The sequence below is a fragment of the Xiphophorus couchianus genome, chromosome 3 (assembly GCF_001444195.1).
Source record: "Xiphophorus couchianus chromosome 3, X_couchianus-1.0, whole genome shotgun sequence".
NCBI lineage: Eukaryota > Metazoa > Chordata > Actinopteri > Cyprinodontiformes > Poeciliidae > Xiphophorus > Xiphophorus couchianus.
The window spans coordinates 17092515-17226849 of NC_040230.1; the positions used below are offsets into that span (position 1 = coordinate 17092515).

The 134335-nt window shown below is 39.2% G+C and overlaps 7 protein-coding genes across 16 annotated transcripts; 2 read left to right on the top strand and 5 right to left on the bottom strand.

The window, feature by feature from the left end:
• Positions 1-3362: 3362 nt before the first annotated feature.
• Positions 3363-17172, bottom strand: nradd (neurotrophin receptor associated death domain). The gene is made up of 6 exons (XM_028013035.1): positions 16746-17172; positions 8957-9089; positions 8229-8582; positions 6258-6474; positions 6028-6170; positions 3363-4119 (listed from the first exon to the last, which is right to left on the bottom strand). The coding sequence occupies exons 1-6, from the start codon at positions 16782-16784 to the stop codon at positions 3806-3808; spliced, it is 1200 nt and encodes a 399-aa protein (XP_027868836.1). The 5' UTR covers positions 16785-17172; the 3' UTR covers positions 3363-3805.
• Positions 17173-20007: 2835 nt separating this feature from the next.
• On the bottom strand, positions 20008-71504 carry nbeal2 (neurobeachin-like 2). 4 transcript variants are annotated; one of them, XM_028012498.1, is made up of 55 exons: positions 69355-71504; positions 60955-61043; positions 60640-60804; positions 59771-59852; positions 59334-59446; positions 59000-59082; positions 57325-57410; positions 56924-57227; positions 53705-53811; positions 53381-53467; positions 52563-52646; positions 52300-52398; positions 50516-51171; positions 50310-50442; positions 49546-49665; positions 49121-49451; positions 48931-49013; positions 48752-48844; positions 48361-48532; positions 46775-46908; positions 44419-44578; positions 44014-44116; positions 43745-43895; positions 43321-43476; positions 42621-42780; positions 41497-41585; positions 40695-41408; positions 39843-40024; positions 39588-39744; positions 38014-38157; positions 35722-36045; positions 34859-35008; positions 33948-34105; positions 33735-33859; positions 33528-33645; positions 33255-33412; positions 33020-33153; positions 32158-32265; positions 31961-32056; positions 31755-31879; positions 30898-31038; positions 30683-30813; positions 30485-30594; positions 30278-30395; positions 29047-29144; positions 28617-28730; positions 28446-28529; positions 28250-28359; positions 27601-27773; positions 27405-27499; positions 27186-27302; positions 25452-25613; positions 24908-25056; positions 24276-24411; positions 20008-24112 (listed from the first exon to the last, which is right to left on the bottom strand). In XM_028012498.1, exons 1-55 carry the CDS (start codon positions 69427-69429, stop codon positions 24005-24007), a joined length of 8454 nt encoding a protein of 2817 aa, XP_027868299.1. In that variant the 5' UTR covers positions 69430-71504; the 3' UTR covers positions 20008-24004. The 4 variants fall into 4 exon arrangements, with proteins under 4 accessions (XP_027868299.1, XP_027868298.1, XP_027868300.1 ...); XM_028012497.1 differs by having other exon boundaries at positions 39843-40027; XM_028012499.1 differs by lacking the exon at positions 69355-71504 and adding an exon at positions 62007-62161 and having other exon boundaries at positions 39843-40027.
• A 198-nt stretch (positions 71505-71702) lies between these two features.
• Positions 71703-79732, top strand: ccdc12 (coiled-coil domain containing 12). The gene is made up of 7 exons (XM_028012509.1): positions 71703-71877; positions 74222-74295; positions 77598-77677; positions 77759-77820; positions 77903-77937; positions 78401-78477; positions 78965-79732. Exons 1-7 carry the CDS (start codon positions 71752-71754, stop codon positions 79042-79044), a joined length of 534 nt encoding a protein of 177 aa, XP_027868310.1. The 5' UTR covers positions 71703-71751; the 3' UTR covers positions 79045-79732.
• A 237-nt stretch (positions 79733-79969) lies between these two features.
• Positions 79970-95413, bottom strand: LOC114141735 (kinesin-like protein KIFC3). Its single transcript, XM_028012501.1, has 22 exons — positions 95087-95413; positions 92021-94829; positions 91163-91505; positions 90830-90964; positions 90512-90605; positions 90250-90401; positions 89903-90155; positions 87569-87741; positions 87175-87240; positions 86051-86188; positions 85766-85963; positions 85504-85677; positions 84733-84880; positions 84523-84653; positions 84329-84440; positions 84074-84255; positions 83883-83987; positions 82549-82679; positions 82339-82459; positions 82119-82248; positions 81800-82029; positions 79970-81723 (listed from the first exon to the last, which is right to left on the bottom strand). Exons 4-22 carry the CDS (start codon positions 90941-90943, stop codon positions 81598-81600), a joined length of 2778 nt encoding a protein of 925 aa, XP_027868302.1. The 5' UTR covers positions 90944-90964; positions 91163-91505; positions 92021-94829; positions 95087-95413; the 3' UTR covers positions 79970-81597.
• Positions 95414-96521: 1108 nt separating this feature from the next.
• cep72 (centrosomal protein 72) lies at positions 96522-105177 on the top strand. The gene is made up of 15 exons (XM_028012503.1): positions 96522-96677; positions 96873-97000; positions 97916-98108; positions 98204-98315; positions 98802-98872; positions 98955-99013; positions 99262-99304; positions 99589-99789; positions 99902-100083; positions 100179-100272; positions 100363-100541; positions 100623-100749; positions 100837-100948; positions 102664-102790; positions 103090-105177. The coding sequence occupies exons 1-14, from the start codon at positions 96602-96604 to the stop codon at positions 102722-102724; spliced, it is 1638 nt and encodes a 545-aa protein (XP_027868304.1). The 5' UTR covers positions 96522-96601; the 3' UTR covers positions 102725-102790; positions 103090-105177.
• Positions 103365-121453, bottom strand: tppp (tubulin polymerization promoting protein). 5 transcript variants are annotated; one of them, XM_028012507.1, is made up of 6 exons: positions 121270-121453; positions 118426-118902; positions 110877-110954; positions 109387-109722; positions 105612-105765; positions 103365-105526 (listed from the first exon to the last, which is right to left on the bottom strand). In XM_028012507.1, the coding sequence occupies exons 3-6, from the start codon at positions 110888-110890 to the stop codon at positions 105317-105319; spliced, it is 714 nt and encodes a 237-aa protein (XP_027868308.1). In that variant the 5' UTR covers positions 110891-110954; positions 118426-118902; positions 121270-121453; the 3' UTR covers positions 103365-105316. The 5 variants fall into 5 exon arrangements, with proteins under 5 accessions (XP_027868308.1, XP_027868307.1, XP_027868309.1 ...); XM_028012506.1 differs by lacking the exon at positions 118426-118902 and having other exon boundaries at positions 121270-121452; XM_028012508.1 differs by lacking the exons at positions 118426-118902; positions 121270-121453 and adding an exon at positions 114081-114158.
• Positions 121454-122808: 1355 nt separating this feature from the next.
• On the bottom strand, positions 122809-130474 carry zdhhc11 (zDHHC palmitoyltransferase 11). 3 transcript variants are annotated; one of them, XM_028007530.1, is made up of 12 exons: positions 130446-130474; positions 130190-130309; positions 127969-128187; positions 127084-127262; positions 126070-126171; positions 125862-125986; positions 125624-125779; positions 125402-125526; positions 125280-125329; positions 125138-125201; positions 124957-125035; positions 122809-124078 (listed from the first exon to the last, which is right to left on the bottom strand). In XM_028007530.1, exons 2-12 carry the CDS (start codon positions 130220-130222, stop codon positions 123954-123956), a joined length of 1257 nt encoding a protein of 418 aa, XP_027863331.1. In that variant the 5' UTR covers positions 130223-130309; positions 130446-130474; the 3' UTR covers positions 122809-123953. The 3 variants fall into 3 exon arrangements, with proteins under 3 accessions (XP_027863331.1, XP_027863338.1, XP_027863320.1); XM_028007537.1 differs by lacking the exon at positions 130446-130474 and having other exon boundaries at positions 125624-125776; positions 130190-130439; XM_028007519.1 differs by lacking the exon at positions 130446-130474 and having other exon boundaries at positions 130190-130439.
• Between the last annotated feature and the right edge of the window lie 3861 nt (positions 130475-134335).

The following is a 134335-nucleotide window of genomic DNA, read 5'->3' on the forward strand; positions in this document are numbered from 1 at the left end:
ATTTTGCACAGTCTTTAGCCAGATGTTTGGCCCCTGCAAAGGGAAACAAAGTGATCAAGTGCCTTCATTAGAGATATCTTCTTGCTCTAAACACGGAGGAGACCTGTTGAGTGGAGAGTTACTTGCAGTGCTTTACTTCTCTTCCTCAATCCCATCCCCCTCTTTTTTTTTTTTTTTTTTTTTTTTTTAAAGTGTGTGCACATTCCGCACGCCCCAATGCCTGTGTGCTTCAGACCGCAGTTAAGCAGTCCCTTCTGGAGTGTGTGATGGCATGTAACGCTGCCTCGGGCCATGCGAGATGCCTGCTCCCACTTAAAACTGAAGGCAGAGAGATCATTAACAGATCTGAGTCCAGTGAGACTGAGCCTCGGTGAGAAACGGGAGACTCTCCTCGATGAGGGTTTGACTGAAGCTGTTATTTTGAGTTCACACTCAAATGATTAAAAAAATAAAGTATTTCCCTCAGGCTTTTGGACAGGAAGCGTTTTAATACTGTAAATCCCTTGATAAATACATATTGCATTCCAAGCAGGTCCAAACTTCCTCACCCAAATCCAGCAAGTGGGAAACAGGAATTGGTAAACAATCGCAGTTCAAAGCAGGAGGGAGGACCATGAGTTCAAAATAAAGTTACAAAAAGCAATATCGTATTTGGTGCCAAACAACAGCAGGTTGATGTCATCAGTAAACCTGCCAAACTGAGCCTGTGTAATTAAGGCTTTAACAAGTACCTAAAATAACATTACATGGGCAAATTGTTGTAACTCAGGAGAGGTTTAAGATCTGCTTTTCTTGATTTTAATATGGGTTTTTAAATAAAATGCTATGAATATTAATTACAGCTATCACTCAGTAGATTTTGAAGCAGTTTTAATAGTTTGCTAATTATACCAGATAAACTGTCTGCTAAGGTAGCTCGGACGCTACGTATTTGCTGCCACAATCATGTTTCAAAGTGAAGATGATGTATTCAGGGCAATGTATAACATTAGAATTATGAAATGCAATTGTATACATATAAATTCAATTCTCTTTTACATGCAGCATATTTCAGATCTTTATTTGCTAAAAGTTGAAAAAAAAAATCAATATTGTTCTTTCCTCCCACTTTATAATTAGGTCAAATCCAAATACACTGAAGTCTGTGCTTCTAATTGGACAAAATAGAAAAAAGACCCATCTGATAAAAACGTCAACAAACCAAACATTTTTTTTATCACTTAATTATTTGTAAAAAAAAAAACAAAAAACATTCAATGTTAGTAGCACATTTTTGTTACCCTTCATTTATTTGTTTTCCATGCTGGCTTTATTGGTGCTCAGTGGTGGGGGGGTGGTGCTGAAACCTTCACATCTTAAAGCGTTTATAAGGTAAAGTCCAAATGGCAAGTCTATCGCAGGATTAATGTAAGCAACCAGGAAACCCAGCACACTGGAAAAACCATGAAAAACACCTACATTTACCCATAATACATAAACATTTAGAAGTTTCTTGGAGGCAAATTAGAGACTATAAAGATTCCCTATGTTTTTTTTGGAGGGAGGGGGGGAGGGTGGAAAAAGTTTAGCCTGGCAATAAAATTGATGGATAAAGTCACCTCGCTCTGAGTAAAGTGTAGAAAAGAAAAGGCTTTGATAAATCTACATTACTGCTGCACGATATCCTTGAAATAAGCTAAAAAAAAAATAAACAAAGAAAAAAAGAAAAGGAATAAAGACACTCAGAGACAGGCAGTTGTGGCAGGAAGAAAGAAAGATATGTAAAAAAAAAAAGAGTTAGTTGTCTAATAAAAAGTGTATAAAATGCAGACGTGATCTGGCCAGGTAAAGAGAGTATTTCTTCAATTGTCACAAAACCTTTTGGCAGTCAACTGCAGTACAGACATGAGTATTTAAAATGTACTTTATTTTAAAAAAAAGTATCCAAAGAAGAAACATGTTGAGCTACGGAGTTCAATATAAACAACTTTACATAGAAATGTTCCTTTTTATGTAAAAGGTGAGATTTGATTTTTGTTCAAAAATACAAATTTTTGCTCATAGTACTACATACTGCACATCATTTTGCTTGTGAACTGAATATTTACAGTATTTGTGTGTCTATTCTTAATGGTTTTGTTCTTAATGTATAAAGTTTAGAGGCGACATTGTTCTTAAATATGAAAGGATTGAATTCTTTTCACTCTGCGCTGTGGGTGGAAGCAGCTACTAATGAGAACAAATCTATCTGACACAACATGGCTCTATGAAAATGTATGATTTCCCAATTGAATTAAGTGACTCGGAACAGTTTTGGGTCAATTTCAGTAGAAACATGAAGGTCTGATTTCTGATAGACCTGTAGAATCAAGAAATTACTAAAAAGGAACCTGACAACATGAAGTAGGCCAAAAGATAAAAAAAAAAAAAACACACACACAAACCGTTGATTGAAAGAACATTTAAGAATAGATGAGGAACATATTGCGCGACATATTTCAGTCGTAAAACCATTTACCATTTAAAACCATAAAGTCGTTTTAAGGCGTTGAAACTCCAGTGAGTGAACCAAACTGAACAGTAATGAACCTTCACAGGAGTGGCTGACCGGCCATAACTCTTCAGAGAAAACATCTCTGACTCATCCAACTGAAAACCTCTAAACCACAGGTGTCAAAGTCCAGTCCTCAAGGGCCGGTGTCCTGCAGTTTTTAGATGTGCCACAGGTACAAAACACTGGAATGAAATGGCTTAATTAGCTCCTCCTTGTGTAGATAAGGTCTCCAGAGCCCTGCTAATGACCTAATTATTCTATTCAGGTGTGGTGCAGCAGAGGCACATCTAAAAGTTGCAGGACACTTGCCCTTGAGGACTGGAGTTTGACACCCCTGCTCTAAACAGTTTCTCAAGCACTTCAGGCTTCACTTTCTAACCTCAATGGAAGAGTTTCAGCACCAAATGGAAAAATGTGGTCTTATGAGAAAAAAATTGGCATTTTTGCAAGTTGTGTCTCCTGCTACTTCTGGTGTAAACTAACTCAGCATTTCTGACAGACATTAGTCAGACATGGAGGTGATAGTGTGATAGTCTGGGCCTACTTTGCCCCAGACGACTTGCAGAAATGAATAGAGCCAATAAGTGGCCCCACTTATGAACAAAAGGTGTTGGAATGGCGAAAAACCTGCTTGACCTTAAGCAGGCTACTTGTGCTCAGACACACTCCAGTGTAGCTGAATTCTGCAAAAGAATCAAAACAATCCTCCACACTGATGCAAAAAAAAAAAAGAACTTCAAGCTGCAGCATATACTTGAGGTTGTTGCAGGCAGGATAGCACAAACTGACATAAATTTATGGTGCCAATTACATTTTCACAAAGGGTCAGGTGAGATTAAAATATTTCCTCTTAATTAAGAAAGTCATCTTTTTAAAAGGGCTTCTTGTAGTTCCTTAGGTTGCCATTCTCTGATATAAACATTTTCTTTGTGATCCGAAACATGCAAATATGACGTAAAAAACAACAAAAAACCCCCACTAGAAATCTTCCAGGGGAAATACTTTGTACGGCTCTGTATATTCAGTCCAATAATCCCTGCACTGCCAGACAGACAAATCGGTTACCATACGGCATCACAATCTTTCAAACAGCTCAAATAAGCCACAAGTAATACATTTTTAGAGTATTGGTGGTATTTTAGTGAAAAAAAGGTCTATAAACAAAGTAATTTAAGAATGATTCCTTCAACCATAAAGAAGAGCTGAAAGCTGAGCGCCTCACTTATCCCTCACTTGAGTCTGTGATTGTCGCTAGAGGGTCCGGCCAGTTGGTCACACCACAGAAACACCCTGCTGTGTGCTGTTAAGGGCGGTCACCACATCGGGTCTCTCGATGCGGTTCAGCGCCGAGCTCAGCAGTCCCAGAGCGGAGCCCTCTCTCTGGGCCCAGTTAGACAGGAGCGTGTGCGCCGGGGCCTCGCCGCGTCCGAACAGGTCCAGCTGTTCCGGTTCGTAGCCCAGCGCTGCACCAAGGTGCCTCCATCCACGGCCGCTTGCCTCTTGCAGGAGGCGCTCCACCTCCTCCTGTTTGTGCGGCGGCAAGTTGACGTACAGACGGTTGTCGAGCTTGCTGTCTCTCTTGGTACCTGTTTGAAAAACAAGCTTAATGAGCTCAAGGCTTGGTGGGACTCAAGAGCTGGCTGATGTCATGATGTTTGTTTCATGTTTAGATTTCACTTTGAAACGTATATCATTGAGAGGCATGCTTTAACCCACGGCTGTATTCTTTTTCTGCCCACCAGTGTTTATTCTTGTGCAGAAAGTAATGTCATTCCTGCTTGTTTACGACAGTCTGTCTGCTGATGTTTCCCTGATTTCTGGTTGTTTAGCTACACTTTGGTTGGATTTTGTTCCAGGACTCATTACTCCTTAGTGAGTTTTGAGAGAGGTCACATTGTTTAATCAGCACCATGACAGACCTTGGTCCTGAGGACTGCATTTATTGGCGGCCCTTGTAAAACAAACAAAAAAAAGGAAAGATATATATTTTTTTTTACGTTTATTAAAGTACCATAAAATCTCCCCTGAAGAAGCATATATATTTTTGTGGGTGACAACTAGCAATTGGTATCAATGAAAATTAAACGGAAGCATTTTTTAAAAAAATATTATGCTTAATTAAATAGTTTTCTAAGCTGATCTAAATTTTTCATCTGAGCTATGAATACACAAAGGTCAGTTTCTCCATACCACTGTTCAAAATGGGAAATACCCAAAAACATGCCACTTAAATAAGTCAGACGCAGTGGAGCAGAGAGGAACAACATGACTCGTACAGATCTAGGGTCAGAAAAAGGGCAAGTGACATTTCTTCATGGTCTCTGACTGTAATTCAGTCTAGGCTTAAAAATGTCTGCAGTTGTAATTTCTGCTTTGTGTGTATTAGAACATATCTTACTATAATTCGACTAAGCTATTATCACATTTGTTTCTTTCAATAGTTACATGAGAATTGGTATAAAAAGGTCAATAATGTGTTACTTTACAGCAGTAATTAGAGGATATGTGGTAGATCCCGTTCAACATGAGACAACAGTGACACATTTCTCTCAGAGGGAATTGGACGCCTGAGACAATGGCATAACTTAGCTAAGGAATGTGATGCTAACAGCGTAAAGAGAAATCTGATAATTGTTTCCTCACCAGTAAATCATCTTTAACACATGACCCAGTCAACCACTGACTACTCCAGCAATCATTACTGGAATGGTGTTTATAGTCCAGACCCATCCATAAAACTGACAAACTTTATAGAGAGTAGAAGAGTGAAACTTTTGTTTAGTTTGCCAAAAAAAAAAAACCTCAAGCTGCTTCTAATATACAGTATTCTAGTCAATGAGAAACCAAACTATAACTCTTTAGTCTAATAGAAAACATAATAGATAATGTTATACTTTAACAAAGGCATTATTGCATAGACAAAATATCTAAATAGATAATGGTTTAACAGTTAATCTGCTATATTCAGATTTAAATGAAGTTTTAAGTGTATAACATATTTGAATTTGGTATTTAAAGTGCAAATTAAACCTGGAATTCTACTAAACAACAACTTAAGTGGTGACCTATAAAATAAACCTGCATGAACCTAAAGGATTACAGCTGACATACACAAATTCAGCACAGCTTTCGTAGGATTTAACACAGCAGGTTATTCAGCAACGTGCCAATGTTTAAAAGTTAGTTTCATAAACTCACTTATCAAAAATAATGTTTTGGCATTACATGGTCAGAAATTAGGATTAGTTTTACAATTTTTTAAAAAATATATTTTGTTGTTTGACATTGTTCCAATACAATTTCTTTCTCCATGAAAACTTTAGTGCGAGCAGCTATCTTGGACTTGGAATAAATATGGCACATTGGCACCACCTGTCGTACCTCCATTAACCACCAGAGGGCAGAAGACTCGTGTGGCATTTGATACAGCAGGTTTTTTAAGGAAAAATCTACAATTTGCAATTGTAGAATTAAAGTCTGTGTGTCTTCCTTACCTTTACTGGGCTGGTTGTCCTGCAGGCTGTAAGAGTCCAGAAAAACACCGCTGTCACTTTGGAGCTTTTCTCCTTCTGGAGATGCTGCCAGCTCTGCCACACGTGCCTTGGAGAGGGCCTTCTTCTGTTTGCACGACCTCCAACTGGGAAGAGTCCATGAAAGCAGTTTAAGTTTGCACATGCCCAATATGCTCACGTTATTACAGGACATGGACGCAGTACAAACTCACCATTTATAAGCCACATAAACCAACAAGCCCAGCACCACAGCAGCCAGAACAGACACGTAGACGAGAATGTTGTTGCTGCCACCCTCATCCTGCGGTGTAAACTTGGACGGTCCTGGTGCGGGGCTGCCGTCTTCCTCCTCATTTTCCTCCATCACCGCCCCATTAGGAATATTCAAGGCCCCATCGGCACCAGCAGGGCCAATGTGCAGCTTCTTATCTATTAGACATAAAGACATCTCAAGAAGGAGCTGCACACATGCTCGTCAGAACATATTTAGACCAGATGTGAAGATAACTTCTGTCACGCTGGTCACCTGGGGATTTTAACCTCCCATTGCCCCTATTTTTTAGCCGCCTGCAGTCTTGCCTTTTTGGGATCAAACAGCACAAGATACGGCACCGACCTGTGCAGGGTCAAAAGGGCCATGACACATGGACTCTCGGTGAGTACATTTGACCCTTGTCTTAGGGAGCAAGTGTAGCCATTTGAGGGCAAGGTCACTAGCTGTCAGGGTCAGCTGCTTCTCTTTGCCTTCAGCAGCAGTTAACCTAAAGACCTGTCAACCTTTTATCAATTGGACGACAACACTAAAGTGAGCTTTTGGACTTCTCGTGTTTCTTTGTGTTGAGAAACTGTGGAATCAGGTGCTGTCCACATGTTCAGAGACCCTGATCCTTCCTACATTTCACTCATTGTTTATCTTTTATCTACTATTGTTGCGTCTTCCAGCATCACATGTTGAAAGATGAAAGCTGGCACTCTTTCGTAGTGCTGGTATTGGGTTTTACAGAACTTCTCAGCACCATAAATCTTTTAAAGAGGTTGATGTAATAAAAAGTAAACTAAACAAGACAATGCCACAGGTTTTAGCCAGTACCACACAAACCTAGAGGGTAGTTTGTGGGATCCTGCAGTGTTGATAGCACGAGACACAATTTTACCTTAAGATGATAGTTTATTTAACCATCTTAGTCAACAAAAAATAATCCGTAGAACAGTGGTGAGCTAATAGCCAAGGCAGATTTCTATAATATTAAAACAACTCCAGTTTTCAAGATGTTGTAGTTCATCGAAATTCAATTTTAGGGAACTTGCACAACTAATGGTAACCCCGTTAAGTATGGGTAGTAAGTAAATAATTTTTTTTATCGGAGTAGCATAATCTCACACTAAAGTCATTTAGAGTTTAGAGTCTTCTGTTTTCTGCTACAGACTGGTGACCACCTGTCCAGGGTGAACCCGCCTCTCGCCCGGAACGTTAGCTGGAGATGAGCACCAGCAGCCCTCTCAACCCCACTAGGGAAAAGGGTGCTAGGAAATGGATAGATGGATGGATGAAGTCTTCAGTTTTAGGTAACATAACAATAGCTCAAACTGTCTCCACTGAATCCCCTGGTCTGTTTTTTGGGATTTCATGTCAAATAGAAAAAAGTGGATTTCATCTCGTGATTTGATTATTCGCTTCCAGATATCAATCATTACATAAAAGAAATTTGACTTTGCAATTCAGTGCCGTGAACTTGACCTAAGTCTCTTTAAGAAGCTCCTGCTCTTTCTGACACTCTGCCTCCAGCACGTCATCACAATGGTGTTTCTCCATTATGCAATTTTCAATTGTTCTTAGGAGCGTTGGACTTGGAAATAGTTTGTATGATGAGCTCACCAGCCTCAGTTCCACCAGGTGTTTGGGGAAAGTGTGAGGGGGATGGGGTGCCTCACAAAGGAAAGCTATCCCCTCTGCAGCTCTGAGGAGGAGCTGTATGTAAAAAAAGCTTTGCATGGCCAAGCGTTTAGGCACCCCCAAATGGCTCCTAGGGAAGATTCAAGAATTTCTCAAACATGCAACCTGTGATTTTACTGAGTGGATAACATTATACCCAGTTTCCTCCTTCAAGAGCTGTTTGCAAAAATACCAAATGAATTAGATTTGTGTTTCAATAAGGAGAGTCTATTTGCGTAAAAGCACTCACCCATGCAGAGTGTGTCAAAGTTGTGCATACAGGATTGGATCTCCACTTCTTCATCAGAGCACTGACTGCAAGCCTGGCAGGGTTTGATGTTGAAATCCTCCTCTGAGAAGGTTCCCGGGCCACACTTCTGGCAAAGCGTGTCTCCTTGAGGACCGCACTCCCGGACAACCCCGTGACCTGGCCTGCACCTGGAACAGGGTGCGCATAGACCTAAGCCTCTCAGAAAGTAGAAGCCAACGTCACACTCGCATTGCGTGTCCTGGGTTGCCGAACAGGACGCCAGCATGGGCACACCAGACGGACAGGTGCTACATGGAAGGCAAGAGTCGAGGCCTTCGGATGGTGAAAATGTTCCTGGCAAAACAGGTTTAAATGAATAATTAGTGCTTTCCAATTTTAAATACTGAAATGTTACTATATAATACAAAATAAGTTAATTTGACTTCTTTCATTAAGTACTGTACATGCAGATGTTTGGGAGAGATAATATCCGAGCAGGACAGCATTACTGATTCTAATCAATTTTAGTTTTTTGTTTAAAGTCCTGAAAAAGCTTCTTTTCTCTCCTTAGTTACACAAAAATGTTATGTTTCCAGTACATATCTCAAAATATCTCTGCCTGGTGGAAATGAATAACATGTAAAATTTTAGAAAGAAAAAACATGTTAATATCAGGTAATAAATAAGAAGCATCCTGTTGTAAAAACAAACAAATTGTCAGTGATTACCTGGCAGACATGGTAGACATTTGGTATTTTCCTTTCCACACGTTTCCTCCAATGCATAACCAGCTGGACACAAATTGCAACAATGTCCCGACTCGGTGTACTTCCCACTAGCACAACCCTTTCCAAGAGTAACCTAGAGAAAACATGAAGTGTAAAGATAAACTCACTGCTCTTTAGGAAAGAGCAACAAATAAAAAAGTGCTTATTTCATTACACGTTTTTGCCTATTTACTTTTGATCAAATCACAGAAACCCTGCATAAGTCTTTCCTTTACAGGAAAACCCGATTTCATCATCTTTTTGGAAGCAAATCCCACACTTCCCACCCATTTGTGATCAAAGACACATGGAAAACGGCAAGCCCTCTTTTTTTCTTTTTTTTTTTTTGCAATCTTTCCATCTGACTCAGTTTACTCTCCAAGTGCTCTGACTTCTTATCTGTAAGTGGGTACTGGAGAGGCCCGGCTTATGATATGACACAAACACAACAGCTTAGATGTTCTTCACAGTTTTCACAGACGAGATTGCATCTGAGAGGATTATTGGGTTTTATGTTATTGAAGAAAAAAAAATTAGACAAACAGAGATATTATGGTGCCCTGTTAAAGTACTCACATTCTGAAACATTTCAATAATTCGTCTTGTTATAAACTCAAACTTCAGTGTTTTATTTGGGTGTTTTTATGTAACATACCAACAATTAAGAAGAGCTAAATTATGAAATTAAAGGAAATGGACACAAGGTTTTCTCAATGTTTTGTGAACAAAAATCAGAACAGTGTGTTATACATTTATATTCAGCCAGACTGAGACAATACCTTGGCGAACCAAACTGATCTACAATTACAGCTGAAAATTTCACAAGCCTCTTGCAGATTATCCAAGAGACAATTTTAGAATGGCAAAAATCTGTAAATAAGGATTTTTCTTCCCTGGCACAGATATTCAATGCAAAACTATTGTTTTGCATGTAGGATAGTAGAAATGGTAGACATGGCACCTTCCTCCACACATTTGCTGTGTCCCCTGATGACTTGTGATAAATTAAGCAGAACTTCGTAATGCTTCTTTTCAATAAGGTATTTCTTATTGACACTCATTGCAGTCTGAACTGTGGATTTCTGCATTTCCTCCATAGTTATGATCCTCCATGCTTTTCTAATACTCCCCTCACTACAAAAACACAAAATCCTACCACTTTTGCCTTTCTAGTGTAAATATTTTAGTACACTTGAATTAGTGTACTTGTAAGTTAGTTAAGACAAAACTAACTTACAAGCAAAGCATAGCAGCTTTTTTAGAGCAAATAATTCCTTAATATTGATGAAAAGGTACTAGTACCTCTGACAGATTATTTCACTTATAAAATGTAAAATATGTCTTGTTCTAAGTGAAACAATCTGCCAGTGGAAGTAGTACTTTTTAAATTAGTACTACAGAATTATTGACTTACAACAAGCTCCTATATTTTGCTGGAAAGTTACTTGTAAGTTAGTTTTGTCTTATTTCAAGTGTACTAAGATATTCGCCCCAGAAACTAGACCAAAATACCTGGTAGAATTTTGTGCTTTTGCAGTGCTGGCCATTAGTAGGTAATGAGTTATGTCTTAATACATGGTAGTGTGGTATCATAACTTCACAAAATCTATTACATCAATACCTTTGCAAGGCACTAAAGGTAATAGTAGCTAACAAATCAAGAGGAGCTTCTATTCTGTTTCCACTCAATCCAAATCCAAAGTGAAGGACACTTCACAGCCAGCGCATGTGAAAGTGGGGGGGGGGGGCAGCCTTTGCTAAGGGTGTCAGTTAACCAAAGCCACCCAGCATGAGAGTGTTCGGATGAAGAGACACCTTTGAAGTCACCAAGCCCTCCAGGTGTGTCTGTGAAGATCAGTATTTCACCAATAACCCTGCCTCTGCAGCCTCAATGCAACGGCATCTTAAATATGCACAAGGCGACTGGCCTTCTCCGCCCAGGGGCCTGACAAGAACAAACCGAGCAAACAGATGTCTAACAACTAACCTCCTGCTAAGGGGAAAAGCAACATCTAAACAGCCCGATGATGATTTCTTTCTTTGTCTCTGAAGTCTGCTAAGAAGCTTAAGGGAGCATGTGTGGACCTGTAGGGCCTCCATTAAAACCCCTCCAGCAACACACACACACACACACACAAACACACACACACAGAAAGTGCTACGCTCCCAGGCAGAAAACACTAAAATGTTCCATGCTGATACTACAGCTTTGAAACTGGGCTCAAGTTGTTCTAACAACAGTCAGTCTGACTGCGGTGCTTTACGGTGGAGCCGATGATATCTGAACTCCAGCCGCAGGGCCCAGATCAGAGGAATTATGGTATCAGGGCGGTTGGACCCAGTAGGAATAAACCAGTCTGGAGTTAGCACACAGAGTGGACTTACAGCAAACCAAAAAAAAGCATCACAGCTGGTCCTCTTTTATGTGACAGAGGGGGCTCCTCTCCAAACACTAGTCAACCTCTTTAGATGCTGAACTTTACTTTGATAAATATTTGAGGATGGTGGCCCTGTTTTATTTTTACCTACAGCTTGGATTTTTGATTTTACGGTCAGCGTGAACCTGAGCTGGTTCACCTCTGCCAGCTGGGGCTGGAAAATGGGACAGCAACTCAGCTGAAAACAGGAAAGTTTGACACTTCTCAAAGAGAGGCGCAGAGTCCAATGGCAGATTTAATCCACGACACACTGGAGGGGAGTGACAGAATCGGTAATATTCACAAGGCTAAGCATTACTATATAGGGACAATATTTAAGATATGTGAGAAATTATCAGAGAGGCATGCATTAAAATTGGCAGCAACAAAAACCTAGTTCAGCCTTGCTTTAAAAATTCCTGTAAAATGGCCCTAAAAGGGCAACGAAAACAGCCCTGAATTCATGTCCTTGCACAAATATGAAGCTTTATCTGTTTTGTTTTTCTTTAATAAATTATCGCTGGATGCCGAGAGAAATTCCAACATTTCACCATAAACCAGGAAGCTGCTTGAACACCAATACATACGAGTCAATTATCCTCCATTTATGAATCCAGCAACATGGACTGCTGGATATGAGCATGATGGTAATAGCATGATATGTCAGTCATGTGAGGAGTCTGAGGGGATCTACTGGTGACATAAAACATTAGAGCATGCAATCATGTTCGCTAGCATGTAATCAGCTTCCAGCTTCAATACTCACACACAGGTAACATTTTTTGAAACTCAAAGCAAATTTCCAGACAGACAAGCAAATAAAGAGCTAGAAAAAGTAGGCATTAAATAGTAGTCTTAATAATTAAAGATATGAATATGTGAAAAAAATATTTTTCATGCATCATACTACATTGTGCTAAAACTTTCAACTCCTGATTTCCTTTAAGAGTACCAGACTTTCTTGTAATATTCAAAGCTTCTGAAGGTCTTTCAAAGAATCTCAGTGACCTTTTCACTCATTTTCAGTCCAAAATCCAAACAAAACTTTCACAGGAATATGTTTTCCCTTGTTTCTCAGGCTTCCCAGATCTAACCAGTAAAACAGAGCAGTGGGTGCTTAATGAAAATCAGTTCAAATGAATGTTAACATTTGTCAAAGTACAAAAGCAGCTGGTTATGTTATTATAGACAACTTTCATGTCTTCTCAATTTTTCAAATTCTATCCTTATTTTTTTTTATTATTTAAAAGTGTTGGAGGGTGCAGTTATTTTCAAACAGGCATTTCAAATTAAGGAACCTATTTTAAATTGTACCAAAAGTGAATTATTTGTCATATTTCTTTGTGACATGATTTCCAGATACTGTTTATCTATTTATAGTTTGTTTTAACTTTGACTCTTCTTCACATGTTCCCTTTGTCATTTTTCAACCACAAACCACATTTCATGGTCAGGTAAAAAATATGTGCAAAAATTATGTAAAAAAAAAAAAGTAGCAAAAACTTTTTCTCAAAGCATTTTTAACATCTGCGTTTGGGGAAGTATGTGAAAAAAACCCATCAGTTTAAAACTTTGGCACAGAATGATTTATTATAGCCAAACAGACTTACAAAAATCCAATAGCTGAATGTAAAATGAATACAAGAACACTTTAAAAGATCATTGAGTAGTTAGTGTTGCAACCAGGGCATAAAGGGGTCTTAAGCTGAATTTGATTAGGGGCCCCTCTTCCTGTTAGGAACATCCCCTCCACTCACACCACTAACAATGTTTCAATGCAGATTTGGTGGAGATGAGGGCGAGTTTAAAGGCTGTCAGACAATTCGTTTTTTGCTGAGATATATTTGTGAACAAGCTGACACAAAGAAAATATTAACTTGGTGGAATCCGATTGTAACTATATTAACACAAGCGATCAAACAAATATTATTCTCTGTACTATTGCAATGGAAAACCAACAAATCCTTTGTCTTGCATTTTAAACAACTAAAAATCTTTCATTTTATTTACGCTTTGACAGTATTGTCAGTCTCAATAAACAAGGACAAAAATTTTAGCTTTATGATCAAGCATGAGCCCTGGGGTCGGCTCTGGTGGCAACAAGCGATTTGTCCCCCGAAAGCAACTTACTTTTAGGGGACAGGCTTACTGTATTGCTAAAAGACTTTGTCATTATCCTCATAAATTAACTGGTCATGACCCCTCAGAGTATTTTTCTCTTATCTGTTGAATCCGGGCTCTAAAATCTGAAGGAAAGGGAGCCGCAGTTGCTTTTGCCATTAAGGTAGTAAGCTTCAATCTGAAGGGATTCCCCAGTGAGACCAGGCGGACCACCATGGAGAGCTGCTTTCAATGGGCCTCTCAACTCCACGGCTGCCCGAGTCACTCAGTCAACGCGGATCAGACACACACACACACGCACACACACTAACACACACACAACGCCTTCTTAGCACGTTAAACATTTTCTGCCCCTCTCTGAAGTGAGAAGGGCCGGAGTTTCAACACCTAATCTGATCCGCGGAAAAATAGACTCACAAATGGATGCTCTCCCCCTTGTGAAAATGTTGATCCATGAGAACTTAAAATCCGACTGAAGGTTTGGGAGCCAAGACAACGTGGGCCGAGGCAGACTTCAGCTCCACATCCCATCTGCACGGGTTTCTCTCAGGGGTACAAATTAAAGCACATGGATTTCAATTTTGTTTTTCTGGGAAAAGAAATCACAAATGACCAAAGGTAGCATCGATAACAAACATGACTGTTAATTACTAGCTTCAACCATATTGTTGAGAGACTATCAATGATTTAAAATGATGTTTATTCCTTTCAGCTGTATGAAAACGCCCACGTTGACATTAGAGAATAAGATTTGCATTTCCTGCTTTTTTTCCCACAATTTCACTGAGAATAGCTGTAATCAGCAGATGCAGTGAGACAATAAATGCCATCCTGAGAATGAACAGATTTAATCCGACAACTTTCTGCATCTGCGCTAAGTCGTCTAATAAGAAAAGAGAGAATCATGTGACAAGATGTGCATTTTCCAGATGAGAAGCAACATCTTAGATTTCACACATGCTCTTTGTTGACATCTTCCCCTCAAATCACAAGGAGATATCCATCTTCTTAAAAAGGTGAGGTGTTATCTAAACACTTAGATCTAACAAAAGTGCTGTGACTGTGAAGAGCAAGTCTAGACAGGAACTCCATCGCTGTGAGCCTTGGACGAAAATGAGAGTCAGACTATTGTCTGTTGCAGCTAAGGAAGGGGCTTTCTATTCACCATGATCCTGGCTTTTTAATATGCCATCAAATAAACACCCAAACTATAATTTCTTCATAAAACAGATCATTTACTTTGTATGTGGTGGATAATCTTGGAAAAGCGCCCTTGTGTTTTGGCTTTTAGTGCCTCAGCACATAATGGTGGCCTCTGAGTGTGAGTTGGAGATGATAACCATTGTCCCAGTTCAAACATCGATAAAAAGATTTTCACCGGTTTCCAGAATGATCTCTAACCATAGGGCTCTCCAGCTTCTGAAGCATTGCATTAACAAACTAAGCAGGCACGTAAAGCCTGGAAACCTACAGAGGGAGCTCTAGAGCAGCAGAACTTTAGATTTGGTTTTATCCCAAGTGAAAAATCAGCAAAGGGTTCTTTTCTTTCTACCCTTCCCTAATTTGAACTTTTCCCATTTTATTTGGTTTCTAGCCAGATGTTTCTGGGTACAACATGGAGCCATCTGCCATGAGTCATTTCCTACAGACCAAGTGTACATTTCATACATGCTTTGACAACCAACGATTTAAAGTAACTTTATATAATCTGCTCATAGTCTGGTAAAGGAAATGTGGTTTTCAGACTCACAAATCACATCTACCAGCAAGGCGGTTGCTCAGGGTTACAGTAGTTTGGTTTGATCAGTACTCATAATCTGTCATATGCTATAAGAGCCACAGGGAAATTAGAGAAGAAATGAATGGAAATACAAAGTTTTCAGAAAATAATATTAAATTAAATTCGATTTTATGCTTATCTCCACATTTCATAAAATTATTCAACAAAAAAATGAACATAAAACTGATATGCAATGGTTTGAATTCATTGGTCTGAAATGATTTGCTTAATACAAATGCAAATAAGAGCAAACAAATGATAAAGAATAGGTACAAAACAGAGGAATGATATTGCAAAAGGGAAAGCTGACCTGAAACCATCAGTTGTTATCATGCAAAATAAACAGTGTAGCCAGCCTGTAAGGACTTTTCTCTGCTAAATATTTTCTTTTAGAATAAAAGAATAAAAGAAAATATACTTCTAAATATTTTAGAAGAATCCCAGTCTGTACCTCTCTACAATATATTACATATATCTACATTGCTGAGGAGAAATTGCTACTGCAATAGTCATGCAAAAGTATTATGCATTAACATTTAAAGATGTATGATGCAAAAGGAGATTTTAGTTGAACTGTGGTAGCTGGAAGAGCCCAAAATCAAATTATTTCTATAGTCCCAAAGGATTTTGGTAAGTAGCCTCTCAAATAAAGGTAAAAATTAAGAAAATAAAAGCAGCTGCTTAACACCTCAAAACCTTTAGGGGGCATCCAAGAGCAAAGGTCAGCTTTACAATGGCATAATTGTTTTAGGAGTAGTGATAGATCAATGGTGGGTGCTAACTTTATCTCTTTCACTGTTGTGTACTTTTGAATTTTCACATTAGTCTGCCAAGAGAATGTGGTTTTCCAACCAATGAATGTGATGAGGGGAAATTTGGACAGTTTTTTTATACTTGTACATGCTACCCTACCATTACCTGTAATCCAGAAGAAAAGAACGACTTCTAAAGATTGTTAAATGAGATGCACAATGCATAAACATACCAACATGGATGATGTTAATAAAGACTTTAGCTAAGCTGTGGTGAAGTTAGGAGAAAAGCCGAATTCAAATTTTGTTTCGGGCCTTAAAGAATCTTGGACCGGCTCTGCATGCAGATGTAAAGCATATTGTACTTGAACCCTGGGGAACCAAACACACCATATGACTTTCATCTTTCTATTACTATTTGGCAACAATAACACAACATACAGAGCCTGTGCCATCCATATGGCTCTGCGGTGTGAAACAGAAATCCTCTGGGAACAATAGTGTGCTCCAATCTAGGTGGGATAGGTTTACAAAAACTCCTCAGGTTTATATTAGGATAATATTCTCAATACGAAATAGAAAAGACACACACACACACACACACACACACACACCCACACACACACAAAAATCTTTGTCAAAGAAGAAAAACAGGCAAATATATTTGATCTTTTGCTTACTTTCAACAGCAGAACCGCAGAGATGACAATCAATCTCATGTTTCCAGTCTCCACAGCTCCCTTTGACTCCGATCACCGCGGCGCGTCTCCCTGTCGTAACAGTGCTCGTTTCTGCCTACGGCGCTCAACGAACGGCTTAAAACAGCCGGAAACCTCCGCAGCACAAAATGTAATTAAAAGACATGAACGCGCTGGTTCCGCCTTTCCGTCATGGACCTGTAACGTTTGTTTTCACGCACAAAACAGCCACTTCCAGATGCGTAAAATCCGTAGATGTAATCCAGGGGAAACACAGAGAAGGCATTAGTTTCTTTCAGCTCATTCCTCCGCGGAATAAGTGGCAACAGAGTCCTCTCTGTCTCGGGCTGCGGGATGTACGTTTGCAGCGCTCTCTCTCCTGCAGCTTTGCAACAGATGAGGCAAAGGAAAAAAAAAAAAACTCCACCAGGTTCTCCTCCCTGGACTTTTCTCCTCCCATCTCCTCAGCTTTCAGCCGGGCTCGGTGATTGGCTGCATCACTGAGACGCGGTGAAGGGAATCAGATCTCATTAACTTTAACAGCACAGGATGTCTTATTCTTGTAAACTGTTGAATTGAAGACAAATTGTTAAATGCCTGCGTACCTGTCGGAAGTGCTCGGATCTAAATTGAAGATAAACTATTTGTTTTAAAGTGCGCAATGAAAACACTGGAAAACCCTCGACTCTTTTACTTACAGCCATATTTCTTGTTAGGTAGCTGCAAATGATTTCACAAGTCCATGGAAGATCCTGTAGTGTTCTGCTCTACATAATGTTTAATGCCCTTTTAGTATTCTTACTTTTTATGTTTTGTCAAGTTACAGCTACAAGAAAAAATTTCCTTCGATATGATGTAGCAGGTTAAAACAAAGCAAATGAACGGAGGTTTTGAACATGTATAATGCAGGATTTTCAACATTTTTACCCTCAGCCGCCCCAAAAACTGTGAAACGTTTACTATGAACTTGTATTTAACCACCTTATCCACGAAGTCACCAGTTTAATAAATATAGTTCAACTGTGTGCAATTTAATCTCAACAATGTGAATTTGTAATCTTAAATAGAAAACCATAAGATACACAAACATGTGGAAGAAATTGCTCTGGTCATGTTAATATTTTGACGTTTATGTAAAAACTGTGCGTGGTGGAAAACACAGCACTGTGACTGAGAAGCACGGTGATGGCAGCATCCTGCCGTGTAAAGATGGATGAAAATACAATACAATTCATGAAGAAATCCTGTCAGTAGCTGCAGAAGAAACTTACAGCCAGAGTTGTAATGGATGAGTTTAGACGAAACTGTCTTCATGTGTTAGGGTAGCCCAGTCAAATCATAATTTTAGAAAACAGAGACATTTTGCTGCATTTTTTTTCTGTAGAACTTGGTTCTACAGATTATTGGTTTAGAGGGCATATCATTAGTAAGAACATTTTTGAACCCATTAATTACTTACTTTCTACTTTACCATTGACTTGTAAAAACTAGTATAACTCTCTAATTCCCAAAATATCCTCTACTATAAAGTGAGCTTTGATATTTTCAGGATTTGAGCTTCGCAGTAAATATCCGTCTTCTGGTAAAACTTCTCATTGGCTGGAGGGTTGGGGGCATTGCTTTACGACCCCTTCAGGCGTTCTTACACACAGCTGTGACCTGCTGTTATCTGACACAAAGAGGAACACGTGAATAACACAAGACGCTGCCAGGACTGCAGCAATGTTTGATCTTAGCAATTCAAAAGATTAGAAACCAATGCAGGGTGAATTACACACCTTGTAAATTCTGGTGAGTGCATCCCAGGGGGGGGCAGAAGGACTTCAGAGAAAAACAAATGTGGGGGAAGATCTCTCATACACAATATGACCTAAACTTCAAAGCATACTCATGGAAGAGAAGAGAGCAAGAGGACGTTTCTGCTTGCATAAAAACTCTGAGGCAAGTTGAACTCACATCAATGGGAGCTGGTTTCTTTAATTTAGCACATTTATTTCTTTTTTTTTCTTAAAACTTGTGCTAAGAAGTGAAGATTTCTGCAACGCACCCAATGTTGAAACTTTTAATACCAGGTTTATCAAAAAAACTTAGAAAAACGCAATTGGAGAGGAAATGTAACAACAACAAAAAAGGACAAAGACAATATCCAGAGGGGATGTGTTGCAACAGCAGACTTTCTGAGTGATCCTGTAGACTTCAGAAAATATTAGATGGAAAAGCAGAGTGGAAAAAAACTTCCCAACATACCATATACTCTAGTATATTCCCATGAGGCGACAGACCTCAAACAGAAAAAAGGTCGCAGGGTTCAGCTAAGCCAATCTGGACATTTTTCTCAAATTCAATAGAAAATAAAAATCTTGAGGTAAATTGTGAGAAAGATTCAGCTCAGATGAGGTATGAAATTCTGCCTTGTGAACTGTGTTATATGATTGTCTGAAGTGGTACCATAAAAAATTATTTTAATGTATTTTAACCCTTTCCTTTTCTAAGAACCCAAACTTTAACTGGGCCTTCATCAGTAATTCTATAAGGTTTTTCTGGCTGCTTTTAATTTAACCTGCGCACCCTGACATATAAGGCTTTGAAGAAAAGATTGCAAAACTTAAGGCCTGTCACAAAGCTACAATTTATAGTCCTTTAGTTGAAAATTGTGGAAAAAAAATTAAATATAAGCATAATTTTATTTTATTTTAGCACAAAAAAGCATATTTTAGCATCATCTGGCAACAGAAGGATGATGCACCTCTCAGGTCTTTAACTGTTGATAAAGAAGTGAAAAAGTGATAAGATCGTTTTGGGCCTTCAAGAAAAAGTGCTTAAAAAAATCTTAGCACAGCACCTCATGTTTGAAAAAGCAGAACTTACTGGCCAAAGATGACTCTCACTGTTCCATTTAAAGAAACAATCCAGTTCTCAAGAATATAATTTTACTCTAAAAGCACAGGAAAACAAACAAGCAATTGTTAATCAGAAATTCACATAAATAAGCAATTCCTGTCTTTATCAACTAATATTGTAAATCATCTAGCAGGAGCCAGGGCTCATGTATTAATAAGAGGGCTGAGTTCCTCTGTACGTAGTCTCAGTTGGGTGTGTGCGTGAGCTGATAAGACTGTTGCGAGAAGCAAAAAAAGAGATAAGCAACTTAAACTGTGACCGACTAAAGGCCAAGACTAAATTTGGTGCAACGTTTCACAACTTTTCATGTAAGTACATTTATTCTGTTGTTTTTTTAACAAAAAAATCCACTTCATAAACAATGATTGCACAGCTGGTTCTGTTTTTAGAGATGCTAACTATGAAAATTTTGATCAGTAATCTGTTGCCTCAGAATATAAATATGATATTTGACACATGGCTAATTTCTTTGACCAAATGTTCAAAAGAGGAAGGACAAACAAACATGCCATTTCAACAAGAGCAAGTCTGCGCTGATTATCACAGGTCAGGAAACAGTTTCCTATTTCTAAAGTCAGAGAAATAGTTTACTGGACTGTGACAAACAAGACTGGTTGAGGACCCAAGTTTATCTTATCAAAGGTGAAAAACGCCTCTAAATTTTACAGTGTTAAAGAATGGGGTGTGTGTTTCAGACTCCATCTTGGTGGTGGCTCCTTGGAAACACATTTTCTGTCCAAACTATTACTAACTTAACCCTGTAGAGTTTGATAAATGCAACTGGAAAATTTCACTACACTGCATCCTTTAGTATTTCATTACATTCATCCCCTCACCCTGCCCTCTGGTCTGGAGGAGTGGGCAGGGTGGGAGAGGGGAAGGCTGCTGGATCAAAGAAAAACATGGGGCCACAACTAAGAGAGAGGTGTCAATCCGTCCCCCTCCTCTGTCAGGGTGAGCACACAGACTCCTCACCCTCCTAAAGCTTGATTGGGGGTCTAGTTTTACCACCCACTTCTGCTCCCCCATCCCATCCTCCCTCCACTGCAAATTGTTCCCTCACGGAGGTGTTTATGGGGAGGCTGACAGGATGTTCGGCCCATCAGGAGATCAAAGCCCCCCACTTCCACTCCACCCACGGCTGTTCCCCGTGACCTCTTCAACTCCAGCAAGGGTTAAAAATCACAGACACATGCAAAGCTGTGATTACAGTAGAGAAGCTGGATGATCTATGATTGTGGCAGCGGGATCAGTTTCCCCGTCCTCATGTAGCTCAAATAAAGGCTCAATTTGGAGTAACAGGCCGTCCTCCTCAGGCAATCCACAGAAAAGAGTGGTATTAAGTATCAATGCCACAATCACTGCCTGTTTTTAACACAGTTTTCACAGAAAGAGGGAAATTTAGTTGAAGTGAAGACATATCTTTGAATTAAGATCAGGTAGTATGGGTTTTGATAAATGAAACCCATTTATCAACATGTTCCAGAGGTAAGACCTCATGGATTGTAAACAACAAATATCAAATAAACTTGGTTTAAACTGTCTCTGTTTTCAATCTTGGATGGTCTCTAAAACACACACAAACACACACACACAGTCCACTGTAAAAGTATTCACTCCCATTGAACTTCTCCACACTTCTTTTTCACATTATGACCACAAACCTCAGTGCGTTTTAGTGGGATTTTATGTGATGGACCGACACAAAGAAGCACATAGCTGTGAGGTGAAAGGAAAATTATGGTTGTCAAAAATTTCGCCAAATAAAAATCTAAAAAGTTCAGCTGACATTGGATTCAGCTCCGCTGAGTCAGCAGTTTACTGTAACTACAGCTTCAAGAGTTTTGGGATACATTTTTGCAAAAATGCTCAAGCTCTGTAAGATTAGCTGGACAGTCATTTTAAAGTACTGCTACAGATTTTCAATTGGGTTTATGTCAAGGTCATTCTAACATATTAACATGTCTTAATCTAAACTAATAGATTATAACTATAAAAGCCCACTCTCAAGTTTTCTAAAACTTTTAACACCACCTTCCTCATGTTTTCAGTATCTCCTACACATCTTGTGTTGAAGTTTTAATCAGACTTCTTTCAATACTGTTTTTTTTTTCTTTGCCACTCTTCTATCAATTCTCCCACCTGAGCTTTGGCCCCCTGCAGCTCCACCAGAGTCACCATAGGATTCTTGGCTGCTTTTCTGACCAATGCTCTCCTTGCATGGCCTGTCGTTTCAGATGGATGGCCCCGTTTCAGTAGGTTTGCAGTTCTGCCATACACTCGCCATTTCCTAATGCTGGAGCTGTTTGAGATGTTATAAACTTGAGGTTCTGTTTAATGACCAAACCCAATTTTAAACTCCCCCACATGTTTATTCCAGATCCGTTTCAGGTCTTCTTCTTCTTGGTCTCAATATTTTACGTTAGCTAAGTTTCTCTGACAAACCTCTGGGGCCGTTACAAAACGGCTGCATTCGTACTGAGGTTAAATCACACACATACGGACTCTATATACCAACTGGGATACTTCTTGAGACACTTAGAAGCAGATTTTATTCAAGGATATCAAAGCAAAGGTTGGCTGAATACAGTTACACAAGGCACTTTCCAAATTTTTATTTGGAAACTGTTTTGAAAACCATGCGGCATCTTCCTCCCGTTTAACAATTGCTTTGTGTTGCTCTCTCTAAAAACACTAAGTTGGGGCACCACGTAGCTCAGTGGCAGAGCAGCCGCACCAGATGTGGAGGCTACACTTTAGGCAGATGTTTCTGGTTTGATTCCTGACCCTGGCTCACCTCCTGCATGTCTTCCTCTAGCCTCTTCCTCCTGATAGGCTGCTAACGTTTTGCTACAAAGATTTTGTGGCCCTAGATCACTAGTGGCGCAAATAAATAATAATAAAGAATAAATCAAATAAAAACACACCTGAAGGTTTGTGGCTGTATCGTGGCAAAATGTTAAGAACTTAAAGGTTGTGAATATTTTTCAAGGCACTGTAATTTTCAACAGTAGATTGTGTTTCCTTAATGTAGCTTCCTTTGTATTTTCATGAAAACGGCAGCTAATTTGTGTTCTTTTCTTTTTTCACCAACAAGACAATAAAAGAAAGAAAGAATGAAAAACAGACGGGAAGCAAATTCCCCCAGAGTTCCCTCACGGACTGTTTAACTTGCTGCACAGTCATCACGCCATTCCTTAGATGTTTTTTCACTGCAACAGCAACAGAGGTGAATAACTTCACACAGATAACAGTTTACTCATGGCTTCATTCAGAACATCTCTTCCACGTCTGAGTCACAATGAAGCAGAAAAGTGTCACATCATTGATTGGAATTCAGTGTTTATTACAAGGCCTGGGAGTGGAGGGGGAAAAAAAGGCACTTATTCGATAGAAATCAAACAAGGATACAGGCATGTGGCAAAATGCAAAAACGCTAAAACCGTTAAATTAAGCTGTTCGTAAAGGCCGATTGTGTGTGTAAGGCAACAGAAGGCTCTCTCTGTATGACACGAAAGCTCAATTGTCATTTTTTTAAAAAGTGAATATCTTTCATATACTCGACTATTAAAGCAGGGCTGCTTTAATTGTAACAGGTTTTAATTTCTCAGAGCCTAAAAAGGAATGCAGACCCATAAACTGCTGCGAGTCGAAGCATCTGTCAAACACTAAAACCCACAACACAGCAGAGGTTCACAAGCTTTCTACAATCCCTCCGCCTCCTCCCGCCTAACGCTCCCCTCTTGTGGCATTCACCAGTATTGCAACGTGGAAATCTCGAGCGACGTCTCCTGCGGTTTCGTTTTTGTGTCTTTCAAGTTTCCAGGAGTTTTAAGATCCTGTTGCCAATCAATGGCTTTAGGAGGTTTTTTTTTAAAGAGTGCAGAGATCCCAGCTGTGGCTCTGACAACACAAAAGGAGTTGTGCATGGTGCTTGGGGAGGGGGAAGAGGTGAAGGTCGTGGTAATTTTCACAGCGTCACTTCTGTCTGAGTCTAAGTGTTCATCAAAGTGAGTCATTCCGCTGCAATGTGACTCAAAGAGTTCACGCGGTCCATCATGAGTTTACAGCCTGAAAGCCCCTCCCAGCCCCGAGCTCTTCCACCAGAAACGAGACGAACAAGGCCTCTTTGGATTGATGCTGATTGAAAACAGCACACCTGCTAAAGGAATCTGCAATAAAATATAAAAACATTTAGGATTTTTTTTTTTTTAAAAAGTGCTCAGTGTATAATTTCTCTCCCAGAGAGATATCAGTGGCTTATAAGTAAAGTTCCCCCAGTTTTTTTTTTTTGTTTGTTTGTTTTGTTTTTAAGGAAAGTCCTCGCGCCGCCATTCCTCTTATTTGCCGACGTTCTCCGCAGGATTGTACTCGGTTTCACCTGCCGACACCTGAGAGATGCGGCGTGTGGAGCCCCACAGGCGACGGGAGAACTGTCCGGAGCGAACCTGAGAACAGGAGAGAACGTGGATTTTATTCACAAGGGATCGGTCACACCAATTACACCATCGTCTGAAAAACTTGGTTCTCAACAAATACTCTGCGTATAATTATTCTCCTCCCCCTTCGCCGCCTTTCCATCTCACACACTCTTGAAGTTTGGCTTCTCACCTGTTCAGGCTTCCCTGCCCCCACCACTATTAGCTTCCCGTCCTCCAGTCCCACGAGTATGTGGCTGAACTCTTTAGTGACAGACACACTCCTCACAGCAACCCTTAAGGCCAGGGGCGTTATCAGAGAGTCCAGGCTGCAAAACGGGGAGATGTTAGAGCTGACTTATCTTTAAGAGTCAAATCTATTTAATTTAGTCAATTAAACTGATTAAACAAAAAGTATCATAAGTAAATAAATACATAATAAATTGTATTATTTATTAAAGAAATATGTGCTGTGTGGATGCTTTTCTTCAGTAGAGAGAGCAAACTTGGTCAGCCTGATTGAGCTTCAATTATTTTGCAGATTATATTGAGCAAATATTTCACTCTTGATGTGCATGACTAGTAATTAGAACTATTGACTCATGTGGACAAACCTTTCAAATGTTTTTCTAAAAAAATATATATATATATGTAAATATATATATATATATATATATATAAACATGCAGCATTTTACTTTCCATTTCACAATTATGTGTCAATTTTGGTTGGTTTATCATAAAATCCAAATAAAAACATACACTAATGTAATGTGACAAAATGTGAAATAACTCTCAATAAATGACTTATTCGAAAAGTCTCTACCTGAATAAATCCCGGACGTGGAGGCTGCCCTGCACGGTCCCCAGGATGACGTATTCAGACACCAGGTGAAGCGCAGTCATCTGCTCCTCCATGGTGAAAGAGGACATCAGACAGCCGTTCACAGAGTAAACATGAACGGAGTGCTTGCCCTGAAGGAATAATCATCACATGAATACCAGTTGAATTGCACTGCTCTTCTTTGGTGGCTGTGGTAGTCAAAGATGGAGCTTTTCACAAGATGTTACATTATAAGCACAAAAATGAATGTATTTTGTTATGATTGCATGTGATAGACCAGAATAAAGAAGCACACATTTGCTGGAGAAAGATTATACAAGGTTTGCGAAACATCTGTTAAAAAATCTGCAAGATATATTTGTGCAGTTGGCCCTTGGACTTTTAATTAGACACCCTAACACATACATACCACTGGTCTGTGTTTGTCCGTCACATAAAATAAATACAAAACAGATTAAAACTCGAGGTTGCAACGTGACAAACTGTGAAAAGGCTCAAGGGGGAGTGAATACTTTTCTTTACGTACCTTCCTGTGAGAGCGTTCCTCCTGGGACGTCTGCACCACGATGTGGCCTTCCATCCCAACTTGGAGCGCAGTGATGGGGGCGCGTACGTTGCTGTCTCCAGGAGGTCGCAGAGTTCGGAGGTACTGTCCCCGTCGCACTGTGTGCACAATCACAGTCCCATCCTGGGAAGGAAGCAAAGCAATAGGCAGAGGGTCAGGAAATATGCAACAGCTGCTCACACAGATAGACCATTAAGAGTTTTCAACATGTATACAGACCTCAACGGAAGTATTGTGACTCTTAATAGTTTTCTGTTTATCATTTTTAATTTGGTGGCGATATTAACGAAGGTAATGAAATAGCGGATGGTCTAGGAGAAAAGACTTAGGAATGCAGTGTAACCTGGTAACAGCCTTCCTCCTGACTGGGTTTCCTTCCTCTACCACATAAACCTTCTTACACTTCAAAGACACATTTTTGTCTAATCAGCCTTTAACTATCACTTCAAGGCTCCACTTTCTTTTCCTAATTTGGTCATTTCCAACCACACGAAAACAAGATAACGCACAGTCGCGAAACCAACAAGTGATGTCACGGTTAGAGCACACATCTCAAACTCATATGCAGAGTCGTCTAGGATCAGATGAGATCAGCTAAAAATGTCACTTTTCTACATGTGTATATGTACTGAACAGCTAATGTGTTCAATGACTCACTATTGTCTGAGTTGTTGGATTAAGATGTTACTGCTAGCGGTTCTGTCAGCAGTTTGAGTCTTAAAAGGTTCAGTGGAAAAGTCTGTCTGACAAAACTCCAAGCTGTTCGTCTGGAGGTCAAGGTTCCTGAATATCTCACATCCTAATATTGTTCATTTTTCCAGAGTTCTCAGTTCTATTTTTTTTTTACCACATTTTCCTAAAAAAACAAAACAAAACAAAAAAAAACAGATTTTCAGGGAAGAAAGGGAAAGACGGATGGATGAATGGATGGCATACACATGTTCTTCTTTATTTGCTTGAATCTGAAACATATTTAAACCCAATCCCAGATTTTTCCATACTGCCTGGTAACACTGATGAGCAAACGTATACAAACGTTGCATTTTCTTTTTTTTTTTTCATGACACCTAATCTAATTTTAACGCTGGCTGCTTTGGTCTCTAATTGGTGAGCTGAAATGACTAAAGTCATTTTATTAAAGAAGCTCAGAAACATGTGCTAACGATTTGGTTTCCTGCGGCAGCAGTTCGCACACGCAACGTGCACAGGAACATTTTCTGCTGCAGATGCTTTTCCCAGAGTGAGTTACAAGGCACTGGGGAACATCCATCTGGAGTACAGAGAGTGCAGGATGAGATGTAGAAAGTACACACCGCAACATGGTTTCTTTTTCAGCAGACTAAGAATACCGGGTATAGCTCCTATTACACATTGCATATATTATGTGTTGACATTCATGCCACATGCATCTGAGTGTATCCTAGAAAATAGAAAGGAAGGACCACCTATGTCAGTTTTAGCTGTGTCACAGAACAACTGGCATCTTGTTTGTTAGAGACCCTCCAAGCTGCAGGAGGCATATTGTAAATATTTAGCTCGAATAGACAAAGCTGTATTGTTAAACACTCCAGAAACCTGCTGTTGATGGAAAAAGCCACAAGCAGGACACGTATTGATGTGAAACCAGGCATCGAGATTTCTAAAACGACATTTTAGTCACGGCATCTTCTTGTGCTGAGCCGTAACATCGCTGACCTTTGACCCAGAGACAGCCATGTCCAGTTCAGTGCTGATGGCCACACAGGTCACCTCCTGGTCGTGTCCGCAGAGGATCTGCACAGGCCGAGGCGACAGGCCGCTGGAGAATCCGCCCTGCGGGACAATTTAAAATAACCATGAATACACATCTGACGGCTTCACTTCCAGCCAGAGCAGCTCAGTGTGGGTCTGTGTGGAGGGCGCAAAGATATTCACCTGCTGCAAAACCTGCCACACTAAGCAGGACGTGTCTCTTGAACCAGAGATGAGGTAGATGCCACACAGATCCAGAGCCAAGCAGGTAACGACATCTTAACAAATACACACATCAATTTTATATATTTTTTTAAATCACCTCATGCCAGTGAAGAAAAGAAAGAAACATTTCTCCGCATGGTATGAGAAAACTCACCGATGTGCCGGCAGATCCTGCCCACCAGCTTTCCTTTCCCCAGCTGAGTGACGCGAAGGCTGCAGTCCCAGTGTCCCCCGCTGAACAGCAGACGGCCGTCGTTGGTCACCACCAGCACCTGAGCGCTGAGCTCCACTCCCGGAGAGAAAGGTCCCGCCAGGAAACGCTGAGTCCTGCAAAAACAAAGAACGGTTGAAGCAAGCTTAAAACAAGCGAGTCTGTTGGGATCTTACTGCGACCAGGTCAAAGCTTTCAACATTTGTTCCTCATGGGATACAGATTGGATGAAAGTAGAATCCATTGTTCAGAGTTCATTGAACATGATTTTCATTTTTTATTTTATTTTTTCCAACAATTATGACCATGGAGGACTTCTGCCAGGCTTAGTGGGGCCAAGCCTGGGAGTCACATAAAAGGAGCAGCAATGCATTGTGGGCATTCCAGTTTGTTGTCTGAACCAGATCATGTTGAAGAAAACCAACTATGCATCAGGGAGAATATCAAATTTTCCCTTTTTTTGTGGAGCACATCTGTAACCCACACTGCATGACAACCAGACAAAACAACAACATATAACTTGCTTTGGAGTTTCCTGAAGGCCAGCGCTAAGCTAAAGAGTCTACCATGCACTTTTTATGAACTCACTCACTTTGGATTGGTCATCGTCGGATCTTTAGTGAAAGTGAAGTAGTTGGTGATGTTTTTGTCATATGGAAGCCAGCTGTGTGTCCCAATCAAGCCACTTGAACTTACAGTCACCTGTGCAGAAGAAAGCGACTTGGCGTCAGAATAAAAAAAGCTCGTAAAATGATAACTGCTGTAACTGAGCTTGGTTTGGACGTTACCAAGGTGTCTGAGCCTTGCATGATGGAGTGATTCTGATTCTTTGGTACCAGTGCTTGAACCAGAGGAAGTCCATCACTAACCACCTGAGGAAGACCCAGGTAGACGTGTAAATGAATACGGTGCGTTCGATTACTAAATCAGTGGAATTAGATGAGCACACGAGACCTCACCTCCACGAATGGCCGAAGTTTGCCGAGGTGTTCAAAGATGTTTGCTGGTAGACTGTCCAGGCGGGCCTGCCGCCGAGATGCATTCTGGGCCGTCATTCGAGGAGGGTGAGGCTCCTGATCGGAGACAAAGATTACAGAGAAACATTGCCATTTTCTGATGTTGAATTACAGACGGAAGCATTTTTAAAGTCGATGTGATTCAAATCTCTAAAAGAGCTGAAATTCTGATCTTTTTAAAAACCTGGAGCACAATTACACCCGAAGGTTGTTAATTTGGTTGGTTGAAACAATATGACTGAACTGTTAGGCTAAATTATGCAAGAATGCATAGCTATTATTAATTTGTAGATTAGAATAGATTATATTAAAAGAATGTTAACTAGAGCCTCAAAAAAGGGTCACTTTCTATTTTCTCTTTCACTTAGTGTACCTTAAGCAGCTGGCAGGGAGTCTGTCCAAAGTTGCTGATTATTCCTTCCAAGGCTTTTCGCTCTGTCTCATTGGCAATGGCGTCCAGATCCACAGCACCTGCAACAGCCAATAGAAGACAAATATTAACTTTTTCCCAGAGAAAAGTGAGATATTCAGAGGTCAGATACAACTTTTTCATAAGTTTATGTAAAGCAATTTTCAGACGAGAAGTCTTAAAATAAATCAAAATGTATGTTCCTTACTATTATTGTTATTATTATTATCATTATTTCAGAGAGCGGTATATTTACCCAACAAAAAGACTAGAAAACGAGCAATTCAAGCAAGTCAAAATGTATTGTGATCTTCAAACGTTTGGAACTGGTTACAAAAAAAAAGAAATAAAAAATGCTGCTCGCCTAAACTGGCCTTTATCCACAGTCAAGAGATGAAGTTTAAAAGCTCAAAGCGACTAAAACTATACCCAGCTTTATATTACTGCCATGCACAGTGACAGTCATGGCCAGAGATCTAAAAAAGGCTGAGATATCAAAGCAAATATTTATAAAAAGGTACTTTACACATATTTAGAGTGTAATAAGTAACAAAAACGTGGTTAAAGTTACATTTCAGTCTGAAAACAGGACAAATAATAAAAACCCCTTAGAGTCAAAGGGTTCTCATAAAAGGTCATATAAACAACATAAACAAAAGATCAGTGGTGTCATAAAATTTGGGATGAAAGTGGAAAAAAACAAACAAAGAAAACCCTTCCCTATAGTTTAAGGCCAACTGAATATTTATCTGGTTTTCAGTTTAATGACAATAAAACAGACAGATTTTCTTTTTGATGTTTCTGCATTGTTACTGTTTGTCAAGTGAAATTGAGGAAGCACTACCACACAACTCCTTTTTTCCTTAGCCATTTTTTTATTTCCTCAGAAGTCCCAAGGGGAAGCAAACAAACACAACAAAGAGTTAAACTGAATAACCACTAATACGAGCAAATTAGTCCTTTACTCGCGTTGTTTAGCTCATAATTTTCTGTTGTGAACCTAAATAAGCTTGTTCAGGCTCACAGAAACAACTAAATGCACACAAAAGAATAGGAATGATTCTTGCCCATATTCTATGGCTCTGCAGACTCAGGAAAAACACACTTCACATGTTTTCTTTTCCTCTTGGCAAGGATCACCACAAAAACAGTTCGTTCATTTGTTTCCTCACGAAAGTCCTGATTGCAGCCTTACCCTCATAAGTGCAGTAGTAGAAAACATTGAGAGCTTTCACCGCCTCTTCTCCTCTCTGCTTGCATCCAAAGATGAGGTCGATCCACTCGTGGAGGTGGGAGGACACGTGTTCGGACTCCTGCAATTTAAGAGTTGCTCTTTATGCTGTAATTCTGGCAGCAGAGGTATGACTGAGTTTTATGGCTCTGTGTGTTGTTGGTGACTCACCAGGGCTTTCATGTGTTTCCTGATAAAGTCTTCCCTTGATGTCGCCCAGGGAGGCAGCAACACATCTGCCACCAGGTCCTGAGATAACTGCAAGCGGCCCAAGTCGAAGCCTAGCAAAGAATTTAAACGGATTATTTTCATACCGCAGCGGACATCCCGGAACGGCACAGGGCTGCCGCTACTTGTGGAACGTCTCACCATTCATGTTCTGCAGGAACTCCGGGAAGTAGAAGAACTCCGGGATGAGCTCCTTGACGTCGGCCGGGCTCTCCATGCGAGCCTGCCAGGCCGCCGCCACCGAGTGGAACTGTCTGTCTGCGACGTCGAACCTGAACGACGGCGACACGTCGCATCATGAGAACGGAGAACACACGAGAAGCTGGGAGATATCACACGGTGGCCACAGTCCTCACCTGCCACTCTGCAGCTGGATATGCAGGGTGGTGAACGGCTCCATGCGGATCATGTAGTGCATGACTCCTGCTGCATTAGAGTAGTGTGTGCCATAGTGGAATTTCTCGGTGGTGCCTGATGGGTCTTCAAAGCTCTCGTACCTGGAAAAAAAAAAACATTTGTTGGGCTTTATCAACTAAAAAAAAAAGGATAAAATTGTGCACGATTTTAACTTGGAAATTTGTTAAAGTAAGGCTGAAATGTTTATGAATTGATTATAATTATCAACTAACTTAGTAATGATTAATGGTTCACTGGAGTATACATGCTCATAAAAAGACCATTTGATGGGAGAACAACATGCTCAGAGCAGCAATTAAAACAAAATTGTACAAAAAATATTTACGGTTTGCAATTAAGATAAAAGGAAACCTTTTTCTGTAAATTTGTTCCACCCAAAACGCATCAAGTAGCTGTTTTAGTTTCACCTGGTTCAAATTCTATTAAAAAATCCTTTTGCTGTCCAATTACTAATTATTAAAACATAATCAACAGATCAGTCCTACACTGTATTGATTTTAAATCAACCAGAATGGGCATTTTTAGGAATTCCGTGTTATTGAATCTCAGTCAATAAAATGTCTATTTTCTTTTTTATAAAAAGAATTTGTTTATTTTCATTTTTTAATGTGTTTAAAATATTGTATAAAAAAAGTCTTAAAGTTAAATGAAAAATCTGCAGAATGTGCCAATTCCTCCCCCTCCGATTACGGTAATCATCAGAATAATCGATAGAATAATTGACGACTAAAATAATCATTAGTTGCAGGCCTACATTACATGTTTGTTTTTTTTTTGCATTAGCAGAGCCTCTTACTTTTCTTTGACGTTCTGTGCATGACGTGGGTTGACCACACCTATAGGCTTAGATAGATCTCTGAAAACTGAGGGTTCCTCCAGATCCAGATTAGAAGAAGTGTAGTCACACAGAACCCAGGGGAACTGAGGAGAAACAACCAACACAGACGTCTTCTTAGACTCACAGTGTACCACTGGAAAAATAAAAAGTGCTTCAGTACGCACCACAGGGTACTGGGACAGGTCGTTGTACGTGCGCCCAGCGATGGTATTCAGCTGCATCAGGTACTCAAAGTTTGAGATTTCTCTGTAAACCCATTTCTGTTAAATTCAAGATGACATCACATTAGGTGGGAAACATTGGAACCACTTAGCGCTGAAATGAATAAAATACACATGGAAAAATGATGCAAATAAAACACCTGAGTAAGGCCTGATGCTTTCAGCAGCTCCTGAGGGGAGCGGGAGCCGAAGTAGAACAGGTTTTGAGGCCGCAGCCCGAGAATCCTTGAGTACACCTTGTTTCGTACCTAAAAGGTGAGAAATTTATCCTTTTAGAGCTTCTAATGCTTATTTAACATCATAGCATAATTTGGACAATACACAACAACCTCCATATTTATAGATTAACAAGTGTTTATGGTTTTAAAACCCATATTGTCACAGAAAACTGAAAATGTGTTGGTAGAATAGATTTAAGATGACTCCTGACTGCAAGAGGGATTACAATCCTCTACTTAAAGACTTAATTTATGACAGCGAGCCTTCTAAAACTTAATTCAAACCAGTTTTAACTCAGAGGAAAGTTGCAACAACCCTTAGATCTTTAGGAATTAAAGCCTGTGAGATGAGTCTCCTAGGAGGAATAACCACACACAGCAGCAGCAGCAGCAGCAACGTGTGTGCTCCAATTATGAAAAAGTTATGATCACTTTAATGTGAATCTCACAACATAAACAGTGAAAATTATTCTATTTGTCTTTATAAAAAGGCTTTAGGAGCTTTATGTTCATGCAGAAAGACAGCAAGAAGAAATTTAAATCTGAGAATTTGTTGCTGCGAGGCAACAACGCTATCAACTTAACTTTGCACTGCCTTAAAAAACATGATGGATAATAAATGCAAGAGATACAGTAGTTTGCAATTGCAATATTGCACACATCAATATTGCGAATTACAATTTATTATCGTTCTAAATAAAGACTATTAGGAAAAGTTTTCATTGTTACTTTAACAAAAAGAAGTTTCTGTTTTTAAACTACATTGTTAAATTTGACACAAGACCTTCTTTCTGAAGTTGATGAAGTAATGGGCCTGGTCAATGAAGAAAAGCTCCAGCGCAGACCGTCGCAGGTTGTATCTCCTCAAATGGACCTCCCGAAGCTGAGACAGAGGTCTCTTGAAATCGAACCCGATTCCTGCAGGAAAAGGGAGGCAAACTTATGACTCATCTGAGACAGAAACCTTTGAAGAACCATAACACAGAGAGGTGTAACTTTCAGATGTACGCGTTTCTTACCCTCCTCGGTCTCTTCTTTCTCACTGCTGCCGTCATAGAAGTACAGATGATGCGTGGTGACCTCCAGCCGACCCGGTACCACAGCCACGATTGTGATGAGCTCACAGTCTTCAGACAGAACCAGTTTCTCTTTCTGATTCTCGTCTTCTCCTTCCCCTCTGAAAGCAGCGTTGAAGGAATCAGGCTTAATGCGGCTTTCCTCTACATTTTAGTGCTTATTTGAATTACACACACAAGCGGCTGACACTCTTGGTTTGAAAAGTTTAGACTTACTTGTTATCCAAAAAGACGAAGTCCTCTTCTTCCAAGTGATCATCCTCCATGTCGCTTACTTTCGCTTCCTTAGCAACAGCCAATGGGATCGGATCAGAGCTGCGAGGGCTTTCAGCTCCTGATGATCACAACACGACTTTTTTTAATAGTTTGCAAAAAGATTTTAAAAAATGAAATATTTTGATAATAAATCAACTGTCATCATACCCATGTTGTCCCTCAGAGCGCTGGCCTCACTGTGGGAATCATAGTTGTAGTTGGGCACAAGCTTGAGTCGCATCTTCGAATACGTTTCAGCAGCGGACAGTTTCCATTTCACCTCTGGCTGAACTCTGACGTCAGGCGTGAGACAAACAAAACTCAGAGCAATCGGACTTGCAAAGGGAGAACAGCAGGCTGAGATGTGAGATGCAGTCGTACCTGTTGGCCCACGGGCCCCTCTCACAGGTGAACAGCCTGCGGAGAGCTCTCCAGTGCTGCCACACCACCCCCTGCTGGCTGGCGTTCTGCTTCTGCCAGATCACATATCTGTTGTTCTCACTGCGAACTCGCTTCATGCAGGGGTCAATTATCACCTCCTGTTTGCCCAGAGAGACACATTAGCTACAAGAAACGGAGGTCTTATGGGGATGATGGTGGAGTGTGTGGACAATGCATATTGTCATGTTGCACCTACGGTTTTTAATGCATTTTATTTCAGTTTTATAGGATAGATCAACACAAAGTAGCACATGCTTGAAAATAAAACCTGGTTTTTACATTTTTTATTTTTATTTTTACAAATAAAAGTCAGAAAAGTGTAGCATGTATTTTATATTTAACGAACAGAGAGAATGAGTGTGTGTGCACCTGCACGTTTTTTGGAGCTCTCCACCAGCTTTGCACGTCTAGAGATGTTTTTTTTCCCCATTTTGTTTTGAACATCAATTTTTGAGTTTTGCCCCAAATTGTTCATTAGATTTAGGTTTGGACTTTGACTGGACCAGTCGAAAACATTAATGTGATCTGATCTAAACCTTTCCCATTTAGCTTTGGTTGCATCTTTAGGCTGTGAGATCTTCACATCTGTTCTTATACTGATATTTAAAAGCAGACAGATGGACAACAATTATAGCTAAATATTAAAAAGGGAGGCTGGACAGATATGGACAGCACACTTTTGAGTTTTAAAAAAAAAGTATAATTCAAAAAAGAAAACATAGTTTTGCATTTCTTTGTATTTGTCTTCGATCTTGTAAACCTCCCAAAAAACAACAAAAAAACCCCCTGAAGTTTGTTATTGTAATAAAGAAAAATGTCTTTAAAGCTGTTGAATACTTTTGCATCAGTACCTGAAACTTTGACTTGCTGTCAGATCTGTCCTTTTCCCGTTTAAATGCTGTGCTCATTAGATCGTCAAAACACGAGTTCCAGAAATTGGACATGATATCATGACTACGCCCAAATGTGTCCAGTTCGTACTGCTCCATGGTGGGCTGAACCTGGAAAACAGACAGGTAACCAACATATCATGAATAGGAGCCTGCGGTCACTACTACCTTTAAAACTTATTATTGACTTCAATGTATGTGATAGCCAAAAAGTGATGCTAAGCTACTGAGGTCCTGTTTCGGTTAATAGAAATACACACACATATGTCTAAAACAAACACAGCATCTACATAAATAAATCCTGAGAGGACGGTTTATATTCTCTCGCTGCCCTTTTAAAAGTTGTTTTAAACATTTACAGCAGCCAAAGTTCTGCCACAGTGCGAAACGTGCTGGAAGATCCGAATACTGAAGAAAACTAAACAGAACAGATTTATGGGCAGGCGATGTCACACAGAGCCATGATAAATCTGAGCTCGAGCAGAGTGGAGCGTGTCTGTTTGGCAGCAGTTTGTCTAAGGTTCGAGCACAAACTGCTCCATAACTAAGACACTCTGAAGGAAAGTTTAAGGAATGTGACGTAAAGCAGCAAAAGCTTTTTAAAAATACTAAACTTTGCAGTAAATATCTCAGGAAAAATCTGGGGGGTAGCAGGTCAGACAGAATACAGGATTACTAAAATATGTTATGTGTGTAAGAATTTGACAAAGAACAGAGTTGGAAGTGTCTGAAAGACAGAGGAGCAGACTCCCTGGACTCCCTAAACACCAGATAAATGTCAGCCTTTTTTTTTTTAAATACACAAAGTCTGTCCAGACACGAACCTTCTGCTGGTAAAAGCTCTGCCACTCCAGCGCTTTACAGTAAACATTCAGGTCCTCGGCGAAGGTGGTGCTCCCGTTGGTGATGGGCAAGTTGGGCAAGTGGTCCTGGAGGGTGATGGGGTCTGCGTGCTGGGCCAGCAGAGTCCTCATAATGGGGACCAGCTGGGAGAAAGTCTCAGAACAACTGACGTTTGAGTCTTCCGTTAGACCTTCTGGCCACAAGGGGGCGCCAAGCTTTCCCAGCAAGAAGCAGACCTCCTCCCAGCTCAGACACAGAACAGTCTGCAGGAGACTGTGGAGCTTCAAATAGGCCATTTCACACACCTGATGATGAGCAAAGACACATTCAGTCAAATTCAACCTAAACATGTAAAACGATGTAGATTTTTTATTTACTTTAGTAAATTATAAATGTGATAAACATTCTTTAATACTAAAAAGAGCGAAGAATTTTAGCAAAGTTAAAAATATATTAAAAATTCAGAGAAATTATCAAATATAAATAAAAAATAAACAGTTAGGAAAAGGAAAATGATTTAATTTTGTTGGATTTCTCCTATTTTCTTTATTCTTTGTATCTCATACACTGACACTTTGTGCTCACCTCGGAGGGTTACACTGTAAATCAAGGCCTACAAAGGCATGGTTTATTTGTGTCAGCTGCCTCAGCCAAAGCAAAAAGCTTCAATTTGAGCCAAAGAACTCTTTCAATCACTCTTTGTTAACTCCAGTTTACCTTTCAAGCTTTGAACATAAAAAACAAACAAACAAAAAACCCCATCTTGACTGAATAATGTATCAGCTCATCTGCAGCAAATACAGCTGTCTCCCTGACCTTTCATTCAGGAAAAACTGGTTGAAGAGGTGTAAAGAATCTAAAAATAAACACAACTGCTGCAATTCAAACAGGAATGGTGGCAGAAATCAACAGTGTAACTTGTGACGCTAACAACTGTCATTTCAGTTGCAACTCTATTAATAATAATATGCAAACTATAAACCAAAGACTGAAAGTAACTAAATTTAATTGCCGCGATATAATCTGACCCAATGTTCTAATTTTTTTTCTCATTTCTTTTATCTCCAGTTTAAACCAGTTAAACTAGATTAAGATGCACAAATTTGGAAGCTCTGATTTTAGGCCAAAAGAACAACAATAATCCTCTAAGCCTTAGGCAGTTTTAGGAATCTTTTTAAAGTTGTAGTATTTAAGTACAACAAAACAAATTAAGCTTGATTGGCAAAATATGGCTAAGAAAAAATAACTAGAAGAATGAAGATTATATTAATGTCTGAGGCCTGCTTTGCAATATTTATGCACCAACCACATACCTGGAGAACGGAGGCTGTCAAATTTTTCTTGATCAGCCCTGATTGGTGATTGGCAAATAGCAACAGGCAAATATTGATTCTTTTTCCTTCATGAAATGCATCAAAACGAAGGTCAACCTATTATTTTTAATATATAAAAGCATCAGCCAACAGCATGCCCTTTGATATCCTTTTATGAGTAGCAAAACTGAGAGGATAAAAGATTTCCTTGGAATCCCTTCATCATCTTTGGATCCTAAATTACAGCATCTATAAATAAACCTGCAGAAGATTTTGCCCACACCAATGTGTCAGAATAACCAGACAGAAACCCCCCCATAAAAGTCAGTCATAATTGAATAAAAACGCAGTGTTTTGGTAACCAAAGATAAGGAATCATTTTACTCCTGACATTAAATTTTAACATTAGGAGCTTTCTACAGAGCAAATCTAAAATTTATTTCTGAGCAGAAGTTAAAGTAGAGCCCCTAAAGGTCCTAAATACTGATCTCAAAACATTACACAAACAAATTTACTTCCTGTCAGCATACTTTGAATGGATATTATAGCACAGTTTCTATTAGTTAACTGAACTCTCCTCACACTCCTCCATGAGACAATCAGCTGTGAGATAGAGTAGCTTATAGATGAGCAGAGCAGCAGCATATGATGGAAATCCAAATGGCTGATTTAATTTACACAGTCCTATAAGAGCAGATGTCATAACTCAGAGGGGAACTGCCCTTTCATGCTGAACACTCCCTAACAGGAATGACTGCAATGTCTTTGCAAAGAGAGCCCTACAAGGCTTGGTATTCAAACGGTCTCTATCTGAACTCACTTATCAAGTTAAATAAGTTCCTTTGGACATTTTTCCACAGTATCTTCTGCTGATATTGATCTCCGAGGAGCTTAGGTTGCGAAAGCAGAGACATTTTAGAGCTTGCGTGCTCCACAGGTGGGATTGTGGGTGCAGCTGACCTGCGAGTTCTGCTGATGGATGTATCCTGTGATGATACGCAGGCCGATCTGGGCCATCTCCTTCAGCTCTGTGTTTCCTGGGCTGCCGGGGGTGCTGTGCCAGGCCTGCAACCTGTCCAGCAGGTTCACCACCCCTTCGAATATCTGCAGCAAAACAACAGCTGTCAACAGAAAGACTCGGCAAAAAAGGAAAAAAAAAAGGCCAGACTTGTTTCCACACCTTGCAGTAAACCTTAACTACACCCCAAGCTGCATTTAAAAGCCAACCTTGACTCTCTAGGCCTTTCTGTAACACAAACAGTGACCTTTGACCTATGTTTAGCAGTGGCAAAACCCAAAGATTTCTCATTTATTATACTTTGTATTTACTGCTTTATTCTAGGAAGAGTAGGAACAATTTACTTAAATATTATTACAAAAATTAACCCATGACCTTGAAAAAATATTCATTTTTATTTTACTAAAACAGAATAATTAACTTTCTGAGAGAGTTCAATCTAATTTGATATCCAGCACAGTTTTAAGTTAACCTGAATGGAAACAATTAACATTTTGACTTAATTTATTAAAGGAAAACACACCTTACCAAACCAACCTGACCCAGAGTAAAAGCTAATTGCCCCTAAAAACCTAAAAACCGACTGAGCAACTAATGGTGGCAACAACTGCAACCAAGAATTTGCAATAATTGGCAATAAGTCTTCACAATTTAAATGCCAATTTAACATTACTGGCATTATATTTTCACATAATGCCAGACTTGATTTTTGTCTCTTGATAAATAAGATCAACGTTTGAAAACTGCTTTATGTGTTCACTCTGGTAATCCTTGTCTAACATTAAAATATGGTGACAGAAAATTAAATTTTGACCAAAAAAAACCAAAAAGATCTTTTAGATAGCAAATAGGTTTTTCACTCATGTTTCAGAACACAACGTAGTTAGTATTGGCCTTGATTAAAATACCCATTTAAGTTAACTTCATCTTTATCAATACTATGAACAATCTTTGGGGCTTTGTGAGTCAAGATCTGCTGTAACTGCGAAATAATTTCCCTGCTGGGATGAATAAAGTAATTCTATTCTATTCTATTCTATCTATTTATTATAAGCCAAATAAATCAATGAAATCATTTGTAAATTTGGCATTACTATTTAAACTTTCTTCTACATTTAACTGCTTTCAAGTAGATCATAAAAGTCTGAAAATTAATCCCAAACAACTTACTTGCAAATCATTTTGAAAATGTTCACACCTTTATTATTTCAGATTTTTAGTTGACCCTTTCAATGAACTATGTTAGATTAATTGATTGCAAATAGTGGCAGCTCTTTGAGAACAGAAAATGTCTCCTTTTGTCAAGTTATATTCATCCTCTATCAAAATATTAATTTGTTCATCAGTTAATTCATAGTAAAACATTGCATCTTTAGATTACATAGCAATAAGATTTTTCCACAAACTATAAATTTGACATCAGATTTAGATGACATCAGGTACTTTTTGCTATCTGATGTCAAGACAGTGATCATGTGAAACCAATCCTGAACATGGACACCTGAACAAAAGGTACCTTCTCACTCCACAGCGTTCGGTTGTTTGTGCCCTCGGCAAACAGGAAGTCCTGCAGCAGCCTGAGGAGCCGCACCAGACTAGGACAGAAGGGCAGAGACACTCCCTGTGCGTCCCTCAGGTCTGACAAGGACGACTCCAGCATCATTTCCAGAAGACTGTCATGTGCAATAAGGGGAATACATTTAACATAGCACTGCCTAGCATTGTGTTGTTTATGAGAATAGGATCTCTAGTTAAAATCTGCATAACACACCTGCGTTTGATTTCATCAGGAGGGCGAACCAGTTGGCAGGAGGAGCCCAGTTTGGTGAGAACAGAAAACACCTGTCCCCTCTCCCTCCACACTGCGTCCCCCGACCCCTCGGCCCCACTCCCACTCCACAGCACGGAGAAGACGATGTTGGTCAGCAGGTTGCACAGCTCCTCCTCGGGGGTCTGCTGAAGTAAAAACATGATGAGTGTGAAAATGAAGAACTAGTTTATGGAGCCTCTTCCACAAATCATCGCAATTTTACTGGGATTTTTGTGAGAAACCATCAAAAAATAACAGTTGTAGTTTCTTACTAACAACAAGATAAGAACAATGTGGCATGCCTTAATATTCACCAATACATCTAAATAAAATCCAGTGCAACCAATTGACTAGTGGTTAGCTGGTTATCAAGGAACACACCAAAGATGTCATATAAAAGTAGGCATTGAGAAGTTTCAAAGTTAGATTATAAAACATTATTCAAAGCTTTGAACACAACATCACCACAATGAAACATGGTGATGGGATGATCATATGTACCTCTGACAGGAAAGGTAGTCAGAGTTGGTAGAAAGAAAGATGCAGCTAAATGCAGTCCTAGAAGAGGCTGTGAAATACTTGAAGGTTTTCAGTCTTCTGATGTGTGAAACAGAGAGAATCACAAACAACAAAGTTTGCATCACAAACTGAAGTGAAAGATCTTTGTTCAAGCAACCTTAATACAAATCCATGGCACGTTTTTCAGCTTAGGAGTGAAAGATCCCTGGATATTATGGAAACCTTCACAATCAGGCACTAACCTCTGCTGGCCTTTCATATGAAGTAAAATCTGAGTAAATGAAAGAGTAATACCTGAGGATTGGACGTATTGGAGATGGTGTCTCCAGTAGGAGGATCAGTCCCATAGCTGGTGTCATCCAGTACATTAGACAAACTGGAGCTCTTCCTCGGCCTTAGTGGTGGGAAAGGTTTGGAGTGCTCCAGAGGAGAAGGCGTGTTGGTCAGACTTCCTGCTGGGGTGTGTGTGCCAGTGTCCCCCATGCCTCCTAACTCCAAATCAAAGGGAGAAGTGCCAAACGGGGAGAGCGGCTGGTAGTCTTTTCCCTCGTCATCCGGCTGAGGCGAGACGATGTCAACCGGATTGGAGGCGGAGGAGGAGTGGCTCCCCTGATCCACCGAATCAAATGACTTAAAATGAAGCGAGCTGCCGTAGTTCTTCAGCTGGCCTCCTCCTCCACTGGGTGGCGACTGGGATAAATCAGAAAACCCCTCAGAGATGTCTCGGGGACCACATTCATCGTCCTCCTCCTCATCTTCGATGTCCCTTGAGTTGCGATAGTTCATGTAGATGTCGGTGCGTGAGTCCTCTACGACCACAGACTGCTCTCGGCGCAGCGGTGGCCGGTAGCTCGGCGCAAAGGAGGCGTGGTTGCCAGAGCCTGAGATGCACACAGCGTGGGCTTCTAAGGACTCCTTTACATAGAGTTTGGTCAGAACATCCTGCCAGCCTGGCTGCTTGGCGAGCTGCTTCACGTAATCCTCGTTGGAGTAGATCAGATGAAAGAGCTGCAGGGGGTTTAAACGAAGCACAAAGACATCTTAGATTTGCTTATGATGAAAAGAGGCAATTAAAATAAGATGCGAGGAGACTGACCTTGCGACAGACGTCCAGTCGAACGGTGAGCTCAGCTCGATGCGACAGACAGACCACAGCCAGGAGGTCTCTGAAATTAGGACTGGCATCTGTAGCAAACAGTAAGACGTGTTTATGAATTAATTACCGGTAATTAAATTGAAGGTATTTGAATAATATGAACAGCAAATAAAATGATAGACTTTTCTTAATTTCTCTAGAACATTTCCAATTTTTAATAAATGGTACAGAAGATGAAAACCACTTTTAGTCAACTTTTTACAGACATTTTTTAATTAAAAAAAATACTCTAAGTAACTTTTAGGCACTTTAAAGGAACAGTGAGAATAGAAAGTAAAAAGCTATAACTAATAGAAACCATCCGCAATTGTAGTTGTCAAAAGATTCTATAAATATAGGCAACACCTTTAAACCAGATATTTATTTTTCATAACTGCAACTTATCTGAGACAGCAAGTTACAGAGAAAAGTGAACTTCTGCTTTTGGTACATGCTGAGAGCCCAATGTAAAATAAATGCAGCTAAATATATTGTGTAGCGTTGATAAGCTATTCTCAAGAGACTGAGAGAACTTCCTGTCAGTCAGGATCAGCTTCAGCTGTGGGAGGTCGGGTTTCTTTATCTGAACTCCTCATTTCAGGGCTTTCAACAACATTTCTCTGAACTAAGGTCAGGAGTTTCATCTGGCTCTTCCAGATCATTGGGCCTAAAGTTTAGGACCTCAACTTATTGTAGTGGAATAAATTTTGTGTTGATGCCTCCTGTGTTACTGCATGGTATAAATTTCAACTTTCACAAAGATTTTAATCACATATAGATGCTTTGATATTCTCCCTTTTTTATAAGTCATTACAGATATTTTAACATAGATTCAAGGAATGACGGACCCACTGCCATGTTTCATTGAACAAATAAGATTTTTCTGTTAGGAAGACGGCAGCTTAGTTATTTTTCACACCTTGTATGTCAAGGAAAGCTGAATTTCCTTGACTTACAATCAATAAGGGCAAAATGTTTCTTGAAACAATTCACAGAAAATCAAATGAACCAACTCCAAATAAGAACCTCAGCCTTTGTAATCTGTCCTAAAGCTGCGAAACTAATAAACAAAACTTTTGTCTTACCTGTAGCAAGAACCTGCTCATATAAACAGCGTACAGTTATCATGGACACAGGCATATCTTCAAGAAAGCAAACCAGGCCGAGATAACCAAAATCCTTTAGCTTGATTCGTTGCTTGTTGCGCTCTGAGACTTTCTCACTCTTGAGGATTTTGTACAAAACCTGCAACAACACAAGCGTTTCAGTAAGTTTAAGTGTCATCAAAAAGTAAATTTAATCCAGTAACTCAGTTCAAGAGGTGGAATTTCTAGATTTATTACACGTAGAGTGGAAAACCCAGAATTCATTACTAATTAAGATCAATTGAAAAAGGATTTGTTTGACAGGGATGCAGGTTAACAAATAATGTGTCTATGCTCTATGCAGTGTCTGCACTCATTACTTTGTCTAGACTTTGTCCATTTACATGACTTAATACATCAATACAGCATTTCACGGAACGCTAAAAGAAGAAATTCGACCACTGAAGCTTATATCTGGATTATGACACTTTTTCCTTCCACTCAATTATATGATCAAATTTTTGTAAACAGCAATCTTTGAGAAGCCTTTTCATTTTTCAATCTGCATATAATGATTACTTTTTAAACAGATTTATTGAAATAAATGAACTTTTCAATTCTATTCTAATTTGTTGAGATACAACTTTCCTTAAAAGCAATTTCTTGCTATTAATGTGCTATTTTTATCAGCTGTTCTCACCCTGAACACCCTCTCTCTGGCCTCGTCCCCAAAGCTCGCTGTGAGCAGCAGGCAGTACAGCTGCTCCACGCCCCACTCCAGCAGCACAGCCTGCACCTGCTCCCGAGGAGGGCTGCTCCTCAGCAGCTCATACAGCACATCCAAGGCCTTCACCACCTGACGAACAGGGAGAGTGGCTGACAAATTACAAAGAAATGTGGATGGGCGCGGGTTAAGTTGTGTAAAAAAAAAAAAAAAAAAAAAAAAGGAGTATGAAATAAAAGATAAGCACAAAAAACAAACTAGTAGCCAAAGAAACAAAAGCTGAAATGAAAGATGAATGTTTAGCTGGAAACCGGGAGTAAATCACTCCAGTGAAAAGGTCAAAAGATTGCAATATCAAACTGCTGGAAGGAAAACAAGCAATAAGACATTTCAGTATTACCTGCTGCTCCTCTCCCACTGTCAGGATGTAGGCGAGGACGCTGTGAAGCTCCTCTGGTGTCGGAGACTTGAGGAACTCTTTCAGCAGCGAAAACAGAGACGTCTGAATTGTCTGTTTCTCATCAGACAGAGGGCTGCCATCCTGCTCCACGCTGCGACCGAACAGATGAATGAAGAGACTCTGATATTAGGCTTATGAATGGAGATGAAAGACACAACTGAACTGAGCTTAAACAGGCTATATTTGGTGCTTTAATGTGTTTTGCTCACCTGTAGTATGTCCGAATAGTATCCAGAAGGTACTGGACCCCGTACTTCCTCTTCATGCGCTGCTTGCTTTTGTTTATCACAGATGACAGGTATTGCACATGTGCTTCAGAACGGAGAAAAGACACACAGTCATTCCTCTGGCTGACATTTAGAAATGTCAAATTATGATGTAAGGTCGCATTGAGATAAAGTTATTATGTAAAGGTTATTGAAGTAATGCATCCTCAATCTTGACCCAACAGCCTGAACTTGAGAATTTAAAGTATTCTTCATCCACTCTTTTTGCTCCTCTGACTCCTACTCTAACCCTCGTTCCTGTTGTGTCAATACACAGACAGCTTTGGCATACATGCAAAGCCTCACAGGTTTTATTCAGCAAGAAGGAGGGGTCCGCTGCTGCCTTACCCAAACAAACGGCAAAATGGCTTCTGGTCCAGATGCGGAAGTTAAATAGCAGGTGCTGGTAGAGTTGCTGCAGCAGCGGGCTGTTGCCTTCATTAAAAACCTGCTCCAGCAGAAGCTGACATGCCATGAGAACGTTCATGTCCATCATAGTGCCTGGAACCTGCAGAAGACACAGAGAGATACCAGGTTTTAACTCAATTAGTTCACAAATATCCTCATTTTAACTCTGTAGCATGTAAGTTATTTTATTTCATTGTAAAGTTGATGAAGTGGCTCCATCTTCTGAAATGATGTGCTTCAGAAGTATACACACTTGTACATCTGCACCCGAAGTAAAAATGTTTACATTGCAGTCGCAAAATTTACTAACAAAAAATGCTACAAATTTCAACCTTTAATTTGAATGTTTTCATAAGTTAAAAAATCTAGACTAAGAAATTAAAAAGGGGAGTAAGAGAACAAGCCATTTAAATAGAGCAGATGCATTTTAGCTTCATAATTAATAAAATTCACCTGTATCTACATTCAGAGCAATATTTACAAAGTTTTAATCTACTGGAGTTACAATAATAGACTGGACAAGTGTAAGCTTACATAGCTAATTTGCACATTAGGCAAGATTTACCAGGTGAAAAAATATTTCCAAAGTTCAGTGAGAAAACCATACCAGAATGTGGCATTTTGGGGACAACAAGTTTCCATAACAACCATTAGAAATCATGGACCTGCCCACTGTTTGTTTTGGGGACATGCCCAAAAAGGCTTTCCTGTCCAGCCATCACAAAAAGAAACATGCTAGTGGCTCTTTAGTCACCCCAAAAACCACTGACATGCCAGTCAATGGGTCCATGAGGACACAGGTGTCAGCACGACAGTTAAGAGGTTAACTAGATCCATACGCTTTGATCAGGTGAGAATAAGATTGATCTTTTCAGGAACAAGCACTCCAGCTGGGTTTGCCTTCAAACACAAGATCAATATGTGGAAAAGCAGCCTCTACTCTAACTGAAGTAAAGTAGAAGATGTGTCATGGGGTAGGCCTATTCTCTTTCCTGGGAACCTTTGTATGGTGCATGGCAGTAATTAATATGGTTCTCCAAAAAAACATTCATTAATATGTCAGTGACTGCTTCAGCAGAGTGATGATCCAAAGCATACGGCCAAACCAACAAAGAAAATGTTCACAAAACAAGCTCAACCGTCTTTCACAACCATCTCAGCTTCCAGATACAAATGCTAGAGAGAGCATGTTGGGCATGAGAAAGGAGCCAGAACCTTTCCTGTTCAGTGAAGACAAAAGATCAAGGATCCTGCTCACCTTTTGAGGTGAGCGGGATCACCTCAAAAGGTGCTTTGTGCTTCAATCTCACAAAATGTTCCAGGAGATGATTATGTGCTGCCCTGTTGACAAAAGTGGATGTATATTGACAACAGGATACCAGTAATATGTATTTCTTACAATGATTATTTACCTCCACTGAATTAACCTAATCAAACAAAGAGGTGTTTATTGAAGAGTGACATCATAGTGCGTTTGCAAAAGCTGATCATATTTTTGCTGCTTTTCACACCTTTACCAGAGGCGCCAATAAAAGTAGGTAGATGTGTGTGTGCATCTTTTCCGCAACCAAATGTGGAAACACCTAATGAGTCTAAAGACAGAAAGTAGTTTCCATACAAGTTGCTCCACCTTCACAAGATGGATTTCAACATTTCCTGTCTGTTTGCATGAACATCTCAACTGGATTGACACAAGGCCTGGTTGACTGGAGTCATCCATGAGTCAAATCTGTGAAAAGTACAAACACCTCGTCCCTCCCAGCACATTGACCAGTCTCTACAAAAATTAGCCTTTTCACCACTTAGAAACCGTTGCCTTTAAGTCCTCTGCATCGCATTCAGCTCATTTTTGTACAAAAATTAACTCTGAATAACTAGGAAGCTCACATTTGTCACCTGCAGTTTCAGAAAATGTTTCACAATTACAAGCTTACAAAATGAGTGAAAAATATTACACCGAAGTCTGCTGTCATCTTGATTTTGTCTTGTCTTAGTCCATTTTAAATTCTGCTTATGTTAACAGCTTTAACCAAAAATACTATTTCTTTTACACTGCTGTGGTTAGTATCTCTTACTCATAGTGAAACAATACAATGTCTGCATTAATTGTCCCACACATGCATTTCAAACAGTCATTCTGACAGACCACTGCTGTTTCAGCAACACCAGACCCATTTATTACAAAGCAATTATTCAGCAACAGCACAGTGAAAAAGGTCAGATGTTCACTTTCAGATGCTAATCAGCTCTTCTTGCACTTAAGTTTCTAGAACAAGTTGCTGTGTGGGGGACCTACTTTGCTGAGCATGGCACCGATGATGCTGGGGCCGTGGCACTGCAGCAGACTCTCCTGATTGACGGGGTGGTGACGAATCAGGTTTTTCACCATCAGCAGGAAGGCAGCAATGCTGTTTCTCTCAAGTCTGCCTTCTGGGGAAAAAATAATAGGGCAAAACAGGGTTTAAGGTTTCCTGTGTAAGCCACAATGATATTTCTGCATTACAAAGCATGTCATTGACATCGCATGCCAAGATGAGTCATAATTCTAAGTTATGCATGTTTTACTTCTGTAACGTTTTCGTAACGTAGAACGTATTCATGTGCACACACCAACCCCTCGCTTTTTCACTTTCGAGATCTTAGCTTTGAGTTTTTAAACTAAAGTTGTCAATCATTTCCTGTTTGTTATTGCATCATGTGGTTGTGCGCAGACCTAAGTTTACTCAATTCACAATGTTAAGTCTTTCCCGGAAGTAAAATGAAGTAGAAAAAAGTAAAACGGCGTATCTGTGATTAAGCTTTAGACTCTGTGTGTTTTGTGACCAAAGTGCCCAAAGGGGCCACATTATTCTTTTATAGCACATATATGCAAGTATAAACAGCATGGGAATTACCAGCCATCACATCATTCAGGAATGAGGACTTGTGTTTTGGTGTGAAATGTACATCAACCCCAGAACAAAAGCAACAGATCCTATGAAGATGCTGGATAAAGCTGAAAAGAGGGTGTTGTCATCTACAAAGCAGTCCAGCACTCAGTGAGACAGAAGCCATTACCCCAAAAACAAACATAAAAGGATTGTTTTGATGATTAATAGTTTCCAATTATCCTCAGGGAGAAAGACCCTAAATTTAGGTCATGTCTTCTGATTTGATTACATTAAAATGGAAGTGTTTACATGGAATGACCATAGCTAGATTTCAAGAAAAATGGGGAAGGTTGCAAGGCTGAATGTACCATCCTGTATGCTGGGAGCAACAAGCTGTGGGGTTGTTTCACTGTGGGAGGGACTGGTGCAGGAAATGTACCATCATAGATGTCATACTGAAGAAACCACATCATCTAGAAATATGTAGAAACTTCTCAAGTCATCAGCCAGGAAGCTAAAGTTTTGACTAAAATTGGTCTTCCAAGTGGACACCACGTCTAAACATATGATGCACCGTTGTGGTACTTTAGTGCATAGGAGTAGTTTCTACTAACTCAGTCAGGAAGAGTGGTCAAATCTCCAGCCATCTCTGGACATTGACAAACTGCTTTTGAGTTTGTCAATGTCAGAAAAAAAACATACAATTTCCCTTCAACTTGTAAAGTAAATTTAATCAAATATTAGTGGGGTTGTATGCTTTTATTCAATTCTTTCTGCATACTTTTAACCCCTGTGTGTTAAATTAATATGACGGTTGTGACACCGATTGGTATAATATTAAAAACAGTATTTGATCCTTTGTTTTTTTACGTCATTTCAGCCGACAAAATGATTCTCATTTTATCAGTGTGATACTGGAATAAAATGTCTTTTGAGATTGCAATGATCTGCAACCACATGGTGTACCAAGGGGAAAAAAGCTAAAGAACCTTCGAATGAAGGACAAGCTGACCTGCGGATTTGTTAAGAGGCAGCAGCAAAGCGGCGGGGCCTCGGGAGGACGTGAGCTCTGGTCCCAGCAAGTCTGAAGTCTCCTGACCGCCGTTGTAAACCTGCTCAGCTTCACACACCTGCTCGAGCAGCGGCAGCAAAACCCCGATTCCTCCCATCACATTCACAACATCCTGCATTAATATGACAAATAAATCTGCGTAAAAATCCATTTGATGCAGCAAAAAGAGAAAAAGAGTGAACATTACGACAAAGGGAAGTAAATCCATGTAAATCTAGATTAGAGCTTCTAATAAATAATTTAAAATTATTCACAGAAATAACAGAAAACTAACAGAAATCTCAGTTTGAAACAAAGCTGAAAAAAAGAAACAAACTGATTCATTTCCAACCTTGGTGTCCCAGCTGACCACTCTGTGTCCTGTTAGTCTGCCATCATGCTGGTGATGAGGCGCCAGATCCAGACATATCTGACCCTTAAAAGCCTGAAAATACCCCCCAAAACACATGAGTATTAATATCTGGTAGAGACTGTGTAATACAGGTGTGTGTTGTTCTGAGCTTCGTTTACCTGTGGAGTGTAGTACAGCAGCAGCTTGCTGTTGAGGTCTGACAACTCTCCGTCCGCTTTGAATAAAGGAACGTGATTGGGTCCTGTGACAGGGAGCACAAAGTTAAAGGCCACAAAGAACATGTATGCAAACATTAGTTGATGAATGTTTTGATTAATGACCAATGCTTCTAAGATATGGGTGACGAACCTGCAGCATGCAGCGCTCGCGCCTGGGCAGGCTGCAGAGCCTCGTGGCAGATGAAGGCCGTGCCCAGCAGCCCATCTAGAGATGTCGGCGATCCCCACTCTGTGTCCTGCAGTCCTGCTGAAATGGTGTGCACCGGGGAGTCTGCCATAGATCCCCACCGCCCTCCCGCAAAGGACGCTGGGAAGGATTGGGAGCGGAGGAGGGAAGGAGCGTGGGGTGGGAAGGCAAACTCTGGTGACGGGCAGGACATGAAAGACGAGGGAAGGTTCGGCGACGTGGTGGTGGTAGTGGTGCGGTGGCCTGCGGAGCCGATGCCGCAGTAGATAAACGGCTGCAGCATCAGGCCAGGTTATGACAGAGAAAGTTAGAATATAAGAAACACTTCACTAAAGTCCACCAGGAGTAGAAAAATATATTTTGCTTACCTCACTAAAAGATGGAAAACGAAGCTGAGCAGTTTTTTGTTGCTCTCCATCGATGTAGACCGTTACCAGGTTCTGACCAAAAGGTCGCCGACCTGGTATATGGACTACAGCCACTGAATGCTGGGAGGAAGATAAAACAACAGGACTTTGAAAAAGTTGCTATTTTTCTCTAAATTTTATCACATCAAGCAAATTTCAGTGTAATTTATTATTTTTTACACAATTGACTAACAAAAGCACTGAATAATTGTTAAGTGGAACAATATTAATATGTGGATTTTTAAATCTTTTATGAATAAAAATCTCACAAGTATGGTCAGCAATCGCAATCAGGCCCCTTTCTTTTGCTGATGCCTCTAAATACATTCCAGTGCAACTAATTGCCTTCAGAAGTGAAACAAGTAACCTTCTACTAAACCGTAGTCCACCTGTTGGCTTCAATCCAAATTATTCTCTGAAACTATTGGAGAACAAACAGGATCATAAGGGATCCAATGAAGGCAACTGCAGGATTAGGTAACAGAGAGAATTGATCAGAGAAGCAGCTAAGATGCCTGTGGCAACTCTGGAGGAGCTGTAGACATCCACAGCTCTGTATAGCAGACACAGTCAGAGTTGAAATTCAGCACGGGTATGAAAAAGACCCTTGGATTGTAAAAGTACCACTAAAACGACACATTGAATGAAATCTCTTCTAAACTTTGCTGAATAACAGCAAATACTTGCCCAAAACAAACGCCTATGTTATGAGTGTTTATGCTCACCCAGCGTGAGTCAACGAGAGGGTATTCAGGCAGAGCAACGGCCATGTAGTCCTTCTTAGTGCAAACAGCTACTACCAGCACACCCTCCATGGTGAAAAATGCCTCTAGCCCAGTTCCACTTGCTGTGAAGAAACTTTACACAAGAAGAAATGCGTTAGACAAAAACATACAACATCACATTTACCTCAAAGCAACGTCCTCTTTACCTATAGAGTTGCTTTCTGCGTGGCCCTTTTCCCATGTCATATTGAGACCCCTTGTCAGTGTTAGAAGGATGTTTATTGTTATTAAAGAACTCGGAGTGATAAGATGGGAAGTCCATGTTGAGGCAGAGCCAAGCATGAAATGCAAACCCACTCCCTGGCCAGCGCTGGACTGTCGGGACCATAATCCCTGCCATAGGCGGTGTGAGATCAAAATATTGCAGAGCGCTGTCCCGGCCCTCTCTGGCTGCCATGGCTGAAAGCACACATATCATGCGGGTGCAATAAGGGTGTATCCTCCCTCCCACTGCACCGCTGTCCTGATCCATCCTGAGGAGTCTAAGGAGGCTCTTCAGCTCCTCTGGTCTCATACAGAGAGAACCCAAGTCCTGCAAGAGGCCCAGCAGGGCGTCTGCACACTGTCTGTCCAGACTCTGGGGCTGCGAGAGCACCTGCAGTAATGCGCCCACCATGCCAGCCTCCACAGCCACGGTGCGGCACGACCTGGAGCCTCCGGACACGGCCGCCAGCCACTGGGCCACCAGCAGCTGGAGGTCCCTCTGACCCGACAGGTCAGGCAGCCACTGCAGGAGCAGCAGCAAGGGCTGGTCGTTGTTAATGCCAAGATGATGAGCGTGGACGTGCTCGCCCTCCACTGCCTGAGGTGAAGACAAAAACAGAAGGTCAAACACAGACAGAGTAAAGCAGTCAAAGATCAAAACCACATACGAATCTGATCAGGCTCTTTTCAAATGATCAATATAGGAGTCTGTGACTAAGATCAACTCCAGATACATGTCAGTTGTCTGATTTCAATGAATTTACGTCATCCTAAACTCAGTGATTCATTTGGCCTTTCTTGTGGTGAACCCTGACTGTTACTCAATAACAGCTGGAGAAATTCACAAAGTCCCACGCATCTATAAAGTACTTATAGAAACGGATAGATGGCTTATACAGCTGTATTATATGAGATGCAGATTATATTGTCAATTTAACAGATGTGAGTTTTTCTTAAAAGTTTTCTTTCACCTTATATAAAGGCCTATACATGACCTGGTATGCACAACTTGCTCAGACAGCTCTCAGTGTACAGAGAGAAACATTCAACAGAAACTACGAGATTCAAAGCAAGTCCCCAGTTTATTAAACAGGATATGAGCTGCTTTGTAAGTTTTGTTGTCACATGATTACCTACATATGCACTGAAATGGTTTCCAAATCGAATGATCAATGAGTAATATCAAAACCGAGAGGGAACATGCTAATGTTACATTAGCAAGTCAGGCAATCTTTTCACGTGCAACTGTTGCCAGAAGGACCATGCATGTATTGAAGATTAAGACAGCTATATATCTAGAATAAATAAAATAAACAATGCATAATTTGGGTGTTAGCTCAGAACATTACTGAATTTTGAAACAAAGTTAAACCCATATATGATCAGCATTTTTATGAATTCCTGCAGAAACTCCAACTGGGACAATTTATCTTTCGTTTGCAAGAAAAACTGCATCACCGCTGCTGCATCCAGAGCGAGTTACAATGAAATACAATCAGACTAATGTAGATCATGTTATACAAAGACTTTTTTTATTGCATATTAAATCTACTGAGTTTTTAAAAGACAAATGGCATTTATTGTATTAACATTAGTATAGTAGCAGATCATGACTCAGAATCACAAAAAGTCTAATCTTAAATGACTCGGATCAATATAGGGGCAAAAAAAAAAAAACAATAAAAAAATCACGACTCTGTGCTACAAGAATTTATGTAGACTTCACCATGTTCATCAGCTCCTGCAGCAGCCGCTTGGTGGGTTGACCTTGACTCTTCAGCACATCAAACAGCTGGGAGTAGCCGATCCTCTCCTTGAAAACCTCCTGAGTGCACAAGAGACAGAAATAGGTTAGGGAGAAGAAAAACTGCTCAACAGAGACAATTATCTGGCACACTTCCATTACTGTTAGGAAACAAAACAAGCATGTATGAACAGACAGAAACTTTATATATAAATTGATTCTTTGAAATCATTAGGAGGGTTCACCTTAGCAGAAGGTGAGTTGCTCATTATAGCTGTAAGGACCCCCAAGGCATGGACCGTGATACTGTCTGCTCCTTTCTCCAACACCTACATGAAAATAAAGAGAGCTCAAAATGTACAGCATCCAACAAACACGTCACCAAAAGTTAATTTAGTAATATCTTTCACCAATAATATTGTTCAGCCTGATAATCTGTTAAGTAAGAGAAGTAAACCACAATTATTGCAGCAGACTAAATAAAAATGAGGGCATCATCTGTACCAGCTGCCACACAATCACCTCTTTGATAAAGACAGGCCCTGGCATGCAAAAACGCCCCAAAAGTTCAAACCAACCATCAAAAAAAGAAGAAAAGAAAAAGAACAAAAAGAAATGAAGCAATCCCAAGCTACCGCTGGAAATTAGTCAACATCAAGCTCCAGGACATGAGCCAGGCCTTTTTACACAACCCACAGCAGTCACATGTGAAAGCAGGAGGTAGAAGAGAAACATGGGAATACATTTAATTAAACACCATCCATTTCATGCACAAATATGAGCACAACATGCCCTTTTAGGCCCATGCTGGCAGCAGGGAATTCAGCCAATAACTGTTTTGATATATGTCAATAAATTCAATCAAAGCTACAGATAAGATACATAAATAAGAGTCAACCTGATGGCAGTTATCATATCTAGCCAGACCTGTTTTATTTACAAATGAATATAAGCCTGACTTCCTGCCTATAACTTCCTGTTTAAATAGCACAGAGAGAGGTTGAGTTTCCTGCTGACGAGACCAAGAGCAACACTAAGCACACACAGGAGAAGCAGGGAGTACCTGGTCCACTTTGACATCTGTGAGTAAATGTGTGGTGAGGTCACACACAACCTCACGCTCCGGCCCACACCTGCTGCTCTGAAAGAGCTTCAGGGCGCAAAAACAAACAAAAAAAATGCATGCAGCAAACACACAAGAGATTGACAATTAGACCCAAAAACAAAATCATCTGAGAGAGGCTGAAGACTGGCAATGCAAGTAAACGCTTGTGACATTTCAAAAAACTACAGACAGAAGTTAAAGCAGCAGTATCATTGAAAGAGGAAATGAACATGATATAATAAGAATGGTGACGGAATGACACAGATGGGCAGCAAGTCGCACCTTGCTGTTCTGAATCAGTCTGAGGATGTGCTCAAAGCAGTTGTTGTTGAGGAAGACGGCCTGCAGGACGGGTCTGTCGGCGCACTGCAGGATCTCAGGAACAGCAGCTAAAATAAATAATTAAAAATGTTGATTTTTGACCTCTTGTGCAAATATCTCAATAAATTAGAATACCATTAAAAAGTTAACTCATCTCGGTAATTCAAAAAGCTAAACCCACATATAAACACAGTAAATAGAGTGACATATTTCAAGGATTTATTTTAGTTCGGTTTATTTATATAGCATGAATTCACAGCAAACTCTGTCAAGGTCCCTGAGCAAACAAGAATATGTTCCTATTCGATCCTGTTATAAATACAATCAAGATTACTACACAGTTGGCAAAACAATCTATCTATGGAAAGCCAGAGGGTCACATCAAGTTACCAACTACACTGTAACTGCAAAGTTGGTAACATGCATGTGTTACAGTGGAGGTTTTTAAACAGCAAACCTCCAGAAAACCTCACCCATGACCTACTGGAAGTTTAAGACAGACCAAAACACACAAAACATGATTACTGGATCATAAGACGTTTGTAATCCAGGTAGTTAGGACATTGCTAATTCTGATACTGTATTTGGTTCAGGAGAGGCTTAACAATCCTGAAGTTAAGAAATGCAACAGTTGCAGTCCATTTCCAGTACATCTGTGTGTGTGGTGGCTCTTGAAGCTCAGACTCCAGCCAAAGTTCATACCTTGTGGTTGCAAAATTTGGTTATTTCTCTGGTTTGTGATCCTTTTGTATTATGTTTTTATCCCCTCCAAAAACGTTGCCATTAATATACTTGAATGCACCACTTTAACAGCCATCCTATATAGCGACGACCTTGCATGGCTTAGACCAGTGGTTCTCAAATGGGGGTACGCGTACCCTTGGGGGTACGTGGAGGTACTGCAGGGGGTATGTGAAGCTTTTCAAAATATCTTTAAAAAATCAGTAGGCTCCTCATAATAAGTCTTGGGAAAAATTAGTTTGTAAAAAGTTCGATAAAATATAAATGTGTGTTCATGCACTGAATTATTATTTACAGTGTTGTATAGTAACGAAGTAAAAACACTTCACTACTTTACTTAAGTATATTTTGGAGTACTTCATACTTTCCTCGAGTATGAAAATTTTTTATGACTTTCACTTTTACTTCACTATATTTCCGAACTTAATTGCGTACTTTTACTCCGATACATTTTCAGTGTGTGGTTTAGTTACTCGTTACAAAAAAGCGAGAGAGAGAAACAAAGTGTTTTGACCCCACCTACTGATTAGCAAGTAGCAAGCAGGCTACCGAACAAAGTCTGTAGCCTACTTGCCTGGGCTTGTTCATCACCACCAATAGGATACACCTGTTTCGCTTCTCCCATTAAACACAAAGCAAGTCTCGCAATCAGCAGCAGCCACATGGAGGAGGAGACGGAGACCACAACGACTGCAACTACGTCGGACACGGCTCCAGGGGAACCACCAGCTGGTGATGAGAGCCCGTGGCCTTATTTAAACACAATATACTCTTTCGTGGGTGTTAAAGATTCGTCGTACCGCATGCAGTGTATGTTATTCCTGCCCGAAGATGTGGAAATTCTATCTTACAAAAACTCCCCGTCCAACTTGAAGAAACACATCAAGGTAACTTATGAAATGGTTATAATCCTCCTGTTTCAGTAACTATAGCTTGGTCACTAGACACTACTGTATTGTGAAACGTTGAGCATAAATGAACTTTGTTTGGCATTGTTTCAGTTCCACATGTGGTGTATTTAGCTTAGGCCTAATGTTGACTGTATCAGGCTACCTAGACTCCTCTGTTCAAGGGGAACAGAAGCCATAGCGATAGCAATTTAGACTAAATTTAATGAATATAGGAAAGGCATGCAAGTTCAAAACCAGGTTTACAGATGCCAATAAGCTGCATTTCCCTCCCAATTCTTTTTTTCTTTTGCATAATGACCAGTTGTGTGCACCACCTACTGACTGTAGCATCGACTGATTCACTGATTTGTGAAGTAGAGTAATCGTAACAGCTCTTTTTCTTCATGTTGGCCGCATTTTCTGTACTATTTATTTTTCTCATTTTCAGCACTGACCTTACTTGAAGGGAAAACTTAAGGCTTACAAAAACTTTGTATTTTCTGTCCTGGAGGGTTTACTAAGAAGCTGGTTCAGTTGTAAAGCAGGTTAAGTTAACCTTGTGCTATAGGTAAAGCACCTAATTTTCTTAACTAAATGATGCCTGCAGGTATATCTATTAGCAGGTTTAATTTTGCCTGCACTTGGTTGGGTACATTATTTTAAGTGTATTTGACAAGTTTACCAAAATATAAAAAATGTCATTCAAACTGCATTTGCTTTGTTTTACTTTTTACTTGTACTTTTCATTACATTACTTGAGTACATCCATTTTTACAGTAATTTCCATACTTAAGTACAATAGGTTTCAGATACTTTAAGACTTTAACTCAAGTAACATTTCAGTCAGTGACTTGGACTTTTACCAAAGTCATATTTTGGAGAGGTACTTATACTTTTACTTGACTCTGAGATTTCAGTACTTTATACAACACTGATTATTTATGTATATATTTAATTTTGTACCATTACAGAGACCAATATAAATTAGCAGCGTTTTGCATATTTCAGTTTTGACTGGTTTTATACCTTCCTGGTGGTCACCGTCTTCTGTTTTTCTTTTTTGTTTAACCATGCAATGTTTGCAATATGGATGTATTTGTCAGGTTCACTGATATAAGTTGTTTGGCTTTAATAAATCAGACAGTGATTTTACAGCACTGTACCTCTTTTTTATTCCAAAAATGTCTTGCTCGTGTCAGGGGGTACTTGACTAAAAATATATTTTTAAGGGGGTACATCACTGAAAAAAGTTTGAGAACCACTGGCTTAGACGATGACTGTCTGCTAGACTAGAGCCAAATCGAAAAATATTTTCTCAGTTGTTTTACCTAGTATTGTAATTTTGTGAGAAATATAGTTTTTGGTATTAAGTTATAATCATCTAAATGACCACAACTAAAATCCTGAAATATTTTACTCTGTGTGTAATGAGTCAGTGTGAGTGTTTAATTTAAAATACTGAAATCAAAGTTTTTGATCAAAGTGATTGAGATCCACCCGCACTTGGGATACTGTATGGCACATAAATCTGCAGAAGTGTTGCTCTTACTTAGCATTTGGCTCTGGAGTGATATCAGGCTCTCTTCCCAGCTCTGCCTGTCTTCCTGGTCAATGCTGAGCGGACGGTTCCAGTTGAGGAGTTGGAAGTAACTCTCCAGTATCGTCTTGATCTCCACCTGCCGCTCCACGGGACTGCTGGAATGCAGGAGGTGGATCATCGCTGTCAGGCACTGCAGAGTCAGCCGTGGGAGCTTTGTGTCTTTAGATTCGGCAGAGATCCGGCAGCACCACACCCGCAGGACGGAGAACAGGTCCTCAACAGACTGAGGGCTGACGGAAAGGAGGCCATTTTTCTAGAAAAAAAATTAAAATAAAAAAAGGAAATTAGATGAAGTTTGCAACCCCTCCGCTTTTTTAAAACTAAGTAAATAAGACAGATTAGTTGCTGACCTTTCCCCCACTGATGACAGCACCTTGGAGATGAACCAGTCTGAGTATAAGGAGCTCTGGGATATTTTCACTATCCTGGAGACTCTCTGGATAAGGAAAAGAAATCAACACAGTGCATTTAAGACGAGGCAGAAAAACGAACACAGGAAAATAAACATGCATACATTTCAACTGACTTTATTTCAAAAACACCAAAATATTCAATTACAGAATGAAATATTCAAAGTAAATATTAGTGAGATAGAAGATAAGATATTACCATTCAGTGACTGTACAAAAACACTTTTAGCTATTAAGGACATGATTCACCTCTTTCATCTAAAATGTCAAATTTAGCTAAAAATGCTCCACACATGCACAACAATGTGGTTAATGTTTTTAATGACAAAGTGACCTAAATAGGTTTTTATGGTAACTGAGAAAAAAAAGAGACACTGAAAGTTGCAAATAATAAAATTAAATATGCAGAAAAAGTCTGTCCAGGGTGACCCCGCCTCTCGCCCAGAACGTTAGCTGGAGATAAGCACCAGCAGCTTTCCCACCCCACTAAGGGACAAGGGTGTTAGAAAATGGATGGATGGATAGATGGATGCAGAAAAAGTCAGAGACTGACTTGGTTTAAGATTTATGCCTTTTGGCTGAGTCATTAATAAACTCAATAATAGAAAAAAATATTACAATAGTATCAACACTTGAGCAGAGCTTATCAAAATATTTTGTCCTATATCTGATCTACATGGTTTTGTTTTCGGTTTTGTCTTTCAGGTGAGCATAACTTCTCTTTGAGAACTTATTCAAAGTATTTTTCTGGTTCTCATGCAATAAGTGGTCATTGACCGTTTATATTAGAAGCAGAGGCAACATCACACCATGTGACACGTTGTGGACTACTTTAAAACAAAGACAAAATTATTACCTGACGTACAGTTTAAAATATTATATTAGAAATTTATCTTAATCACCTTACTAATGCTAAAAATAGCAAACTTTGAGTCATCTGACTGTTACAACATTCATAGCAAAAAAAGGTGTTGTTATAATGAGAAAAAGATCCGGATTTTTGGGTTTCCAATCAAGAAAGCCCCCTCCAGTGGTACTACTAAGCAGTGGTCACCTCTGCTGCATACGTTTTGCATCACTTTTGAGTATCTGCCACTAGTTCACTTCAGCAATCTCCATCCCTGTAATAAAACTTTAGAGGAACCCCGGCTTGACCCCTAAGACTATTGGTTTTCCTTTTCTTTCGTAAAAATGTTCCTGCTGCGACTTCTTTCTCAAAAAGTAAACCCCCTTAATTGGTTAAACATTACATAAGTGGCCCTTAACATTTCCAATCAAAGCCTGCCATTACAGCATAATCCTCTTAAAGACTTGTACATACTTAAACTGGCCCAAAATGAGCTTTCCCACATGGCTTACAGATCAGCACTTGCTAATCAAATGGAATTATGTAATGACAAACCTGGTAAGTAGATGGAGAACAACAGAGTTTTAACCTTAACTGAATAATAACAGGTTGGACCAGATCGGAATGGGCTTAATACTGTTTATAAAACATCAGGATGTTTTTTCTAATGTTAGATGTAACAAGAAATGTAAGCATTTGAGTAAAAACATTTTGACTGTTGAGATTTGTGAGGCCTGACAAAGATCAGAGATGCTGGTAGTGTCTCACCATGAAACAGAGGAGGCAACTCTTCCGGCAAGGCCAGTGGGGAGAACTTGTACTTGTTCCTCTCCAGCAAACTCACCTCCTCCCTGCAAAACACAAAGCCTTGAGTCATCGTCATCCTATCACGCCTAAGAATCAACATGCGATTTCCACTAATGCTGCTGGTGCAGAGTTTGGTTTGTTTTCAAGGCGTAGGGAGCCACAAGTTGAGGTGTTACACATCGCAGAGGGTTGGGCAACACATTGTATTCACATGATAATCTTTGAGACTTTGTATGACGGAGTCTCACCTCCCACGCAGTCACACACTCTGAAGGGTAAGACAGCACACACTCACCCTGCCAGACGTCTCCTCCACGTCTGATAAGGGTCAAACAGACTCTCGCAGAGCACCAGTCCATACTGCACCACCTGCTCCAGCGATGACTTCTCTCCTTGTCCCTTCTTTAGCTGTACAAACAAAAGGTTTGTGGACAAGCATTCATTTTCCATTCAGCCTCAGTTCTCAGATACACCTGTTGTAAGTCTTTCAATGTGCAACAATTCCAGTCCTTTGAATAGAAGGTCAAACACACACCCACTTGTCTTTCAGTCTAAACTAGATTTGTCACTTCAGGGAGAGGATGCCACAAGCTACAGATATGGTGAATTCACTCAGAGTTTATTCTCGCTTTGCATTGACTTTTCTGGGATTTGCAGGCTGTATATGCTGAGCATGCCTGGTATGCAAGTCATAAATCAACCACTTATTTCTTTTGTTTCAAAGGATCTTACCTGCTCCAAACAGAAATTTAAAAGCTTGATAGTTTCAAAAACAAAGCTGGGTGTCTTTTCAGGATCGATGTTCTCCATGTTCCTAGAAGAAGGCAAAAATGAGTGCTGTTTTTAGAAATCTTAACTAATAGCTTAACTGGCATGTAGAAAATATTGATAACCCTTTGTGGGGCTGTTTTGCTGATATTGGTGCCGATGCTTTCCATAAAGTGAATAGAATTAAAAGAAGTAGGACTAACTCTTTGGAAGGACTTAATTCTTCGGATTCACCTTAAGCAGCTGAGAATTCAACACTTGAACACACCCAAGTGCTCCAACAGAACAACAATCACACATCTAACACTCATCGCATTAGATTTTGAAATGGATAAAATGGGTTAACATTAGGGTTGTGGAAATCCAAGGTTGCAGCCATACTAAAAATGTTCAGACTATGGTTAAAAGTCTAGTCTGTGTAGGACATCAACGGATTTAAATGAGCTTTAACAGTCTGTCTAAAGGAGCTGATCTATGTCAAGCTGAATTATTAAAAAAAACGTTTCTGATGACTACAAAAAGTGCATGATTGAAATGTAACTTGTAAATGAATCTTTTACCAAATATTAGTAGGAATGTATGCATATATTTAAGCATATAGAAAGCAAATTAGAGAAGTCAATCAGCATTTGTATCATAGGCATTTTTACTGTACTGTTTAAGGATTTATAATACTACCATGAACAATAGTTAAATCTGAAATTTCTAACCAATTACTTTCAAATATTTCATGTTGTTTTGCGTTTTGGTCACTTAGACAACAAAAGTTGTCAAGCAACTCTGAGATGACCCCAGCAGCTATGAAATATGCACAGAAGGATTAGAGGTCTCACCTGCAAACAATGATAAAGAACTTTATAAGGAGCAGCGGGTGTGGCGTGTTGCCGTTGTGCTCAGTGGCGCTGGAGAGGTGGAACGCGCTGTGCCATAGCTGGGTGCTGAGGAACACCAGGACCTCCCTGGGGAGCAGAGGCACTTCTGAGCTGCTCTCCTCCAGCCTGGAAGAAAGGCAGCACAGGACAAAGTGAGGAGAGGGAGAAACGTGCACTGGGATGGCACTGTGCAACATAAACACGTCAATGCACCTGCCTTGTGGGAATGCAAATCAGCAGCAACGTAGTTTAAGATTTTCAACTGTTACTACCTACCTCCGAGGCTCCAGAGACTGTACATCGATGAGCCGCTCAAAGGATGCCACGAATGCCTCAAGCCACTGCTGCAAGTAGCTTACATCTTTCTGCAGGAAAGAAACAACACATGCACATGCAGAGAGCAAGTTAACAATACATTCAGAGACACCACACAAGTCTGAGAATGCTATGACTAGTCTGAGCATTAGCGTTTGACAACCTGCGGCCGAAAAGATGGCAGTGACTAAACCTTTTGACCTGTTTTTGAAACAGGATGTTGCAAAGAAATGTGACATGAACAGAGGATTGCATGAGGCAATTCTTTCCTTTTACAAAAGGACAAACAAAATCATCCCTGTCTTTCAAAGTCCACATCTGTCACAGCACAAAGTAAAACTCAGAAGTCTCTGTTGCTACTTTTTCAAGATGGACATCTTGTTGAGATGACTTCTATGTTTCTAGGTCCTTTGAAAGTCATGTAAGTCAAGGATGTTTACAGACGCCTGTTATCGTGGTTTCAATCAGTCTCTGCAGTGCAACATATCCTGCCAATCATCCCTTCATACAACAGTTGCTTAAATTCACATCCGACAAAGTAGGTCTTCTTGCAAACAGCTTAACTCTTAACATTCAAAAACGCCTCCATATTAAGCTAAAGGTTAATGAGCCCCGATGAATTAAGGAGAACTGCTCTGCATTTCAAAGTGAAACTATACAACAGAATGTGCAGCAGCAGAACAACCCGAACATGTTGATTGGATGAGCATACCAGCCACCACCGTTGCTGATTTGGGACACAGAAGCTTCTCAAAAGCAGGCTGTGAGAAGGAAGATGACTCGCTTTGGACTTACTTACTCACTGTTCATAAATAACACATGGAACACGACACGAGGAGCAACAACTCATCTGGTATTTCCCTTATCTGGCAGACATATGCAGTATATAATCTTTGCTAGAACACTACCATAAAACAACTTTTGATCTAACATGCATGCAGTAAGACAGATGTACTTTTCTTTGGCATCTAATAAAACTCTCAAATACTCCACTAGTGTTAAATTAGCCTTACCAACTGGCATTGATTTGGGTGCCAGTCCATCTCTCATTGTTTGAGTCTGAGCAGGGTGCCAGGTTCCAGCGAACCCAGTCTCTGGTGAAACCTTCAGAGCGGACAACAGCAGGCAGCTCGGCTGCTGCACATCACTCCTCAACCAAACTCAGGCGTTTAACTCAATCGCCTCTTGCCTGCTAACGTCAAGCAAGCAGCCAGGAAATTACATGTCACTTTAAGTGAAGCTCATTTCCTTCATACTCAGCTTCCTAGTCAAACCCCTTCCTCTTTTGGTTTGCACTGCAAGTAGCAATGGAGGTAGGAGGCCTCTGTCAAAACTTCCCACAGCAACAACAAAGAACTGGGCCCACGTTATGCTTTTTCTAAATATAACATCAAAAACATGTCACAGGACAGACAGGGTTTTCTTTTATCTTATTTGGGTAAAGAAACAATAGACAACTGTATTTTAGAATGTCCTAACCTGATGCTAAGCATTGGATCTGTGTTCTGATCAAGCATATTTTTAAATGATAATTATTCAGCTGTCTTAAAAAACCCAGCTTCCACTATTACGATTTCATTCCCTGTAGGGGTCTATTTATGTCTTCATGTCTTCAAAACTGCATTATAGGAAGTGAACATTGTGTGTGGTTGATCAAAAGAGTAGGGTTTTTTTTACCACTTATAATAATGTTTAAAGTGTAAGAAGGTTCTGTCTGTCTCAGCTTCCTGTTTGTCTATAATTTGAAGGAGAGGTGGACAGAGAGCTGCTGAAGCACCAGTCAATTACGACATTCAGAGCAAAGTACAGATATTACTAAGTGGAACAAGTTCTGTAGGTTTTCTTTGCACACAATTAACATGAGCAGCACTGAATTATGAACAAGATTAACTGTCAAAGGATTATATCACAATAAAGATTATATCACAATAGTGTACAAATGCTAACACTAGCTTTACACTTCAGCTATCTGCTATAGATGAAACTATTAACAGCAGTGCGCAGTGAAACCGTCAGCTGTGGAGGCAGATATGGGATTAGAAACTAATAAAGCTTTCTTCTGCTTTAGATCAAATTAAAGCAGCTTTCTGAACGTAGTTAAACTGTGATGGAGCAGTGTATTGTAGAAGAAACTCTGGTTAGGGCACCATATCTGTCACTGTTGAGAAAAATAATAGGGGCAATTTCAGCGTCCAGAGCATTTTTTATGATTTAGCCAATGAGTTTTCAAGCATATGTTTGGCTTTAATTAAATTGGATTCAATGATGTATAGGACAGGGATATGGTTTTGAAAGCAATTTGATAAAACTGGAGTAGACACTGAATCCATTATGTACGTATATTGTTGAAGGAATCGACTAAATTCATTTATGAAAGGCGAACATAATCTTTATCAACACTGCAGACCATGACCTCGGTGGAGTGACCTCTTCTATTCCCAAATGTGTAGAAACAGGAGTCATATCTGATCCAGCAACCAACGGCAACCAGTGTCAGATTGTTACTAATGCAACAATTTATGCACGGCATAAATGCAACCCGCTGCATTGCAATCAATGCAATTTTATTTATATATTACTTCTCATACACACATCAATGGAAAGAGCTCTACAGATTAATAACAGCAAACCTCCAATCCAAGTAAATCCCCATCTAAATTAAAACCACATTTTCAACAGAAATATACACATGCCCAACCAACAAACAGACACCCTATCATACATGCCAACACACTTTTAAATAAAAAACTATTTTTTATATAGCAGGAGCAACACTGCCGATGAGTTAAATATGAAGGAAATAAAAATTTGAATCACAAAATAATAAATAAATAAAACTAAATTTAATTACAAACATGTATATATTTAGTGAAATGTAAATTAATGAAATAAATTAAAATATAATAATAATAAATGTAAAATCAATTCTTGAACTATAAACACATTTAAGAATGTAATTTATCTAATTAATTTCTGAATAAAAACTAAAAGTGTATATATTAGTAAAGAAAATACACAAACTTGAACGGATGATAAATCCATATTATTCTGCTGGATGCTACTGTAATTCCTCCCTGGTTGCACTGCCTGAAAACAGGAAGCTGCTAAACAGCCCATTGTTTTTCTTTCCAGCATCTGGACAAATAGGTATCTGGGATCTGAGAAGGGAAGCGGCAACGACAACAGAAGACGCTACGATTCAGTCCTTGACGATACGCATGACAGAGTTTGAGTTTTATAACAACATTTGTCATTTGCTTATGCTGAAGCCTCGCCCTTACGAGAGTAAAATAGGATGTAGTTGATTAAGCTTTGTGGTTTGGAAAATATTGTCTTACAACTATGTGGGGCGCAACTAAAGCCCATGTAGCATGCTTGGCTTTCCAGTTTTATGTGAATGTCACATTTTTACTCCGGCCTGAGTTTGCCCTGGACGTCTTGTTGTAAGTTCACTTGGAATATGTGCGGAATATGTATAGTTTTAAATCTGATTAAAAAAAAGAAGAAGAAAAAGAATTGAGATTCCAGATAGGAAGTGAGACCAGTTTGCTAATGAGAAGTAAAACAAAACTGGCTCCACCCGTTAAGAAATCCTTTACAAAGTTCTCATTGATTAGCCTCCCATGAGAAAAATTACTGCCATCGTATCCGATTCTTTCCCTGCACATTACTCAGAGTAAGAAGCATTTGATTAAGGTTTTTTAATGAAATATGTACTGACACTGCTATTAAAGCCAAAGTCCTAAACAGGCATGCAAAACTAACTCTGCAAACTGTGCTATTTAGCAGTTTTTTTTGCACATGGCCAAGCAGCTGTGCTTCTCTGTGCTGCTTGGCATTCTGCTTCGCTCCGGCTTCCTGCACAAGTGAAAGCAAAGAGGACTTTGATTTTCCTGGTTGGCGGCTCTGTTGGTAAACAGAGGAGGTCGTGGCTCATGGTGGGTGTCGGGGGGTGGGGAAGCAGGGATTCGATCACACAACTTTCATCAAAAGCTGCAGGAATGGTTGCTGCTGCAGGTTACATTCAGAATCAGGTGAACGCGGCCAGATGAGTAATGTCATTTGTTCAGCTCTCAGAGCGATCCAAGGGGGATGGTTTCACAGCTGTGCCGATGAGTGGCAGTCGAGTTGTCACTGTGGTCTGGCTTTCCCTCTAAGGGCTTTAATTAGTCCCCTCAAGTAAGAGGTCACAGAATAATCACAGATTGTTTTTCTGCGAGCAGGAAATCTTTTGGATCACCACTAATCGTTAGGAAAGATGCTTATTTGCTTTTTATTCTCATTCTATGGACATCTGGAGGGCTATGTTTCGATGTTGTCTCTGGGTCATTTTCTCAATGCAAATCCCAAACATCTTGAGCTTATTTAGAAGTAAACTCTAAAGGTGAATGACTGTTTGGTAAGGAGTTGTCTGGGCTAAACGAAGGATGTGCAATATAACATATGAATGCATCAGTCAATAACAGCTCAAAAATAAATTACCAACAGATAAAGACCTGCAGATAAGGCTAAGTTTTGTTCGGTGGTGACTAACAGGGCAAAGCTCATATAAGCTTGGTAAAATGGGACGAAGTTTATAGCTTTACTTTTAAAAGGTCATATAAAAATAGATACATAAGTTTCCTAACTGACTTTGACTTTGATAAAAATAGCAACAATAATTCATTTCCTCTATAAAGGAAGTGGAATGATCATCAACAGTGACTTGCAAAAGTATCCATGCTCCCTGAACCTTTCATATTTTGTTGCATAACAATAACAAAGATGTATTTTATTAAGACTTTTATGTCAGACCAGCACAAAGTAAGGCATAATCATCACCTACATACCTTTTAAAAAAGCCAACTTACTTAAAAAGCCCACACCCTTTAACACTTCTTTAGGCACAATCTGAGAAGGTGAAGTTTGTCATGATTTGATCTGCCTTTTCTTTGCCTGTAAGGGATAAAAACTAGCATTATAAATGAGAATATAACTCCTGAAGCAATGCCAGCAGGGCTGGTTTTAACCTGGCAAGATAAAAAACAAGAACTGAAGCCTGGCTCTGCTATGAAGATCTGTTAACACAACCATAGGTTTGTTTAGCACTTAGCTGCAAAACCCAGAGAAAACTCAAGAAGCATTTAGAGTGTAAACATCGTATCTTTACAGTGGCCCCTGAGTTATTTATTGATCTAAAGTATGTGAAGGATGCATGGGATGATAAAGAAAGTGGGAGGCTTTAAAAAAAAGCAGACATTAAGGAAACCATCAATAGAGATAATTTGTTATTCAGCACCTGCATGTTTGATCACTTTTATGGAAAATATTTCTCGTTGCCTCAGAGCGTCTTTCAAACAATCCACATACAGTAAGTCGGTGATCTAGAAAGTCCTTAGAGGGGTGTGTGATTTCTTACACAATTGAAGGAAACTGAGCTCTTTTTTTTCAATGACAAGCCTGTGCAAGTTGTGCTTTTTTATAGCAAGTACGTGAAGGCTGAGGGCATTCAAGTCCTAAACTACTACAGAGAGAAATGTTAGAAAACCTGAAGAGACAAACAGCTGAAATGATGCATCTAAAACAAATAAAGCTTGTCATCCATGGGGACTCTGCGTGAAGCTGCTGAGGGTTCGTCAACAGTTTTGATAAAAAACTCAACAAAGCCCGGGTTCGCTGTGCAGATCAACTTATTTACTATAGTCAAATCTCTCCTTGATGTATGACAAACCAGATCTGTGAGTCAGCAAAGGGATATGTCCAGTTGAAAAATGATTTTCTGTGCCAACTCACCTAACAGGCAGATAACAAAAGCACTAAACACAATGGTGTGGTAGGCTCTAAAGGAGAGGCTGGGGAATCAGTTCTGCTGCTTCTCTGCAGCCTCTTGTGTTTCTATGCTGTGTGAATCACATAAAGAGGTTGCATCAGACATGAGTTATATCCTTTACCTCTACTATCTGAGAAGATGAAAAACCAACACTGATGAGAACAAGTGTTGATTTTCGGTATTTAAAAGACTATTATTAGCCATTTTTTAAATTTATAACAGGGATAGAGGAAAGTGACAGACAGCCAAGATGCACCTTAATAAGGAAGTAGTCTCACACACACAGAGATGCTAGACAACTCTCACTCAGAGGAGTTTCAGGGTAACTCCTCTGCACCAAACACCACAAAACACACACTTTATCTCTGATTCTTTCTAGCAACAGACTAAGACGGCAGTGCAAATTACAAGCTGTTGTGTTTCTTGCACACCAGAAAGCTCTGCACATCTACAGCTGTCTATGCAGCAGAAACTCAGAGGGGAAATAAAAGAGTAGATTAGAGAATAAGAAATCATTTGGGATCAGCCAAAAATGATCAAGATGACTCATTTGATAATATGTTGTGCAAGAAGTCATACACTAAAGCTCTGATAGGTGTGGGCTGGTTACCTGAATCAAGATTTACTGTGCCCTGCTGGTCAGCTGGTAGGAGATTCTATTTTATTTTTACTAATAGAAAGGTTAACTGTTGACAGTGAAGGCGTTGAAACTGAACTCATTAAAGCAACAAACATCAAACTGTGCGCTGAAGGGCAAATAGTTTTAAATTAAAGAAACCAGAGCGTAAAATGCAGTTTGTTTTAAATATTTGAGTAAATACCATAATAAAAGAGTAAAAACAGACTATGTTTACTACTGTAGTGAACATGCCTGACTTTTGATTTTCCACATTTAACTGCCATCTTCTCAAATGTATTTTGGATCATAGGATGTGATTAGGCCTGACGAAACTACATAGATAAAAAAAGAGTCTTAATGAAATTTCTTTAATTGTCAAAACTGCAGATCTGCTGTGAAGAGAGGCTGTAAAGAGAGAGAGAGTACAGGGCTATCCTCAGGCAAAGAAGCAGATTGCTAAGACATGAAATAATAAATGAGTCATTGCCCATTCAGAGCCAAGCTAAGCGGAGATGTAATCATTATTCAGAATCTAGGTTTCAAGAAAATTTATAAACATGAGTTTAGAGTAATAAATGATGATCTACTATGGAGTTAAACAGGCTATATGCCTAATTTATCCACAAATGCAGTGGCTGTCAAACTTTTTATAACAACTACCACTGGGGTAAAGGTTTTCCAGTCATACTTACTGCCATGCTTAAAATTGCAGTACAACAGACCAAGATTTCACAAGTTTGTTGAGTCATCTCATTAAAGAGGGGAACCAGAGACAGATCTTAATTGCTACCAATTAGAGGCTGGTTGAAGAATATATCTCCTCAAGCATTCAATTCTTACTCAGAAACTGGTTAAGATCAAGTTCTAACTTCAGATGTAAATGTTCCTGATGAACTGTTAACCCCATGAGTCATGAGCTAATTACCTGTGCCAAGTTATACCATCTAATCAGTTTCTATTCTAACTTATTACGAGCAGGATTGGGGTGTTGGCATGTCCTGGTAACTATCTCCAGCAGTCATTATCACAAGGCAACACAAGGACAAAATGGGACAAGTATGGGAGCAGACACTAACAACTGAAGGCAGTTTAGAGAGAACAATTAACCTAACATCCATGGAGTACCAGAGGAAACATCCATAGATCCACACAGAAAGCTGCTGAAGTGCTATAGTGATGGAGAACAGTATAACACAGTGCAGCCCCTCCCCACTTGTTGCTGTGTGGTGCCAGACAGCTGGCAAAAAGAAGGCTTCTACAAATAAAAGTACAACTTTGACTGTTGAGAAATATCTCCAAGTACTACAGAAAAATACATTCAGCCATGATATGGAAACTGAATTATCACCCTTCACTCTGCTAAGCTAATATGTTGTAATATTTTATAACTGGCAACTCTGAATTATCAGATCATGTACTGACCCTACATTGTGGCTAACTAACTTTACATTTTAGCTAGTAATTGGTTGGTACCAAAATTCCATTAAAAATAGTCATTGCATCCCGTTTTTAAGAACATTATCATACTGATGACACATGTTTCAGCGAGGAAGACAGGCAGCCAGGTAGGAACAGGAACAGGAAGTAGTCCCAGAAACACCTGCATCGCAGGTACATGATCTAATTAACTTTAAGATGTGTTTCAGTAGCAGTTTCTTCGTGACTAGAGGTGAAAAGTCTCGGAAATGTACGAAAACGACACACGATGCTTGTTTTTTTTACACAACGCAACCAAAGTCACACCAGATAAATAAACGCTGTTTATAGGCGAGCGGGCGAAAAAGAACCGATTTCCTCATATAAGCCTGACAACTAACCATGGGGCTCACAGGCCTGATTGTTATGCGTTTATCGGCTCTGAGTAACTCCGAAGTTCGGGCAGAGGAGCAACAACAACAGGTGTCATCGTCGGCTCTTCCGCACTCGCACTCACCTTTGTGTAATACAACATCCACAGCTCGTACAGCCTTTCCTTCGATGCCATTCCGCCGCCTCTGTGGTTGCTCATCACCTCCTCGTGTGTATTTCTCTTTTTCTTTCAAAAAATCGTGCGAGCGGCGTCTGGCTGAAGTTGCTTCCTAAAGGCAGGGGGACGCGGCGCGCTCCTGCCAACCATTCCTGCAAATATCCAACAGAGATACACAAATCCGAATGATAAAAAATAAATATTGAAAAAGAGCTGTCAGTGTCCAAATGCAAAGTTATCAGAAAACGCGGAGAAAAAAAACAAAAACAAAAAAACACCAAGTCGCTGATTCGAACACTTGCCGAAACTGTGCAAGCGCAGGGGAGGAAAATGCGTGGAAATACACGCCCGGAGAAACACCCATGTATGTCCGCAGTCACAGCGAGCTTGTCGCTGTATGGATCCTGCTGGAGAGGGCTCCCACGGAAGAAGCGAGAGATGCCATCCACTCGGGACTCAGAAACGGCAGCGCTGCCCGTTTTGGGATCAGCTGCTTTCAGAGGGCGGACAAGAAGCGACTGATCATCAACTACTGTTAACAAGACCATAAATTCACTGGGAAGTTGACTGGAGATCATGCTCACAGGTAGACTGATATTCTTAAAGACACATGCACAAATAAACACGGGCTTAACCAAACGCTGCCAAACATCAGCAGCAGACAAGTCTACCTGTTCAAAAAAGGAAAATAGAAATCTAAAAGCAAATTCTTTACAGTAGAAAGAATCAGGGCCATTTTTCCAGGCCGAGGAACGTGTGTTTTGGCACAATAAGCTGAACTTCAGACTCCATTATCAACTTGTAATGGTTCCTTGTTGCTTATTATGTTGTATTAAACAAGACTGTAATAAACAGCAGATGTTTTTGGGAATAAAAGGCCATTCATAAATGTATCTAGAAATAAAAATGAAGAAACAAAGACATAATTGTCATGCACTGCTAAAGGATGAATACTGAAATTAAAACCTATAAGGTTTTAAAGCATGGATTAGATAGAGGGTGCATTTTATTTTTTAATAAATAGTAGGAGGTCACAACAAATCTGTGGAAGACTAACACAAAGTGAAGTAGAAGGAGATGACACGTTCTGAAAATGTTTTATTTTTAAATTCTGAAAAGTGTGGCATGTGTTTGAAATCAACCCCCATTACTCTGATAGCCCTAAATGAAATCTGCGAATAGCATAATTACCGCTGCACTCTGCAAAATTGCTTAGTGTGGAGAAGAAAAAAAAAACATGTTAAAGAACAAATTTCAGACTTTTAGAAGAAGGTCTTTAGGTCATGTGAGTCTAGAATGATCTTTTTCACCTACATTCAGAATGATTGGTAGAAGCCTAACACTTTAAGTCCCTCTCAACAATCCATAGTTTAGCTAAAACCATATCTTTGTCTTGTTTACAAAATACTTTCCTTGCAAGTAATTGCAAAGAGGGAAGAAAACGGGAAAAGACATCACTTCTAAATGTCAGCACTGGTAGAGGCATAAAGCAAAAGCTTCATAGCTTTAATTGTAGCAAAAGGTAGTTGCACAATGTATTAGGTCAGAGGAGATGGTTAAAAAAGCATGCCACACCTTTCAGGTTTATATTTGTAAAAAAAGAAAACATTTTTTTGCATAAGTTTGTTTTCTTTTTCTGACTAGAGCATCGTTCAGTGGCTTTATTGAACCGTTTCTTTGTGTTGCTTGTGCAACACATTTAGAGTAGTGACCCATGGAACATACCCAAGATAAATAAAATGTACTATATTATTTCATTTTGATATTCAGCTTTTGTTAAACTGTGAATCTCATTTGGAACTGGAGTTTATTTATTTACTGACTGACCTTGAGCTTGTTTTTTTCCCTGAGGTTATCTTTCTAGGTTTTTCAACATCACCATGACAGGGTTGGGTTGTGACACGCTAATGTTAATCACCAGAACCACGGACCCAGTGCAGCTTGAGGAAGCTGAATTACTATGGCAATGGCCTACATTCCTAAACAAGACCTGACACTGTGACCATCAGCAAACGTTACAGTGAAGCGGTAATATTTGTTTACATGAACTTGAACCCATATATAGAGCATGTGTAAAATGTAATTGAATAATAAATAATTTGAGAAAAATAACTTGTCATCTACGCAAAATATTACAAATGCAAATATTATATGTAGCAATACATTAATAAATGTGTGTTTTTTTTTAATTTTCAAGACAATACCTCTTTTGTTATTTTACATAGATGCAAAAAATTACAATGGTTTCGTTGTTAATTGGGGGCACATTTGTTTTCAAAACAAAATCACATGAGCAGGCAACAGACCATCCAAGTTGAAGCGCTCGACGCGCGACTTTACGCCCTGCTGTAGCAGGGTCTGTTAATGGATGTCAGAGGGAGTCGAGCGGCGTGTGGAGAGATAAACATGGAGAAAAACGTCGGGTCGCTTCAGGAGCAGGCGCTGAAGAGAAAAGAGAGACTCAAAGCGCTGAGGGATAAAAAACGTCACGTAAGTCCCTCTTCTAGCTTGGAATAATATTTGAGAATTTGAACACGGTTAAGAAAGTCGTATTTTTTTAAGCTAGGTAACGTTAACAAACTTAGCTTCAGGCTAACGTTAGCCAATGAGTTGAGGCGAGGAATTGGAAAAATTATCCAATTTTAGTCAAATACATTGTGTATGTGTTTGTATAGTTGTTTAGATATTAAATTAAGATGAATTCAAGTCAAATTTGATTTTGTAATCGCAGTTGTGTGGCATGTTTTATCCTTTTTTTTGCAGTGCTGATTAGCTAAGCTAAATGTTGTATGTTCTTACCTCTATATGCTTCATGATTAGACTGAACTTCAAGGTTGATTTGTTCGTGCACATTGCTTTATGTTGCACCCATATTAACGTTTTTCAGCCACAACATTGAAAACCTGATGTTCGCTTGAGAAAGATCAGATGAAACTCCAGTAGATGAAATTACACGGTGTATTTGATCACATTACATTTGTGACAGGTCCTATTACATCGTTCATTTAATACCAGACTGCAAAGATTTAGTTAGGACAGTCCCTTGTGTTTTTGTTTTGGAAATAAAAATCTATGAGGCAAGCAGTTTTTCCCATCTCCCTTTACCCAATACCCTAAATAAAATCTAATACAACAAGTTTCCTTTAGAAGTCAACATATTTGTAATTGTATTCTACCTGGATGTATGTAGTGTCAGTATAAATGGCTAAATCTGCTTTTATTTCAATGACCCCTTCTGAAAGTAAACTTGAATTTTGAGTGAAAAATTAATACCACCTGTAACACATGTTTGTAAAACGCCCTGAGCGAGCTGATATCACTCTGAATTACAAAACCCCAAAGAATGGATTGGTGAAAAAAAAAAAAAAATCCAGATTTTCCAAAATTATTTCTTTTTAAACAGAAAACTTGATCAATTCACAAAATCAATTCAATTTTCCAGTTACCACTGTGCTCACAACATGAGTTGCACTATTGGCATTTATCTATGTCTTCCCAGAAAAAAAACAACATAGAAAATAATAATCATTGCTATAATTATAACAATCTTTCCCATTTATTTTGCATATTTGAATTAAAACATAAAATATTGCGTTAGAAATATCAACAGGACAGTAAGTCATTCCAAGAATAAAGGACAAGATTTAGTCACAAACCTAATATTCAAATCTAATATGGTTGTAGTAGTAAACAATTTATATGCATTTCTAGAATGCATTCTATTTTATAATCATAAATGCATACACAACATGCATTTGAGCTTTAATGTTTGGTTTTAGAGTAACAGCTTTGAGGCTCTCAGCCAAGTTACGAGTTGCAACAACTGCTAGATGTTACTAATTTTCTGACCTGCAACTTTAAGCAGAATAAGTAGGTGTGATTGTATTTCTAGATCCTGATCCACCTCCAGAGGTAAATGGTCGGTAGCAGAAGTAACCACGGAGACTTGTTCTCTGTTCACTTCACTGGGTGGGCTTAATATTTTATCCACTTTATCTCTGAGTGGGATCTGTTTGAAGCAAAGATGATTTCCAGTTCCTCATTGGGGTTGCAGTCTGTGTTGAAACATTTGACAGTTACAGTATTTTGCTCCACTATGGTCGTCTACATGTTTTACAAAGGGACTTTTGCAGAGACCTTGTTCAATGTGCCACCCAGCCCCTCCTCATCCTCTCTTTTCATAAGATCCTGTGATATTGCAATGGTTGATAAATGTTTCCTCCAGTCTGCAGTTGTTGTCCTTCTGTGCTGCACTTGAATTATACGTCACAGCCCTGAATTGTTCAAGCAGGTGGACAGGAAGCCTCTTCAGGAAAATAGAGTCTGGGAGGGGTTTGATTTCCTTTCTTTCAAACTTTGAAATTTAGGTCAATACATTTGAGAGGTGGAGGGGGCATGCTTTATAATTTTTGCAAATGAGTTTTGTAATTTGTCTCACTAGATTACATGCAAATAGATTTTGTGCAGGCAATACATTTGCTTTTTTGCCCGCCAGTACAAAAAACATCCAAATTTCCAGATTAATAATTTTTTTTTTTTTTTAACTCAGAAACTTCTGAACAGGTCAGCTCTTTAAGCAACGAAGTTCAAAATGTAAATGTGTTATTTGACTCCCAAATCACAGGACATTACACACACTCATAATTATGTTTGTCTATGCAAATGATGGTCTGTGGGTCTCCTGTGACAGACCTAAATTACGGTGATTCATATGTTCTTTAAAAAAAATTGGGAAGTGTCTTATTTTTTCATGGCTGAATTCAGTGATTCTTATTTTCCTTTTTGCTGTTATGCTATTTGCTAAAGTGGTCCTACTGTGCTGATGTGTCTGCAGGGACATGAGCAGGAAGATGAAGAACCAGAGAGCAAAAAGGCGGCACTAGAGGAGACTCCTGAAGAAAAGCACAGGTTGGATCTCCTTGCTCTCCAGAGATGCTCATGATTTGTTTGTTTTGTTTGCATATTGCTCTTTCTTCAGTGTTTGCTTCTTCTTACTTTACAGTTTAGACACAAACGGAACTGAAACTAAACTTGATGTGCAAGATCAGAGCATTTATCTGCGCTTTAATCGCCTCGCCACTGCATGTCTGTCTGTGTGTGCAGGTTGTGAGATTGGATGTTTACACTGGGCTTACACACAGCCTGGTGCCATTAGCAGCTCAAATATTGTGCAGCTCGCTCAACTTCATATTAGCAGTTGGTAGGAGGGAGCAGCCATCTTTCCTGTCCTACAGGACCTTTTTTTTCTCCATTGTTTACATTTAATGACTTTGTTCTAAAGGCACCTGAAGGAGTGCCGCAGCTTTTCCTCCAGTCCGACAGGACAGGTCTCTCTACCAGGGTGAAAATAGCCTCAGGGCTTACAAACATCTTTAGCGTTTGGGTGTAAAGAGTGTCAAGTATATTCTGGGGTTTCAGAACTGTGTTTTGCAAACACTGACACTGGTGTGCAATGTGCTGTGAGTGTAATGTATCTTGTTATCAGCATTAAAGTTTCATAGGAGATCGAGTTGCGAAAGCAGGTTGGTTTGGAAAAAAGAAATTCTTCTTGTCCCTTCAAGGTTTCTATCTCTCTGTTTTCTAACATTTTGTTCCAAGTCTAATCCACAAGATGCACCAACTATGCCTTGCAGCTTTTCCTGTTGCATCATGTTAGGTGTGGCTAAAACTTCAGTTCTTTTATTGAGAAAGATGGGCAAGCAGATTCCAAGTTCCTCGAGTTGACGAATTACATTCAAAGAACTTTGAACGCCTTTGAAATCTTTTGCTTCATGTTCATGCTTGCCGTGTTGTGTGTTAAAGTAAAGTAGCTGAGTATATCCTGGCCTGATATTATTGTAAACAGTTGAGCACTCCTACTGCGCTTCCTCCTCAGCAAGAGTTTTCTCAGAACATTTAGAGAGAGCCCCTCTCAGCTCATGCTCCGAATTTATCACTTTGTTTCACTTTGATGCCACTGTCTGCTTGAGGTGGAAATGTGTAAACACACCCCTCAGCGTTTAGAAGCATTTGAACTTGGTGACGGCTAATGACAAAAGAAAAAGCTTTGAGGGCAGAAGATTTACACACCTGTTGTCCGTCCTGTTCTTTGTTCTGCTCATGGAGGCAGTTGAAACATAATTTTTCCCTGGATCTCTTGCTACGTGTTTATTTTCAGGTGTGGGAGGAAAAAAGGAGTTAATAGTGATGGAGATGGTGTAAAATTCTGCTTAAATATTAATGGACACAACAGGGTGATTCTTAACAATGTTGACGACCTTCTGACCTTCTGCAGCACACTAAAAGGTTCAGGTTTCCATTTGCAGGTTCATCAAAATAAATGCAAGAATTTGCATTTACCTATTGAAATTGCTGGAATTATCTAAGCTCCTCTCCACAGAGATGAGAATGAAATTTAGTCAGTGATTGGAAGGTTGTAGGTTCGATTCCAGCTTCCTCCTGCCACATATCGATGTGCCCCTGGGCAAGGCACTTAACCCCAAACTGCCTACCGATCTGCGTATCGGTGTATAAGTGTGAGCGTTTGTGGGGGTGAGTGGGTGAATGTGACTAGTGTGAAGCGCTTTGAGTGGTCAAAATGATTGGAAAAGCGTTATACAAGTTCAGTCCATTTACCATTTCACCAGATACGGTGAGGTTTTAAAAAACGTTTTAAAACTGCAAAATATTTTCTGTCATGATGTTTCTATGACTAAAGATGAAAAGATCCAGGTTCTGTTTAGAAGTGTTTGAAATGAGCCTGATCTCTTTGCCTCAGCCATAGCAATATGTGAGGAACTCGGAGTAGAGCTGCTGCTCGTCTGGAACAACATCAGTAGAGTTGCTTCTGTCGGGATACTTCCTGGACCCAACCCTTTGGAGATTTTCCAGGCATGTCCCACCAGAAGGAGACCCCATGCTCGACCCAGAACTCACTGGAATAAGTTTGTGTTTGTCCTGGTTTGCCGTTTCTCAAGATCTCCCAGAACCAGCTGAAGAGTGTTGCTGGGTAAATGTTAGGCTTCCTTCTTTGACCAGCTACCTCCATGCGCCTTTCTTTGATAGCCAGACACCACGGCTGGATGAATATTAAAATCCAGTTTTCCCAGTCCTCTGGTTATCCCTCCATTCATTGGGATCGGGTTATAAAATTTTATCTAATATATCATTTGCATTTTTGTTTCCACACACAGTTGTAGAGTTTTAGGGGACGATATTCAAACAACGATTTAAGCTCCAGTCAACTTTGGCAGCAACAGGTGTGGGAGGGGAGCACTGTCCTACTCTGTGTCATAAAGTTGCAGAAAACGTTCTTTTACTTTGATCCATCATTAAAAGCAGTATGATAGAAAAGGTGTTGAAGCCGTAGCTGAATACATGTATCCAGCTGATCCCTGGTCAGTTGTAGAAAGATGTGATCTAACATTGGGATAAAGAAAGCTGGGTTACATGTAGTCTACTTAATGCAAGGGAAGTGTTTGATCATGCTGGCTTGCATAAGACATTTTTATTATTATTAAAGTGACAGTGCTTTACTCAGTCATATTTTGGTTGTTTTAACAATTAAAATAAAGTTTACATTTTTCTACCACTGAACCAGCATCGTAAGCATCTGATCTGCACACACACGTTTGCATAAACACAGGCACGTGTTTATGCAAAAACGCGTGTTTAGGCCTGTGGGATCCTGCTGCTCTCTGTCAGCCGAGAGCAGCAGGATCCCAGCTAGCTTTTTCACCCGTACCCATACAAGGCATTGGGCCGTCCGACAGAAGGAGTGTGATGGATCTATCAAGAGCGCAGCGTGTCAAGCTTCATCCCAAATCCACGCTAAGCTCTCAGCAGCTGATAAGTCTGTTGTGCCGTGCTTGTTAACCTCCGCCTCTGCACCCCTCGGTGTGATCCGCCAGAGACGTCGGCTAAGCTCGCCAAGAATCCCTCTGTGTGGAGCTGTGATGAAAGACGCGGCCGTTCTGCATTAAGGGAAGAATTCCTCAGCTGTTTTCTGCCCTCCGTGCCCAGGAGCAGGTGGAACATGTTAATCAGAAAAGCTTGCTGGTATAAATGGGGACATTATACTCTTACCACCCCTTTTTTAGACATTAGATGTGCAGCTGTGTGGGGATTTCAGATGATCTTTTATGTTCTTTAATTTGCCTACACTGCCACCTGCTGGATCGTCACATTTGTAAATATGTCCACTAAAGTTCTGGGGGGGGTTCTGTTTTCAGAGAGCTGAAACTGAGGAATTACACTCCGGAAGATGAAGAGCTGAAAGAGAGGCAGGTACCTAAAGCCAAACCAGCTTCAGGTGAGACTTTTGGATTGAAAACAAGCCTTTGGTGCTGCAGAAATGAGTTGTGCTGAAACTGATCATGTTCTTTGGTTGCAGTGGAAGATAAAGTAAAAGATCAGTTGGAGGCAGCAAATCCTGAGCCCATAATCGAAGAAGTGGTGAATACTTACTTTCGTTTAGATCTATTTTACATTAATAAAGCATTTTAAGTTGTCTAATTTACCTTATTTCTGCCTTTAGGATTTGGCCAATCTTGCACCAAGAAAACCAGACTGGTAAGCTCCATTTCAAAGTTTTGAATCAAGGTTGTACAATATCTACTAAGATAGTCATAGCTGTTGAAACTTTTCACATTTTGTCCAATTGTAATCATAAACCTCATTGTGTTTTACTAGAATTTTATGAGCTATACGTAAAAAGTATCCCTGCAGCATGATGCCACCATCACCGTGGGAGTACTGTATTAGTTTTCCATTATAAAGGCTGTTTTACATTCAGCACAAGAATTTCTGTTATTGTCTTGTCTTGTCTGAAAGTGTCTTGCACTTTCTTCTTCTTGTTTTCTGTACATGGATTTGTAGACAATGGGTTGCAATCTAATTTATTTAGAGGTATCAGAATATTATTGCCTAAAATTGTCATTTGTGGTCAAATTTAAACGATAAAATGGAAAAGAAACTGTATATTAGAAGAATTTATCAAGAACTCACCATGTGTTTTTCATTTTTTAATCTTCAGGGATCTGAAGCGTGATGTGGCAAAGAAACTGGAAAAGCTGGAAAGGCGAACGCAGAGAGCCATCGCTGAGCTCATCCGTTAGTATCAACCACTTTGTTTGCACTCTTTATCGCAGGATGTTGCAAAGATAACCATGTTTGGGAGGACTGTGAATTATTAGGTTAATTGCTCTGTGACTCCCAGATGTTATGGGGGCTTGATTTGAAGGACTCTGATAACCTCAGATGTCTGATTCCACCTGATAAGTGAGCAGCAGTCCAAAAATAGTTGGGTTCTGCCAGGGAAAAACGATACGGATTTTAAATTTTCCAGTATTTTAAATATAACACTTCTCACTTATACTTAAAACGCTTCAAGAGGACATGTTTTGAGTTAGCATGTGCTACAATAGCTGACTATTGATGCAAATAAATATTTTCTAGTTTTAAATTCAAACAGATACCACGAATGACGAAATTCTGCTTATCTACTCATCGTCTCATAAAAAAAGCATAACTACACTGGATTTTATTGGACCTGTGGTCTGATGTTTTTGTGAGGGATTGTTTGTGTGTTTATGTCCAGGGGATCGGCTGCGAGGCAGTGAGGAGGAGCTGGCTGCAGCGGTGGGAGCTGTGGGAGTGGAGGAGGGAGACTCGGACTGAATACGTGATGTAACGGGGAAACTGACAGAAACAGGAACGGCCTCAGTTCACTGTGCTTTCAAATGTGAGCTGTACATATTGGTTTCACCCTGCAGAGGAGACGGTTGGATGTGTTTTTTTCCTCACCTTCCTATGAGTCAAGTGTTTCATATGTGGTTTCTGAAGGTGTGTTTTATATATATATTTTTTTAAACATTTAAAATAAAATGGCTGTTTTTTTTTTTTAAATGTCTGAATTTCCTTGTTAAATAAATAAAGCTACTATAGAAGATATTTGGATTAAAACATCAGTTTGTAAGCAAAGACTTGAGTTCGTATTTCTCCCAAAGTCTAAATGAATCAGAAGGAAGAAGAGCAGAAAGGAAAATGTTATTTTTAGGCTTCATTCATCCTCTGTCTTCCATTGTGTGTTAGAGATCTGACTCACACTGATTCATTCCAACCTGACCGCTTTTATGCTGGTTAATTAAATATTTACAGAGAAAAGTTTAATTATCCTAGAATCCATCTATCTGTCCATTCTTTCATTAATCTATGATTTCATTAATCTGCCTATTCATTTATGTATTCATTCATCTTCTGCCATCCATTCTTCCTTTCATCTTTGTTTTCCATTCATTCTTCTGTTGATCTGTCCATCTTCATTCATCCATCTGTGTCCATCCAGCCAGTAAATAACTGAACTTGATCATACGTCTGTTTATCAATCCATTCATCTTTTCAGTTTTTCCAGCTTCTGTGTTTAATACTTGACGAAAAATGTCTAACATTAAAAATATTGTTTATACATATAAAAAAAATTTTAAATTGAGAAAAAAACAAGAATTATAACATTCCCTTGTTTAAAAGTAAATATACAATAAAATAAGAATATTGATACAAAAAACTTAGACACAACTATAATGAAAAAATGGCAAAGTGTAAATATCTTTTGGGTTTTACTACATTTTTACTGATCACTCTTTTCTGAACACACTGAGACACATTTTAATTACTGTACACATTTATTCAGAAAATTACCTGAAGATTCACTCTCTACCACTGAAATACCTCCTGATAGGAACTGCTACATGATGTTTTGCTACATTAGAATCAAAAGCACATTTTGATTCAATGGATAAAAACTGATGAACACATATGACCAATAAATGAGCTTTTAGTATTTTGTGAAACATTCACCAGTAACCTCTCTTGCAAGCTGAACTAAAATGCTGCTCTTTCACAATAAAGTGCATCTTCTATCTCTAGGCCCACTCCACCTGCATCAGGAGTTATTGCACAGTTTATTTCAGACAAGGCCACCAGCTCCCCTCAAAACAACCTCTGTTCGCATCTGTAAAGGCAAATGATCAAGGCGAATCTAAGCGTTCAGTCACTGCTTTTTGAATTTTTCACAGAAACGACATAAATATGGGTCTTAAATGCACCTGCAGCTCATAATTTAGCTGTTCCTACACACTACAGCTTCAAAATGCGTTGCATCAGCAATGACACAGCCTACAGACATCCACAGCAAGATGGGTGGCAAAGGGTGCACAAACTAAAGTGCTGATACTATGACTCTGAATCAGGGTGTACCATGACACAGCTCTAAACAGTGCGACGATCACCGAGGTTGTGATTAAATCCAGATTCTCCTATACAATAAAAATAAACAGCATTTCAAGGAAGCATCGGGTTTTTCAGCCGAGAGAGAGGCAGAATAAATATTCCTGACTGCATGCAGGTAAACTAATGATAAAGGGTTTTTACTGAATATGGCGGAGAGGAACAAAACTTGACCTCAAACTGCAGACCTCCACAGATTTAGCCCTTAATCAGGTTTGCATCTGATCCTTTTGATACTTTAGTGTTGAAAGTAGCTGGTGGGATAAAGGTGAGCATGCCCGCAAAAGTATTCATACTCCTCATAAGTTTTTCACATTGGTAACTGCAAAAATGTTCATCGTTTATTGGGGTTTTATGTGATAGACAAACACAAGGTAGTGCATCATTTTGAAGGAGGAGAAAATTAAGGTTTCAGTACGTTTTAAACACATCATGCATTTGTCTTCAACTACTTTACTCTCGTACTCTAACGAGAGTACACAGCAACTACACAGCAGGGGCCTAAAGACAATGTATGGATTACCCATAATTGTGCTAAAATGGCCTAGTCAATGTCCAGGCCCAAGATGAGAATCCAACTAAAAATCTGTGGTAAAACTTGAAAATTGATGTTCAGAGCTGCAAAGACTGAGCCTGAGATATTTTGCAAGGAAGAATCATTAGACATACCCCAAAGCCTCGCTGGTGTATTAAAGCAAAACTAGTTCTGTAAAGTATTTTCTGTAGGAGGCTAAAGCATACATGCATGCAGCACAGTTGTAAAATGGGCACCTTTTACAGACGCACTTCACAGTTATTCACAACCGTGTGCTGATCTTATCAAATAAAACCCCAATAAAATACAGTAAATGCTATAACTTTACATAATGTGGAAAAATTCAAGGAGTGTGAATACTTTTGCCAGGTGCTTTAATACTGTAGGACTCTGTGGTGGATTCAAGACCGTCAGTCACACTGGCCTCCGCCAGATTCGATCTTCCTGGCTGCAGGGCCCAGCTCCACTTTACAAACCCTCTGAGCAAACTTCAGAGAGCATAACGTCTCACCCACGTTGCTCTCCAGCGCAGACACCTTCGGTGGAATGATTTAACTCAGTTAGTAACGCTGTAAGAATCGGTTGACGGATGGGCTTAAGGATTTCTCTTACCTGCACCACCATGACGGTCTTGCTGCCTTTGCCGAGGGAGTCCTGTAATAAGTAGGTAAGGCGAGAGTTCCTGAAGGGGATGTGGGTGTGCCGACCCCGAAGAGCCTGAATGACGTCCCCGAGCGCCAGCAGGGAGCGGTTGATGTTCTGGGCCTCCTTCAGCCGCTCCCCTTCGGCTCCAGACTTCCAGACCCGCTCGGAGCCGGCCAGGTCCACCAGGTTCATCTTACCTGAACAACGAAGAGTGAATTCACAGAACTGATTTGTCTTTGAAAGACAAAACTCCTGACAGTTTGTGCTGAGAAGGAGAAAAACTGACCGGTGGTTTTGGAGCCAGAGGCAAGGTCAGTACCCTGGATGGTGATGCACAGCAGAGCGTGGGAGCGTGAGCTGTGCTGGTTCATCTGAGTGCCAAAAGTGATCCTGTTCCTACGAGCCATGGCTAAAATCTTTAAAAACAATAATAAAAAAAAACAAAACCTTAAGCATCAGTAATGTAATCATGAATGGTGATTAAAACGGTAGGAGATCGTTCCCACCTTCTTAATGTGCTGAAAGTTCCTAACTTCTATAACCCTGAGGCCTGGAACGTGCAGCTGTCCCGTTCCATCTGGGTTGATCTTTATGTCCAACTTCTCTCCATCCTTACTCAGCAGGTCTCTGAAAGATAAACCTTACTTTACTTAACCTCCTTTTGTCACAATATATGTTACAGTATGTCACCTCCACTCAAAAAGCAGCACCTGTACCTCAGCACCTCATTGTAAATCTCCACAGAGCTGACTGTGACTGTGTAGGACCACATGTCTTTTCTCTCTTCGATCTCACTGAAGAGATGTTTCAGAGCTCGCTGGTTGATTCCTGGGTTTTCCACACTGCCCTGGATAACAAGAAGTGGCCATATTATGTTGTTGGATCCTGACATTGTAACACAGCCAGCATTTTTGATTTCTTTATGATCCTGTTGGCTTTGTGGCGATGGCATCTGGCACTTTTCAGTCATGAGAAACTTATGGAGAGGCAGTTAATTTTTATAGGAAGGAAAAATGCTAAGTTAAAGTATTGCCCTAAAATATTGAGCAGAAAAAGAAGAACTTTGGTAATGTTATTCATTCATAAATTCAGCTATTCTGTTAGTAAGAGTGAATCTACACTGCAGACCTCTCTTACAACTATGACAGAAAACAAAAACCAAACAGGAAAAAACAATATTGTGTTGTGGTTTCACAAATGAGATTTTTTTTATTTAGTCATTTACATTTAAAAAATATTTATAAATAATAGTAATAATTAAATATTTATTTACATTTTTTGCAGAGCCTTTTCCTAACTTTTTTTTTTTTTATAAAATCAGGATTTTATAAGTACAGAAGTGATTAAAGGACAAAGCTTAGAAATAAATTCAGGAGCACTATCTCATAACGAGATGCAAGACTTGTTGAAAAAAGAAACTTACTCATTATAATGAGGTTTGTATCTTGTTATAATGAGAAAGTTTCTTGTTTAAGTGATATATAAAAAAATACATTCCTCTGACTTTACAGCTTGATGAAAATGCATAAAGGAGCTCGCTGTTATTCTCCTTCTCATCCTGTTTCTTCTGGACGACATCTAAAAATCCCAACAACTATTTCTGTTTTACTGCAACAACATTATTACTTTGGTTTCATTGAGATATAAATCTAGTCATAATGAGTTTTTTCTTAATCTTGCGAAAACCAGAAAGTTTTCTCGTTTTAATAAACTCTATGGCTAATGTGCCAGTCTAATTCACATGTTTGAAGACAAATGAAAATCATTTGCTTAAATATTAACTATTATCAATAATATGTCATCTCATAAATCTGCTTTTACATGGTAAAAGCAACCAGACCAACCATTCTGTTTGCTTGTGCTGTCGGCACTGAACACAAGAATAATATTTTCTTTAAAACACAAACAAATTTAGTAATAAATTACAATGCGTGCGTCTAATTAAAAATTGTGCCATTATTATGAGTTTTTTTTTAATATCAACAAATGACCTTTGTCAGTGTGTGCACTGATGAAGGTCATGCAGCCATGCTATAAAATTAGTGTTTACCTCCATGGTGTAGGTTTTTCCAGAGCCTGTCTGCCCATATGCAAATATGCAGACATGGTAGCCATCAATGCAGGACGTCACAAGAGGTTCAATCTCCTGAAAGATCTGTTTAAACCAAACCATCAGTGAGGTGTGGGGTCAGAGGTCATGTCACAGTAACGTGTTCTTTAAGTCTTTGTCTTTTCCACTACCTCTTCTTGTGTGGCGCGTGGCTGGAAGACCTTGTCCAACTCAAAGCTGCGACCTTTTCCCTTGTTCAACACAGTGAGGGAGGACTCGTTGTTGGGGTCCGTCGTCACAACAACAGACTGGCCTTCCTCATGCTGGTCCTCCTTCAGCACAGGCTTGACCCGGCACAGCACACGGATGTTGCCTGAAACAGAGAGAAGGCTCAGAGAGTGAACAGTTTTACTGTATTTACTGGAGCAAACGTGACTCTTCCTCACCTTTCAGCTCCACCAGCTGCTCATGGAGCTTCCTACGCAGGGCCACTTCCTTCCTGTATTTCTCCAGAAGGTCCTTGTTGGCTTCAGACATCTCACTGATAGCTGCTGAGATCTATCAAAGAGAAAACACAGCGTGGAATCTCAGAAATCTGATGTTTCTTTCCACCAAATACAGGAGTTCAGGTCTGAATTACCTGCTTTTTGGCTTCATTGATAGCTGCACTGTAAAACTCTGAGAAGTTCCGAACTTGACTCCTTAGGCTGGCATAGTCTGTCTTCATGGAGCGCAAGGTTGGAGGGAGAGCTGTTAGACGCTTCTGCAAAGCTGAGAGAGAAAATAAGGCGTGAAGAAATATTCTCTGATTAAGCAGAACGTCTTGTGAGCAGAAGCAGAAGCGACTGACTGAAGAATTGGTCCTGCAGGTTCTGAAAGTGTTCAGCGGAGCAGCTGGCAGCAGCCTTCACCGCCTCCTCCTTTCTCTCTTCCAAGTGGCCGATCTCCTTCAGCAGTTCCTCTCGCAGGTGACTAATTTCTCGTTCGTACGCTGCAATCTGTAAATATTTTATCACAACAGTTTGTCAGCCTGTTAGCTTTACATTTACAGTGACTTAACTGTACACTGTATTGTTATAGAACAACAAGAGGGTAGAACTTTTATTTTATTTTCTATCGTCGAATCAGCGGTTCATCACATTGACTTTAAATTATATCCAAACATTAACGGTTTTAGTGGCGTATAGCTAACAGTAATTTAGAGAAAAACAAAATAACGAGTGATGTTCACAATTTGCAGGACTTTGTAAAGCTACTTGGCATTTTTTCCAAATAAATACAATGAACTTGATTTTTTATGTGATGGTCGCATACAAATTAGTGCATAATTGGGAATTGGACTGTGATTTAAGAGTGGGCTTTGACTGGGCCATTCTAATACATAAAAAAAGATTTAATTTAAACTGTATGATTAAGGTTACTGCTTCAATGTAATCCTTTGACCTCATCTCAAGTATTTTGGAGCCTCCTACAATGTTTAATGCATAATGCTGACATTGTTTTTTATGAGCTCTCACTGCATTAAAAAACCTCCATGAAACTTTATGGTCATCTATGTTCTCCAAAAAACCGAGGGATTCAAAGAAAAATCATCCTGAAAGTTGAAACCTGTAGTGCTTACCTTGTGCTGCAGATTGCAGCTATATTCATCCGACTTCCTGATCTGTTCCTCCAGCTGTTTGCACCTCTCATTCTGACTGGACAGCCTTTCAGACAGCACCTCATTCCTCTGTCTGGCTTTGGTCAGCTGCTTCACTGTGGCCGGCGATTCCACCTCTACTGTCTGCGTGACGTACTGCAAAGAAGATTTACATCTTTTCAGGATCATATAAATATACCTGTGTCCCTCTGGAATCCATCACAAGCCCATTGAGATGGTTCACCTTCACAACTGGCTCCTTTCCTCTTTCTTTATTCAGCTCCAGCTCCAGCTCCCTCACTCTGTCTTCCCGTTTTCTCAGCTCCTCTCCTCTTCTCCACTCCCTGTGTTCGCTCTTCCTCTCCAGCTGTGAGAGCTGCTCAGCCCGCTGCTGCAGGGACGTCTCCAGCTGCTGAACTCGGCCACGAAGGTTCTCGTTCTCCTGTCATGTAAAACGAAGTAAGTGTGCGTGTTAACGGCGGGTTGACTGGCACACATGTGAGCTTGGAGCTGAACTGCAGCCTCTCACCTTGATGAGCATGGTGTTGGATTGAGACGGGATGACCGACAGTTGCTGCAGGAGGCCTTGTGTGACGCTCAGGCTCTGCTTCAGGCTCTCGTTCTCAGCCGACAGACAGAGAACTCGCTTCTCTGAGTCCGTGGCTCCCTGAGGGTAAAGTCAACAATAAAATGAAAAAAAGAAAACTGGCACTCATTGGTTTTGCTCATCATAAGACTTTTTTTTTTGTCTGACACGTTGTTAGTAAGATACCTTTTTGTAAATACATTAATTTTAAAATCTTAAATCCAAATTATGAACACAGGAGTGAATTTTAATAAAACTAAAGAGATGGTTTGATGAAACCCTTGATTTAAATAAAGCAAAAAAAATATTTGGCGGTTGGTTTGACAGTCAGCAACAACTGAAAAATGCTACAGGAAATTTTCATGTACTCTTTCATTTATCTTCTGATAACACAACGCCTTTCTGTTGGAAATCTTCTTTAAATTATATAATAAGAGCATCACAATCTATTGCAGAGCTACAGTATGTAAAATCAAAGACATCATAAATGCATCCTCTGTAGTTAATGTAAATATGCTTATGTTTTTAGGACTGAGAGACCTTTATATTGCTAAAATTATGTTTAAACCTCCAAGCTGCCTAAATGTTTATTCAGATCAGACAAGATAAATATGACATAAAGGTGTGAAAGCTAAAATGAGAAATGTCAAAATTCTAAAATAATTTTAAAAATGGTAGATCAAATAAGCATAGCATCAACTACTCCTATGGTACTTTAATTTTATGATATATAATATCATAAAATTATATATATAATATATAATTACATATATATTATATATATAATATATAATTTTATAATTATATATATATATATATATATATATATATATATATATATATATATATATATATATATATATATATATATATATTTCCTTCTTTTCCTTCATATACGGTACAGACCAAAAGTTTGGACACACTTTCTAATTGAATTCAATGAGAAGCTGGGTGCTGCTTGACATTTACAGAGCTATTTTTATAACGTATTTAGAGCGGCTCTGCTGATTGCTTGAAAAGTGACAAACACTTGATGAATGACTCAGTCAATATCTTGCAGGACTCACAGTGGCTGTTCTCAGTCTCGATAGCTCCTCCTCACGCTCCTCTATGCAGCTCTTCAGCTCATCAATCTAAAAAACATGAAAGCAATTTGAAATTTTTATTAGATGTGTCAGAATGAATACTTGTTTTTCTATTATCAGTAGCAGAATGTGAAATATTTGAACTAGCCTCTTATTGTGTGGGAATATTTTACATCTAAGACGAGTTTCTCTGCTTATATTAAATAAAAGTGGCACTCGTTCAAAATATCAAAATGAAAATTACAGTTTTGATGGTCTGCTTTTACAATACATGGGTGCATAAGTTTAAATCCATGCTCCAAAGAAACACAAGCTCGCTTCATAATACATAATATACATGTTCAGTATTCATATTTATTAAAAACCAGCTGTGTACCTGCTGCTGAAAGGCCTGTATGCGGGTATGCCTGTCTCTTTCTTTTTGCTCCAGCTGTGAGTGCAGCAGACGCAGCTCTCCTCTCAGTTTGCTTCTCTCCCCCTGCAGCCCATACAGGGACTCCACCAGCCGGTGGAGACCAGCTGGATTCCCCACATCACTGCTACACTCACCTGGAAGGCAGGAAACAAAACCAATGACATCCTGCACAATCAGCTATTTAATCCCACTGATGTTCTTAGGGCAAAAACTGCAGCCATGAATTTACTGAAATAAAATTTGCTTTTTGTATTTATTCAAATTCTTTGTTTTTTCTTTATTATAATGTGATTGATTATGCGAAACATTTCTGTGTGTGTAAAGACATTATTTACAAGACTGCAGTCACAGTCAGTATGAATGCTACTTTTTTTTACTCAGAGCCATCTCTTCATTTCTCTAACATTTCCACGGCATGCTGAAAAGCTCACGTGTAAATCTAATATTCATTACCATTGAAAGTGGACCAACTTTTTCTCATTTTTTGCATCCATAGTCACTGTGCGCTACCGTTGACATCATTGTGCTCGTGTCCTACTTCCCATCCCAAGATGCAAATTTAAAGACATGAATTATAATAATGCCACTCAGCAAACCTTTTTAAAACCACCCTGTACTCCAACCTGAGCTGCAGCAGCATGACTAACAATGCTTCCATCACTTTTCCTCCGCCTCAATGATTTATCTGGCTCTTTCGTCTCCTATTTTCATTTCGCAACCTTATGCTAATTTTATCAACATTGCATGTCAGGTTTGTCCTTGTGGAGAGGTTACGGAAAGAAATCTGCAGAAGGAATTAAACAGGACTGTAAATTTTAAGGTAGCAGCTTAAAATTATGGGTAAAAAATCTTTCAAACCAATAAATGTATTTGTAAAACTCTTGTGAGCTAAATAGAAAACAGCCTTAACAGTTATAACCCAGCCATATTGGCTGACATCCTGCATATTCATGATATACAGTATCACTCAGACCTGCACTTTGTATTACACCTATAAAAAAAGGGATAGAAATAAACAGAATAGCCTTGTGACCACCGGGACCTCGGGCTATTTTTATCCCAACACGTTTACACGTGCTACCCCAGCATGTGCCAGACCTTGTAGCTCCATTTGCTCTGGTTTAAACAGCATCAGCAGACATGTTTTATTCAAGTCAACACAGCTGAGATCCAGCAACTCGGGGGAGTCATGAGATCCTCTTAAATTTATCCGTAAAACTGAGACAAATCTGCTCATTCAGTGAGCTGCATATTTATGTACCTGTTAACAAGCTGCACAGCATGGAGTGACACTTTATGAGCGCTGCTTAGGGTTTCTGATCTGAGGTCAGACAACCAGTCTGTGGTTACATCTGAATCACAGCAGGTACACACAGGCTCTGAGAAACACGGGGCTGGTCTGGTTTTTGTGACGACACAGCTGCTGAAAAACATCTGGCAAATCTAATCCTTTTTGCTTTACTCATGTCTCAGATGTTAGAAAAAATGTACAGAGCATGTGAAAGAACATGCCAATCAATCCCAATTCTTTAAAGCTGATTTGTTATAAAAAGTCACATGGTCTTAAGATGACATTCAAGTTCCAGTGACGTTTCCTGCACAGCTACTCTGCTGAAAATGATCATTGAGCAGACATGTGTGTAAAGAGTCCAGTTCTTCCAGTTAGCTCTACTGTGCATGCACCTGCTGCACAGCCAGTACCATCACCATCATTTCAGTCAACACAAAAGGGAAACAATAAGAAAAGCATCCCTTCGCTCATCAGTTAGAAAGAAAGCAGCCGTTTAAGCAAACTATAGTGGTACAAGTTCAAACTGAATGCATGTCTACTGTACTGGAAAATACCAAAACAAGCGAGAGTTGGCATTTACTGATTCAACGAGTGGCCTAAATCAGATGGAAGAATTCAAAGAGGAATTTCACAAGATTTATACTTGCTAGATTTATAACAACAATCATCGTTATTATTTGCGTGTGGGAGTCATTCGAGTCAAATTCAAGCTCAAATGTCGTCACCCGGAACACACATAGAGCTGTATTAGTTATTGTTTTGTTGTTGTTTTTTTCCTATAGTGTGTTTTTAAAAGGTGTTTTGTGAAATCCTGCAGTGGAAATCCATACTTCATTAACCACAGGTGTTTTTATTGGCTGTTAGTGATCACAATAAAGTTGTAGACAGTATTTTCAACAAAGTCTATGACCTTTACATCTGTCTGTTTTTCATGATCCCTTCACAGCATGGGAGTGATTACCTCTCCCCCTCCCCCTATGCTCCCCACCACCCTCCTGTCTCACCCTCGCTCAGGGGGCTGGGACTCTGCTGCTGACTGATGGCCTCCTCCAGGCTGCTTATGATGCTGTTCTTGTCTCTGATGCGCTGGCGGTAGGAGGCCCGCAGAGTCTTCATCTGATGGCGGTGCTGGACGCGGTGCCTCTTCAGCTGGACCCGGTACTGGTCGGCCTGCTGCTGCAGCTGCTGGAAGTGGGAGTACTGCTCCAGAAAGCTTAGCAAGTGGGACATCACTGCCACCAGGGGAGACTCAGCCAACTGTTTGATGAGGAAACACGTCCTTAAAGTTTATCAACCTGGTGGGGGTTTGGGGGTGAATTCATGTTAGCCTGCTGCATCAAGTGTTAGATACCTTTCCTGTTGCCTCCGGCTGAACCTGAGAGGCTCTCCTCTTCTCTGTCTCCTGTTTGAAAGACAAAAAAGCTGCCAGAGGAGTGCATGCTGGGATGTCTGGGGCATTATCCTCATCTTCATCACTCAGTTCTTCACTGTCGCTGCTGCTGCCTGGTCAAACATTAGGAGAACAGAATGAAGGACTGTTTGCGCTAAATATTTAAAGCGTAAGTGGGACCTCCTCATGTAGGACATGCATGCTTTCTTTCTCATGAACTCACTTGATTCACTAAATCGAGCACAAGATTTTTTTGTTCTGGAGGCATGGCCATCTCGTCTCCTGCTCCTTGTTTCCATGGAAACAGGTTCTGACTCCTGTGCACAGCATCGTATTCAAGGGTCAGACACAAAACACACACACCCACACACCCACATGCACATGGTTTTACAAAAGAAACACATATTCCAAATCCAGACATATGCACAATTACATGCAATAAAAATCCAGCACTATGAGGCAACCTGTGGCCTGATTGATGTTTCCAAAAATATCTGAGCAGAAAATCTCTGAGGATGCAAAATGATGTGGCTAGACTCACATCTGGGGAAGCTCCACAGGCTCCATCCAAGGCTTTCTCCTCTTCTTCCTCCTCCTCCTCCTTCCTGAAGACAGTGTAGAAGATGTAGACTAAAAGCGAATAGAAGGCGTACATCGCCACGCTGTCAGAGAGCTCCTGCAAATGATAAATGAACCCGCTGATTTAGTTATTGTGAAACTGGCATAAAAATGATCAGACTTAATCTTAAAATAGAGAAATCGATCATCTAAATGTGCATGTTGAGATTTTTTTTTATTTTTTATGATGCACTGGAACCTCTCAAGCATTTTTTCTATTTTCATTTCATCCAGCTGAATTAATTGTCTTCTGTACCTCATCAAACGACTTCTCCCTCCCGATAATAGGAGCCTGTGATTCCAGCCCTTTGTATTCCGATGTCACGGTCCATCTGTGTTGTCAATCCCAACTCCTCCCATGCAGCTCCTTTTCTCAGGAGCTGCTAGAAGATCCCTGCACCGCCTGGCTCATTCTGTTCTCCTCATCCTTTCTCCTCCCCTTCCTTTTCTCCTTCTCTCCACTTTGCTCCATCCACCAGCTGCAGCTCCACGGAGCATGCTCAGTACGGCTTCCTGAGCCGCTGCAGTGGTGCAGCTGCAGATGCAGACAGATTTTATGGAGAGAATGGGGTGATAGAGCCAATGATGACAACGCTGGCCTGGCTTGGCAGAAAAGGAAGAGGTGATTCATTTCATTCGTCTGAGTATGTGAAATAAACAAACATTGCAGGTTGTTGATTTTAAGCAGGTGAGCAGTGAAACAGAAAGTTGCGAAAGGTTACTGAACAAAAATGAATCTTAAAGAATGCAGATTACACAAACTTTATTGTCTTTTATTAGTTAGGCTAACACTGAGTAGTACATGATTAATAAATGTAAAGGGAGAAAAAAAAAGTTTTCAAGTAATGGAAAAAAATTTGAAAATGGTATATTTATATTTATTCAGTGCCCTTTACTTGTACAACCCAAAAACAAATTGAAACTAAATGAAAGTGCCCTTTTTAATAAATAGATAGCACCTGTATTAAATTAAATTTCTGAATTAATAAATGTTGTGGGGAGATTTATAAAGGAGTTTGGTTGTAAAACTACATGCAAAGCTCTGAATATCTCATTAGAACTGTTTGATCCATCATCTGAAAATGGAAAGCGCATAGAACAACAGAAAACCTACCAAAATAGCCATCTGCAGAAACTGGCAGGCTGGACAAGAAGAGCATTCAAAGAGCCCCTGGTAATTCTGGAGGAGCTGCAGAAATCCACAACCCATAGCAGAATTTAACGCAACAGCTGTCTGTTGCACACTCAGCAAATCTGATCTTTATGAGATCCAACACTGCTAACATTCAACTTTTAGTTCTGAAAGTAAATGCAATGTGAGGTGGAGAACTAACACTGCGCATAACTCTGAAGCAGCAGAAGGTTTGGGGTGAGGATGAAGGTCAACCTTCATCTGATGAAGGACGACCCCAAACATACAACCAGAGTAACGGTGGAAAATCCCTAATAGAAAATACTGAAGTTTGTGATTGCAATACAACGACTTGTTTTGGTCATAAGACAGACTAATTACTTTTGAAATATATACATTTTTACAGTAAAAATAAGAAAGGAACAGGCAACTCTATAAACATTCGTCTTTACGACTAATATGTCCTGAAATGACTTAGAATGCAAAAAAGAAAAACCATTTCCAACATTCCCCTCAGAGTTTGGATTGGAGCCACAGATGTTTTACATATACTGCAGTGAACCAGTTTAGGCAGCCGCTGAAACCCTGGGAGACAAGCTGCAGCATCTTTTCCTGTAGCTCACTGCAAAACAGAGATGTGATGAGCATCAAACTATGACGGAGATAAAGGTAGAGCTTTGACCACTGCAGATATTTCTGAGAGTGCTGAGGCTGCAGCGCAAAGGCTTCCTAAACTCTGGAAGCAAAGGGTGTTTCTGCTTGCCTCAGTCCAAAATAAAAACACAAGCAGGTAAAAACAGACATTAGCAACACCAACTTGACAAGAATTAAGCAAAAACAGACAGAAACTTAGAAAACACAAAAAAGAATATTTAGACTTTTACCTGCAACTCCTACATTTTTCAGTTTTTATCACTGCAACAAAACAACGGAGAATTTGAACGCACAGCTGGGAATTATCACACTGGTTTTGTGTATTTATGTGTTTTTATTCAATCCCAGATCATTTGATATTCAAATGAAGTCTAACTTAGTTTCAGCAAATTTCATTAAAATAATATCTGGCATTAAAACAATGGACTTACTGCAAGGGACTGCTTTCCAACAGACGTCCTAGTTTTTTAAAATGTTAATTAGCAAAACATCAGTTAGACCTACTTATTTAGTTTTAGCTCATGTAATACTGTGCAAAAGCTTTAAGGCAAACCTGATTTCTTTATCTTGCTACCAAGGGATCAAACTCATCTCCTAAGGAGGCCTTTATCAGTTGATCTCAGGATCAACTGAAATCTTTCTGCTTTTTATTAAAATTCCCTTTATCCGTTTTTACGCATGCATTGGAAGACAGAAATGATCTTGATTTACACTGCACAAAAAAATACCCTACAAAAAACAGTGCTGCATGGCAAAGGCAGACCACAACCAAAAGTAATAAAACAACAAATCCACATAATAAAACAAAGTGATAAGTTAACAGGAATAAATTGTATTTATAATAAAAAAAAACCAGTGAAATATGAACACAAAAATTAAGAAAATAAATACATATGAAACAGGACATATAAATGTGGTAATCTGTTGTCTAAAAAGCAACACTCAGATCCACAAAACTATCAAAAATCTATCTTAACTATCTTAAATCAACAATTCAAATGTCATTTCACCCTCTAAAAAAAGAGCCTTTTAAAGGTTTAATGCCCAACTAAATGTCATCATCAATACAGTCATCCCCAAAAAACATTTTGAGCTCATTTCAAACTATTTTCTCAGGATTTTAGAGATAAAAGGCAGCTTAAAAATGGATTAGTTACAATATTGTATATCAATTCTACAATATTAATACACAAATGATCTGGTCTTCAACAGGTCGTAAACATTAAGTATACAAAAACACAGAGCCGATACCATAATGTTATTAAATGAAAAGATTGTAAATAAATATGCATAAAACTATTGTAGTTGAATTCCTGAAATTGTGTTGTGGATTCTGGTATTAGTGTGCTATCCTAAGAATATCATAGGCCAACTTCTGGAAAACCCTCTGATAACTTTCTGGAGGTTCCCTGCTGCAAAGTAAATGTCAAAAACTCACAGAAAATATGTGAATTACAGCAACAAAAAAGTGTCTGCTGCTGTAAAAAAGTGTTCAACCTTATAATGGTGAAAATGTACATTGTTTTTAGATAATCTGTTCAGCCAAGTTAGGTTATTTCGTGTCCCTTTACCTTTTGTAATGAACACTTTACCTCTGCAAAACAAAAACCACCGCTAATTTACACATTTATTGGTCTGTCACATCCAACAGAAACTTGTTGAGGGCTTTTGTAGAAAGCCAACAGCCTATTGACAACGACCCCTTTAGAAGATATTTCATAAGTCCTTCTGCAGCAGGTGGAGAAATCAGAAGAGAAAAAGCGTTCGTGTCGGCCCTCTGTGCCAGAAGTAACGGGAGGCTGAGGGCCACGCCGCCTGCGGCCCCTATTGCATTCCCTGAAAACAGACACACAGTCAGGCAGCAGGACAGAGAAGACAGCCCGAGGGAGCGAGTCAGGACAGTGAGCGTCTCTGCTGAGAGCCAGTCTGAGAGTCCAAGAAGCAGACAGGAGCCGCACAGGAGAACACGAGCCGTGTTGTGGTCCTGACTGAGCCACAGGAGGTCAAAGGAAACCAAAGCCGGAGCCAGAACCTCCCCGGTCCATTCTGCTTCTCTCTGAAGTGTGGAGGCATGGAAAAGGCAAAGAGTTGCAGAGAACCCGAGCAGGAAGAAGCCAACAGAGGGCCCCCTGTGGTCCTATAAAGAAAGACAGTATGAACACATTCATGGTATGTGGTGAGTGTAGATTTATGCAGGCACAATGTGTGTAGGAAGAGTGGCAGAAAGGAAATAGTTACAACATAGTCTGTAGGTTTTAAAGAGCAAGTCCCACCTACGAATTGTTACTTTGACAAGAGAAAACGCATTTTTCATTTTAGAGAACTTCACTCAATGTGTTTCAGTGAGTTATGTCCTGCGTTTTTATTGCATTTAGTCTTAAAATATATGCCTACCTTAAAGAGTCTATAGGAGGAGTGCAGGGCTGTTGCACACAAAACACTGTGGGAACCAGAGGTGACCCAGTCCATTACATGGGACGCCATTGATCCTGATGCAAATACACGTCTGAAAACGTCCGACAGTCTGCCAACTGGCAACACGCAGATAACATCAAAGAAAGTCTAAATAAACGCATTTCACGAAAGTTATTAAAACATATCAGGATGTGGACCAACAAGGCTTCCTTACAGATAATAATAAAGGACAAAACAGCAAACTCATCGGGCAGGAACAATCAACGGGTTGTTTTTACACGTGGTCAAGCCCTAAAGTCCAGTGCGCAAGCGCCAAAAGAATGCGTTCACTGTTGCTCGTAAAAGCTGAACTGTACCAGTTTCTGAAGCACCAACAACAGCCTGTCACGTACCAACAACCGACAATGTTTAAAGTAACTCAAGTTCTTTTCTTCTATATTCTGATGTTATGTTATGCAAACCTGGATCCCTATTTGCATCAAGTTCCAACTGTATGACTAACTAATTGCCTATTTATGTTAAGTAGCAGGGCTGCACAGTGGCGCAGTTGGTAGCACTGTTGCCTTGCAGCAAGAAGGTCCTGGGTTCGATTCCCGGCCGGGGTCTTTCTGCATGGAGTTTGCATGTTCTCCCTGTGCATGCGTGGGTTCTCTCCGGGTGCTCCGGCTTCCTCCCACAGTCCAAAAACATGACTGTTAGGTTAATTGGTCTATCTAAATTCTCCCTAGGTGTGAGTGTGTGTGCATGGTTGTTTGTCCTGTATGTCTTTGTGTTGCCCTGCGACAGACTGGCGACCTGTCCAGGGTGTACCCCGCCTCCCACCTGGAACGTAGCTGGAGATAGGCACCAGCACCCCTCCCGACCCCATTAGGGACAAGGGTGCACAGAAAATGGATGGATGGATGGATGTTAAGTAGCAATTAAGTGGGTTTTTTTAATAGCTGGCGAGTGAGTAGATATGCAAGATGTAATTTATACAACAAATTTGTACAGCTAAATTTTTGAAGTCAAAACTGTTTGGTTTTAGTCAGACTCACTGTGTTGTCCCCCACAACAAGGAACATCCAGAGTCACCATCATCACCATCACAACTACTACTCAACCCCACAGAACAACTACCAACATAATCAACATAGTAACTATTATTCCATGCCGCAGAATTATTACTGAGGATCTCAGACGTATTTCTGCACCCCACAAAATTAAATAGGAACCATTGAAGACTTTGGATAAGAAGATTACAAATGATTTAATCTTTTGTTATGTCTAATCTTTTGTTATGTTTAATCTTAAGTTATGTCTAGACATAACTTTGACAAAATTGCCTATATAGAGCATTATTTGAATATATTAGAAAAACTTAGCACACCTTAGATGTTCTTTAAACATATGCAAATCTGTAAAAACATTTGATCTAAATCATTTTCATCATTATTTTGTCTCGCTATAATCGTTCCTCCGACGGTACGTGAACGCAGCAAAAGTTCGAACAGTATGGCGGCGGTGTGTTTGACAACACTAACAGAGCAATGGATACGTGACAGACTTCAGTTAAAACATCCTTTTCTTGGTAAGACGGTCTCCCTAAAAAACGTTCAGTATAAAACCGAGTAAACATTGAGGGTAAATGATTCACTTTCAAGCTTTTCCTTTTGAAAACGTAAACCTATAAGACTCTTTCCCAGGCCCGAGCGGTGGTAAGAAGCTAACCAAAGCTAACGTAGCATGAGCTGTTTCCTGCATAAATTATATTTTTTTGAAACAGGTGATGTTCGGACACTGAGTCTCCCGGGGACACATGAGGAGAAAATCAGGCACCTTGGAAATGCTCTGAATAATTTTTGCCGTCTAAAATCTCTGGATTTGTCTTACAATGCCATCGTTTCGTTGGAGGTTTGTTTCTCTGCAGCTCATTCTGTACACGACAGTATCAGAAGCTATTTCATGAAGCTGTTCTTCTTCAATCCGTTCAAACTAACACAAGTGAACAGTGCTTAATTGTTAAGTGGAAAGAAAAGAATGTTATTTTACAAACAAAAACTGTAAAAGTGTGACGTGCATATACAGTACAGACCAAAAGTTTGGACACACCTTTTAATTCAATGGGTTTCCTTTATTTTCATGACTATTGACATTGTAGATTCACACTGAAGGCATGAAAACTATGAATAACACATGTGGAAATGTGCACTAAACAAAAAAGTGTAAAACAACTGAAAATACCCCTTATATTCTAGTTTCTTCAAAGTAGCAACCTCTTGCTGTGATTACTGCTTTGCACACACTCTGCATTTTCTTGATGAGCTTCAAGAGGTAGCCACCTGAAATGGTTTTCACTTCATAGGTGTGTCCTGTCAGGTTAATAAGTGGGATTTCTTGCCTTATAAATAGTCATGAAAATAAAGAAAACCCATCGAATTAGAAGGTGTGTCCAAACTTTTGGTCTGTACTGTATATATTCAGTCCCTTTTGTCTGACACCTTTAAATAAGATTTAATGTGAGTAATTGCCTCCCGCAGTCACCTAATATTTCCAGAATGTAATTTAATCTCATCTTAAATACAACTACAAAAGTATCGTTTTCCTTCCACTTCACAGTCATGTTCTACTTTGTGTTTGTCTTTACATGAAGTCCCAATAAAATACATGAAAGTATTTGGTCTCTCACATAGAATATCAGTTGTCCTGTCTTTCACACATCTCCTCTAAATTCTTTTTTTTTTTTTTTACCTCAATTATGGTGTTTAGTTATAAGAAAAAACAAAAATTTTTATTTCTGATTGAAGTTTGTTCTATTTATATAACCAGGGGGTGAAGCACTTGAAGAAGCTGGAGAGGCTGATTCTTTACTATAACTGCGTACCATCCCTAGAAAAAGTACAAGTGCTGTATGGACTTCCAGTTTTAAGGGAACTGGACCTCAGGCTAAACCCTTTGACTAAAAATTGCCCGGGCTATCGACCACATCTGGTGCACGCCATGCCCAGCCTGCGAAAACTTGGTAAGACATGCTCAAGGTGTCCACACTGTGCTCATCACAGGCCTGGATATTTGTTTATTAAGTGCAGTCATTCATTCATGATCTTTCTTTTACAGATAATTTTCCAGTCAGAGACACGGAGCGCAAAGCTGCAATACTTGAGTTCTCCACTCAACATCCCTCTCTGCAGCACAGCAGCTTGTCCCTGGATGGACAGCAGGGCCTAGGGTAACACAGGAAGTCTTCACATTCTAGACTAAATTTAATTATGTTTTCATCTTACCACTATCATACCTTGTACCTTTATTAGCACCTCTGGTACAAATATGAAAGAAGCTTTATAAGAAATATTCTTTTCTTTCAATGGCATAATCTCACTCAGACCACTGTGTGTTTATTCAGAGGATGAAAACATTATTATTTTACTAAATTGCCAGTACCAGAATCACTGGCAGTTCTGCTATTAATACCTTGTGTCAATCGGACAGCAGGCAGTCTTTCCTCTAACATTTCCCAGGATCGAGGGATGAAGGTATATAGAGAGCAATGAGAAATGCCCTCCATATGGCGAAATATTGTTGTGTTGATTTGGCAGTATGTTTTAGATTATGTTCATAAATCCTGTTTTAGTTTTCTCACATTGGACCATCTGGAATTTTGCTTAAAATGATGCTGTGACCTTTTGACCAGCGGGTTTTCTCTTCTGACCCACAGCAACGATATTTTGTTGAATTTTGTTGAAGCAACTACCAGAGATCAAGGGGAAGCTGACTCTCTTTTGGAGGGTAAAATTTCAAAGTTCAGCAGCAAATTATAATCTGCTTCTTCCACAATTGTCTTAAATTTCAAACTGACATCTTTACTTAGAGCCTAACAGAGAAGAGCAATATGACTTTGTGGTGCAGAGGAGTTCAACTCCAAAGAAGGTGATTAGTTGCTCTTTTTTTTTCATATTTTACATCAAACTGTTTTATTGATTGGATTGCAAAAAATGTCTGAAATCTTCAGAGATTTCAGTTCACATGGAAGTTTTCTCATTTGAAATAATTTCAAAAATTCTATCTTAACTTACAAAATGTCTCAAAATGCACCATAAATGTTACTACTTTTAAAGTCCTAACTAATACTTCATCTTTTAACTTACTAATAATGACTTTTTTTTTTTTTATTGTAGGAATTGGCCAAGTCCATCCTTCGGTATTCCTCCACTAAAAACTGTAAGTGTTCAAACTCATCCATTATTTCTTAGAAGACTCTTAGTCATAATATCAGATTTCAGCAATAGCAACTTTTTAACTAATTTTCTCCCCTTTTATCTATATATTGTCTAAATGGTCAGTTTTTGATGTGTCATCGTTTTGAATCTAACAGTCAAGACTAGTTGTGCTCAAGTTGTGAAGTTCAGTCCAAGTTGCCACTAGGGGGAGACAGAGCCCATTTTAATTATTTTAAACTAGAGCGTGTTTGTAACATTTATTTTTACTTCTTTATAATTTCCCAGCTCTTGCTGAGTCCAAAGACTCACAGATGAACACACTACCTCATAATCTAAGCTCAACATCACCGAAAGGAGCCGAAAGACCAAAAGTGTCGTTTGGTCCTGTTTTTGAGAAACACAAAACCTTGCCTGGAAAACAAAAACAAAATGACTCGTCCAGCCTGACCAGACACAAGGCCAGGGGTCATTTTACCGCAAATCCTGGTGAGTTTTTAATTTCCTGTGAACTCCTTTACACTAGACTTGGACAAGTCAACAAATAGCAACAATTATTTCATGACATATCAGTAACTGTGTACCTGCCACATTTTCCTAGCTCGAAGTGACCACCGTGGCTCTTCGTTTGGTGACATTTGCCCTCCTAGTCCGCTGCTTTCTGGTTTAAACCTCGCAGATCACTCTAACCCCGTACTATATCCGGCCAGGCTGACCAACTCGGGGTTTAACAAGACGGAAGGGAGATCCGACCCACAGCCGCAAGCTGAAAAGAAAAAAAAGGTTGGCAGTTTTCTTTACTAATTGGTACGCTGAACCTCGGATTATTCCATGTTCGTTTAATTATATTTGCTGACATCTCTGCATTCCCCTCTCAGGGTGGTTACCGGAAACCCCTGGAGATGCTCCTCAATTTGGTGGACAAACACTGGCGGGGGGAGAGATCGCTGCATCACAACAACAGCTTCCTGTGTGAGCCGGCCAAAAATAATATTTGAGGCATCCAATCTCAGGATCTAGAGAAGATGAATGTGTTCTCATCCGATCTATTTTTGGCTGTAGCTCAGGCGGTGCAGATCCTCTCCATGATGGAGAGCAATATTTCCAGTCGGGAGGCTGAGGTCAGGACCTTAAGACAGGATGTGAATGTGCTTCGCTTTCAAGCGCTCTCACGAGAGAACGAACACAGAACAGAAGTGTGTGACCTCTCCGCCCAGCTGGAGGAAGCTCGTAGAGAGGCGGTAAGTTGCCTTCACTCTTAAAAAAACAAACAATACTTTAGCTTTAAGAAAGTTGTTCATGAGTTGACAGTTTTAATCCAGGGCAAACTGAACGAGCAGCTCAGGATCGTGTTGGAGGAAAATGTCGCCCTGCAAAAACAACTCATCAAGTTAGAGCGGCAGTATCTGAAGTCGATGATGAAAAGTTCACCGGTTACTCAGATCCGAGGTGGGTGTGATCGCCAGAGATGAATGTGAGTCATGTTCCGGCTGTTTTCTAAACTAACAACACCTCTTTGCGTTTGCTCATCCTTAGAGGCTCAGACAGAAGTGGAGGAGCTGAGGAAAGAGATCGAGGGCCTGCGGATAAAAGTGCAGGAGGCCGAGAAACTCCAAGAACTGTCAAACATGCTTCAGGAAAGCCACAGGTAAAGATGGGAGATTGTCCCTGGGTCAGTGTTTATACTTGGGTTTCCTGCACAAATACCAGAAGCATTCACACAACCTTTTAACTTGTCACGGCCATAGATTTAAAAGTGTTTTATAGTCATTTACCATATTTTTCGGACTGTAAGCCGCCACTTTTTTCCCACGCTTTGAACCATGCGGCTTATAGCCCGATGAGGCTTTTCTGTGGATTTTTCTTCAACCACCAGGGGGCTCTTTAGCAGGAAGTGAATTATTGGAAGTTAAAATTGGAAATCAAAGAAGAAAGTTAGAACAAGCACATTCTAGCAGCAGGCACGACAGAGAAATGTTTTCAAACTCATACCCCCTGATCAAGGAAACAACACAAGGAAGTTCATATGATGCCGCTTTTCAGTTGAGGGATATCGATCTGGTAGTACAGATCGATATCCGCTCCACGTAAGCTCAGCATGAACGAATCCTTGGTTCGGCGTTGGAGACGGAGGGATGTGTCCAGCAGATTTATTAAGAACGCAGCCCTCCGCTGTGTCTTTGTGAAAAACCGAGAGCGGTGGAGATACCAGTGGCTTATAGCCCGGTGCGGCTTATATATGTTTCTAGTATTTTTTATTTTTTTTTAAACTGTGTGGGTGCGGCTTATAGTGAGGTGTGCTGTACAGTCCGGAAAATACGGTATATTTCATTTTGCATAAAGTCATATATTTTTGGAGCTGTTTTCACGACAATTCACAAGTAAAAATTTGAAAAGTGTGGCATTTATTTGAATTCCAAGCAGCCAAGTGAATACTTTGTGGGTTTTTTTCCAGTTTAAATGTTGACATTTTTAGAGCATCTATGAACATCAATTTTCAAGTCTTTCCATAGATTTTAATTGGAGTTAGATTGCAACTTATAAGTAAGCTTTGATATCTGTCCGGCTGGGTGGTGGACTTTCAACTCGGTCTCAATTGTTTGTTAGCTTCTTACAAAGTTTCTTTCAGGTTTGCTCAATCTTCTGATCAACTGACCAGTTGCCTGATGGTGTCAAAGAAAAGCATTCCCACAGGAATATGGTGCCTCCGCCATGTTCCAAGATATTGATTTTAGGGCGATATGTAATGCAAGTCTTCCAACACACGTTATATTAGCATATAAACCAAACCAACCAGGTTCAATTTCAGTTTCATCTAACAACGTCACCTTGTTGCAACATGCTTTCAACATGTTGCAAGCATGTTGAAACATTTTGTACATGAGCACAAGAGGTCCTCATGTAGGGACTGCATGAGGACCTCTTGTGGCTTTCTTTCAACAATGGCTTTCTTCTTGTCACTCTTCCTGAAAGGTCAGACTCATCAAGTGTCAGACTAATGGTGAAATATTGTTTTATAGCCTAACCTGGCTTTAATCTTCTTCACAACCACATCCCTGGTCTGTCGGCTGCGTTCCTATGTTTCCATGATGCTCTTTGTTCCCTAATGTTCTCAAACAAACCTCTGAGGCCTTCACTGAAAATGATTAATTTGGTGACTTCTGAAGGGAATTGGTTACATTAGATTTTATGTAATGGAATGAGAGGAAATGGGACCTGACAGATATTTTTATTTGTTCCTAACAAAAGCATGTATCATTGGTCTGTCGGTCTATCACGTCAAAGCCCAATAAGGGAGCCTGAGAATACTGTAGCAAAGCTGGGTTCTGTTTGTGTGATTTGTTGTTTGTGTTTATACTGCAGGTCCCTGGTGGCTACAAATGAATGTTTGCTTGCTGAGCTTCGGGCAACCGCGGAACATTAAAGCCATATTGAGACACGAGAATTGCATATCAAAGCAGAATTATGCCAAGCTTCATATAAGCAATAGGTACATTATTTTTGTAATTTTCTGCTTAATTTGAACGGCTGCAGTTCAGGCCATTTACATTGTGTACAGTCTGCTTGCATTTTAATGAGGTGTCCTTTTATTCTGAATGATTATATATGGGGTGTTCTCTTGATATAAACAGTTAAAAGAACTGCAATTCATTCATGAAAGCTTGTATATAAGAGCGTGTCAGGGCTGTTATGTTAACAAATGATTTTAGGGGGAAACTACGAAGGTCGTGATGCGTTTCCTGGATCTGTGGCAAGATTGTGTCTGCAATTTTTTTCTTTTTTTTTCAGGTCAGCCGTGTATCCATCTGCTTTCTATGCTGCCGTGGATTGAATGCATCAGGACTGCAGCTGCACTGTGACTTTATTTATATGTCTGCCTCGGGCCCGAAGAGCCGCTCACACACGCACACTTTCCTCCTGCAAACCTTCATACGAGACTTGGCTGAGCGCCTTAGAAGCGAGCTGAATGTAGCCGCTGCTTTTATCTGGATTTTACAGGTCACTGAGCGGATGGTGCGACCGCTGCAGAAGCAAACCCCCGAAAAGGCCATAAAACGGATATATCTTTTCTGCTTATTTATTTTCAGTAATGCAATATAAATCAAGTACACACTTTTAGAGGCATTGAGAACAAGAAAAGTAGTACACTGCATGCACTGGGGCACAATAGTACTTGAAAAGTTTTTTTTGTTTGTTTTTTTTTTTTAGAAAAAAACAAATATTTCCTCCACATTAAAGGTGCACAATATTTGGCATTAAAAACACAAAGATACTCAAGCTAACACCAAAAAGCTGCTAGTTTTGCACTCGATGCATGATTCTTCATCAGCTGAGGCTACAGGTAGTGTGTTACACACAATAGTGTTATGTTGGAAAAATACTTTACACAAAAATTGTTGTATGCAGTTTTCCCTTGTATCTGGTAGAGTATTTAAGTAAACATTAAACCCCTGCTTTCATCAGGTAATTACCGTGCCTTAGATGACAGTAGCTTACACAAAAAAGGTACAGACAAATAGGGCAGCTTTAGAGGACAGCTTACTTTGTACAAGTACAAATACATACAGTCATTGCAGGCAAATACAAGGTTTGATCATGATCCCACAGTTTCAATACTTAATTTTATTTATTTATTTTTTTAACCAAGGAAATACTTAGGTCTGACCAGTAGTCTGTAATCACATCAGGCACAGCAGTTTAGGAAAAAAAAAAAAAAACCTCTGTCATCTATATGCTTCTGAATCAAATGCAATATACACAACATGCACGAGGTACAGCAATACAGAAAAACTAAATACGTAAAATTCAGTGTCTTAAATTAGGCTAATTGGCAGAAACAGTTTAGAGTATATACACAACTTTAAAGCAAATATATTAGAGCTACTGTGTATAAATCTGATAAGGAGATAACATAACTAAAACGCTGAAAATACAATCTTGTACAACTGAGCTTAGCCAGTGGGGGAAGATAATCTGCTTTAAATGCATGTTGGTTTGTATATAATTAAATACCAAAAGATCAGAAGAATAATTATGTTTAAAAACTGTTATTGAAAGGGCAGGTTTTTTATTATGTTTCATGAATTATAAAGTAGAAAAGTTGTGCCAGATTATAATGCCTCTAATTTTCTTCCCTGGTCGTAGATGTGTAGGCTATTTATCAAAATTAGAGAAGCCCAGAAAGGCCAGATGCATAACTTTTAAAAAAAATTGCTTAAAGTGAGATTTTACTCTTTCTTGTAAACAAAAATATGACTTAATTTGAGATCTTTTTGAGGGTGTAATGTTTTTCATCTGTCTAACCAGGATGCAATCACTCCCTACAAGATATCCTTGAAAAAATACGCACACAATTTAAACTTGTGTTTCCATTATTTAAACGGCTTGAGAAACCTCCGCATTATTTAGTGAGTCAATGAAAGAAACGTAAAAACTGGACACCAGACTTCCTAAACACAGAATTGATAAGTGCGGGTGAAAAAAAAGCACTCAAGATGAAATGAGGGATTAAAGTTCTCGAAACAAACAGCAGTTATATCTGTGTCAAACAGAAAGTGCGCCAGTCATCTTTAACCCGACATCATTCTTTCACCAGACAGGGTAATAGAAATATTTCGAATAAAAAAAGTGCAATTTTTTTCCCCCTTTTAATCAAATTGTTCTGTTTTTGTTCTTGGCACTCTGTTCATTGTGCTTGTTGAATATTAAGGGGCCGTATCATAAGAGGCTCTAGCCGTTCCTCTCATTGGTTCTTCTCAGTGTTTGGCAGTAACTCGCTATCAGACAGGAATGTACCAGCTGGTGATGACTTCGTAAAAATACATGTAAACAGTTTTCCAGTTCTCACACAGAGAATAGTTTAAAAACCATCTTTTTTTTTTAAAAAAATCTCTCTTACACACAGACGTACACATAAAAACAAATGGGCTGGGAAATGTATGAGCTTGTATTCTTTTGTGCTTTCTAGGAGTACTCTGTAGAAAATCATCTTGGCAGTTGATGAAATGTTTTGCCTTCACATGGGTCGGCCCTCAGTGGGTTTGTTCACTTTCTTTTCATACGTCCCTCGATGTTTGTATCCCGATACGTATCCTGAAGTGTCGACGAGGTCCACCCGGCCGGCCTTGCCCTTCCCTCGGCCGGTCTCATCGAAACGCTCCTTGTGCGACCCCGTGAACTTGGTGGTGTCTGTGAGGCGGCTCACCGTGGGCGAGGCCACAGCTCTCTGTGGAGCGGTTTGCAGAACGTTCGAGTCATAACGGCGATCGCTGGTGAGACTGACGTGAATTTTGTGACGGATGAAGTCTTACCGTGACTCCTGTGATGACCGGCGCCTTCCCCTCAATCAGCTTGAAGACCTCGGCCTCAGCATCTTCTCCGGTCTTTTCTTTGTATTTCTTCCGAGCCAGCTCTCCAAGTGCCACTTTGAATTCCTCAAACGTGATGGTTCGGCAGGATTTCTTCCTGAAAAGTTGGAGCAGAAGGAGACTAAGTTTAAATTTGGGGAAGCTTTACTTGCAACCATGTGAGCATAAAACCCCCAAAATGACTGTAAATGCCTTCGGTATTTTTGCTTCCAACGGATGAGACGTTCCTGTTATCTTGAAACAAAATGAGAGAGAGGAAAGGTTGGGTGATATCTCATTTTACATAAACATCTGGAGATGCTACAGCAGAACCACAGCTTTTAAGGCTTGCTTTATCAACAGACCTCTCAGAACAGATTAAAAGGGCTCAGTTAAATTTTTTTAACATCTTGCAGGCTCACAACATGAACCATCCTAAGACATCTTAAAGGACAAATGGGTAATTTAAATGTCTAATTACATTTAAGTCTAAAATAATTAACATCGATCCTATTAAATGCATGTAGCTACAATCCATTTCAGACTAGTTAAATGGTGCTTTTTAAATACCGTGAAATTTTTAAAACTTCATTGTATTCTATTGGGATTTAAACACAATGTATAATATTTAAAAAGATGGGAAAAGACATAGGATTTGAGGGTTTCTGTATACCCTCAAAAAAATTGCAGTTGTGGCTGCAACCAAAGGTGGCTCTAGAAGTGGTCAAAATGCAAATCCATGTCACTCTTTTCAGTTTTTATTTGTGGAGAGATTTGGAAGCCATGCATCTTATTTCTCCCACTTCATAATTGTGAGCTTCTTTGTGTTATCAAATCTTAATAAAATACATTGAAGTTTGTGGTTGGGACATTATAAAAGCGAAAAAAGTTCAAGGAGGATGAAAACTTGTAAAGTCTCGTAAGGCAGTATTCAGCCAGATTTAGTTGATCATAAAATGAGATAAGAAGAATGATTAGAATACAACCAAGTATCTGTGAAGGTGTTCAATTCCCATGTAACAGATCACACTTTGAAAATATCCGGTCATCAATCATTGCTACTCTGAGAGCACTTCAGTTTGACTCGCCTTTTGCCGGTTTCACTTCTACATCAAAAGCCCTTAGTAACACAAACACAAACAGCCATTGCTGTGGAGATAAATCACCCAAACAACAGCCTATAAAGCCAACGGTCTTCCCAGGCAACCGTGCTGTCATAGCAACGAACTACAGCAAACAAGAAATGTTTGGGCTTTACTATCAGTTTGACTTTTTCGGTGACCCGGTGGTGGTTTTGTTTTGGAGATCATTCAGTGGCGAACATCTGAAGCTCTGATCCTGTGCGTCTGTTTCATGCCGTCTACGGTCAGAGAGGAAGCTGGACTTTCAGCTGCTGCTCCTGCAACACATCTCTCTTTTCTGTTTCACCATGCTGACATGCTCAGTTTCTTACTAGAAATGGCAAATGAATATATATAGAATATTTATATTCTATATATATTCTATATATATATATAGAATTGATATGCTCCAATAAAAAAAAGGCAAAATATTAAAAGGCCCAAGCAATATCAGGTCCAATAGGGAGTAAATGTAAAATATGAGTAACTCTAGAAAATAAATCCCCTGTCATACGCTGATACTAATTAATTGTGAATTATTTATTTGTCGCCCATGGCTTATGCTATGTTTTTGTGCCCTGAGCTACAGCAGAGACAGACCTTCATTTGCAGCATACTGCCATATTCCCTGAGCCGTACTGTGATTAGCCAGTGCGAGTTTAGTTGTGTGTGTGAAATAAATAAATAAACTGACCCAGGTTAAAAATAAATTTATGGTGTAATAATCAAGAATGGAGGCTCTTCTTCCCCTGCTCAGATATGCCTGAATTAAGAAACTACACAAAACTTCGCTCCTCGCTCTACTGTATCTCTGCTTTCCTGGGAGGCTCTGAACTGTACACAAATCTCCTGATCATACTTCAGTATTCTTCACAATATGCTGTGGGTATGTTGGGATGCAACATTTACAAGTAAGACTTATTGTATGCAAATGAGCGCAAATCCACCAAGCCTAACAAGACAGAATCCACTTTTAGTTTCTTACATGTCTGCAGTGATTCTGCAGAACGTTGTTGGCACATTTCTCAGTATTGGCCAACAGATCGGGGTGTAAACAAAGCTGCACAGTCACCCACTAGATCCTTTTTTGTACTTGCCAAGAAAATCATTCCCATGCCAACAGAGATGGTGTCATTGCAGGTGTCTCAAAACAACAAAAATTGCTTTGACTTAGTGCAAAGGTGAGAAAGGCAAAGGTTAGTTTTCATGGATATATTAATAAACATTAATGACTAAAATAAGGTAATGCACAAGCAACCAATCAAGCTACATGTCTGACATGTATCCCTTTAATGTCTCAGTTAAAAAGAAAGATTGCACAGGTATATAATGTACACTCATTCCAGTTACACATTTTTTAAAAGCCAGGTGTTTAATTTAGGATTTAGTTTTAAGATAATGTTTTATTTTTTTATTTTTTTGCAGTACCAAAATACTAAAAGTGCTATTGGGGTTGTAACTATTACAATTTTCTTTTTCCACAATTGGTTCTAAGAACAGAAATATCAATGTCTTTGGAAACAGAATTACTATAGTGTGCTGTTTAGTGATACAACTGCGCTAGTTAATGCATGTGGTGTCTTGGTATAGCAATATTGAATAATCTGAAAATTATATTATTATTTTTTTATTCAGATGAGCGGTTGTTTTTTATATGAGCAGCATTTGTGTTTGACGGGCTTTGCAGTGATATTCAGGTGCAGCCGTACCGCCTGTTAATAAGACAAATTTTTCATCACCACTTTTTAAAATTATTCTCTCTAATATCAGAATAATCAGTGTTATTCTGATATTAATCAGAATAATACTATATGTCAAACTTTTAAGTTCTTATCATACATTTCTACTAATAAATGTAAATAATACATTTAACATGAAATATAAGGATAATTTTATTTTTTCAGTTTTAATAAGGACCTCCATCTACATCAAAACTGCTAAAAACAAATACATTGTTGAATACCAGCAAAACAGAAACTTTACAATTAATTAACAAATCCAAACTTTGCAGGAAATGAATTAAATTGTCTATGCTGTACATGTTTAAATGTAAACTTTATTTGCTAAATTATTTGTGACTATCACATACGCTGTTAACAATAGCATATTTACGGCTAAAGACAAATAAAAAAAATACCCTGGTAATAGTTTAGTTTAGCTGTGCGGATAAAAACCTTTTCTTTAGCTGTCAAACGATATTGAGGTCACAATCATTGTTGTAGCGACTCTACATCAGTAAAATCAGACATTAAAATATGAATCAGCAAAGCCTGAGGAGATAAAAGATGAGCCATATCTGGCCTTTAGCTCTGGCTGCTTTCTGATGGAGAGCTTCATCTGAATTAAATGAACACATGAACTGATGTCATCATTTCGTACCTAATGAAGACTGTGAGCTTTCTTGGTCTATAATAAGCTCACAGTGATTTTATCTTACCCTTATCTGGAGCAATCAGTTCTTCAAAAGCATTTGAATCCAAAAATAAATGCACAAACATGCCTGAAGTAGTATGTATTTTTATAGATCTGGCCTAAATAGTTGTAGAATAAACAGGAACATTTAAGAGCACTAATAGCATTATGTTTTCATTTTAACATGAGATTTATGGCTTACTTACTTGACTTTGCTGAAAACAATGTCAACATCAGTGAGGGTGATGTTTTTCCCATCGATCACACCGCAGTCTTTACAGAGTTTGGACCAGTTCTTGCCGTGCAACTCCTTGCCGGTAGCACGAGTGTCACCATGGATGGCAAAGCGTCGAAAGGACTCTTCCAAAGCGGTGATCTCCACCGGTGTGGACGAGCCCATACCTCCATCACTGGTCCCATTAGACTCCGTCGAAAGCCTTTTGGATGTTCGGTCTTTAGAGTGTTCACTGTGTGGCCGTAGAGGGACTGCGCTCATGTTGGGGTGCTTAGCTGTCTGGACTTTAAAGTCGTCTATGTTGTCTCTGCAGGCGGAAAAAGTATGTTTGGCCATGCTTTAAATATGAGAAGTACGTCTGGAAATCTTTAATTTACGTCTACTAAAGCCCCTCTGAAAACAGATTATTGACCTATTAGATAAAATAAGAACAAGCAGTGAATAAAATATATGTGATTGTAGAAAAAAAGCGACTTTCTCATAGGCAAAATGCTACAATTCATAAAATACAGTAAGTACATACAGTATATTAAGGTGGATTAATTTAAAAGAATGCAGATAGAAAGGAAATATCAGTATCTGGGATAACTGCTTCCCTCCTCAAACTTCTCCCTATAGTTTCCAGGAGTTCTGGCCCACTCCTCCTGACAGTACCGGTGGAACTCGGTCAGGTTTGTACGCCGCCTTACTCGCGCATGTCTCAGATCTTCCCCCAACTTCTCCAAAGGACTGAGATTGGGGTTTGTGATGAGCACACCAAAACATTGATTTTGTCATCCTTAAGCCACTTCAATTAACTCAAATGTGTTAGTTTAGCTACCAGAAGTTGGTGGAAGGAGGCCCAAAACGTTTGACCCAAGTCAAACATTTTAAAAGGCAATTGTCCCTGATACAGACAAAATGTATGTTAATTTTTGAATTCAAAGAATGTTACAAAAAAATCCCAAAAAATGTTCTTCCCAAGTTTTCTGGCATTTAGCACAATAGAAATATTTTTGGTAATTTTACCTAAGCTTAAACAAGAAAAGTTTGGTCTACTTTAACCACAGACAGCAAGAAAATGTTTTGTTTGTCTCTTTTAATTCAGTGAATGTAAATATCTGGTTTCAGCTATAGATATGATCTAATCCATATCTGCATGGGATTAGATCCCACGCAAGTCCAAACAGTTCTGCGGCAAAAAAAAAAGAGTCAATCATGCTCTGAGGTCAAGTCACAACTTGCTTTTGGTCTTGTCAATTTGTAAGGTGTTTTCAACATTTTCCCAGAGGGCTGGAAACGTTAGATGTGTTCCCAGACTCACGATGAGTGTACAAGTGCCTTATAAGTTCTGGCACCAACATGAAACTCATTAACAAATACCTGTAGAATTTAAGGCCGAATAAATCAAAAGGAGAAAGTCAGATATTCATTCATTGTAAAATATAATGTTAGTTTAAATAGATGACTACTGAAACTTACTTCTGGTCTCCCATGGTTGAATAGGAATTTGAGTCCTGTGAAATGCTTGTATTAGATGATTTTTGGTTTCTTCTTGTGCTGTAAAAAAAAAAAAAGAAGAAGAAAATATAAGGATGGAGGTGATTTACGATAGCATACGAGTTAAAACAGAGGCCAGAACAGAAAGGAGAATAGACTTAAAAACACAATATTCTTCAGATCTTGTTAATAAAGAAAACTGAAGACTTTTTTTTGGTCTACAGTTCATTCAGATCATTGGTCATCCAAGGTTTGCTATTAGAAAAGTATCTGACTGTTCTAGTGGAAATAGTGTTGTCCACTCAGACGTTGATATAGTCAGTCACACACTCTGTCAAGGCATAAATGTCTTCTTCATATTGGTTGTACAGAGCAATCCAATCTGTTACATTGAAACAACCCTGTGGAGCTTCTTTAGCTTCCTGCGACCACTTTCTCACAGTCCTTTTTTTCAAAGGTTGTCTCTGAACAAGGGGTTTATATTCTGAGTGGAGAAAACAATGTTGTGATCTGATTTTCCAAGAGGAGGTCTTGCTTTGGAGATGTATGAGTCTTTGAGTTTTTTGTGGAATACAAATCCAGAGTCTTGCTTTCTGTGGTAGAGCGGCTGTTAAACTGTTGAAGCGATGGCAGTGTAGCATAGGGTGAAGTGTAATTAAAAATCACCAGATACTGCTACAAATGCATTGGGGTGTTGCGTCAGAATCTTAGTAACGACAAAAATGATGACTTCACATGCATTACAAAATAACACTGGTGAACTCAGCTACTGTTGTAAACTACCTTGTTGTTACGGTTACGCATCATAACAAATGTGCAAACTATAAAAGGTAATAGCGCAAATAACAAACCAGCATCCAAAAGGCAGATTTTCACCCAGAAATGCAGGAATTAAAATGTCCAAAAAATAAATAAAAAAATAAAAAATCGCAATGAAAGTAACAGCTACTTCAACGTGCTGTCAATTCTACAAGTAAGAATAGATGCTACACTCAAAGATCATGTACTCTGCTCTACATTTTATCAACCACAGAAAAAACAACAATAGATGTCTGAGTGTCATCCAAACACACAAATACTTACAAAGACGACATTTTTACAAGGTACAAAGTGTATAAAGTACATGAGGAGTACCAGTGAGCAGTTTACTTTCTTCTAACTGCCTAAATTCTTGTTGACAAGGTTACAGAGGAAAAATAAGTCAAAGATAATTTGCTCCTAAGAGCGCTCACTCGGTCATGTTTCTACAAATACAATATGGAAAAGATCGTTTGTAGCCGAGATATCACACTCTAATCAAATTTCAAACTCAACATTTTTTTTAGCAATACTTTGCATGGTTTTGAATTTAGTCATACAATTAGCTGAGTATTTAGCAACTTATTAATGTAATATATTTACACCACAAGCTAATTTACAGTATTTGACAGAATGGCATCACATTTACACAATTAAGTACAATGAAAAACAATACGAAATGGGTCCTAACAAGACTCAACTCTCACGACCTGCTTTTGGGGCTGTTGTCTGTGATTTTATGACAGTGACACCCAAGGTGTGAGCCAGCAAACCACAGGCACAGTCAGTTTTAAAGAAAAAAGGCCTATTTCATCTGTACGGCTTGGAAATTTTTTTGGGTTTACCCGAAGAATCTAAAGGTTTTTGTTGATTAAAATGGCTTTCACTGTGGAGGAGATATGCTGTATTGGTGGTTAAAGTTTTCTGTCAGGTGCATTACTCTGAGTGCTGTGCTCAGTATGCCTAAACAGCTGCTGTTGAGTCTGACCACAGCTGAGACATAGTTATTAAATTGTAAAGCGATTCAAAGCAAAGTTGTATGAAGCAGAACAACATTTTTCTGTGGCTTTTGTCTCCACACGATAGACTGAAGGCTGGAGCTACACTAAAAGATCAGAGATGAACAATGTTAGCATTAGCCTAACTCTTACTCTTGAGCAAACCACTCCATATGGGAACATCAATAGGAACACAATATGCGTTTATTGAGCAGTGGAGAGGCAAGTGTCATGTCGGATAAAACTCTAGAAACAGTTGATAGAGCTATAACCATTTTAGATAATGCATTGAAAAAATAATTTAGGCAAGTGTCTACTTGTCTATTTTTCCATTTTTATACAAAATTCTTAATAGTGTCTCTAATCAGTGATCAGAATGCCATATACCAAATTCAGAACTCCCACCATTTTATGTCTACAAACACATCACCAGTTAAACCCACAGAGGTGAATTTAAAGTACACCGAAGCACCTCTGAGTCCGACTAAAAGATAAAAATAGATCTTGAAATTATTTATTTTTCTACTGGATTCAAAACTGCTACTTCCAATAAGAAAACTTTTTTAAAAAAATGAAAACTAATTTGGTCAAAATAGAATTTTGCAGGTTAGACCAGAAAAAGAACGAGAAGTTAGGATTGGTCAGTAAAAGCCTGATCATGCATCTCAAAATGTACCCAGCTGGGTTTGCAGCAAAGTGGAGAGGCTCCATTTTTGGTTACAACTAATAATAAAAATGAGCAGCTTGATATTTTAAGACATGCAGTTCAAGTTGTTGCGTCATAGTAATGGAAAGAGACAAGCAGTTTGAAAACAACCAAATTTTATGAAGCAGCCTCCCAGTCTTTATGGCAACAATCATGATTTTAAAGTGATTCTGACCTGATTATGTAATGTACACCAATATGCAAAGAAACATCCAAAAATCAAAGTGGAACAAATGTGTTAACTTCAACAGTCTCCAAAGAAAGAAGATTAAGGTTGACATTGAAATTATTTGTTACCTAATCAAAGCCTTGGTATAATATTCCTATTTGGCATTGGTTTGTTGTGCTGTGACTTATTTTCTTTATTTTCCTCAGGATGACTTCACACAGTTTGAGCTGAGGGGTTTCTCTCTAAACACAGCAACCTGATTTGTATCTATAAATAAAAGAGCAGCAGCCTCACTCCTCCTTAAGTCAGTGTTTAATACTTGTACAAGGTGGTAAAACGAAACACAAAGTGTGAACGTAATGTAGTCCTGCCTGTAGCACATTTATAGGAAGATATCATAATATTCTAATTCCAGTTGAAGGGTTTCTGCTCACCTTTCTGCTGCCCCCATACTTAGCTCAGCATCCTTAAAGAAATGAAGGTTTGACCCAAAGCCACTAAAATAGAATACTCACAATCAACAGTAAAAAAGATAAATCCAACATGCAATCCAGAGAAAGAGCAACTTTCTGTGGATTAAACCATCTGCTCCCTTTAGTCGCCGGTAAAGAGCGTTCACTCACCCCCAGAAGCTGTGGCAAAAGTGAAGGGCTTTGTCTCCTTGACCAAGTGACCCACAGTCTCAACTGTGACCTCACTAAGTACACATGATACTTAAATACTCAGAAAAGTTCACGTTTTCAAGTGCCACACACGGACAGTGCATAACGCCATTATATTAAGCCACTCATTATAAGAGAAAACAGAAGAGATTATTAATGTGTATGAATAATGGCATTTATAGCTATGGACACTAGGAACCCATTGTGTGGTGCGAGTGGCTGCTCTGTCTGACCCCATGCCCATTTCTGAACACATACACATGGTGACATCGCAGAGCAACACTATTGACAGCAGGGCTTTCTGTCATATGTCATCCAACACTTGTGCCAAGACAAATGAGATAGAGGTCCCTAAAGCCTCAATGTGACAGTATTGCAACACAAAATGAAATAAAATTCATACGAAGAAACCTAGAAATCCTTCTGTAGCTACAAAGCAAACACAGACAAATTCATTCGATCAAACTGCAAAGATGTCTTATCAAATTATGTTTACTAGGCAGCTTAAATGCTAATTAATTTTAAAGTCTGCTTTTTGGCTCTTCAATCCTTGTTACACATTATCCCTCTGCCACCTCTGTGCTCATTTCCTTTCTGCAGGTCTGCCTGTGATTTTCAAAAACAGAAAATGACAGAATAAAGTGAGCCAGTATTAAAAAAGTGCTTTGTGAATCAGGATTTAAACATTACATCTGGGCATGGAACGATTAGAGATTTCCACATTTTACCTTAAATAAAAACACCCAAAATGTAACATAAATTTGTTTAGCATGATCTACTTGCTTATATATAAAGCACTTCAATTGATTTAAAAAAAAAAAAACTAACCCTCCTTCTCCAACTTGGTCTTTCATGACCCAGAGAGAGAATCCAGCCTGAACATGAGGATGAAGATGGTAATATGAGTAATAAAGAAAGAAGATGATGTCATGCGAGGAAAAATATCAATGTACTAAAGGAACTGGGTCATAGAGAACGTAAGAGGTGTTAGACAAAACCATAAGATCAGTAAATAATTGGGAAGTAACAGAGTTGTAGAAAAGAAGTATGTAGTGGAAGGGGCTCTGATAATAATAGGAGCAGTTTATTTGTGAACTAGATGTTTTTGGATGATGCCCAGAGGATACAAATACAATTATTAGTACTGATGTAATCAGGGCACAGGTCAGGATGAATAATTGTGAAGGTGGAAGTAAAAACCATGAATATTCTTTAAGGATAATCAGTTTGCAAGTATAAAACACATCTATGGGTGAAAAATATTTTCCAACTAAATTTTTAACTCTTACATGCAGCGATGTAAGTGACAGTGGAGAAAAAGATGAGAGAATATCATGCAACAGTATTATTAAATACCATGTTTATTGCCAGTGTGAGCAAGTCGGTGTGCTGTTTTATCCAATAAATTAATTTAATCACAAATATTAAAGGTCAATTGATTCACGTAGATTAGATGCAATGAACCTATCCCATCAGCTTTACGGTTTTGCAACCAAGCTGTATAAATAACTTAGACGAAAATGCAGACATAAAGCCACAATCACACTTATACACTGAATGTCTTTCCTGCCAATGCTCTGTTTACCCTGTATGTATTCATTTTAATTTGGCTTTTCAGGCTGATTTTTCACCAGTCCTTTTATGGTACATTGATGATAATCCAACATACAGATGCAGCGGTTTTAAAAACAACAGTTTTATAATCCTTCTTCTTGGCAGCATTGGTAGAGTTCATAGTAAAGCTAGAAAACCAACCATAGAAAGTTGTTCAAATATCCAGCCAGCATTATGACTTGATCTCGTTGATGGCTGCAAAAAGCACAATTTGTTTTAGAACCTTCCTAATATGCCTTGCCAATGTGAGTGTATGAATATAATTCTGGGTGTAGAAAATCCACAGAATCAAACTTGTGTTCCCAATTCATATTTCTAAATAATTATAAACTGTATGTTGTGTCATCCGTTCACCCTGAAAATAGAATGGTTATGACAATTCAGCTGCCTGAGTACTCACCCTCCTTAAGCAGCACCAACACATAAAAGAGTCTCCATTAACATTAAGGGGATACAGTCATTTTTAATCATTTTAAAAAAGACAAGGCAATCCAACATGTCTTTTTTATGGGGCCGCATCGTTTCGCTGAAACTTGATCAGCACAACGATCATTTTACAACTGTGCCATGTTTTCTGCTCCAATTTGCTCCATACAAACGAGCTGCCGTTTGGTTAGAGGCAGATCTCCAGAGACAAATCTGCGACTGGATGACAGCATGCTTACATACGCTTGCCTTCTGGCCCTCCACTGCACAGATGAATGCTTTAACAATAAACTGACCCAATTTGAACTGCTTCTATTCATAGCAACAATGGGTGTGCCGTAACCAAAAACACTGGATTTGCTCTTGAGAAGGTAAACGAAACATAAAGACTGAAATACATCGGTACTGAAGAGAAAAGACTGCGCTGCTAATTTGACAGATGGTGTTTAGCTCATGAAGTGATGTCACTGTTGTCAAAGTGATGTGTGCGAGTGGTGGAGCAAGAAGACAGTGTACACCTCCATCAGGGCGTCACAGTGAGTGGGCATGCAGAGATCCCATCTGTCTTCTGTCCAGACCAGCATCCTTCCCAGACAGATGCTCTGGAATGTGACCTTATCAGACATTCACGGCTGCAAACTGAAACAGGTTCAACTTACAGGACTAAGCCAGATGTGTCCAAGTTTTAACTGGTTATGTTAAAAATTTGAGAAATGGGGATGGGTTGGTATTCCAAAAAATAAATTGATAAGTTATGGTTTCAAAATCCCCAAAATATTCCTCCATTTATGCTGTTAAAAGTTATTTTTATAAAACACTAGAGTGACTGGAGTCTTGTCCAGCTATGTGGAGTGAAGTAACACCTCACTACTACCCCTCCCTTACCTTTTCTGGCACACATTGCAGTCGCTCCCACACAGTGAAATGTTTATAAAGTCGAGGCATGGAGACTAAAGGAGCTCCACCCATTGCTGTTTATAGGGTATTTCTTGCTTGAAAATACAGTCAACACACGGGCTAGAGCAGCATGTGTGTTAAGCCACAAGAGCAGCTAGCCTGGCGAACTCACCAGCTAACATCAGGCTACAAAACTCTCAGTGTCAATCTGTAAAAAGCAGAATGACAAAAAGAGATAATTTTCTGCACAATAAGCACTTTTACTTAAACAAATCTAGTAAATCCAAAGGTGTTTTTTTTCTACATCTACCTTGAATCTTCCAACTGTGTGTGAAAAGATATGTAAATAATCAAAAGATGACCAATCTTTTCAAATATGTTTTAGCTGAAACTGACTTTAATTTTATTTCACATCTAGAACAGTAGGATTTAATTCTTTTTCAAAACCTCATCTGTGTTTATTCATGTTACATATGAGTTACATATTGAAAAACAGTTGATGATGATGATTTACACATTACATTAATATTAAAGATGATGGCCAACTACCGGACTTCCTTTATATACCACAAACTGAGAACAGCACATGTAAAAATGAATAAAGCAGCATTTACTTGAATGGTTGTAATAGTAATATTTTTGAAAGGCCTTTATTCCATCGGCAACTGCGACCCAGACACGAACCATTCACAGGAATTTTTTTTTTTAACTTTATTTGTATATTTTTCAATTTAACATGCAAAAGTGAAATATAGTCAAATAACCTTCACAAAACACAAACAAAGCAACCACTTATGCCGACTCTCTCTTAGAAGAAATTATACCCAAGAGACTCACAGGACAAGTTTAACACAGAAAGAGCATTGGTGGTGCACTGCCTCCTGCCTTCATTTCCCAGGTAAATAATTATCAGTCTGTCTGTAAATAACCAACCAATGCAAGCGTAAGAATGGATTAAAGGTTCATAAAATAGAAATATCCCAAAATTGATAAGACTGAAAAAAGACTAATTAACAGACAATAGAAATCTTGGCCCTTATCAGTTTAGCCATTAATTTCAGCCTCCAGGTTCAAAACTGATCTAGATTATCCCTAAATGAAGACACCAAGACGGTTGAGATTATCTACTGCAGGTAAGAGGTTATTGGCCTATGGCATTTTTAAGGGAGCCTTACTTCATAAATCATGAACTACTCTTTTAAAGCTTTTTTGTTCCATTGACTTTAAAAGTTGTGGAAAAAAAGTAACTTTAAAGCCTCACCTTTAAATCCAGAAAAGTGATGTTCTTTGTAATTTGCGCTCCTCTATCCGTTTTTCTTGAATGCTTAAATAATAGATGATACAACCAGACTCACTCAGGAGCTGCAAGCATGCTTCAACAAAAGATACAACAATCCCAGCCTCTTTATTAAACAAAGTTTACTTAATCTAAATACAGCCTCCAAGTCGGTGCCCAGTTTGATGACAGTCCCCTCTTCCCTCTGCTGCTGCACAGCATGAAAAAACCAAAAAAAAAATCACAAAGTTGAGCCCAAAGTCTAAGATCACCAACAATCTGTCTCAGAGTCCTCGTCTCTGCAGTAATCCAAACTGCTTGGTGACTCAAATATCTTGGCAGGCAGAGGGATATAGAGATGTTTTAAACAAACTGCAGCAGTTATTGTTGGCAGCCACATCCCGAGAAGAACAGGCAGCATATGAGAAAGCCCAATGGTTCTGTTGCAATTGTTTCATTTTACTAAAAAAAAGAAAAAAAAAAAGATGCATGATCAAATACACAAAGGTGTCACCAACACAGCTAAGATGATGCAAAGTCTCCTGGGAAAAGCATGATTCATGTTATTTTTGATTAAAGCAGACTGGATGTTAGAACGTTTTGGCTGCTTAGGAGTTCAACTCTCCTAATTCTCCCCCTCCAAATAAATATGGATCTACGGTCCCTATTTATTCTGAGAACATTCTCTTGATTCTATAAAGATCTGTGGGATTTGAGCCATCACCAACAAAATGAGATAATTTACAGTACACTCTGAGGTTAACTGCTTGTGACAGAGCCCAGAGGCCCTTGAACTAGCGCAACGTTAAGCTGTGCTGAAATCTGGGACAAACTCAAGTCACCATGTCTTTATTTCAGGCAAACCCAATTCAACCTCTGGGGAGAATATGGCAGCAGAGGCAAACAGTAAGAAGAAAACAGAATTTTTTTTCTATGATCACATTTGTAACCAAATCTCAGTCTGAGACTATTTGGACTATCATTAATTAGCTGTCAAACAGCTTTGCAGTATAATGATGTGATTACAGTGTGGCGATGGACTCATTTATTGCACTCCCTTGGTAAAAATGAGAAGAAAGTCTTAAAATAAATATATCTTTTAATGAAGTACCATTATCTCATGAATTCAACCTTTGATTTTGATATGCCACTGGTGAAGAAATAAAAAAAAAATCAACATCGAAAATCATTTGTTTTCACAAACACCACCAGTTATTTTTCACACTCTTTACAACCCGTTTCAATTAATGCTTCCAGCAATTACATATACAGCGCACTCTGCTGAGTTACACAGCTGATATGTTTGCAGGCAGTTGTAAACATATCTATGATGTTTACAGCTATCTGTAAACAACACAGATATTCAAGAAGAAACAGCTATGGTCCAAACCAAGCTGCCTGCAGCATTTAGTCAGTCATAAATGAGGCAACAACAGTAATAAACATCATCATCCTGTTTCCATGAAATATAAATAGATGTGACACAGAGGCTCATTCCTCATATAGCCACTCTTCAAACTGGGAAGGACAAGAGAACTTGCCACTCAGGTACTGTTTGTGATCAATCAGAAAGTGGCTACAAGAGAATGTCTTCTCTGTTAATATGCATAAATGAGAAAGTTTGACAGCTTGAACTGTGACAAACGGGGCTGGTCGCAACTTTATGTTTCGACAGTGACAAAAATCTGCCAAACTATACAAGGACTTCAATGTACTTTGGTCAGATGAGAACAAGATTGAGCTTTTCAGCAGCAAACTTCCCAAGTGGGCTTAATGTAAAACTTAGGTTGAATGTGTGTAAAGGCATCTCATGTCTGCTGTGGAGCACAGTGAAGGATTTGTTATCCTGTGGGCCAGTTTAAAAAAAAAAAAGGTGTGAGGAACCTTTTTAGGTGTCACTTGGAATACTATAGATTTAAAATAAAATTGTGTCTGATTATTGTTTCTTTCTGCAGGATAATGATTCAAAACGTAAAAACAAATTTACATTTGACCATTAGTTCAAGAGAAGAGAGGTTAAGCAAGAACTCAGGATTGTGTTGGATTTCAAGAGACGGTCAAAGATTCTTCTCTTATTATGTTTAAACCTTGCAAAATGTTTTAGAAGATTAGATGTTGTTTAATTGAACAAAATGTTAAGAACAGCACCAGGAATTGTGCCTCGTAGGATTTCTATGAAAAATAATTATGCCTAAACAGAAGACTTTCCTACATTTTTTTAGTGTGAGCTTATGATGCTGCTATAAAAGATGGGTATGTTTTAAAGGCTGTTTACACACTTTTACCAGGGGTCCCTATAATCACAAGAACATCCTGTCCTCCATTTTTCGGGAAGCTAATATAAGAGGGAGGGGAACTTTTTTTTTTTCATTGATAATTATATAACCACCTACAGAAAAACAACAGCTTGACGTAAAGGCTACAGCATACAAGCCCCTGTATCATTCAGAAACGTAAATAATGTTTACTAGAGGACCCTTCACTGTGGCAGAAAGCTCATCATGTTTATATTACTGAATATGGCCGCAGCTGCTGTAGACTGAAGAGCATCTGAGCGCGTTTTCAGAAAGAAACATGTTACATAAATGTGCAAATGACAGCTTCACACAGAGTCCACGTGATCAGTTTGTTATTGTCGGCCACATATAGAAGACTGTCAATGCAAAAAAGAAAAAAATGTACCGAGAAGACCTGGCTGCTTAAAAAGGCTAATTAAAAACCAGAGTTTAAAAAGACATGCAGGACTCTGCAATCAGCTGTACTTGCATTCGTGCATGAATCATATAAGTCAAAACGAGACGCATTAGTACAAGTTTTAATTAACCGTACCGTTTCGATCACCCAGTGACGTAATCCTTCAGCGCTCCCAGTCGATTTCAGAAAATCATAATATTGCGCGTCGATCCGGAGACCTTCTCGCAGATCTCCTTCCTCCCCCGCTACGTGCTCTCAAATCTGCCCGATGGTTCAATCCCCTGCGAGATGCTGAAGAGAAACCGGGCCGCTGATTGGCTGCCACCGTGCGCGAGGAGCTGTTTAACGCCTTCCTCTGTATTGTTGTTGAAATTGTGCTGCTACAGTAAACAGCGGAGCGCTCATAAACATGAATGGAGGAGGATGTCAAAGGCAGCTTTATTCAAGCTATATTTACATTTATTTCTGCTAATAAGCAAACAGAGCATTAGGCACACAGTAGCAATTTAGTATTTATCAGAACCTCGTTGGAGTTAATTTAATTTCTAAACTGCGGGTGACCGCAGGAAATTTTCCTCAGCTATACTGCCTTTATATTTCATAATCTATTTCTTCCATTGGCTGAAGCATTTCTCTGAACAGACTTGCCCTCTGAACTTTGCTTTCTTGATGTCCAGTGTGCTGAGGTTATTACGCAATCAGAGTAAGATGTGCTGGACATGGATGGAGGTTATGTAATACCCTGCACTCCTTAAGGTGAAGCATCTCCAGTATTTTCTCTCACATCAGATGTATATCTTAAAGGCATGCAGCAGGAAGTGGTGAAAAAACTTCGGAACGGTGGCATGGTCGATCATGATGGAAGCAGATCGAGCAGACTGTAATCACGGATGACATAATTGGCTGTTCAATCTGATTCAAACGCGCCTCTGTGTGGTCAACGCGCAGATGTGCATGTGGATTTCGATCAAATAGACTAGAGCTGTCCTGTATAGCCCCTCAGTGGGGAAATGCAGCAAAGTGACAAATAGAAGCACCCAAATTCAAAGGTAAAAAAAAAAAAGCTAAAATTTGAAATAAGTGTGTGTAATAAAAGCAAAGTTACAGTATAAGATAATTCTGCAGTTAAAATTGGCATTCTCAGACAACAAAGTGTGCATCTGAGCATCATATAAAAGCAGATTAATTACAAGGAATAGCAACAACTGTGCAAATAAGATTTAAACACTTAAGCCTCGAATAGAGATTTGGGAATAAAGATAGTTATAAAGTCCATCAGCTGCTGGATGTATGTGGAGGTATGCAGCAGATTTAGTGAAAGCTTTCATTTCTGTAATCGTCTCCAGCCAATCTGAGATAAGGTCATGAGGATTATAGCTGCACGAGGGAAACTCAGACATCTTCCCTTAAGGTAACTCTGTTCAGCTCATTCTGGGGGAGCCCGAGGAGTTTCACAGGCAAAAAGTGAACCAGCTAAACCAGTCAACACATTTCAATCAAATACCCTGCAAATTTTTGTAAAAGTATAAACGGCTCTCCATCACTTTCAACTGAATATTTGCCCTCAAATGTCAGCTTTTTAGAAATGAATACAAAAACGACATTTCAAAATATGCTGACGTAAAACTCGGCTTTCAACAAGACGCGTCCTCCACAAACCTGCTGCAATAAAGATTCATCTTGAAGAAAGAGTGTTCTTTTAATCTCTGTACAAATTAGGTAGAGCTAACCAAAGCTTTAAATATTTTTAATAAAAGTTTGAGAAAAAAAAATCACGATGCAAGAAATAAAAATAGATACATATTAAATACAAAAATATCCTTTGAAAAGTTAAACAATAAAACAAAACAAACATCCCCACCCCCACATCCAATCCGTTTAGCAACTGTGGTTTCAGCTCCAAAACACTCTTCATCGACATACAGAAAACAAACGTGGTGCTTCAGTTTCATGAAGCATATTTTCAAAGTAGGGAAGAATTACTGGCATCCCTAAAATGTAACCCTTTGTGTTTGAAAACATTCAGAAAAAGGAACAATTCAACTAACTTTGTGCAAAATATAACTGTCATTAAAAAATGACACAAAACAAGCAGAAGATATCTTATTTCGCTGTTCCTCAAACTAACAGTGGGCTAAGAGTTCATGAGATAAACATTTAGATTTCAATTTTATTGCACAGATGGGTTTAGTGTTTTACGATGGAAGAAAAAAGAAACTGCTGGAGAAATTTGGATTGATGGGTTGGGTCGGTAGCCTGCGCTGCATACAGAACCAGAAGGGTTACAAGAGACATCTACCCACAGAAATAAAAATGTAAGACTGCTGCTTCCAAAAAAATCTAACCAATAATTAACTGTTCTTTTGTAAAGATAGCATTTTTAAGACTTAGAACTTTTTCAGAACTGAGTGGCTTGGGCTTCAGCTAAAGAAGCTCTTAAATAATTGATCATCAAATGACTGAATCTGAAGAGAGGAACGTAACTGATAAAAAAAAATTGAAATGACAAAATATTTCAGTCCTAAATACCAACATAAATATCGTCTAAAACTGCCTTAGAGAGAAACGATATAAGAAAAAATGACACAAAATATGAGAAGTTCTAATATCAAATCATTGTGATGTGTGCAACGCCAAACAGTCTAGTCTGCCTCTATAATCTATTTGTCTACCCTGATTACACTAAATCAAACATGTTTCAATTATTTCTGAAGATAACCATAAATTTAGGGTTACAGTGTTAATGTACCAATAATTCTGACCCAAGCAGCAACTTGTTCCTGAGAGCATCAGCTCCGGGCCCATCTCTTTTCAGACAGTCACTGAGATGTAGGATCCCGAGCCACAACTGAGCAGGCCAGAGGGTTCTGTGCCTCAGGAGTGAACCTTTCACTGGTTCCCTGAGCTTCCTTTGGACTCATGATGACACTCATTGATATTGACCCTTAATGACAAAGAGAAAAAAAAAAGTAGTTAAAGAAATGTAGAAAAAAAATCTCATTTTGTTCACAATATTGTGCTTAATGTGGAATTAACATTCACACTTATCAAATAGAAAACAAAGAAATGGCATAGATATTTAATTAATTCTGCATCTGTGCTTAATGGGAACACACAGTGCCTTGCAGTTGTATCCACATCTGTTTACTCTGCTACCCTTAATTCAATGCAATACAACCAACCACCCTCAAAAGACAACTAATTGGTCAACAGAGTCGACCAGAATGTCATTTATTTTCACTACAAATTCAGCTGCTCTATGAAAGCCTCAGAGGTTTCTGAGAAAATCAGTTGAACAAAAAGCATCATGAAGACCAAAAAACATAGCAGGAGGGCTGAAACATGGTGGTGGCAGCATCATACTCTGGTGATGTTTTTCTTTTAACACAGACAGTAGGGATAATAAGAGTTGCTGTGAAGGAAAATGGAGCTAAATGATGTTCAAAGAAGCTCTTCATCCAATTTGACAGATGTGCTTTCTCATTAAGGGAAAAGGTCAAAATCTTCAGTCTGTGGATGTGCAAAAATAGCAGACAGACAGCTCAAAAAACTTGAGGTACAATTGTAACTAAAGGTGGTGTTGACTGAGGCGGACTGAATGAATGTGTTGAAGAACAGGTATATTTTAACTTTACAATTACGAGGCTCGCTCACAATTGCTCGGATTTGTTGGCCTGAGATTACAAATATGATAACTTATATTGAGGTTTGTGGTTGTAATGTTATTTTTAAGGTATGTCTATCATAAGACATGAATAATTTTTGCAAGGCACTGTGCATATACAGTCAATATACTGTAAGTGTGCATATTAAAAAGTATACTTGTTTCATTCTGTGTTGGATTTTCTGTCCCATAATTGAAACTATTCTCTTTTTCTGCAGACTTCTTAAAGTTTTCCAGCTAAGAAAAAGAAGAAGAATTTTAATGCAACACGGCTGAATTTCTTAAAGTATACATGATTTTTTTTGTCTTCAAAAAGTAGAAGTGAATCAATACTGTTACCTCTTTACATATAGAGTTTGACAGTCTGCTGGAAAGTTGATTTGTGTTGGCAAATCTGAAGAAACTGCAGGAAAGTCAAAACATTACTGATCTCTGTAAAAACCATCAGATGGTTCTTTAAGGTGCCAAGATGAATCATTACCTTGGACTCTGTGGTAACGTTTGCTCACAATTATTTGATGCGTCTTGGTTCTATAAAACAAAAGAGATTTCTTTACCTGGAGGGTTGAACACAAACAATTAGCAAAAAAATAAAGCCCATACCTCTTGAGAGCGTGTATAAGATTTTGAAGAGCAGGTGCTTGCACTTTTAGATTCCGTGTTTCGTCTTCTGTTTTCCTTCTCTCGCTTGTTCTTTACGTGATCATACGTGCTTATTCCTTTATAAACTGGGAAACCAGTGGGAAAACAGATGGAGGATGAAACAGTGAGGATTCCTGACCGGAAGAGGAAGTAGAGATAAAAAGGAAGGACCACTTCACTTACACAGGTAAAGGTGAAATCCCAGCAAGTGACAGAACAGCAACATACAGACGACACAGACCAGAACTGTTATGAAGGCTAACGTAAGGAGACCAGCTGAACTCGTCTCTACAGGGGCTAATGGCAGAAACACCAGCCATGTTGTATTCCCCAGCACTGCTTTAAAAAGAAGAAGAAAAAAAGAAGTTACAGCAACCTTTTTAAGTCATATCGTTAACATCACGAAAGATGTCAAACTCACTCGCAAACTGTGGTGCAGTCCGTAAAATATGCGGATCCAGGTAATGTTGAACAAATATGAACAAGATGACAATGGTGAGCATAAATACTGCTAGGATGGCAGAAATAAGCGCCACAAAGAAGAACCTGAAAGTAGCAAAAACTGAGAGTTTGTTTATGAAACATGACTGGCTTTTGAAATCACTATTTTATCCAAATCATGAACTTACCAGTAGTTCCTCTGACCCACGCAAGTGTTCAACCATTTGCAATGATGATCAAAGCCTTCCACACATTTGTTGCAAATTCCACAATGTTTCACTCTGGGGCCACTGCAAGACAATCACTTTTGCTTATTATAATTCATTTAATACTTTCTGAAGTGAAAGTTATTATCTGATGTGTAGGGATTTCAATTTGAATGCTTAGTTTCTCCATCTAGTGCTTTCACTCCTGCATTTTAATTTTTGTCTCACCAGTGAATTTATTTTCCTACTAAAGGTCTCCAATCTCGACTGTCCTGGACTGCAACTGGCAAATAGGAGCCCAGAACCGGCCCATGCTGCTGGTTCTGGATGAGTTCAGAGATTTGCTGTTGCTAGCTACAGTCCAAGATGGGTGAGTTGGAGTCTGTCTGCATTATGAGTGAAACATACTGAGTAAAACTGAAGGATAAATTTGTCCAAAAACAGTACAAACATCGGAAAGCAGAATCAAATACACAATGTTGTGCAACAGTATACTCCTTAAACGTTTCCATATTATGTTATGTTACAACCACAAACAATGGTACAAGTATATATCAAAAGGACAAATGCAAGACATTTATGAAAGCTACTAAAGGTCAGGGCCATCTACTTAAATAAAATTCAATCAATTAGTTTTCACTAATAAACTAGTTAATGACCAGTGGCTGTCAACTAATAACCCTAATAGCAGAAAACTAAAGAGCCCATTTTTAGACCAATACACAGACAGTACATGTTTGAAAGCTGATAAACGCACCATTCTTATGAGAAAGTATCTAGACAAAACCTGCAGCAGACTGAGCTACATGTCACAGACTTCGCTATCAGTTAGCACTATTTGCTAACTAAATATCAATTCTAAAAACACTGATGATTTACTAATAGATTTTGTATAAGATTAAATATCTGTTTACAATAACTAATGGCAACAGAAATGTAAAGACATGACATCAATAATATTGAATCACATTAGATGCTGCTGACTGGGATACATACACATTGACATCACAGAGGTAACAGTGAAGGTCCTGGATGACATGTGCTTGTTTTGCCTTGTCAAAAAGAGGCAGAGGAGAGGAATAGTTCTTTTTGGCCCGAACGGTCGCATCTGCTGGATCTATAGTTACAGTAGCAATGTTAGTGAAAAAGTGTAGCAAAAATGATATGCCAGAAATCTGAGAAAGTAACAGTTATGGAAGATAGCAACGATGTCTGAAAATTGCAGCAGCATATGCAAGAAAACAAAATCCACAAAGTTGCATATGAGTTAAGCAAAAATATTAACTTCTGAAGTTCACTATGAATTTATAGAGCATATTTCTACTGTAGGGAGGGACAGGAGAAATGCCAAAAGGTGGTGAGAAATAGACAGGACGTGTTTGTTTGGAACTGTTTTTTCATTCATTATACAAATACATTATACAAGCCATTAAGACTAAATGCCTTTAGTCATTTAGTAAATGCCTTTTATTCCTTTGAATTGTTTTTTTTATACCTAAAGTCTGAGCTTGCAAAGTTGTATACAGCTTTAAAAAAATTAACAAATAACTGCACACTTTATTTTAGGGGGGGGAAATAAATCTGTGAAGATCCGCTGTTCTTTGGTTTCAGACGCTTCAGTAAAATTATCTAGTGTGTTGACATCATGCAGTGTTCATCATGCAACAAAAAGACCACTGAACATGCTGATCCAGTTTGACAGGGAGCACAGAAAAGGAGACAGAGTAATATCTTGTCTGACTGGAGGCCATACAAGCGCGCTACACAACAAAACTCTTGTTCTGTTTTTCCCTAGCAGCCCAAACAAACTCTTAGCTCTAACGTTTGTTGATTATTCAAATATTAAGAGACCCACAGCTGCAGTGACAGCATTAAGGATACAGCGTAGCTCATGGCATTCCATGGCCGAGGCAGGAGGGGGATGAAAATCCCAAAGGAGACTACGGCGAGGTAGATGTACACCACCCACCCGACCACTTGAAGGGGCTGAGGGGGCCACGACCATCCGTTGATCCTTGGGGTCCTGAAAGGGACCAACTCACTTTTGCTGCTGCCACTTGTGGGAGCTGTGCGTCTAAACCTGCGACTGAAGCAGTTCATCTGGACAGTGATAGAGGAGAATAAGGGCAGACTTTTTAGTATATACGCACATTCTCCACCTGTAGAGTGTAGGAACATTTGCTGGGGAAATGAGTTAGGAAAATGAGCTGCTGATAATGAGAGCGACTGTTCAACTGGTGACCAATGGAGCGCTGCTCAGACCGGTACATTTCACAACTAAAAAAAATGGAGCAGAGGCTAGTCTATATTTAGCTTATATGGTAAGAAAAAGAATTGGAAGATTAATTCAATTTTAAAAATGTAAAGATCTTTAGCAAGATCTCTATTGTTTGTGTTCTTTCACAAACAATATGTACACTGAAAATAACATTTCAGATTTTTTTTTAAAATAAGATTTTTTATTTTAAGCAACAATAAACATTTCTGCTGTGCTTTTGTGTTTGTCACGTCGCAAGAGGCAAACAATTCCGGCTAATTGGCTTGATTGGTATAAAGAAAGGAGAAACACCAAAATGTCAAGTGTTCTCAAAAGGAAGAGCTTCCAACATTTCAGAACAAAGCCACTTGTGTAAACATCACACAGGTCAGGTAACCTTTAACAGAGTGACAAAGATACCAGATACCTTTTGTTGTGCTACTTTCAGTCTTTCTGTTTTCTGCTTTAAGTCTCCATCTTGCTCTCTTGCAGCTCGATAGATCCACAGACATGTCACAGAAAACTGTTTCCATTTAAATATATTTTTTCTCTTAATCTCTTTATCTGTATTTTTGTATAAACATTTTATACATACTGCACAGAAAGCTTACTTTGGAACTTCATCGCCCTGTAATGGTGTCCATTACAGGCAAGACAAGCCTGGTATCACTTAATATAATGTGTTAATTGACTGGGAAATGATAGGATTTATGAGTTTTCTAGAAACCAGGCCCTTGTTGGAGCAGCCAAGACAAATTCTGCCAATTCCAGTCATCAGTATATTTCTAGGCGGATCTCTAGGCTGTACTGCAGGTGCATGCATGTTTGTATTTATGTGTATGACTGGGTTGAAGAAAATTTTATCCACACCAGCAGTCGTTATGGTGTGACTATTACGTTGTTTGCACTTTTACTTCGTTGCAACTTTGTTCCTGATTATTAGACAATGAAATGTTGGCATTCCAGTCTGCCAGGGTCATCTTAGTAAGCCACTTTCACAGTTTATCATTTCTAGATTTGCATAAAATCCATGTAGTATTCTGAAATAGGGCACGTATGCAACGTTAATAAAGGAATTTAATCTAAATCATGGGAAAGACGTAAAAACAAATATTTATATTAAGTAAATATTAATATTTATTTCCTAAACCCTGAGCGTGCCTTTTGTGATGTGACTAGAGGTATCAATGCCAGATTGTTAGCTTGATTATTTTACAATATAGTAACAAAACAGATAAACTGCTGCTCTATGGGTGACACACTATATGTAAAGAAAATTTGAATGATTTTACTGAAAGATCTGACAGGTAGCTTTAACAGCGGAGCAAAAGGCTGTAAAAAGTAAAATGGCGGTATTCCAAAACTGATTTATGAGGAGTCACTTGGCATATTGCAGCCTTATTTTCTTGTCAAAATATCTTTTTCAGTTTGTTCACATCGAGAACTAAACGTAGTCTGAATTTAAGATAAATAAAAAAATAAGTAAATTCATCCATTTACGGAAGTAACAGAATCCATCCTGCACGTAGTTAGCAGGATAGAAGAAAGTCTTCAGGAAACAGCTGACTTAAAGAGGAAAAGAGTCTACCAAGGTTCAACATCCCCCTTTCAAATTTCGCACGTGGTTTTACTTCAAAATTCTAGTTTTAAACTATAATATCCTATGTACTATAATAGAAAAATACCCCAACCAGATATTTTTTACTTTTTATCATCTTCATATTGTGTGGAGGTTTCTGTTTTCCTCCCTCTTTGTTTGACATTAGTGTTTGAACCACAAACAACCTCCTAAGTCAGCAGAACAGGTAACTGTTTCTTAAATTGAAACCAAAATGTATTACTCACCTTTTCCATGGGAAAGCCACAATAAACAGTCATTTCTTTCCAAACCCAAACGGAGATTTCCACCGCATAATATCCTTCAGTGTTTTTTCGACAGTGCAGATGCGTCACATAAATGGCTTACTGTCAAATAGTGTGAAATCACACAGCATCAGTTAGAAATGTTTCTTTTTTTATTTAAAAACTACCTGAATTCAGGAGAAATGTGTCGTGCCCTTGTTTAGTGAAGGACGAGCAACCAGAAGTTAAATCAACTCACTCAGCAGGTCTCAGAAACGCTATGGTAACTGTTCCCCGGCGCGCATGCGCGGGGCGGCTCTCTTCTTCTTTTTTTTTATCAGTATCTTCTACAAACTTCTTCATTTCAGTCTTTCTCTGAGCAAAACAGCTAACATGTCTTTCAGAAAAATCTCTATAGATTTTTTTACTTATGCTTTAGTGTTCACATGTGAGGGTAAGAGAACTGCAGACATATGGATACAAGAGACTTTATAGTTAAAGCTCCCCTATCATTTCAGTGCAATCTCCTCTCTAAGAAGACATGCAAATGTACAAAAGAAACGGTTTTATACTTTCACTTCCTTAAAAGACTTACGCAACACAAGTAAAAATATTTTTTCAAAGCCTTCAGAAATGATGAGAAGACATCATGTGTGCATTTCAATAAACTGCTGTTGTTCCTTTCAGCCTCCTTTGACTGCATGCTATGGATATTAAACACTCACTGCATCTAGAACAACTTCCACACAAGAAAAATGCACAGTTTTTCACAGTTCATGGACAACACATACTTAGGAATGCAGGTGCAAGTATTTATTCTTAAAGGGTTGCCTTAATACAAAAAAAAAAAAAAAACACAAACAAATAAAATATGGTCTGTACACCAGTTTTCATTCTGAGGATCCCGCTGTCTCATCCATGATTGGTCAGCAGGAAACTGGTGCTCTTGTCTTCACAGATTGTCAGTGTATGAGCAGCTGTTGGCTGAGCTCTCTGGTTTTGGAGACTGAACTGGAATTGGCAATTCGTGAAAGGCAAATCAAGCTCTCAAAATGTAAGTTTTAGTTCACTTAAGTTCTCTATCATACATCTGAGGCCAGAAACAGAACAGATGCATATAAATTCTGTTTAAATTAATTTTTTATCTTAATTTTTTTTTTCATTTCATTTTGAAACATAAAGAAGTGTTTACAGGTTAACAATCTAGAATAACACGTTGAATGTTCAAAAACAACCTCAAGTTACAGGTAATGTAGGCAACGTGTGTTGAAGACTTCCGGGTGGGTTTCTATGGCTACCGAGACATGTAGACCACGTGACAGCCGCGCAGTCTTCCACTAGCTTTTCCCTAGAAGAGCGTAGTTTCGCGATGTTAGGCTGGGTAGAGATTCGTCATAATGATTTGTGACGTAAAACAGCACGAAGGGCAGCTGTTTTTCAGTCAGAGAGGTTGTGGTAAGCAGAACATAGTTTCTTAACAAAAAGCAAAATTGGAAAATGGCAGAGTCAAACGACCAGTCGAAGAGTGATATCAGTGTCTCAATTGACAATTTGGAGGACATCATATTGCCTCGCTTGAACACATTTTCCCCTGCACAGTGGACTCTGCTTTTACAAGGTATAAGGGATTCGCATATAACAAGCATTATGGCTGACATAGTTGTAAACATTTATAAGCAGTCTGTGGAAAATTCACTGAAAGTCCTTGCTCCAGTGTTTGAACAGAACATGGCGACCACGTCCTATGTGAAGAGTGAAGTGCCAGAAAAAACGGTCAGCGTGCATTTGACGAACTTGATTTCTACTGAAATTGCCACTGCTCTGCAGGTATTACCAGAAGTCTGTAGGAGTGGTGTAGAGTTGAACTCTTTGATGGAAGAGGAGGTCTCCCGAAAAGTAACGGCTTTTGCAAATGCCATTCAGAAGGCCCCTGATTATCCAGTGGAACCTGCTGTATATGTGAGTGGTTGCTTTTCTAACTTGAGAAATTTTAGCAAGATGGTTTCCCACACAGTTGAATGTCTCCGAAGAGATCTGAACAGAGCTAGAACAAAATGTGTTGAAAGATACTGGACAGAATTCACAAGGATGTGGGCCTCAGGTGTGCCTTCACCAAAACCAGAGGTTGCACAACATGATGTTTCAGAGAAAGGCATTTCTCAGAGAATAAAACCTCTAATTTCTCTGCCCTCCGTTTGTGAGAATATTTCTGAAATAATAGAGAAGTATACACATGATTCAGGCAATGCCAAAACCTCTGACAATGTTGCAGACGTTTTGCCAATAGATCCTTTCAAAACAGATGAAGTCACAGAAGAAATTTGCCAAACTATTTTAGAGGACCTTCATTACTGTAAATCTCATGATCCAGCTGGGCAGACAGAGAGGACTTGTCCATGTACACCACATTTTAATTTAAAAAAGATTGCTGGTTATCTCAAAGACTTCTATTCATCAAATCTCAAAACCGATCCAGTTGGAAAACAAGAAATAATCAGCAAACCAGAATATTCCAGGTTTGTTGAGAAGCAGTTCACCGACATGGTGTCTTCTTTGGAGAAACTGATGGATTCAAGTGACACAAAAGTTGTCAAACTAAAACATAAGCCACATAGATTAAAAAGAGTATTGTTCTCCCTTCTGCCTGGATGCATTCCTGAAGTTTCATCAGATGAGGAAAGCCCAAAACCACTGTACTACACTGAGACCGATTACTTTCCTAAATTGGATTTTCAGGCTGTTAAACCCAAAATTGTCAGCCTGTGTGCAGAATGTATGGAAAACCCAGATCTACAAGACAGGATCAAAATGTTTAAGAGGGATCTGACAGATAAATTATATGTTCATATCATGAAGAAGCATTATCATAAAATTCCTGTTCCTCCAAAAGGAAAATGCCTTTCAGATTGTATCTTCTCTAGCAAAAAGATAAGAGATATTTCTGGAGAGTTTGAAATTTCCCCTGAAATTATCTATGTCAGAGTAGAAGACAGTGTAGGAACTTTTTTCCAGAACATCTTTCTCTGGATAAGACATGAAGAAACAGATCACATAACTCACAGCGACAGAGTGTCCAACGTGCTCTCGGAGATCAATGATATGGTTGGACAACTGTGTCCCTCATTAAACAAAAGACAGCTAGAGAGTGAATGGGACTCCGTGCAAGTCATTGGAAGTGCATTCACCGACCACATTGATTTGAATAAAGAAGATCAAATTTCTTTCAAGTCTCACACTGATTCCTTGGTTCTGGTCCACCGAGGATCACCTACCAAGAGGTCCTCTTCTCATAGGTTTACGCCATCAGGGAAAATTGCTACACATGTCGATGATAAAATCCAAACTAACGTGAACTATCCGGAGTCAATTGAAGCCATAAAACAAACTAATAAAGAGTTAGAGGAGGCTATGGCATGTTTTGTAATGGATGCAGTTTTAGACTGTTTGAAAGAAAATGGTGGCCCCCTGGAGTTCAAAGAGATGGCAGATATTTTGTCTTCAGTCTCAGGGGAGAAGGTAGATAGATTGCCCAACTTTACTGTCAGCATACACAGCGAAAAAATTAAACATTTTGTCAACGAGATCTACAACAATCTGAAAAAACAGTTTGGCTCTGCTGAAGCGGTGTGGGAGGCTGCAACATCACAAGCTGGTCGTCCTTTCACAAGTGCTGTCTTGAGATATTTAAGAAGTAAGAATCCTATTGAACCCCCCAAAAATCCAATTTACAGGTTCTTTTTAGTTATCACAAAACCTTTTAGGAAGCTATTCTTAAAACAGAGAGGATCTTCTACCCACCTGTAGATTATAGACCACAAACACACACAAACTCTGGCATTGTTCAGCAAAACATAAATATTTTAAATATATTTTATACAAGATTTATGCCTGGCCTTTACATCTACAGTCTCAGTTTTCACAAGATAATATAGTTTTTCATTAAAAATAATGTTTATGCAATATAATTTGATATCCTAAATAACACAAAGGTGAACTCTGTGTTCACCTTTGTGTGAATTTGGAGTCTTCACAAATTGGGTTTTCACCAGGTTACTCTGGTTTTTCCTTGTAAAAAAATACACCTTCACGTATCTAATTATTTTAAATGTTCCCCTGTAATTGAAAGGTAAAGAATGATTTTTAAAATTA

Bases quoted from the DNA above. Each gene is read 5' to 3' on its own strand.
- ccdc12 (XM_028012509.1), top strand. From the start codon at position 71,752: ATGGATGTCAGAGGGAGTCGAGCGGCGTGTGGAGAGATAAACATGGAG. The intron at 77,678-77,758 runs GTGAGACTTTTG...CTTTGGTTGCAG, and splicing joins TAAAGCCAAACCAGCTTCAG to TGGAAGATAAAGTAAAAGAT. The intron at 77,821-77,902 runs GTGAATACTTAC...TTCTGCCTTTAG, and splicing joins AGCCCATAATCGAAGAAGTG to GATTTGGCCAATCTTGCACC.
- LOC114141735 (XM_028012501.1), bottom strand. From the start codon at position 90,943: ATGTACGCCTTCTATTCGCTTTTAGTCTACATCTTCTACACTGTCTTC. The intron at 86,189-87,174 runs GTGAGTCCTGCA...CTTTACCCTCAG, and splicing joins CGAGACTGAGAACAGCCACT to GGAGCCACGGACTCAGAGAA. The intron at 84,256-84,328 runs GTGAGGAAGAGT...TCTCTGTTTCAG, and splicing joins GCAGCTGGTGGAGCTGAAAG to GCAACATCCGTGTGCTGTGC.
- nbeal2 (XM_028012497.1), bottom strand. From the start codon at position 69,429: ATGAGCAACCACAGAGGCGGCGGAATGGCATCGAAGGAAAGGCTGTAC. The intron at 57,228-57,324 runs GTCAGCAACTAA...TTTTTTTTCTAG, and splicing joins CTGTCATCAGTGGGGGAAAG to AAAAATGGCCTCCTTTCCGT. The intron at 49,666-50,309 runs GTGAGCATAAAC...TCTTCCTCCCAG, and splicing joins CTCTCGTTGACTCACGCTGG to CATTCAGTGGCTGTAGTCCA.
- cep72 (XM_028012503.1), top strand. From the start codon at position 96,602: ATGGCGGCGGTGTGTTTGACAACACTAACAGAGCAATGGATACGTGAC. The intron at 96,678-96,872 runs GTAAGACGGTCT...TTTTTGAAACAG, and splicing joins GTTAAAACATCCTTTTCTTG to GTGATGTTCGGACACTGAGT. The intron at 98,109-98,203 runs GTAAGACATGCT...TTTCTTTTACAG, and splicing joins GCCCAGCCTGCGAAAACTTG to ATAATTTTCCAGTCAGAGAC.
- tppp (XM_028012504.1), bottom strand. The intron at 109,723-110,876 runs GTAAGTTTCAGT...TTCCGCCTGCAG, and splicing joins TCAACCATGGGAGACCAGAA to AGACAACATAGACGACTTTA. The intron at 105,527-105,611 runs GTAAGACTTCAT...ACCGCTCCACAG, and splicing joins CGGTCATCACAGGAGTCACG to AGAGCTGTGGCCTCGCCCAC.
- zdhhc11 (XM_028007530.1), bottom strand. From the start codon at position 130,222: ATGACTGTTTATTGTGGCTTTCCCATGGAAAAG. The intron at 125,987-126,069 runs GTAAGTTCATGA...TGCTACTTTCAG, and splicing joins GTGGGTCAGAGGAACTACTG to GTTCTTCTTTGTGGCGCTTA. The intron at 125,330-125,401 runs GTATGGGCTTTA...TTTGTTTTATAG, and splicing joins CTTATACACGCTCTCAAGAG to AACCAAGACGCATCAAATAA.
- nradd (XM_028013035.1), bottom strand. From the start codon at position 16,784: ATGAGATTGATTGTCATCTCTGCGGTTCTGCTGTTGAAA. The intron at 8,583-8,956 runs GTAATCACTGAC...CTGTTTTGCCAG, and splicing joins ATGTCTACCATGTCTGCCAG to GAACATTTTCACCATCCGAA. The intron at 4,120-6,027 runs GTAAGGAAGACA...TTTTTCAAACAG, and splicing joins GGACAACCAGCCCAGTAAAG to GTACCAAGAGAGACAGCAAG.